The sequence below is a fragment of the Hyla sarda genome, chromosome 6 (assembly GCF_029499605.1).
Source record: "Hyla sarda isolate aHylSar1 chromosome 6, aHylSar1.hap1, whole genome shotgun sequence".
Taxonomy (NCBI): Eukaryota; Metazoa; Chordata; class Amphibia; order Anura; family Hylidae; genus Hyla; species Hyla sarda.
This window is the reverse complement of record NC_079194.1, coordinates 61,450,155-61,594,333: the sequence shown is the minus strand read 5'-3', so window position 1 is coordinate 61,594,333 and position 144,179 is coordinate 61,450,155. Positions and strand designations below refer to the sequence as shown.

General features: G+C 44.8%; 1 protein-coding gene across 1 annotated transcript; it reads right to left on the bottom strand.

The window, feature by feature from the left end:
* Positions 1 to 48,851: 48,851 nt before the first annotated feature.
* TAB1 (TGF-beta activated kinase 1 (MAP3K7) binding protein 1) lies at positions 48,852 to 124,293 on the bottom strand. Its single transcript, XM_056523900.1, has 11 exons — positions 124,139 to 124,293; positions 118,343 to 118,476; positions 112,436 to 112,589; positions 106,630 to 106,716; positions 96,690 to 96,828; positions 80,214 to 80,327; positions 67,050 to 67,161; positions 53,308 to 53,452; positions 52,961 to 53,183; positions 52,711 to 52,861; positions 48,852 to 50,038 (listed from the first exon to the last, which is right to left on the bottom strand). The coding sequence occupies exons 1-11, from the start codon at positions 124,169 to 124,171 to the stop codon at positions 49,828 to 49,830; spliced, it is 1,503 nt and encodes a 500-aa protein (XP_056379875.1). The 5' UTR covers positions 124,172 to 124,293; the 3' UTR covers positions 48,852 to 49,827.
* Between the last annotated feature and the right edge of the window lie 19,886 nt (positions 124,294 to 144,179).

Genomic DNA, 144,179 nt, shown 5'->3' with positions numbered 1-144,179 from the left:
GATTCCATTTCAAAACAGTGCACTTCTGTAAAAATAACACATTACCTTTATTTTCTAGGTACCTACTTTGTAGAGTTTTTCCTTTTATTTTACTACTTTTAAAAAATTATTACTTTTTGTATGAAAATCAGTATTTTTAAATTTGTCCTTTTTTGATCCCTATGGCCCAGATTTATCAAACTATGTGAGAGAAAAACTGAGGAGATTTTTCCACAGCAACCAATCACAGCTCAGGTTTCATTTTACCACAGCTTGTTAGCTGAGATATGATTGGTTGCTGTGGAAAAATCTCTCCACTTTTTCTCTAACACAGTTTGATAAATCTGGGCCTGTAACTTTTTATTTTTCCGTATATGGGGATGTGTGAGGGTAATTTTTTTGCGCTGTGATCTGTTGTTTTTATCGGTTCCATTTTGTTTTGATGGGAATGTTTTTTATTACTTTATTGTAATTTTTTTCTGGTATATGAAGTTACCAAAAATACACAGATCTGGACTTTGTTATTTTTTACGTTTACGGCATTGACCGTGCGGTTTAAGTAACATTATATTTTAATAGTTCGGACACTTATGCAAGCATATATCACATGTTTTTTTCTTATTTTTAACATAATTTTATTGAAAAATGGGAAATGTATACATTTATTAACTTTTTTAACCCCTGGGTCCCCCCCTGTACCTATGTTCCATGAATTGTGTTAAATGCCTATGATAATTAATGAAAAGTGTATATAGTGTTAAGTACTGTTGTCATGTGTTGTAACCAAGGAAAGTACCAGTGACCATGTGACCTATAGAGTGACCATATAAACCCTGAGTGGAGCTAGTTCATTCTCTTTGCTCTTAGTCCAAGTCTTTGCTGAGTACAGTGAGGTCAAGTCCAGAGAGAGAGAGTGTCTGGTGTCCTGAGGAGGTCTGAAGCCTACCACGCAGCCACACATCCACTACCCCACAGGTGAATGTCAAAAGCTAAGCTACATACGGGCAGAGGCCGCTCTCTAATTAGGCGATATAGGTGGCCGCCTAAGACCTCGCGCTAAAGGGGGCCTCGCGGCCGCCTAAATCGTGTAGTTAAAGCAGTGATTTTGGCGACATTTTTTATTATTTTTTTCAAATGTCCCGCCCCGGCCTGCGCGCAGGTGGGGAAGGGAAGCCTGCGTGCGCACTGCGCACACAGCGTCCTCCTGCGTCCCCTGCGTGACCCTCCCCCTTGCGCTGCAGTGAGCCGAAAATGGTGCATTTGCGCCGGAATGCCGTGGAACTGCAAGCTGCGCGGGCCAGTGTGAGGTGAGATTTCCGAAGGTACCGTACCCTTTCCACCCCCCCCCCCCCCGTCACACATGTCCACCCCCACCCCCCCGTCAGCCATGTCCGCCTTGTCTACCTTCCTGTCCATCCCTGTCATCCATGTCCTACCCCCTCGGTCACCCATGTCTACCCCCCCTGTCACCCATGTCTAGCCCCCCTCAAACCCCCGCCAGTCCAGTGTGTTTCCCAACCAGGGTGCCTCCAGCTGTTGCAAAACTACAACTCCCAGCATGTCCGGACAGCCTAAGTCTGTCCAGGCATGCTGGGAGTTGTAGTTTTTCAACAGCTGGAGGCACCCTGGTTGGGAAACACCGATCCAGTCCATACTCATCCCACACCATGGCCAGTTAGGATGTCAGGTGTGTACACTGTCTGTAATAATGTTATAAAACATGTTCACCCTCCTGTCACCCATGTCTACCCCCCTGTCACCCATGTCCACCCCCCTGTCACCCATGTCCACCCCCGTCACCCATGTCCACCCCCTGTCACCCCTGTTCACCCTCCTGTCACCCCTGTTCACCCTCCTGTCACCCCTGTTCACCCTCTGTCACCCATGTCCACCCCCCTGTCACCCATGTACACCCTCCTGTCACCCCTGTTCACCCTCCTGTCACCCCTGTTCACCCTCCTGTCACCCCTGTTCACCCTCCTGTCACCCCTGTTCACTCCCCTGTCACCCATGTCCACCCTCCTATCATCCCGTCACTCATGTCCACCCTCCTGTCATCCATGTCTGCCTTGTCCACTCCCCTGTCACCCATGTTTTACCCCCGTCTACCCCCGTAGTCTACCATGTCACCCATGTCCACCCTCCTGTTCACCCATCTGTCCCTTTGCTACCCCAGTCCACCCCTCTGTCACTCCTGTCCCTCTTTTACCCCCTTGTCACCCTTGTCCACCCCTCTGACCCCCTGTCTCCCATGTCCACCCTCCTGTCATCCATGTCCACACCCCCATCCAACCCTCTGTCACCCCTGTCCATCCCTGTCACCCATGTTCACCCTCCATTGTCCACCCCCCTGACCACATCCTTGTCACCCATGTCCACCCCCTATTCACCCCTCTGTCCCCCCTGTCCACCCCTCTGTTACCACCTTGTCACTCCTGTCCACCCCTCTGTCACCACCCATGTTCACTCTTCTACACCCATCTGTCACCCTTGTACATCTCCCTACACCCCTCTGTACACTCCTCTACACCCCTCTGTCACCCATGTACACTCCTCTACACCCCTCTCTCACCCATGTGCACTCCTCTACACCCCTCTGTCACCCATGTACACTCCTCTACACCCCTCTGTCACCCATGTACACCCCTCTACACCCATCTGTCACCCATGTACACTCCTCTACACCCCTCTGTCACCCATGTACACTCCTCTACACCCCTCTGCCACCCATGTACACTCCTCTACACCCCTCTGTCACCCATGTTCACTCTTCTACACCCCTCTACACCCATCTGTCACCCATGTACACTCCTCTACACCCCTCTGTCACCCATATACACCCCTCTACACCCATCTGTCACCCATGTACACTCCTCTACACCCCTCTGTCACCCATGTACACTCCTCTACACCCCTCTGTACACCCCTCTGTCACCCATGTACACTCTTCTACACCCATCTGTACACCCCTCTGTCACCCATGTACACTCTTCTACACCCCTCTGTACACCCCTCTGTCACCCATGTACACTCCTCTACACCCCTCTGTCACCCATATACACCCCTCTACACCCATCTGTCACCCATGTACACTCCTCTACACCCCTCTGTCACCCATGTACACTCCTCTACACCCCTCTGTACACCCCTCTGTCACCCATGTACACTCTTCTACACCCCTCTGTACACCCCTCTGTCACCCATGTACACTCTTCTACACCCCTCTGTACACCCCTCTGTTACCCATGTACACTCTTCTACACCCCTCTGTAACCCATGGAAAAAAAAAGTTTGGCGCCTAATAGGTTTGTTTTGCAGGTTTAACGGTGAAGAATTGTGTAAGGAAGAAATCGTGATGATGGCCCGGACCAAATGGAGAAGAGAAGGCAACGAAGCAAATTAAAGAAGACGTCATTGGTGAGTTGCTGTATAAAGCAGCACTTTAAACTACATACCCACTGATAAATAGATATAGTGCATTGCGGTTTTTTTTATCGCGCTTGGGGGGCCTCAGATATATTTTTGCCTAAGGCCTCAAAAAGTCTAGAGCCGCCTCTGCATACGGGGGAAGTCTGTCTAGTCCGTCCCAGTCAAGTCAGTCAAGATCAGTCTGTGTCAAGTCAGTGTGGGCCTGCATCAAATTGTCCAAGTCCACTACAAGTCCCAGCGAGCCCTGAGATCTCTGAAGTCACTGGTCACCTCCGTGGGCCTGGCTAAGCTGTTAAGTCTGTTACACTTGTCTAAATCAGTAAAGCTGCCGTTGTTCCATAACTTGGCGTCGGAGTCATTATTTGCCCCGTGCCTAGCCCAGGATCCAGCGGTATACCTTCGGGTGGTGAAGAGGTTAAACCACGCCCTTGCATCATGAACACAATGGGTTAATGCCATCTGCCCCTAGGGTAATTCCATCTGCCCTCATCACACCCTCACCACAACTTTTAGCGCTTTATGCAAAAAGTAGCCCCCCCCTGTCTGAACTGTGTTCAGTATTACAGAGTAAAATGCACGAGTGTGCAACAAAAATTGCACCAGAAAGTGTACGGGCTTTATTAGTGAAAAGTGTTTATTCCGAGGCGCTTGTGAAATAGAGGGGGAGGTGAAGAAAAGTCTGTTATCTGCCAATGTGAACTGCGTAAAGTCTGTACCTGAAAGTCTTAATCTGGTCTGGTGTTTCCCACGTGCGCGTGCAATCGTAGCTCCGCCCCCGTCAGTCCCCAGGGGTGATGCCTCTTCAATCCAGCGAGGAGGAAACAAAGAGCCGCCCTGTGTTGCACAGGGGAAGATTTTTCTGATCGGACCTAAACAGGAAGTTCCCTGGGCACAGCCATATTGTAGGTAACGGCTGCTGCGCTTGTCTCCGGCTGTCACCCACACAGCCACGCTACATCGCAGGCTCTGTAAACACCACCGATCACCAGTACAAAGTCTTTGGTGCCTGAATTTATCACTACTGTCTGCTGACCTCCAGCGGCGAGGTCATCACCTGCTCCATTAGCCAGGGTCCTGCCCCCCCTGCCTCCAGCCAGCATCAACAGTCCTGGTGTTTCTATGTCTAATGGACAGATTTATTGATGGAGCCCATTAGAAGTGGGTCAAGGCCCAATTGAGAATGTTAGCAGTCCAAAACCCCCACATGTCATTTCCTGGCTATCCAAGAGACTGAGTCTGAGACTGCGTTAGAGAAAAATTGTACTCCCCTTGCACTCGTTCAAGAGCCACTGGGGGCAGTAGCCAGGCCTATACCGTTACAGTCCTCTTTCCCCGCCCCAGTGCAACCCACTTTGCCAGTCACTGCAGCCTTAGGTCTACAGAGCGTTAGGCAGGACATTGAGCAATTGACCAGACTGCTTCATCTGACCTTGAACCACCCTTGCCTAGGAAACCTGCCCCTGCTCCCAGCAATCCCAAATACCGTAATTCTCCACACAATAGATATTGGGGGACTCAGAGACCTTTCTACACCTATTGTAACAAGCCTGTCCATTGGAAAATGCTGTCCTGGGATTTAAATGGATTCACCCTGAAGTCGAGGAAAACAGTCACCAGGTCCAAACCCCGAACGACCTAAATCAGGACTCTCACTTTATGTCGCCTCTTTCCCCTTTATAAACGTTATTGTGGAAGGTGTGCCTTTAGAGGCATTAATAGATACAGGGACAAAGTGTCTACCATATCTAAACTGGTTTTCTATCAACATTGGGATGCTAGTTTATTGTGTGTGCCTGATGATGTTAATTTCAGAGTAGTTGCAGGCTGCTCCCAGTATCCATGTCTGGGGACTGGTTGCCCATAACCAGTCCCCAGACATGAATACTGGGAGTCAACTATTCAATTGGGAGAGCATGTACTTAGCGGGCAGGGAGTGATTATAACTAATGTGACAAATAAGGGTTCTGCTGAGTTTATATTGGGGATGAACATAATGGAAAATTGTTTCACTGAGATACAAAATGCCTTGCATACCTCTCTTCCCTATATGTCCCCTTTAGACCAGCGGGCTGCGCAGCACCACTTGAAAGTTCTACAGGCAGAGCAGAAGTTTGCCAACAAGCAAGGTGAAATCTGCAGAGTACAAGTTCAAGATATCAGGTCGGTGACCTTACAAACCAACACTGAAACCATCATCTGGTGTCGTGCATGTCCCAGAGTCAAGAATGGGGACTATCAGACCCTGCTGGAACCTATGCAGTTGGAAGATCATCCTATCGCCTGAGCTGCGAGAAGTCTCGTCACTGTCACCAACGGGAGAGTCCCGGTGTGGTTAGTAAAAGTGTCTGATTCTGCTACTGTCTTACCCAAATACACTTCATTGGCTCAGTTGTACCTCCTAGAGTCGAAAGACATTGTGGTAGAACGTCTGGTGGCCGGACAGCGTGACGCTTGAGTTACCGATGTATCCAGTGCTAACCCCCCAGAGCCCTGGTGGGAACAGCTCCAGGTGGGGGGACGAAACTACCCCAAGGTACCAAGTCAATGGAGTCATCAAGGTCGCCAAAAGGTATCATGAAGCTTTCAGCAAAAACCCCACAGACTTCGGGAAGACTTCGATGATCAAGCACCGTATCCTCACAGGTGACAGCTCGCCTATCAAGGAGAGACACCATCCAGTCGCGTCAGGAATGTATCAGACTGTCAAGAAGATGCTGGCTGATATGAAAGAAGTGGACGTGATACAAGAAAGTCAGAGTCCCTGGGCGGCACCACTTGTCCTGGTCAAGAAGAAAGACGGAACCATCTGCTTCTGTGCTGTCTACAGGAAACTGAACAATGTCATGCATAAGGACGCTTATCCTTTGCCAAGAATTGAGGAGCCGCTTACTGCCCTCGGGTCTGCTGCTTACTTCTCTACCCTGGATTTGATCAGCAGGTACTGGCAAGTGCCCATAGCCATGGAAGACCGGTAGAAGACTGCTTTTGTGACACCCATGGGGTTGTTTGAGTTTAAAAGTATGCCGTTTGGGCTATGTAATGCCCCTGCTACGTCACAGCGTCTGATGGAAAGGTGCCCGGGTCATCTGAATTTCCAAAGTGTCTTATTGTATCTGGACAATGTCATCGTGTATTTCAAGTCTTACCAGGAACACCTCAGTCATCTGTCAGATGTCTTTCAAGTCTTGGTCAAGCATGGGTGGAAGATCAAACCATCAAAGTGTCACTTTGCTCAAGCCTCAAGTCCAGTACCTGGGTCACGTTGTCAGTGCAGAGGAAGTTCAGCCAAATCCTGAGAAGGTAGATGCTGTCAAGAACTGGCCTACCCCACGCATAGTAAAGGATGTCAGGAGCTTCCTGGGATTTGCTGGCTAATACTGCTGCTTCATCCCACACTTCACCCAGATTGCAGAACCCCTCAAAGCTGTCCTCCAGGGTATGGCAAAGGAGAATTACAATGGAAGACTACTTATTGATTGGGCCAAAGAGCAAGAGACAGCGTTCCAAGCTCTTAAAGGCTGCTGACAGAACCCCCCATCTTGACGTATCCAGACTACAGTCAGCCGTTCCGGCTATATACTGATGCCAATTTTGAAGGTCTGGAAGCTGTCCTGTCCCAAGTTCAGGATGGAAAAGAGAGAGTGATTGCCTACGCCAGTCGTAACCTGCGAGGAGCAGAGAAGAATGATGCCAATTACTGCTCATTCAAATTGGAAATTCTCGCCCTGGTATGGGCCATGACAGAAAAGTTCAAAGATTATTTGGCTGCCACGCCATTTACTGTCTACATGGACAATAACCCGCTGGCTTGCCTGAACACTGCCAAGTTGGGTGCCATTGAACAGCGTTGGGATTCAAGATTAACTAATTACAGCTTCACCCTCAAGTACAGAAGCGGCAAGTCAAACGTCAATGCTGATACACTGTCTCGGATGACCCCTGGAGAAGAACCCCCTTCAAAGACGTGTGGAAAGACGTGGAGATGCCCCCATTTTATCAACGGTTTGTGAACCAGAATGTTGTGACCGCCCTCATGGACGGTGAGCCAAGGTCCGAAAAGGTTAAAGAAGACCTGTACACCTGGAAGACTCTCCAAGATGAAAGTCGAATTATGGGGGATCTGTTGGACTACCTTCTGGTGAAAAAGGTACCAACCCATCTATGCCAGGCCCAGTTTGACTACAAGTTGAAGCGCCTGTGGCGACAGAGAAAGCGACTGTTTGTGCACAAAGGACTGTTGTACCAAAATTCTATGGATCTGGTTTCTGGTGATCAACTTCATCAGATTCTGGTTCCCCGAAGAGATGCGACGATGGTCCTCAACGCATATCATGACCAGTCGGGACACTTTGGAGTCCACAAGACCGAAGTCATTGTCAGGCAAAGGTTCTAATGGATTGGAATGCGGAGCGGCATTGAGAAATGGTTCTGTCTGTAACGTCATCAAATACGCAAATACGCCAGAGCACCCCTCCACTCCATCCAGAGTGACAGACCCAATAAGTTGGTTGTGCTAGACCATATGAAGTTGTCTCCTACCCAGTCTGGGTATACCTATGCTCTCACCATGGTGGATCATTACTCCAAGTGAGTTGTCGTGGTACCTGTCAAAGATCTCATAGCCAAAACAACATCCCAGATGTTCTACTCTAAATGGGTGCAAACCTTTGAATGTCCTGAGTCTTTCCTAACTGACCGTGGAACGGTCTCTGAGGCCCAACTCTTTCAAGAACTATGTCAATTCCATGACTGCAAGAAACTCCAAACCACCACCTATCACCCTGAGGGGAATGGGCTCTGTGAGCACATCAACCAAGTCTTTATCCATATGCTGCCTCTGTGTCAAGGCAAGAAGAATGGCCCAGGCTATTGCCCGACTTACTAGAGATTTACAACTATACAATACACTGCTCCACTGGGTACACCCCCTTCTATCTGGTGATGGGACGAAACGGGCAACTGCCTAAAGACCGGACGTTCGGGTTACAGGCTCCAATCAACAATTCTCCACAAGAATCCCTCGAGTGGGTCTCTGACCATCAGAGAAGAATTCAAGAGGCCAAAGAGATTGACAGTAAGAAAATGGGCGAGGCCCGACAAAGGCAACAAGATGATTACAACTGCCATGCCTCAGCCAAACCACTCCAGGTGGGCGACAAAATATGACTATGGAAGTTCTCAAGAACCCATAAATTGGATTCCATCTGGGAGACAGAACCCTACACGGTGACGGCTATACCCTATCCAGAGTCCGATGTGTATGAAGTCCAGAAACCTGGGCATGATCCACAAGTCATCCACCGAAATCGTATCAAGATCTGTCTTAAAGAATATTTACCCGTACTCCCACCGCCACCTCCTCCAGATGTCAGACCTGCGAAGGAGTATGTTTCTGGCGAAGTGATCCACCCATCCATGGATTTCCCTATGTTCTCTCAAAGTCAGCCAACATTCTTCTGTTTGCCTCCAACTCCGGGACTAATCCAATCAACGTTAGTCAATACGCTAGTCCCTGCTCTATCACCGTTGGCTCCAGCTTATACACCTGTCTCCAGAGTGCCAGCAATGGCTCCAATCTCTCCAATACAAGTGCCAGCGGTTCCGATTCCAACAACTCCTGAGCAAATTCCAGCTCCAGTATTTGCCGAAGAAGAGCCTGCTGGAGTTCCCGATGTTCCATTGGTTTCTAGCTCCCCAGAGGTGGTGTTGCGCAGATCCCAAAGGTCCACACAGGGACAGTTACCTGCAAGATATAGGTAGTAACAATGCCCTTGTACAAAAGTTATCCACTCCATAGTATACTAATGTCTAGTTAGTGTAGCATAATCACTTCTGATGTTATTTCATGTACAGTTAGTCAGTAATGTACATGGCGCTTATGTGTCTAACACAGTCAAAAATTACATGTTTAGTCAGGACTGTAGCCATAAAGTCATTATAGTCAGTCCACAATAGTCGTCAAATGTTTCATCAAATGTCTAATGTCTATTGTTTCCTGTCCATCGTGTACAGGGTGCTCTTGTGGCCAGAGAGTTCTCCTTGAGGTATAAGTAATATGTACAGTGACAGAGCTACTGTGTATATAGGTAATATTGTAATATGTTGTCAGAAAATGTGTATTTACTTGTATAATTTTATGGGGAGAAGTACTGTAGCTATAGCCGAAAGGCCCCATTAGCCCAGGCATTCGGGTAGAAAGCCTCCGGCAGCCCGATCCTAACTCATCCTTATTCTACTGCAAGCAGTTATAAGTCCAAAAAAGTTCCCATACGTTTTCCTCTTATTCTCCCAGTTCTTAATACCCTCACAAAATGGAGCATGTATGGACATTAAGCATAATGCCACATGGACTCTTCCCCAGTTTATTTGTTCACCATCCCTGTGAAGGACATTTCTGACATGCCCCAGGAACTGTTTGTTGCTATCACCAGGTCTCAGTGGCCACTTCATGTTCGTCCGCCCTCCAGGACTAGGCGCCGAGGACAGCTGTTGTTAAGAGGGGGAGTTTGTGGTGGCCCAGTACAGGAGTTGCACCCTGGTACCTTTGCTGCCCTGTGAGGCAGACTCCATTCACTGACCCCTGGGTCCCCCCTGTACCTATGTTCCGTGAATTATGTTAAATGCCTATGATAATTAATGTAAAGTGTATATAGGGTTATGTACCTTTTAAGTACTGTTGTCATGTGTTGTAACCAAGGAAGGTACCAGAGACCATGTGACCTATAGGGTGACCTATGGGACCCCTCTTGAGTCTACCCCATATAAACCCTGGGTGGAGCTAGTTCAGTCTCTTTGCTCTTAGTCCAAGTCTTTTCTGAGTACAGTGAGAGAGTGTCTGGTGTCCCAAGGAGGCCTGAAGCCTACCACGCAACCACACATCGACAAGTCCACTACCCCACAGGTGAACGTCAAAACCTGGTAAGCTACATAAGGGGTGAAGTCTGTCTAGTCAGTCTCAGTCAAGATCAGTCTGTGTGAAGTCAGCGTGGGCCTGCATCAAATTGTCCAAATCCACTACAAGTCCCAGCGAGCCCTGAGGTCTCCGAAGTCACTGGTCACTTCTTTGAGCCTGGTTAAGCTGTTAAAGGGGTACTCCGGTGGAAAACTTTTTTTTTTTTTTTTAAATCAACTGGTGCCAGAAAGTTAAACAGATTTGTAAATTACTTCTATTAAAAAATCTTAATCCTACCAGTACTTATTAGCTACTGAATACTACAGAGGAAATTCTTTTCTTTTTGGAACACAGAGCTCTCTGCTGACATCATGAGCACAATGCTCTTTGCTGACGTCCCTTTTCATTTTAAGAAGTGTCCAGAGTAGGAGAAAATCCCAATAGCAAACATATGCTGCTCTAGACAGTTCCTAAAATGGACAGAGATGTCAGCAGAGAGCACTGTGTTCCAAAAAGAAAATAATTTCTTCTGTAGTATTCAGCAGCTAATAAGTACTGGAAGGATTAAGATATTTTAATAGAAGTAATTTACAAATCTGTTTAACTTTCTGGCACCAGTTGATTTAAAAATAAAAAAAATAAAAAAAATAAAAAGTTTTCCACCAGAGTACCCCTTTAAGACTGTTACACCTGTCTAACTCAGTAAAGATGCCGTTTTTCCGTAACTTGGCGTCGGAGTCATTATTTTCCCCCGTGCCTAGCCCAGGATCCAGCGGTATACCTTCGGGTGGTGAAGAGGTTAAACCATGCCCTGGCGTCACAAACATAAGGGGTTAATGCCATCTGCCACTAGGGTAATTCCATCTGCCCTCATCATACTCTCACCACAGGAGAATATTACATGCAAAATTTAGATTGCATACACTGAACAGCACAACATTGATCAGTGTTATCAGTGCTCCATTAATGCAGGCTGCCTTGGCCTCCTGCACTGAGGATTAATTAAACAGCATGTAGTGAGGTAAGGGACTTCAACCCATCCTCTCAGCTGAATGGGATCACAACGCAAAAAATTAGCCCCCATACATCGCTGTTTACAGAACAATAAAAGTGTTATAGGGGTCAGATGAGGACTCTTTTAACCACATAAAAAAAAAACTATATAAATTGGATGTCTTTGTAATCATATGGACCTACAGAATAAAAAGAACATATAATTGTATCCGTAAAGGGCACTGTGTAAAAACAAAAAAAACAAAAGTTTGCAAAATTGCGTGTTTTTTTTTTTTTTTCAGTTTCACCCCACAAATATTAAGTTTTTTTGCTTTTGTGATAAAATGAGCGAAGTCATTACAAAGTTTATTTGGTGGAGCAAAAAACAAGTCTCATATGGGTCTGTAGGTAGAAAATTGCAAGAAACATAGAATGTGTCAGCAGATAAGAACCATTTGGCCCATCTAGTCTACCCTATCAATAGTCCCTGGCGCTATCTTATATGAAGGATAGCCTTCTACCTATCCCATGCATGCTTAACCTGTTCGGAACCATGGGTGTATGGATACGCCCTTGCGTCCTGGTACTTAAAGGGGTATTCCGGGAATTTTTTTTTATTTGACTATGCTACAGGGGCTGTAAAGTTAGTGTAGCTCATAATATAGTGTCTGTACCTGTGTGTGATGGTTTTCTCACAATTCTTCTGTGATTTTCAACTCACTACAGTGGTCCCTTAACATACGATGGTAATCCGTTCCAAATGAACCATCGTTTGTTGAAACCATCGTATGTTGAGGGATCCGTACAATGTAAAGTATAGGAAACTGTACTCACCTGTCCCTGCCGCTCCGGACCCGTCACCGCTGCCCTGGATGTCGCCGCGTCCCCGTGGTGTCCCCGATGCTCCGGACATCTCTGCTTCCCCGGGATCCTCGTACTCCGCTCTCCGTCGCCGTCATCATGTCATTACGCACGCCGCTCCTATTGGATGACGGGACGGCGTGAGCGCGACGTGATGACGACGAAGGAGAGCGCCGGCAATGGAGGGGATCGTGAAGATGATGCTCCGGAGCCCCGAGGACAGGTAGGAGACCATCACCGGGGCACCGTAAACCAGTGGCGTTGCGACCGGGGTGTGGGGGGGTGCGGCCCGCACCAGGTGACATCATCCTGATGGGGTGACATCAGGTACGCCCCCGGTCCTCTGTTGTCTCTGTACTAGCACCCCCCCGTCATCACTTGCGCTGTCTCTGTAATAGCACCCCCCCCCGTCCTCACTTGCGCTGTCTCTGTACTAGCACCCCCCCGTCCTCACTTGCGCTGTCTCTGTACTAGCACCCCCCCGTCATCACTTGCGCTGTCTCTGTAATAGAACCCCCCCCGTCCTCACTTGCGCTGTCTCCGTACTAGTAGGACCATCCCCCCCCTTCACCTGTACAGTGAACCGGCCTGCGCCCCCACGTCTTCTGTTGCGCCGGCCTGACGTGCCTCCGAAGGGCCGCGCAGGAGGACATGACGTCACTCGCAGAGCACCCGGAGAGAGAGAGCGCTGCGCTGGATGGGTGAGTGAGTGTGTGTGTGTGTCTCTGTCTGTGTGTGTGTGTGACTCTGTGTGTGTGTGTGTGACTGTGTGTGACTCTGTGTGTGTGACTCTGTGTGTGTGTGTGACTGTGTGTGTGTGACTCTTTGTGTGTGTCTCTCTGTCTGTGAGTGTGTGTCTCTCTGTGTGTGTGACTGTGTGTGACTGTCTGTGTGTGTGTCTCTCTGACTGTGTGTGTGTGTCTCTCTCTCTCTATCTATCTGTGTGTGTGTCTCTGTGTTGTGTGTGCGTGTGTGTGTTTTTTTTGTGTGGGGGAAGGGGGGGGGGTAGCTTGAACCAGCGATCTAATGCGGGGAGACTTTGACCTATTGTGGGGAACATGCAAGGGAACCTGCGGCCTAATGGGGGGAAACTACTACCAAATGTAGGGAATCTATGCTACCAAATGTGGGGAAACTGCTACCTAATGTTGGAAAACTGCTACCTAATGTGCGAAAGCTGCTACATAATGTGGGAAAACTGCTACCTAATGTGGGGAATCTGTGCTACCTAATGTGGGGAAACTGCTACCTAATGTGTGGAATCTGTGCTACCTAATGTGGGGAATCTGTGCTACCTAATGTGGGGAAATTACTACCTAATGTGGGGTAACTGGTACCAAATGTGGGGAATCTATGCTACCTAATGTGGGGAAACTGCTACCTATCTAATGTGGGGGAACTGCTACCTACCTTAAGTGGGGGAACTGCTGCCTACCTAATGCTCCCCACTGGCAGTAGCACCCTCATCATCCACCAGCAAACCCCCCCCCAGCAGCAGCACCTCCATCAGCAGATCCTGATGGTGGATGAGTGGGGTGCTCCTGCCAGGAGGATGATCCTGCCGATGGATGATGGGGGTGATACTGCCAGGGGGGATGGCCAGTAGCACCCTCATCATCCTCCAGCAACACCCCCCAGTACTAGCACCCCCATCATCCACTAGCAACACCACCAGATTTATATTCAGAGGGTACAGTATGTGGCTGTATTATATTCAGAGGGTACAGTATGCGGCAGATTTATATTCAGAGGGTACAGTATGTGTTGGTATTATATTCAGAATGTACAGTGTGTGGTAGTATTATATTCAGTGGGTACGGTGTATGGAAGGTTTATAATTCAAGAGTATAGTGTATAGTAGTATTATATTTAGAGGATACAGTGTCTGGCAGGTTTATAATAATTATTGTTTTCATATAGAGGATGAGAATGCGCTGACATAGTGAGGAGACGTCTGGGCGTCACATTCTGGGAGTCACATTCTGCAGAGAGAAGTTTTAGCTGGACCAGGTGCTATGTACCATCTGAATTAGATAAGGAAAGACTATAGAGAAGACGTCACCTGTAGTCACTGATATGATTGTGTATTCTCCTCACTATAGAGAAGACGTCACCTGTAGTCACTGATATGATTGTGTATTCTCCTCACTATAGAGAAGACGTCACCTGTAGTCACTGATATCATTATGTATTGTCCTCACTATAGAGAAGTCACCTGTAGTCACTGATATCATTGTGTATTGTCCTCACTATAGAGAAGACGTCACCTGTAGTCACTGATATCATTGTGTATTCTCCTCACTATAGAGAAGTCACCTGTAGTCACTGATATCATTGTGTATTCTCCTCACTATAGAGAAGACGTCACCTGTAGTCACTGATATCATTGTGTATTCTCCTCACTATAGAGAAGACGTCACCTGTAGTCACTGATATCATTGTACATTCTCCTCTCTATGTCCTATCAGAGCTGTAGTCACTTGTAAGTTCTACAGTTATGGTGAGTGAAACTACAACTCCCAGCATAACCTTACCACTGCATAAAGGGGTACTCTACTGGAAAACATTTTTTTTTTTTTATCAACTGGTGCTACAAAATTAAACAGATTTATAAATTACTTCTACTTAAAAATCTTAATCCTTCCAGTACTTATTAGCTGCTGTATAAGTGATTCACAGGAAGTTCTTTTCTTTTTTTTGTTTATTTTCTGTTTGACCACAGTGCTCTGTGCTGACACCTCTGTCCATGTCAAGAACTGTTCATAGTAGGAGCAAATCCCCATTGCAAACCTATCCTGCTCTGGACAGTTCCTAACATGGACAGACAGAGCAGTGGGAAGACTGGAAAGAACTACACAACTTCCTGTGGAGAATACAACAGCTTATAAGTACTGTAAGGATTAAGATTTTAAATAGAGGTAATTTAAAAATCTGTTTAACTTTCTGGCACCAGTTGATATAAAAGAAAATGTTTTCCAGTGGAGAACCCCTTTAAGTAATTCTGGGAGCTGTATATTTAAATGGTGAAAACTTCTTTAACACTTTCCCATTCTGTGGCAACTGGTATATCTGATTATTATACTGGAATTTCTCACAATGCGCTACACCAGTGGTGTCTGTCACAACAGGCTAAAAACTTACTGAGGGGGAGGGAAGATATGTGGTGACACCATTTTCTACCGCACCGGGTGACACCAACCCTAGCAACACCACTGCCGTAAACGGCTATCCGGCGGCAGCGGTTTATGCGATGGCCCCGACATACAAAAGCATCGTATGTTGATGCTGCCTTCAACATGCGATGGCCTCTGAGAGGCCATCGCATGTTGAAATTATCGTATGTTGGGGCCATCGTAGGTCGGTGGGTCACTGTATTTATTTTTACCAGCATACAAAATGACTGTTGTCTCAGATTTTTCCCAGCTTGCAATGTGGCCGAGACCTGACTCACTAGTCAGCTCATGACAGGGAGCCTGTCTGCTTCAATGGGTGGAGAGATCAATCTGCAACTAATGCAACAGCTGAGGCACCCTAATTGAAAACCACAGGTCTTTTGAATGGATGCAGCTCATTTATGTTTCAATGGGTGGGGTGGCTGATGTGTAGGAAGGAGGAAAATAGAATTGTGGGATTTGTAGTAAAAAAAAAAAGAACAGTCAAACAGGAAATACAAGTTCACGAAAAGCTAGCCACAGTGTTATGGTAATCTCAAGATTTAGCCATTTAGCCCCAAGACAAGCGCAGATCCTTCCTAAGCATATACATTACTGTCTGCTAGGTATGTACTAAAAACACCTTATGGTGGATAACCCCCTTAAGGACCAAGGGTGTACCTGTACACCCATGGGAATTTCGATCCGGAAGGGGATCAGAATGGGATGCCTGATGAAATCATTCAGCAGGCATCCCTTGCAAATGCCTGGGGGGGCAGGGTCCTGAGACCACACCCCCATGTTGGCGATTGCCGCAAATTGCTGATCAATTCAGATCAGCGATTCTGGGCTGATCGGGTCTCTGATAAACCGATAGCCCGGAAAATAGGGATGATCGGAGCTGTCAGAGACAGCCCCGATCATCCTAAAGGATAGGAGTGAGGTGGCAGGGGTGCCACCTCCTCCTATCCCCTGCGATTGGCCGATCAGTACTGATCGGCGAATCGCAGGGCAGGGGCGGGGGGTGTCAGTTGAGATCCCCCACTCTGCCCTCCCTTGGATGTCGGGGCAGAGTGGGGGAAGATGGCGGCGATGTGCGGGGAAGATGGCGGGGAACGGCGGCCTTTACCTCATTCGTGGCGCAGGGATCAGGACCGGCGTCTGACAGGAGGCGGCAGGCAAGTGCAGGCAGCGGCGTCCCAGATGCTGCAGTGAAGATTTCTGTAAAGTGATCTTCACTGCTGCTTTTACGAGGTTCAAAACTCCAACTCCAAGAATGCCCAGACAGCCTTTGGCTGTCTGGGCGAGCTGAGAGTTGTAGTTTTGCAACATCTGGAGGGCCACAGTTTGGTGCCCACTGTCCTTCCAGATGTTGCAAAACTACAACTCTCAGCATGCCCAGACTGTCCAGGCATGCTGGGAGTTGTAGTTCTGTAACATCTGGCCCTTCAGATGTTGCAGAACTACAACTCCAAGCATGCCTGGACAGTCTGGGCATGCTGGGAGTGCATCCACAGTGCATCCACAGAGCACTTAACATTGAAGTCTATGGGAAATTAATGTCTTTAATGTCATTTAAGTCTTTAATGTCATCCGTTTGCATCCGTTTTTTTCAATCCGTTTTTTTTATTTTTTTGGGTTTATTAACTGAACAATAACGGATGCAAATGGATACAAATGGATAACATCCGTTTGTATCCATTATTGTCTGTTTTTATTATTGACGGGAGAAGAACGTCTAGACTGCCGTGTGAACGCTTCCTTAGTAATATTCTGCTAATCTAGTTGACTTGGCCAGTCACACTTTATTATTTAGTGCAGACTCAATTATAGCTATAAAGTAAGATAGTGTTCTTTATGTGCGCAGGCCAAAGTCAGATAAGATCTGCCCTAAGTAAGCAATGCAAAGCCTATCAGATGACTAAACAAACAATAAAGAACCCGCATGATCATAGCATAGGTCGCCAAACTGTGGACCTCCAGAGGTTACAAAACTATATATATATGTTTAAAGGGGTACTCCGGCCAAATACATCTTAACCCCTATCCAAAGGATAGGGGATAAGATGTCTGGTCGCGGGGGACCCACCGCTGGGACCCCCGCGTTCTCTGTGCAGCAACCTCTTTGTTTCCGGGACTGGAGATGTTGACGGCACGCCATTAAGGACTCATTAGTATATTTTAGCTATTGGATTATAGTTTGTGACCCACAAATGTCTTTTTGTCTAATAAAGCTTTTCACACATGCAAAGGCCAGGAATAAGACTTATGACACTAGGATGCAATGAACTATCTTGCAAAACTTTACTTAACTCCTTTTGCAATTCCAGTAATTTACATCTACTTAAATACAACTTCAGATCATACAGCTATGGAGTCTGGAGAATACAAAATGTCGTCACTGTCCCTTTAATTAAGGCTGTTTTAGCAGCTTAGCTGAATTTCAGGAGATGTATGTACTGCATGTGAGAATGTCTACTGCAGATGTACAGTATGTGCAGGTGTTAGTTACTGTCACTCTTTTTTGCAATCCAAAAGACCAAAACCTACTAGAAAAAGATTGATTTATCGGGTTGCAAAACAGAACTCCACTTTATTAACTCTTTGGCTGCAGACTGTGACACAGCACTCAGGCGCATTCTGGGAAGTCCTCCTGACCTGGCAGACAGCACTGCCCCATCCGTAGGCCCGAAATAGATCATTGTACAATGTCTTCTCTTTAAAAAGGTGAAATTCTCCCTCTTTGGGCTGAAATGTAGTAGAACACACCCTTGCAGCGTGGACTGGAGCGCGGTTCTGAAACAACTCAATTGAAGACTAGATTGGTGACATGACAACTGTGTAACCTATGTGTAAGATATAAGGGAAAATTGTAACAGCAAGCACACCGCTATATCATTGTTGAATGAATCTGGAGTATGACCCGTAGTTACTGGAAGGACTGTATGCTGAGCCGTTCTCCCGGTGAAACGATAATCCAAACCAAAAGTGATGTCCAGCTCCCAAAATCAAGTTTTATCTATTTTCTTAAAAACATAATGAATGAAAAATACACCAATAGTAAAAGTAAAATCTAATGGGGGGAAACTACTACCAAATGTAGGGAATCTATGCTACCAAATGTGGGGAAACTGCTACCTAATGTTGGAAAACTGCTACCTAATGTGCGAAAGCTGCTACATAATGTGGGAAAACTGCTACCTAATGTGGGGAATCTGTGCTACCTAATGTGGGGAAACTGCTACCTAATGTGTGGAATCTGTGCTACCTAATGTGGGGAATCTGTGCTACCTAATGTGGGGAAATTACTACCTAATGTGGGGTAACTGGTACCAAATGTGGGGAATCTATGCTACCTAATGTGGGGAAACTGCTACCTATCTAATGTGGGGGAACTGCTACCTACCTTAAGTGGGGGAACTGCTGCCTACCTAATGCTCCCCACTGGCAGTAGCACCCTCATCATCCACCAGCAAACCCCCCCCCAGCAGCAGCACCTCCATCAGCAGATCCTGATGGTGGATGAGTGGGGTGCTCCTGCCAGGAGGATGATCCTGCCGATGGATGATGGGGGTGATACTGCCAGGGGGGATGGCCAGTAGCACCCTCATCATCCTCCAGCAACACCCCCCAGTACTAGCACCCCCATCATCCACTAGCAACACCACCAGATTTATATTCAGAGGGTACAGTATGTGGCTGTATTATATTCAGAGGGTACAGTATGCGGCAGATTTATATTCAGAGGGTACAGTATGTGTTGGTATTATATTCAGAATGTACAGTGTGTGGTAGTATTATATTCAGTGGGTACGGTGTATGGAAGGTTTATAATTCAAGAGTATAGTGTATAGTAGTATTATATTTAGAGGATACAGTGTCTGGCAGGTTTATAATAATTATTGTTTTCATATAGAGGATGAGAATGCGCTGACATAGTGAGGAGACGTCTGGGCGTCACATTCTGGGAGTCACATTCTGCAGAGAGAAGTTTTAGCTGGACCAGGTGCTATGTACCATCTGAATTAGATAAGGAAAGACTATAGAGAAGACGTCACCTGTAGTCACTGATATGATTGTGTATTCTCCTCACTATAGAGAAGACGTCACCTGTAGTCACTGATATGATTGTGTATTCTCCTCACTATAGAGAAGACGTCACCTGTAGTCACTGATATCATTATGTATTGTCCTCACTATAGAGAAGTCACCTGTAGTCACTGATATCATTGTGTATTGTCCTCACTATAGAGAAGACGTCACCTGTAGTCACTGATATCATTGTGTATTCTCCTCACTATAGAGAAGACGTCACCTGTAGTCACTGATATCATTGTGTATTCTCCTCACTATAGAGAAGACGTCACCTGTAGTCACTGATATCATTGTACATTCTCCTCTCTATGTCCTATCAGAGCTGTAGTCACTTGTAAGTTCTACAGTTATGGTGAGTGAAACTACAACTCCCAGCATAACCTTACCACTGCATAAAGGGGTACTCTACTGGAAAACATTTTTTTTTTTTTATCAACTGGTGCTACAAAATTAAACAGATTTATAAATTACTTCTACTTAAAAATCTTAATCCTTCCAGTACTTATTAGCTGCTGTATAAGTGATTCACAGGAAGTTCTTTTCTTTTTTTTGTTTATTTTCTGTTTGACCACAGTGCTCTGTGCTGACACCTCTGTCCATGTCAAGAACTGTTCATAGTAGGAGCAAATCCCCATTGCAAACCTATCCTGCTCTGGACAGTTCCTAACATGGACAGACAGAGCAGTGGGAAGACTGGAAAGAACTACACAACTTCCTGTGGAGAATACAACAGCTTATAAGTACTGTAAGGATTAAGATTTTAAATAGAGGTAATTTAAAAATCTGTTTAACTTTCTGGCACCAGTTGATATAAAAGAAAATGTTTTCCAGTGGAGAACCCCTTTAAGTAATTCTGGGAGCTGTATATTTAAATGGTGAAAACTTCTTTAACACTTTCCCATTCTGTGGCAACTGGTATATCTGATTATTATACTGGAATTTCTCACAATGCGCTACACCAGTGGTGTCTGTCACAACAGGCTAAAAACTTACTGAGGGGGAGGGAAGATATGTGGTGACACCATTTTCTACCGCACCGGGTGACACCAACCCTAGCAACACCACTGCCGTAAACGGCTATCCGGCGGCAGCGGTTTATGCGATGGCCCCGACATACAAAAGCATCGTATGTTGATGCTGCCTTCAACATGCGATGGCCTCTGAGAGGCCATCGCATGTTGAAATTATCGTATGTTGGGGCCATCGTAGGTCGGTGGGTCACTGTATTTATTTTTACCAGCATACAAAATGACTGTTGTCTCAGATTTTTCCCAGCTTGCAATGTGGCCGAGACCTGACTCACTAGTCAGCTCATGACAGGGAGCCTGTCTGCTTCAATGGGTGGAGAGATCAATCTGCAACTAATGCAACAGCTGAGGCACCCTAATTGAAAACCACAGGTCTTTTGAATGGATGCAGCTCATTTATGTTTCAATGGGTGGGGTGGCTGATGTGTAGGAAGGAGGAAAATAGAATTGTGGGATTTGTAGTAAAAAAAAAAAGAACAGTCAAACAGGAAATACAAGTTCACGAAAAGCTAGCCACAGTGTTATGGTAATCTCAAGATTTAGCCATTTAGCCCCAAGACAAGCGCAGATCCTTCCTAAGCATATACATTACTGTCTGCTAGGTATGTACTAAAAACACCTTATGGTGGATAACCCCCTTAAGGACCAAGGGTGTACCTGTACACCCATGGGAATTTCGATCCGGAAGGGGATCAGAATGGGATGCCTGATGAAATCATTCAGCAGGCATCCCTTGCAAATGCCTGGGGGGGCAGGGTCCTGAGACCACACCCCCATGTTGGCGATTGCCGCAAATTGCTGATCAATTCAGATCAGCGATTCTGGGCTGATCGGGTCTCTGATAAACCGATAGCCCGGAAAATAGGGATGATCGGAGCTGTCAGAGACAGCCCCGATCATCCTAAAGGATAGGAGTGAGGTGGCAGGGGTGCCACCTCCTCCTATCCCCTGCGATTGGCCGATCAGTACTGATCGGCGAATCGCAGGGCAGGGGCGGGGGGTGTCAGTTGAGATCCCCCACTCTGCCCTCCCTTGGATGTCGGGGCAGAGTGGGGGAAGATGGCGGCGATGTGCGGGGAAGATGGCGGGGAACGGCGGCCTTTACCTCATTCGTGGCGCAGGGATCAGGACCGGCGTCTGACAGGAGGCGGCAGGCAAGTGCAGGCAGCGGCGTCCCAGATGCTGCAGTGAAGATTTCTGTAAAGTGATCTTCACTGCTGCTTTTACGAGGTTCAAAACTCCAACTCCAAGAATGCCCAGACAGCCTTTGGCTGTCTGGGCGAGCTGAGAGTTGTAGTTTTGCAACATCTGGAGGGCCACAGTTTGGTGCCCACTGTCCTTCCAGATGTTGCAAAACTACAACTCTCAGCATGCCCAGACTGTCCAGGCATGCTGGGAGTTGTAGTTCTGTAACATCTGGCCCTTCAGATGTTGCAGAACTACAACTCCAAGCATGCCTGGACAGTCTGGGCATGCTGGGAGTGCATCCACAGTGCATCCACAGAGCACTTAACATTGAAGTCTATGGGAAATTAATGTCTTTAATGTCATTTAAGTCTTTAATGTCATCCGTTTGCATCCGTTTTTTTCAATCCGTTTTTTTTATTTTTTTGGGTTTATTAACTGAACAATAACGGATGCAAATGGATACAAATGGATAACATCCGTTTGTATCCATTATTGTCTGTTTTTATTATTGACGGGAGAAGAACGTCTAGACTGCCGTGTGAACGCTTCCTTAGTAATATTCTGCTAATCTAGTTGACTTGGCCAGTCACACTTTATTATTTAGTGCAGACTCAATTATAGCTATAAAGTAAGATAGTGTTCTTTATGTGCGCAGGCCAAAGTCAGATAAGATCTGCCCTAAGTAAGCAATGCAAAGCCTATCAGATGACTAAACAAACAATAAAGAACCCGCATGATCATAGCATAGGTCGCCAAACTGTGGACCTCCAGAGGTTACAAAACTATATATATGTTTAAAGGGGTACTCCGGCCAAATACATCTTAACCCCTATCCAAAGGATAGGGGATAAGATGTCTGGTCGCGGGGGACCCACCGCTGGGACCCCCGCGTTCTCTGTGCAGCAACCTCTTTGTTTCCGGGACTGGAGATGTTGACGGCACGCCATTAAGGACTCATTAGTATATTTTAGCTATTGGATTATAGTTTGTGACCCACAAATGTCTTTTTGTCTAATAAAGCTTTTCACACATGCAAAGGCCAGGAATAAGACTTATGACACTAGGATGCAATGAACTATCTTGCAAAACTTTACTTAACTCCTTTTGCAATTCCAGTAATTTACATCTACTTAAATACAACTTCAGATCATACAGCTATGGAGTCTGGAGAATACAAAATGTCGTCACTGTCCCTTTAATTAAGGCTGTTTTAGCAGCTTAGCTGAATTTCAGGAGATGTATGTACTGCATGTGAGAATGTCTACTGCAGATGTACAGTATGTGCAGGTGTTAGTTACTGTCACTCTTTTTTGCAATCCAAAAGACCAAAACCTACTAGAAAAAGATTGATTTATCGGGTTGCAAAACAGAACTCCACTTTATTAACTCTTTGGCTGCAGACTGTGACACAGCACTCAGGCGCATTCTGGGAAGTCCTCCTGACCTGGCAGACAGCACTGCCCCATCCGTAGGCCCGAAATAGATCATTGTACAATGTCTTCTCTTTAAAAAGGTGAAATTCTCCCTCTTTGGGCTGAAATGTAGTAGAACACACCCTTGCAGCGTGGACTGGAGCGCGGTTCTGAAACAACTCAATTGAAGACTAGATTGGTGACATGACAACTGTGTAACCTATGTGTAAGATATAAGGGAAAATTGTAACAGCAAGCACACCGCTATATCATTGTTGAATGAATCTGGAGTATGACCCGTAGTTACTGGAAGGACTGTATGCTGAGCCGTTCTCCCGGTGAAACGATAATCCAAACCAAAAGTGATGTCCAGCTCCCAAAATCAAGTTTTATCTATTTTCTTAAAAACATAATGAATGAAAAATACACCAATAGTAAAAGTAAAATCTCATAGAAACGCCTTTTGTGTGCTTTGGGGGGGCCGCACAGCCCTCCATGTGCTTTCCAGAGGTACCGAGATGAGATCCCCAGACCCCTTGTGAGACCATATACTGGTGCGGTTGGCCCTGGGTTCCTCCTAATGCAAGACAATGCTAGACCTCATGTGGCTGGAGTGTGTCAGCAGTTCCTGCAAGAGGAAGGCATTGATGCTATGGACTGGCCCGCCCGTTCCCCAGACCTGAATCCGATTGAGAATATCTGGGACATCATGTCTCGCTCCATCTACTAATGCCACGTTGTACCACAGACTGTCCAGGAGTTGGCGGATGCTTTAGTCCAGGTCTGGGAGGACATCCCTCAGGAGACGATCCACCACCTCATCAGGAGCATGCCCAGGCGTTGTAGGGAGGTCATACGGGCACGAGGAGGCCACACACACTACTGAGCCTCATTTTGACTTGTAGTGTGACCTGTACTGTGGTTTTCCACTTTGATTTTGAGTGTGACTTCATATCCAGACCTCCATGGGTTGATAAATGTGATTTCCATTGATAATTTTTGTGTGATTCAGTATTTCATATGATTAGTTCATTCATTCAGATCTAGGATGTGTTATCTTAGTGTTCCCTTTATTTTTTTTGAGCAGTGTATACAGTATACATATATATATATATATATATATATATATATACATAGGAAATGTAGGAAGGCAGCACAACCTCAATGGTGCAGGGTGGGTGCCAGTTGGTTACCCGTGGTCCAGGGTACAGTATACAGAAGATGAAATCCAACAGCACTCCAAAATGTATGGTGAAAAAATAAAGTGGTTTTTATTCACCTATATGCGACGTTTCGACTGCCACTGCAGTCTTTCTCAAGCATAATACATGTGATACATTGTGCGGTATTTATAGGACCACCCCACTGGGTGATTGGTTACATCATTAGTAAGTAAACAAACAGAAAATCAAGCTCTAAGTGAACAATCAAAGGGGCTTCATCTCCCGAAAGTGACTCTTACACAGTGCTAACACACCGAAGTGATAAATAAAGGTAATAATACTAACATGTGCATAGAATTCTATATATAAAGTTAAAAAACACTCTGGAGGAGGCGGAGTTGCATGTAGACTCACCCGCCGCCATTGGATCCCGCTCATGACAAGTCCTGACGTAGATGGATAATGAGGACGCCAGCCTAACATCCTATCGGCGCATAATGAGAGTCACTGTTCTGCGCATGACCGGAAAGACGTACTGCACTGCGGCAGCCAATCCATGTGAAAGCGTCCCCGTTGTCCTGGTAACGGGCTCGCTGTGCGCTGTCCATCTGGGAACAGCCAATAGCAAAAGAAGCGTCCCGGTCGTCATGGTGACATCCATTGCCTGACAGGTATGCTGATTGTGGCTGAGGGTCCGGTGCAGTGTTATCGCACTGCTAGAAACGAGGAATCAAAGTCCATAATATATACAGTGCTGGGAAAAAGGACATATGCAGCATATGGAAGATGGCCCTGGCTGTCCGATCGCGCTGGGCTGCGGGGCAGAAGTGCACCTCCGCCCATCTATAGCAGACGGGGGGGGGGGGGGGCACGGACAGCAACACCTGGGTGCTACATGGCTGGTGACCCCGGCTCACCCTACCGCCTTGCACGCGGACCTCCTGGGCCATTCACAGATGTGATCAAGATTAGACATCCAGCACTGTACACGTTGCAACAGATAAGATATATTTAAAAAAAAAAGGGAGATGTATGATGATGAGCGCAAGATCCAAGGCGGAATAGGGGTGTCGGTTCTCCTCCTCCCAGAGTGAATCTAAAAATACAGGAGAAAACATATTAGTATCAGGCATATCCTCATAGAATATAGGGCCCAAGTAGATATTAATTGATATCACTATGTATATGATCTTAACATAATTGACAGACCTCAACTGGGGTTAAGAACTTAATTTCAATATTCCTGGTGTAATGGTAAATTCAACATTTAATCCATTTGGACGTAAAGAGTCAACCATATGTATCCATTTAAGTTCTCTTGTTTTAAGAGACTGATACGATCTCCACCATATTTAAGGGGTGGAATATAGTCCACCAAAGTGAATTTTAGGTCTTTCTCACCGTGTCCTGCCTCGGTGAAGTGTTTGGACCCGGGGAGATCCATTTTTTTCTTTCTAATGGAATACCTATGTTGGTTGAATCTAGTTTTGAAGGGTAGAGAGGTTTCACCTACGTAAATGAGTCTGCAAGGACACTGTAAAATGTAAATTACGAAATCCGTATGACATGTAAGATAAGATGAAATCTTGTATTCATGTTTAGTTGTCGGGTGTATGAAGGAGGGACCTTTGTGCATGTATGTGCAATTAACGCAATTGCGGCAAGGAAAAGATCCTGTTGCTTGGCTTGAAAGGTATGTTTGTCTATGCCCTGTGGTGTTCGTTATTACAGCTTTGACTAGTTTGTTACGTAAGCAGGGGGGTTTTCGGTATGCCATCAGTGGTCGGTTACGGAATTCCTCTATGTCAGGGTGACTTTTTTGAATAATGGGCCAATATTTCCACACAATATTGGAAAGGCGATTGGAACTAGGGTTGAAAGTGGTAACGAAAGGGATCCTGAGTGATTTTTGTTTTTTTATGGTGGACTGTCTAGATTTGTTTTGTCGAGATTTAGAAATTTTCTTTTGCTTTCATTTATTAGAGGTGTGGGATACCCTCTCTCGAAAAAATTGTGTGCCATGTTGTCTAAAGCTAGTAGGGCTCTGTCCTCATTGTCCAATATGCGCCGTGGCTGCATCATTTGGCTAACTGGTAGAGACTTCAGCATTGGTCTCGGATGGTTGCTGTCGTAACGTAAGATGGAATTGGAGTCAGTCTGTTTAATATACAGGTCTGTAGTTAATTTATGGCCTTCAATCTGGACCAGTGTGTCCAGAAATTGGATGGCTACATCAGAAGTATTGAGGGTAAACTCAATGTTAGGGTTGATCGAGTTAAGGAACATGTGGAAGTGATGTAGCTCCTGGGTGGTCCCTATCCAAATCATGAACACATCATCTATGTATCGCCACCACTCCAGCACATGGCTGAAGTGGGGCGACACATAGATGGCAGTCTCCTCCATGTGGGCAACATAGATGTTGGCTGAAGTCGGCGCCACATTCGTCCCCATTGCAGTCCCTGACACCTGTGTGTAGTACTGTTCGTTGAAGACAGAGTAATTGTTATTTAACAGTATGTGTAGGAGATCGGTGATAAAAGTAGTCTTTTCAGCAGTGAAGTCATGTGTGATATTGGCTCTAACGGCTTCAATTCCGCCTGTATGCGGGATGGACGTATAAAGGCTTTTGACATCCAGGGTTACAAGTAAGGTGCCTTCTGGCACACTGACAGTTTCCAATTTGGTAAGAAAATCCTAAGTGTCCCGGATATAGGACCTACTCCTATATAAAACCAATGATTGGCACAGCACTCCCAGAATAAAAAAAAATTGCAAAAAACAGCAACATTTCAGCTCACAAAGAGCCTTTTTCAAGCTAGCTTGAAGGCTTTTTGTGAGCTGAAACGTTGCTGTTTTTCACAGTTTTTTTTATTCTGGGAGTGCTGTGCCAATCATTGGTTTTTATCTACATGGACCTTAATCAGGTTTTTGGGCACTGGCACCCACTGCAGTTTATTTTTGTGGCGTAGTACTGCAAAATTTTTAGTTTTCTCTCCCTCTATATTATATATATATATATATATATATATATATATATATATATATATCTAGATATATATATACACAAGAAAAAAGAAAGATAGCCGGCACAACAGCCTAATACACGGGTGCACACTGCCATGGCATCAGAGTATACAAAAAAAGAGGATTGCAGCAGCACACATTGGTCAAAAAAATTGAGGCTCTTAGCGCACTTTTTGATCAAAACGTGTCCCCCATCCACCACGGGGAGGTGGCCTCATTTAGGATGGGAACCTAGCACAAATTCTGAGCCTAACACTCAACTATCCACTCACCTCTGCTGGGCATATAGCCTCTGATTGGGTGACATGCTGGATCCATTTAAAACTCCACCTGTGAGAAAGGGGGAAGGGTGCACAGCTAAACAGTGTGCCATTACCCCCTGAATTGTATACTCTGATGCCATGGCAGTGTGCACCCGTGTATTAGGCTGTTGTGCCGGCTATCTTTCTTTTTTCTTGTGTGTACAATTCAGGGGGTAATGGCACCCTGTTTAGCTGTGCACCCCTCCCCCTTTCTCACAGGTGGAGTTTTAAATGGATCCAGCATGTCACCCAGTCAGAGGCTATATGCCCAGCAGAGGTGAGTGGATAGTTGAGTGTTAGGCTCAGAATTTGTGCTACGTTCCCATCCTAAATGAGGCCACCTCCCCGTGGTGGATGGGGGACACGTTTTGATCAAAAAGTGCGCTAAGAGCCTCAATTTTTTTGACCAATGTGTGCTGCTGCAATCCTCTTTTTTTGTATATATATATATATATATATATATATATATATATATATATATCCAGTCAAACTTTTGCGACTCAGCCAACTGACAACTCTCTAGTGGCAAGCAGCTGGAATAGCTGTGCTAGGACACCACATTCCCAGTCTGTTATTCCCGATCCTGATTTACTAAGAGTGTTGTGTAGGTTTCCACGGTATTTACTAAGGTTTCCCTACATTTTTCACTTTCGTTACACTTTGCTTTTTTTTTTTTTTTTTTACACATGCTCTGATCTATCGGGTTTTCCTCAGCTCAAATTCACCACATTTTCTGTGGAAACCTTAGTAAATATGTTGGGTTTTTGTGAAAGTCGGGAACACGCCCCTTTTCGGTGACCACGCCCCATTTTCCTGACAGCCACACCCCTTTTTCGGGTTTTCACAGTAAAATGGAGAGTAAGTTGTTTTTTTTTTTTCAATTTTGGCACAAATTCTGATGCACATTTTGTCGCAGACAGAATTTCTGGTGCACGACCCGACATAACATGTTGGGTTTACAATAGTAAATCAGGGCCACTGTGTGTATTTTTTTTATACATGGAATACGACTTTAAAATGCTGGTGTCCTTTAAAAAAAAATTGACATATTGCCCAGATATGTCAAAAGTTTAGATTGCACCCGGTCTCCCCGGCCGGCCGCCAGATCTAAACTCCTGACTCCACAGACTTATGCAGAGCAAAGGTCTGATCTGAATGACAGCCAAGGAGAGAGGCACGTGCTGCCATGCTATTCTCCCAGCTGTAACCCTTTGATCGCAGCAGGTCTTAGGAGTGAGACCTGGTGCAGTCTTAACTTTTTGTCTAGGCAACATGTTAAAATTTGTTTTAAATTACACTAACACTTTAAGGTCTCTGTATATACAACAATTTTGCAGGTTACACACCTATTGCAGACAATAAATGTGAATATTTAGCTGCAGATTTTCTGAAGCTGATTTTGCTGCCCATTGACTTCAATAGGCATCAAAATCTACTGCAAAAAAAATAAATAAACGCAGCTAAATTTTAACGTGTGAATGTACCCTTGCAGGGTAAAGGTTTTCTGCTGGCAATGAGCTGAAATCCTGGTAATCTCTTCAGTAAGAACTTGAACTTGTTCGGTTCTCGATGGCACCTGAACCGAGCAGAATACAAATGATATCTCATTATCTATTCATGTTGTATAAACTGATCCCATTACTTGAGCTTTTTAGACTTTGTGCTCCAGTGTGTCCAGGGAACCATACTTAATATGTTCAGTATGACTACAGTCCCAAAGACATGTGTCTCCTGGTGCGCCCGAGTCATGAGCCGTAGATTAGGTTCAGTTATTATGCAAGACAGTAAATATGATCAGATCACACATTAAGACATGGTACAAATATCACGACCCAGAGCAGAACAGCAAGAGGTAGGTTACTGGATTTAAAATATGCAGCAAGCAGCAGCACTCCAGTCTGTTTGGTAACTTATTTGCAAATAATGCTCTTAAAAAAATGCCATGTTGCTCTGCCTTATACAGTGGTCCCTCAACATACCATGGTAATCGGTTCTAAATGGACCATCGTTTGTTGAAACCATCGTATGTTGAGGGATCCGTGCAATGTAAAGTATAGGACAGTGGTCTACAACCTGCGGACCTCCAGATGTTGCAAAACTACAACACCCAGCTTGCCTGGACAGCCGTTGGCTGTCCGGGCATGCTGGGAGTTGTAGTTTTGCAACATCTGGAGGTCCGCAGGTTGTAGACCACTGGTATAGGAAGTTGTACTCACCTGTCCCCGCCGCTCCGGACCGTCACCGATGCCCTGGATGTTGCCTTCCATCGCTGTCGCCGCTTCCCCGGGGTGTTTCCGACGCTCTGGCAAGGCCTCTGCTTCCCCGGCATCCTCGCTCTCCGTCGCCACCGCGCACGCAGCTTCTATTGGATGACGGAACGGCGTGCGCAGCGACGTGATGACGACGATGGAGAGCGACGGCGATGCAGGGGATCCCGAAGAGGACGCGCCGGAGCCCCGAGGACAGGTGAGTGATCGTCAGCGGACCACACGGGGCACCGTAAACGGCTATCCGGTGGCAGCTGAAGCAGTCTGTGCTGCCGGATAGCCGTTTATGCGATGGTCCCGACATATAAAAGCATCGTATGTTGATGCTGCCTTCAACATGCGATGGCCTCTGAGAGGCCATCGCATGTTGAAATTATTGTATGTCGGGGCCATCATAGGTCGGGGGGGGGGGGTGTCACTGTATATTTACATTGTAGACATAAAAACAAAATAAATCCTGTATTATCAAAGGTGATATAAACCTTGGAAAATATACTAATCCATGGGACGTCTCGGTCATCAGGACATTTGTCAACTTGGCATCTAAAATTGTAATAGTGACAAGACAAATGTAAATGACACAGGTCACTATATACTGTATGAAAATACAATAGGAAAATAAATCCCCTTCAATGAGGTAAATATAATGAGCACATGGTCTGATCTCAAAACGTATATTCAGAGCATTCAATTCTTCAATGAAAATAAATCATTTTAAGTTAGTATATTCATTTATTTATATATATAAAGAAGTGAAATCTGTTGTTACATTACTGCAAGTGTCACACATATTATATAATACAGATCACACTGATGAAGCGGTAACAGGAAGGCATACGTTATGTCACCACATTAAAACATTATACGCCATGAGAAAAACTGAAAACAACAACAAACAAAAAATATAAAGTCATGTGGTATACTTACTAGTCAGATACATATGTACCGTATATTTCGCCCTATAGGATGCACCGGCATATAAAACGCACCCAATTTATAGGTGCAAAATCTTAAAGATTTTGAACCCCCCAATAGTGGTCTTCAACCTGGGGACCTCCAGATGTTGCAAAACTACAACTCCCAGCATGCCCGGACAGCCGTTGGCTATCCGGGCATGCTGGGAGTTGTAGTTTTGCAACATCTGGAGGTCCGCAGATTGAAGACCACTGCAGGAGGAGGTAATACTCACGTGTCCCCGCCGCTCCGGACCCGTCACCGCTGCCCTGGATGTCGCTCCATCGCTGTCGCTGTGTCCCTGTCGCTCCGGAACGTCTCTGCTGCCGGCCGGGTATCCTCGCTCTCCATCACCGCCATCACGTCGTTACGCACGCTGACGCACGTACGCGACGACGTGTTGATGAGGAAGGAGAGCGCCGGCCATACAGGGGATCCCTGAACGGAGAAGACACCGAGGAGGCAGGTAAGGTCCCCCCCGGTGTCCTGTAAGCACTAACCCGGCTATTCAGTCGGGCTGTTCGGGCCCGCCGCGGTGAAATCGCCGGGTTAGTGTCACTTTCCCTTCAGACGCGGCGGTCAGCTTTGATCGCTGCGTCTGAAGGGTTAATACAGGGTATCACCGCGATCGGTGATGTCCTGTATTAGCCGCGGGTCCCGGCCGTTGATGGCCGTAGGGACCGCCGCGATAGGGGTGTATTCGCTGTATAAGACGCACCGACTTTTTTCCCCCCAGTTTTGGGGAAGAAAAAGTGCGTCTTATACGGCGAAAAATACGGTAAGTACAAAAGGAACAAAATCAATGGAGTTCCAATGTCCTATGATAAAAAGCAACACATATAAGTGTAATATACAGACATGGGCAAAATGATTGGTACCTTCCGTAAAAGACAGAAAAACCCACAATGCTCCTGAAATAACATGAAACTGACAAAAGTAAGGGTATGTTCTCACTGAGTAATAATAAGTGCAGAATTCCACGTGCTGAATTGCGCGTCAGATTTCCACGGTGTGAACTCCTAACATTAGTGTGAATGGGTCTTCCAAGGACTCATTCACACTGCAGAATTTCAGCGGCTGAAATTGATCCGCCCAAAGACATGTTCATTCTTTGTACGGAAGTCCGCGAGCACTGCATAGCCGTCAAAGTATTTTGGCGGAATTCTGCAAGCGGAGATTCCGTTCACATTACTTAATGTGAATATACCCTTATAATGACAATAATGAATAAAACATTTCTGAAAATGAGCGGATGAAAATCAGACATTGCTTCTGAATTGTGGATTAAAGAATCATTTAAAGAAACTAAATTATAAAACTGTCCTGGACAAAAATAATAGTACCCTGAAAATATTCCAGTGATTTCTGTAACTCTCAATGAGACATCTGCACTTGTCTCCAGGTATCTTGGCCCACTCCTCATAAGATCTGCTCCAGCTGTCTCAGGTGTGAAGGTGTCTTCTCCAGACTGCAGGTATCTTGGCCACTCCCCATAAGATCCTGCTCCAAATGTCTCAGGTGTGAAGATGTCTTCTCCAGACTGTAGGTATCTTGGCCCACTCCTCATAAGATCCTGCTCCAGCTGTCTCAGGTGTGAAGGTGTCTTCTCCAGACTGCATGTATCTTGGCCCACTCCTCATAAGATCCTGCTCCAGATGTCTCAGGTGTGAAGGTGTCTTCTCCAGACTGCAGGTATCTTGGCCACTCCCCATAAGATCCTGCTCCAAATGTCTCAGGTGTGAAGGTGTCTTCTCCAGACTGTAGGTATCTTGGCCCACTCCTCATAAGATCTGCTCCAGCTGTCTCAGGTGTGAAGGTGTCTTCTCCAGACTGCATGTATCTTGGCCCACTCCTCATAAGATCCTGCTCCAGATGTCTCAGGTGTGAAGGTGTCTTCTCCAGACTGCAGGTATCTTGGCCACTCCCCATAAGATCCTGCTCCAAATGTCTCAGGTGTGAAGGTGTCTTCTCCAGACTGCAGGTATCTTGGCCACTCCTCATAAGATCCTGCTCCAGCTGTCTCAGGTGTGAAGGTGTCTTCTCCAGACTGCAGGTATCTTGGCCCACTCCTCATAAGATCCTGCTCCAGCTGTCTCAGGTGTGAAGGTGTCTTTTCCAGACTGCAGGTATCTTGGCCCACTCCTCATAAGATCCTGCTCCAGATGTCTCAGGTGTGGAGGTGTCTTCTCCAGACTGCAGGTATCTTGGCCACTTCTCATAAGATCCTGCTCCAGCTGTCTCAGGTGTGAAGGTGTCTTCTCCAGACTGCAGGTATCTTGGCACACGCCTCATAAGATCTGCTCCAGATGTCTCAGGTGTGGAGGTGTCTTCTCCAGACTGTAGGTATCTTGGCCCACTCCTCATAAGATCTGCTCCAGATGTCTCAGGTGTGAAGATGTCTTCTCCAGACTGCAGGTATCTTGGCCCACTCCTCATAAGATCCTGCTCCAGCTGTCTCAGGGGTGAAGGTGTCTTCTCCAGACTGCAGGTATCTTGTCCCACTCCTCATAAGATCCTGCTCCAGCTGTCTCAGGTGTGAAGGTGTCTTTTCCAGACTGCAGGTATCTTGGCCCCCTCCTCATAAGATCTGCTCCAGATGTCTCAGGTGTGAAGGTGTCTTCTCCAGACTGCAGGTATCTTGGCCCACTCCTCATAAGATCCTGCTCCAGCTGTCTCAGGTGTGAAGGTGTCTTCTCCAGACTGCAGGTATCTTGGCACACGCCTCATAAGATCCTGTTCCAGCTGTCTCAGGTGTGAAGGTGTCTTCTCCAGACTGCAGGTATCTTGGCCCACTCCTCATAAGATCCTGCTCCAGATGTCTCAGGTGTGGAGGTGTCTTCTCCAGACTGTAGGTATCTTGGCCCACTCCTCATAAGATCTGCTCCAGATGTCTCAGGTGTGAAGGTGTCTTTTCCAGACTGCAGGTATCTTGGCCCCCTCCTCATAAGATCTGCTCCAGATGTCTCAGGTGTGAAGGTGTCTTCTCCAGACTGCAGGTATCTTTGTCCACTCCTCATAAGATACTGCTCCAGCTGTCTCAGGTGTGAAGGTGTCTTCTCCAGACTGCAGGTATCTTGGCCACTTCTCATAAGATCCTGCTCCAGCTGTCTCAGGGGTGAAGGTGTCTTCTCCAGACTGCAGGTATCTTGGCCCACTCCTCATAAGATCCTGCTCCAGATGTCTCAGGTGTGAAGGTGTCTTCTCCAGACTGCAGGTATCTTTGTCCACTCCTCATAAGATCCTGCTCCAGCTGTCTCAGGTGTGAAGGTGTCTTCTCCAGACTGCAGGTATCTTGGCCACTTCTCATAAGATCCTGCTCCAGCTGTCTCAGGGGTGAAGGTGTCTTCTCCAGACTGCAGGTATCTTGGCCACTTCTCATAAGATCCTGCTCCAGCTGTCTCAGGTGTGAAGGTGTCTTCTCCAGACTGCAGGTATCTTGGCTCCACTCCTCATAAGATCCTGCTCCAGATGTCTCAGGTGTGGTGTCTTCTCCAGACTGCAGGTTTCAGCATCTTCCACCAATGTTCAATAGGATTCAGATCAGGGCTCATAGAAGCCACTTCAGAATAGTCCAATGTTCTGCTCTAAGCCATTCTTGGGTGTTTTTAGCTGTGTGTTTTGGGTCATTATCCTGTTGGAGGACTCATGACCTGTGACACTGGGCAGCACACTTAACTCCAGAATGCTTTAATAGTCTTGAGATTTCATTGTACCCTGTACAGATTAAAGACGCCCTGTGTCAGATGCAGCAAAATAGCCCCAAAACATCACTGAGCCTCCCCTGTGCTTCACAGTAGGTGTAGTGTTCTTTTATTTGTATACTTAATTTTTGCGTTTTTGAGACTGACGTGACATTTTTCCAGAAGGGTCATGAAAAGACTATGGCACTTCCTAAAAATCCGAAGGGTGTTGAAACACACTAACATCTTGGTACGATTAGCATAGAATAGTCCAATGTTTTTTTCAAAGCTTTGGATTTTTGGCATGATAGGGTGGAAGGTGAGAACACGTGGCATCTGTTTAGGTCTCAGAACTTTCTGGATAGGAGAGGTAGCGATTCTCTTCCAATTGTCTTTTATCAATGATAACAGGTATTCCCCATTTACAAACTTTCCGATATTTAGCGTGTGATACTATATGTATAACCGTCTGTGAGCAGGTGAAAGACTGTTTAGTAGGGAAAGGGTGATGACTAGAATAGAAAAGCATTTGGTCCTATCTATAGGCTTGGTATATAGATAAAACCTCAATTCTTTATAACTTGAGTATTGAGGATGCTAATGCAGTTCTGACTTTAAAGGGGTACTCCGCTGCTCAGCATTTGGAACAAACTTTTCTAAATGCTGGAGCCGGCGCAGGGAGCTCATGACATCATAGCCCCCCTCATGACATCCCGCCCCCTCAATGCAAGTCTATGGGAGGGGCATGATGGCGTGACGACATGAGGGGGTGGGGCAATGACGTCATGAGCTCCCAGCTCCAGCGTTCGGAACAGTTTGTTCCAAACGCTGAGCAGCAGAGTACCCTTTAAATGTTGTGTGAAACTTAATTTGCGGTATACGGCATTGATAATGCAATAAAGGTCTCAATTGGCCCCCCCATATGCAAAATATATTATCTATAGATCTAAGCCAAATGACAGCATGCTGGTAAAATAAAGGATGGGTGTGGATAAAACTACCGTACTCTCAAAAAGCATCATATGCGCATTTGCATATGGGAGGGGGGCACATTGGACCCCATTGAGGTCCCTCTCATTCTTCAAAATGGTAGATAATTGGTTTTAGAATACAGATTCTGTAGGTATCAGCGTATACAGTACACATTTTATTTGTAGTGAACGATTAAGCATTTGTGTCCCTCAAGTAAAGTATATACTGGTGTATAGCAGACCAACTGTAGTCACAAGGAGACAGTGCTTCATCTATTAATACCTATGGGTACACATCAGAATACCAAAGTGACAGTACTCAAGTGTATACTGGTGGTGAAGAATGGGACACTAGAACTTTACATCACACACAGTAAAAGATGGGGCCACCTGCAACTTCCCCTGACGATAACATCTGATCTGCAGTTTCCTTTTAAGAACAGTTGTTACCTCTTCATAGTGTCCGAAAAGATAAGTCAGCAGTGCTCCTTAATTCTGATGTGCAGTAGATGTAAAAGTAGATTTTTCACAGTGATTATGTGCAATTTTTTTTTAACCCTGTAATGACAATCAATTGATTTTGTTTTTTATCATCACCTTCCAGGAAAAGTCAAGTTCTGTTTTTTTCTGTGCAAGACCAAAGACAAGTGCCAGGTGCTCCAATATAGGTGCAAAAAGTATTGGGAAAAGTTAAATTTTATTTATGTCTAAGTAGACATCATGCTCATAGTACATGGATGTACCTGGAGGCAGGTGAACTGCAACACCGATCCGCAATTTTAACCTGTGTTTGGGTCTGTGTGGCCCTTTCAGCATCTCCGTATTCTCCACTAGAGACAAGCTGAGTATTGTCCATAGGCTTTCTATAGACCAGTGTTTCCCAACCAGGGTGCCTTCAGCTGCTGCAAAACTACAACTCCCAGCATGCTCGGAATACCTTTTGCTTCTTCCTGCTTGTTCTAGAATGCTCAGGTGAGAAATGCTCAGGTGAGTACTTCTTCCAGCTTGTTCTAGAAATTGGTGCTTATCACACAAACCCCGGCCAATTTTACACTAATTCTGCAGCACAAGCTAATTGAACATACAAGGCCAGATACAACTAGATTATCAATATCCTGCATATTTATTCTGTGTTTACAATACAAACAGGGACACAAGAAAAAAGGACGGGATATTATAGTATGCACATATATATATATATATATATATATATATATACAGTGGTCCCTCAAGTTACAATATTAATCGGTTCCGGGACAACCATTGTATGTTGAAACCATTGTATGTTGAGACCATAACACAATGGAAACCTGGTAATTGGTTCTGAAGCCACCAAAATATCATCCAAAAAATAGGAAAAAGTGAGAATGAAAGAAAAATAAGTAGATAACTAATATAGATAAAGCAAATCCTTACATATAATAGTAAGAAAGATCTGCTGGGAGCTGTAATCACTGTCTATGTCAGTGTTTCCCAAGCAGGGAGCCTACATCTGTTGCAAAACTACAACTCCCAGCATGCCCGGACAGCCAAAGGCTGTCCGGGCATGCTGGGAGTTGTAGTTTTGCAACAGCTGGGGGCACCCTGCTTGGGAAAACACTGGTCTATGTAGAGGACAGGAGCTTCTTCAGGGTCCTGTACAGTACACAAAGTGTCCCAAAAAGTAACGAGTCGCCCTCACCTGGTGTCCAAAGGACTAACCCTGGTACAGGTAAAGAGTACAGAACATGTAATACCTCTCTGTACTGTAGGGGGCGTTACCAGACAGGAATTCAGAGCATACACTTCATTAATACAGGTAAAGAGTAGTACAGAACATGTAATACCTCCCTGTACTGTAGGGGGCGCTACCAGACACCCAGTCAGTGCATACACTTCAGTAATACAGGTAAAGAGTAGAACAGAACATGTAATACCTCCCTGTACTGTAGGGGGCGCTACCAGACACCCAGTCAGTGCATACACTTCAGTAATACAGGTAAAGAGTAGAATAGAACATGTAATACCTCCCTGTACTGTAGGGGGCGCTACCAGACACCCAGTCAGTGCATACACTTCAGTAATACAGGTAAAGAGTAGTACAGAACATGTAATACCTCACTGTACTGTAGGGAGCGCTACCAGACACCAGTCAGTGCATGCACTTCAGTAATACAGGTAAAGAGTAGTACAGAACATGTAATACCTCCCTGTACTGTAGGGGGCGCTACCAGACACCAGTCAGTGCATACACTTCAGTAATACAGGTAAAGAGTAGTACAGAACATGTAATACCTCTCTGTACTGTAGGGGGCGCTACCAGACACCCAGTCAGTGCATACGCTTCAGTAATACAGGTGAGGAGTAGTACAGAACATGTAATACATCCCTGTACTGTAGGGGGCGCTACCAGACACCAGTCAGTGCATACACTTCAGTAATACAGGTAAAGAGTAGTACAGAACATGTAATACCTCTCTGTACTGTAGGGGGCGCTACCAGACACCCAGTCAGTGGATACACTTCAGTAATACAGGTAAAGAGTAGTACAGAACATGTAATACCTCCCTGTACTGTAGGGGTCCATACCAGACACCCAGTCAGTGCATACACTTCAGTAATACAGGTAAAGAGTAGTACAGAACATGTAATACCTCTCTGTACTGTAGGGGGCGCTACCAGACACCCAGTCAGTGGATACACTTCAGTAATACAGGTAAAGAGTAGTACAGAACATGTAATACCTCCCTGTACTGTAGGGGGCGCTACCAGACACCAGTCAGTGCATACGCTTCAGTAATACAGGGGTTTTACCAGTGAATGCCCATTCTGATTGGTCAGTTCTTCCGGCCATTGACACATTTCACAGATCTGGACTGTCCGTACATTGTATGTTGAGTCTGGTTTCAACTTACAACCGTCCAGAAAAGACCATTGTATGTTGAAACTTTTGTATGTTGAGGCCATTGTAAGTTGAGGGATCACTGTATATATACACACATATATAATTTACTATAGAAGAAAAGGATTGTCCAGCGCTGGGCTTGCGGATAAAAGCTTGTTCTTTATTGGAAAATTCACAGAAATCACTTGACAGAGGACGACGTTGTCCTCTGTGAAGTGATTTCTGTGAATTTTCCAATAAAGAACAAGCTTTTATCCGCAAGCCCAGCGCTGGACAATCCTTTTCTTCTATAGTTGCACTAAGCCGAGGGCGGGACCGGCGTGTCCGTGCGCAGGTGTAGTGGAATTGATCGGTGCAGCGGGCGACATTGGAATTTGATATATAATTTACTATATAATAAATCCATACAGATAGATTTCTGCTACTTGTGATCTGGCTTTTGCCGCTGTCTATGAGAATATATTCGAGGATTTATTGTAAACTAGGAGATGGTGGATTTAACATGTAAGCCGAGAGTTTCTCGTCTTTTCGGGTGTCCGGTTTCTAAGCAGATAGGATTACGGTGTACTTCAAGTGACAATGACAAAACTTTACTCTTAAATCCTCATGTTCAATTCTTTTGTGAAGCTTTCCCTATCCAGATCAGCTGTTTGTGCTGCAGAAGTCTCTTCCTTCCTAATTCACTAACAGGAAGTTGTTAACATTATCTGTCATATTACAGATATAGCGGAGCTGTAGGCCTGTCAACTTCACTGCTTCTACAAGCCTGCTCGATAACATTATACAAGGGACTTTCAAAAGGTTTACGCACTTTTTTTTATAAAGAACTCCAGCCAAAACTAACTTAGCCTCTATCCACAAGATAGGGGATAAGTAGCTGATCGCGGGGGGTCCGGCCACTGGGACCCACCAAGATCTCCGGAACGGGACCCCGGTTCTCAGTGTGTACTGTAGATGGCATGCAATTTATTCATTTCTATGTGAGTGCCAGAGATGCCTGAGTGCTGTACTTGGGTCTCTTCAGCACTCCCATAAAAATGAATGGAGCGCATGCCCGGGGTCCTGTTCCGGAGAACACAGGGGGTCCCAGCAGTTGGACCCCGTGCAATCAGCTACTTATTCCCTATCCTGTGGATAGAGGATAAGTTAGTTTTGGCTGGAGTTCTCCTTTAACTCAATTTTAAAATGAATTCCATCAAAAACAAACAATGTCCTCCTTACACATAGCTATCTTTCTTTGCGATGCACGTCACATGCTAAGACAAGACCAATGACTACTCTTCCAACCTTCACTGTTTCCAACATAGGTGGAAAACTTTTGGAATGTCCCTCGTACCTGCCTCTTCTCCACTCCTTTCATACACTGCAGGGATTGCTGCTTTAAAGATCGCAGAGGCTCCTGAAATCACAGGACTTTATAAACCAGCAATCTCCCTCTATAGGTACAAATGGTGTGTTATGCCACGGTCGTCTCTGTACGAGGTATAGAGCTGCACACCTCAACAGTTATGGCATAAGAAGGTGGGTACCTTTACATACTGTGGCCGTAGCCGATTTCGAATCCAGCCGAAAGGTCGGAGAGGCCAACCTAGACACAGTGGCACACCTGACGTATAGGGCTCTATACTGGTAGAGAGTCAGGGAGAGAAAGAGTGCCACTAAGACTCAGCAAGCCTCTCCGACTGGATTAGAAAATAATCCCAATATAAGTTTACAAACTGCAGCCACAGTAAGTAAAGATACCATCTTTCTCATCAACTAATGCCCTAAACTGAGGTGAGCTGTACCTTGTACAGAGGTGACAGTCACACTTTAAAGGGAATGTGTCACCTAGATTTTCTTTTCTGATTAGGAACAGACACTGAAACATGTTTCACTATCTAATCTGCTTTATTTTCTGACTGTAATTTTTCTTTAAAGGAAATCTGTCATCAGCGTCACCTCCCCTACCGTCTCTCAGAACAGACAGGTAGTGCAGGTGACACCGATGACAATGATACTTACCTGGTCCCATTCCGTGTTGTGGTTCTTCTGTAATTTCCCACCGTATCTTCTGTTTATGGGCAGACTTGGAGCATGGGCGGAGCTTAGTGACGTCAACACTGGTGTTCTCTGCTCCAAGTCGGCCCCAGAATGGAAGATACGGCAGAAGATTGAGGGAGAACCACAGCACGGAATGGGACAAGGTAAGTATAGTTGTCTTCCGTGTCACCTGCACTACCTGTCTGTACTGTGACAGGTAGTGCAGGTGACACGGAAGACAACTATACTTACCTTAGTGCAGGCGACACTGATGACAGATTTCCTTTAATTTAATTGCTTGTGCATTTTCATGGGGACTGCCATCTTGCCTGAACCGAGCAGTTAATGATATGCCTTACAGCAGAACTCATGGACATAGACAACAATGGACAAGACCTGTTCCATTCTGATGAATTGTGACCTTTTCACAGGTAGGGGGAAGCTGTTCTCTTAGCAAAAGCTATTGTGTGTATGTATCTTACTGTTGTCACCTTTAGCTGTACTCCTTGTCAGTTCTGTGAAGAAAGGCATTACTGGGAAATGATCTCTTATAGAACTCGAAGTCTCAGCTTAGTTTTAGCGCTTGTGGTCAGAATGGAAACTGCAAGATTTCAGGATTATTATAAAATATAAATATAAAAATGGAAAATTAGAAAAAATAAAATAAAATAAAAAATATTTATATATATGTTTGACATATAAACCTGATTTAAACAACAGGTCATTTTCTGATGACACATTCCCTTTAATATAGCGTACACAAGATATGTACACTGCATTACAGCAGCTGCGCTAAGCAAATAGTGTGGCACACTGGGGCCCGGAACAAACGTTCATTAGGCACAACAAATGTTCACTTAACACCTTCTACGTTTGTACACAAACTGCTTATAACTTACCGTTTAGGTAATACATTCACATTATTTTAGCCACACTCTCAGTAGGGAGTAAGTAAAGGACTTCAGTCATTCAAGTGTCCTACGCGGTCTCATTCTGACATGAAAGGGGTTGTGCAGCCTGCAAAGTGAGTAAATCCAGACAACGCTATACAAGTTTGGATTCTATGCAATGAAACCTGAATATACACAATGAGAAGCATATCTTAAGAGAAATACTGGAGGTACACAAAATAAAAATATGTACATATGTCATTGTGTATTAAAGGGTATCATCTTCATAGGAAATAATGGCACATCTGCTGGATATGTCATAAATATATGATCTGTGCAGTTGTTTCCTCGAAATGAACACATTTACAGTGCGTATTGTTGAATCTGGCTTTGTAGGTGATCTGATTCCCTGGAGAGGTTCTGATATTACACTTAGGTCTCCTAGAATGACATTTTCTAGACAAAATGCTCAAGATTCGGTGCAACTAAAGTGGCACCGCCCCAACAAAGTGTGTAGAGAATGCAGTGGCAAGGACCAGCAGCTGTCGGCCATTTGTGAGACATCCTGTAAAAATGCACATTCTCAACCCACACTCATGTGTATGGCCAGCTTTAACCAAGAGTCATTGGGTCGGCCCTTGGCTTTTTCACCACCTCACTGGACTTGACTGATAGATCTCTCCTTATACTTAAATGGGCACGGTCAGATTCAAAACCTTTTCATATGTTATACATCTTGGCAAAACTGGAAAAAACATTTTTTATGAAGTATATTAGAAATGTCATCTCCTTTTCATAGAAATCTTGGCTTATAAAACAGACCATTAAGGGTCCCCATACCATCCAGGAGATAAGCCTTTCTGGTTGCAGAATATTTGTCCCAGCTTGAGCACAGGCACGGACAAAGTCCAGGAAGTGAGGGTGAGACTAACACTTCTCTGTGCTCACTCCTGTCCTATCAGACTGCAGCATGAAAACAGAGAGGAGGGGGATACAGGGCAGCCTGCAGTAATTGGATGAAAAGACCCAGAACAGCACAGCAGACTCAAAGAGGAAGTTAATACATGGTGAGTGAGGGCTGGCTCAGTGCTTGCCTCGGACACGCCCCTTCCTGAGTAGTGGATGTCAGAATAAGTGAGCAGCAGAACAGAGGGATTTGTGAGCCAAATATAAAAGCTAGACACATAAAAATACATGTAAAGCATCTGCATGACCAAGTGAGTAACACATACGAACATAATTTTTTTCTTTGATATGACAGGCACGCTTTAAACAGGGAGCAATCTACGATTTGAGGTTCATATGGTGGAGTGAAGCCACTGGGGATCGCCTCAATGACTTGTGGTTCAGGCAGCATGAAAGTGATGGTAGGTTCTCTTTAAGCCTGGGTACTTTTAAAGAGGTTATCCAGCAATTGAAAAACAGAGTTGATTTCCTAAAAAGAAAAAACAACAAAAAAAAAACCCAAAAAAACACCACCACTATCCTCAGGCTGCATGTGGTTTTGCAGGTCAGTTCCACTGAAGTGAAAAGAGCCAAGTTGTAATACCATACATAGTCTAAAGACAGAAATGAGCTGTTTTTCTATTCTTGGATAACCCACTTAAAGATGAGTTTATATGTGTGGTTACTGGTGTGGGAGGAAGACACTAGTACTGCATCTACAAACTACAGTACAAAAAATGGTTAATCCTGTGGCATTTGCATATTCCTTCACATATAGAAACATAGAATGTGTCGGCAGATAAGAACCATTTGGCCCATCTAGTCTGCCCAATAATCTGAATCCTATCAATAGTCCCTGGTCCTATTTTATATGAAGGATAGCCTTCTACCTTTCTCTATCTTATATGAAGGATAGCCTTCTACCTATCCCTATCTTATATGAAGGATAGCCTTCTACCTATCCCATACATGCTTAAACTCCTTCACTGTATTTGCAGCTACCACTTCTGCAGGAAGGCTATTCCATGCATCCACTACTCTCTCAGTAAAGTAATACTTCCTGATATAACTGCAGAAACCTTTGCCCCTCTAATATAAAACTATGTCCTCTTGTGGTAGTTTTTCTTCTTTTAAATATGCTCTCCTCCTTTACCGTGTTGATTCCCTTTATGTATTTTAAAGTCTCTATCATATCCCCTATGTCTCTTCTTTCTTCTATACATATTAAGGTCCTTTAAAGGGATATCACGGGCAAAAACATCTTATCCCCTATCGAAAGGATAGGGGATAAGATGTCTGATCGCGGGGGGCCCGCCGCTGGGACCCCCCGCAATCTCCCTGCAGCAGCCCGCATTCTATGCGTAGCTGCGTCTGCAGTTTCGGAAACCGCCGGGCTTCCGAGATGGAGATGTGATGTCACGCCATGCCCCCTCCATTCATGTCTATGGGAGGAGGCGTTGCGGCAGGCCCCCCGCGATCAGACATCTTATCCCCTATCCTTTCAATAGGGGAGAAGATGTTTTTGCCCGGAATACCCTTTAATCTTTCCTGGTAAGTTTTACCCTGCAATCCATGTACTAGTTTAGTAGCTCATCTCTGAACTCTCTCTAGAGTATCTATATCCTTCTGGAGATACGGCCTCCAGTACTGCGCACAATACTCCAAGTGAGGCCTCGCCAGTGTTCTGTACAGCAGCATGAGCACTTCCCTCTTTCTACTGCTTATACCTCTCCCTATACATCGAAGCATTCTGCTAGCGTTTCCTGCTGCTCTATTACATTGTCTTCCTACCTTTAAGTCTTCTGAAATAATTACTCCTAAATCCCTTTCCTCAGATACTGAGGTCAGGACTTTATTCTATGTTCTGCCCGAGGGTTTTTACGCCCCAGGTGCAATATCTTGCACTTATCCACATTAAATTTCAGTTGCCAGAGTTCTGACCATTCTTCTAGTTTGCCTAAATCCTTTTCCATTTGGCGTATCCCTTCAGGAACATCAACCGTGTTACATATCTTTGTGTCATCAGCAAAAAGACCAAAACCTTACCATCAAGACCTTTTGCGATATCACTAATGAAGATATTAAACAATATTGGTCCCAGTACAGATCCCGGAGGTATCCCACTGGTAAAAAGACCTTGCTCTGAATATTCTCCATTGACTACAACCCTCTGTTGTCTGTTACTCAGCCACTGCCTAATCCACTCAACAATATTGGGGTCCAAGCTCAATGACTGCAGTTTATTGATATGTATTCTATGTGGGACAGTGTCAAAAGCCTTACTAAAATCTAGATATGCGATGTCTACTGCCCCTCCGCCATCTATTATTTTAGTATTATTATAATGTATAACATTTGTTTGACATGATCTCCCTGAAGTAAACCCATGTTGTTTTTCATCTTGCAATCCATGGGATTTAAGATGTTCCACAATCCTATCCTTTAGTAGGGTTTCCATTAATTTCTTCACTATTGATGTCAGACTTACTGGCCTATAGTTGCTTGATTCTTCCCTACTACCTTTCTTGTGAATGGGCATGACATTTGCTAATTTCCAATCTTCCGGGACGACTCCTGTTACCAAGATTGGTTAAATAAACCGGTTAACAGTTTTGCTAGTTCACCACTAAGCTCTTTTAATAATTTTGGGTGTATCCCATCAGGCCCCTGTGACTTATTTGTCTTCACTTTAGACAGCAAACGTTCAACCACTTCCTCTGTAAAGACACATGCATCAAATGATTCATTAGTCTTCCTCCCTAATTGAGGTCCTGTCCCTTTGTTTTCTTCTGTAAAAACTGAACAGAAGTATTCATTAAGGCAGTCGGCTAGCCCTTTATTCTCTTCTACATACCTTCCTTCCTTTGTTTTTAACTTAGTTATTCCTTGTTTTAATTTCCATTTTTCATTTATATATCTGAAGAATGTCTTATCCCCTTTTTTCACAGACTGTGCTAGTTTTTCTTCTGCCTGCGCTTTAGAAGTTCTTATAACTTGCTTGGCCTCTTTCTGCCAAATCTTGTAGATTTCCCTATCGTCATTGCTCGTTTTTTTTAATTTTATAATTCCTAAATGGTAGCTTTTTTTTTTTTTTATGATTTTGGCCACTTCTGCTAAGTACCACAGTGGTCTCTTCCTTTTTCTGCTTTTACTGACAAGTGTAATGCAATTTTCGGTTGTCTTCAATAATGTGTCATTTAAGTAGTCCCATTTCTCCTGAACGCCATGTAATCTGTTCCAGTCTGATAGGGACTTATTTATAACTTATCTAATTTTTGAAAAGTCTGTTTTTCTAAAATCTAAAACTTTAGTTTTTGTGTGGTGTGACTCCTTCACTGTTCTTATATTAAACCACACTGATTGGTGATCACTAGATCCCAAGCTTTTGCCTACAATAACATCATATACCAAATCCCCATTTGTGAATACCAAATCCAAAATGGCCTCCCTCCGGGTTTGCTCCTCAACCACTTGTTGTAGAGATAATCCCAGTAGGGAATTTAGAATATCTGTACTCCTAGCAGAACTAGCTATTTTAGTTTTCCAGTTTATATCCAGAAGATTGAAGTCTCCCATAATGATAACTTCTTTCATTGTCATTTTAGCTGATTCCTCAACTAGTAGATCATCTAATTCTTTAACTTGGTCAGGTGGTCTATATATCACACCTACACGAGTTACTGCATGATTACCAAACTGCAACATAACCCAAACTGACTCTGTTGGCATCACTAACTTGTATTAGGTTAGATATCTTCAGAAAAGTTTCCAAAACTGATTCTAAGGAAGCAAATTTTAATAAGGGAGAAATAAACACTACGAAAATATAAAAGGATTGGGTATGATTTGCTTTAAAAATAAACATGAAGACCCAGCAGTGTACAGTGCTTAACCTCACAGTGTGAATGGGGCCTTTTAAAAATGCAATTCTCTTGTACGGTGGGTTAAAAAAATATTTAGTCAGCCACCAATTGTGCAAGTTCTCCCACTTAAAAAGATGAGAGAGGCCTGTAATTTTCATCATAGGTATACCTCAACTATGAGAGACAGAATGAGAGAGAAAAAAAATCCATAAAATTCCATTGTCTCATTTTTAAAGAATTAATTTGCAAATTATGGTTTAAAATAAGTATTTGGTCAATAACAAAAGTTCATGTCAGTACTTTGTTATATACCCTTTGTTGGCAATGACAGAGGTCAAACGTTTTCTTTAAGTCTTCACAAGGTTTTCACACACCTCCATGCAGATCTCCTCTAGAGCAGTGATGTTTTAGTGCTGTCGCTGGGCAACACAGACTTTCATCTCCCTCCAAAGGTTTTCTATGGGGTTGAGATATGGAGACTAGCTAGGCCACTCCAGGACCTTGAAATGCTTCTTACGAATCCACTTTTTCGTTGCCCACGAGGTGTATTTGGGATTAGAGATGAGCGAACTTACAGTAAATTCGATTCGTCACAAACTTCTCGGCTCGGCAGTTGATGACTTTTCCTGCATAAATTAGTTCAGCTTTCAGGTGCTCCGGTGGGCTGGAAAAGGTGGATACAGTCCTAGGAGACTCCTAGGAGACTCTTTCCTAGGAATGTATCCACCTTTTCCAGCCCACCGGAGCACCTGTAGGCTGAACTAATTTACGCAGGATAAGTCATCAACTGCCGAGCCGAGAAGTTCGTGACGAATCGAATTTACTGTAAGTTCGCTCATCTCTATTTGGGATCATTGTCATGAAAGACCCAGCCACGTTTCATCTTCAATGCCCTTGCTGATGGAAGGAGGTTTTCACTCAAAATCTCACGATACATGGCCCCATTCATTCTTTCCTTTACATGGATCAGTCGTCCTGGTCCCTTAGCAGAAAAACAGCCCCAAAGCATGATGTTTCCACCCCCATGCTTCACAGTAGATATGGTGTTCTTTGGATGCAACTCAGCATTCTTTCTTTTACCAAAAAGTTCTACTTTGGTCTACTTCTCCCAATACTCTTCTGGATCATCCAAATGATCTCTGGCAAACTTCAGACTGGCCCGAACATGTACTGGCTTAAGCAGGGGGACATGTCTGACACTGCATGATTTGAGTCCCAGGCGGTGTAGTGTGTTACTGATGGTAGCCTTTGTTACTTTGTTCCCAGATCTCTGCAGGTCATTTGTTAGGTCCCCCAGTGTGGTTCTGGGATACCGTTCTTGTGATGATTTTGACACCACGGGGTGAGATCTTGTGTGGAGCCCCAGATCAAGGGAGATTATCAGTGGTCTTGTATGTCTTCCATTTTCTAATAATTGCTCCCACAGTTGATTTCTTCACACCAAGCTGCTTGCCTATTGCAGATTCAGTCTTCTCAGCCTGGTGCAGGTCTTCAATTTTGTTTCTGGTGTCCTTTGACAGCTCTTTGTTCTTGGCCATAGTGGAGTTTGGAGTGTGAGTGTTTGAGGTTGTGGACAGGTGTCTTTTATACTGATAACAATTCAAACAGGTGCCATTAATACAGGCAACGAGTGGAGGACAGAGGAGACTCTTAAAGAAGTTACAGGTCTGTGAGAGCCAGAAATCTTGCTTGTTTGTAGGTGACCAAATACTTATTTTCCACCATAATTAGCAAATAAATTCTTTAAAAATCAGACAATGTGATTTTATAGATTTTTTTTCTCAATATGTCTCTCATAGTTGAGATATACCTATGGTGAAAATTGCAGGCCTCTCTCCTCTTTTAATTGGAAGAACTTGAACAATTGGTGGCTGACAATACTTTTTTGCCCCACTGTACATAAATTATTATGCATGAAAACACTGCTACAGTGAGACAAAAACCTGCATATCCAATCACACCCTTAAACAGTGTGCCTCCAGCTGCTTTGCAACTGAGAAGGTCCACAGTTTGGAGACCTATGTTATAGACCAGTGTTTCCCAACCAGGGCACCCCCCATTGTTGTAAAACTACAACTCCCAGCATGCCTAATGGCACCCAGGACTCGAGGCACATGATATATGCTTCTAGCCTTTGGCTGTCCAAGCATGCGGGATGTTGTAGGTTTGCAACAGCTGGAGGCACACTGTTTGGTGGAAAAAACAACTGCCCTAAAAGCATATATCATGTGCCTTGGGTCCTGGGTGCCATTAGGCAAGCTGGGAGTTGTAGTTTTTGCAACAGCTGGAGGTCGACAGTTTGGAGACCTATGTTTAAGACCAGTGTTTCCTAACCAGGGCGCAAGCTGTTGCAAAACTACAACTCTAAGCATACCCAGGCAATACCTCTATCGTTTACTAACTTCTTTACAGATAATTGTAAACAAAATAAAAATAAAAAGATTGAACATTCTTTATGCTTTCAGAGCAGTTTTTTCCCCCAAACAGTGTGCCTCCAGCTGTTGCAAAACGACAACTCCAAGCATGCCCAATTCTGGGAGTTGAAGTTTCGCAACAGCTGGAGGAGTCCTGGTTGAAAAACACTGCTCTATAGCATAGGTGTTTGAACCAGGGACCTCCAGCTGTTGCAAAACTACAACTCTCAGCATGCCCAGGCAGCCAACGGCTGTCCGGACATGCTGGGGTTTGTAGTTTTGCAACAGCTGGAGGCATACAATTTGGGGAAAAAACTGCCCTAGCAGTATATATATATATATATATATATATATATATATATATATTATTTTTTTTTATTTCTTTTTAATACAATTAGCTGTAAAGAAGTAAGTATAACTAGGGGGCTGGCACATCATGTACCTCGGGTGCCATTAGGCATGCTGGGAGTTTTAGTTTTGCCAGGGCTGGGGGTCCAGTTTTGAGATCTATCCTATAGACCACTGTCTCCCATCCAGGGTGCCTCCAATGCCGGTCCCTGCATGCTGGAAGATGTAGTTTTGTAACAGCTGGAGGCACGCTCTTTGAAAAAAAAAAAAATGCTCTAAAAGCATAAATTTGTATTTATTTTTTTATTTTTAACAATTAGCTGTAAAGAAGTATGTAAAAGATAGGAATAAATCTAGGGGGCTGGCACATCATGTTCCTGGGGTGCTGGGTGTCATCAGGGCACATGATCAGAAAATAGGACTAGGGCAGCAGAAGCAATCCTTCCTCTGGGTAAAGTAAGGCCTAGCTGTGAGAAGCAAAATTAGACATTTTCACAGTTCCACATTTCGTACTTAGTAGTTTAGAATTCACGACGATAGAAGAAACAACATTCGCTGCGGTGTCCATTCCCTTTGCTTACATTGGCCCCGCAGCTGCCTCAATAGTCTCCCCAAAGAAAACAAGAAGCCATCTAATCTGATTTCACTGGAATGTTTCATTACTGAAAGAAAAATCTGGCTTCTTAAGTAAAAGCCCTGGATATTATAACAACAGATTTATTGCTTTCAAAATGTAAGAATAATCCACGATATGGGTGAAGATGACGGTGACCTCTTAAATGTGCATCGTCCTATGTCCCAGACCAAAGTTCAGTCATATTTAGGGAGGAGGCTCTGCTACAGTGTACCAGGAGACAGCAGAAACAAACGGAGAATTAAATATACACAAAACATCCTTGGGCACCACAACCAGTACCACAGGGACAAAAATAGCGACGTCCAATCCACATTGTGACAACCAAGACCGCTCTCTCTCCAACGCGGTGGTCTCGCCATGTTTAAGTCCGCTTTCTTGCAGTTTATAATACATAATGCAACAGTCACAGGTGACCACAAGCAACGTCCGTCTCACTGAGCGGTAGCTAAGGCTGTGGGCTCACCGTGTTCCATGTTCCAGAGTCGATAGAACTCTGTGAAATCCACATAAGGTTCTACACGGCCGTCCTCGTCGGGCTGAAGAGATGGTGACGGGCGAGTGCGGAAGAGGCCACCGTCCGAGCTGGAGCTGCTGCTCTGTGTGTGAGTGTTGGTGGACTGGAGAGTTGCGCTTGGTGACTGCCTGTATGAAAAACAGGAAAAGAAAGGAATAAAAATGAAAAGTGACTGGAGGAAGATGACATAACATAATCAGGGGTTCCAGAATGAACCATAAAGAGGCACTCCACAACTTTAACCCCTTAATGACACAGGACGTAAATGTACGTCCTGGTGAGCTGGTATTTAACGTACTAGGATGTACATTTACGTCCTTTGCATAACCGCGAGCATCGGAGCGATGCTCGCGTCATGCGCGGCAGGTCCCGGCTGCTGATAGCAGCCAAGGACCCACCCGTAATGGCGGACATTCGCGATCGCGCGGATGTCCGCCATTAACCCCTCAGATGCCGTGATTAATACAGATCACGGCATCTGCAGCATCGCGGTACTTTGAATGGATGATCGGATCGCCTGCAGGGCTGCCCTCACCAGCCTCCGCTGCCTTCCACGGGTCTTCTGCTCTGGTCTGCAATCGAGCAGACCAGAGCAGAAGATGACCGATTATACTGATCAGTGCTATGTCCTATGCATAGCACTGAACATGAATGATAGCACTGAAGCACTGATAGCACTGAACTCGAATGATTGCTATAAATAGTCCCCTATGGGACTATTAAAAGTGTAAAAATAAAAGAAAAAAAAATTTGAAAAACCCCCTCCCCCAATAAAAACGTAAATTGTCCCATTTTCCCTATTTCACCGTACGGTGAACGTGAAATGGCAAGAACGTAAAAAAAAGAAGTCCAAAATAGCTGCTTTTTTTATAACATTTTATTCCAAAATTTTTTTTATAAAAAAAGTATTAAAAGTTTTATATAAGCAAATATGGTATCAATAAAAAGTACAGATCACGGTGCAAAAAATGAGCCCTCATACCGCCGCTTATACCAAAAAATTAAAAAGTTATAGGTCTTCAAAATAGGGGGATTTTAAACGTACTAATTTGGTTAAACAGTTTGCGATTTTTTTTAAGCGCAACAGTAATAGAAAAGTACGTTATCATGGGTATCATTTTAATCGTATTGATCCAAAGAATAAAGAACACATGTCATTTTTACCGTAAATTGTACGGCGTGAAAATGAAACCTTCCAAAATTTGCAAAACTGCGGTTTTCTTTTTAATTTCCCCACACAAATAGTATTTTTTTGGTTGCGCCATACATTTTATGGTAAAGTGAGTGATGGCATTACAAAGGACAACTGGTCGCGCAAAAAACAAGCCCTCATACTAGTCTGTGGATGAAAATATAAAAGAGTTATGATTTTTTTAAGGAGAGGAGGAAAAAACGAAATGGGCTGAGTCCTTAAGGGGTTAAAACTTATCCCCTATCTGCAGGGAGAATAATTCATTCCATTCATTCCTGGCACAATTTTGTCCCCTTTCTCAGAATTGGTGGGGGCCCCAGAGGTTGGACATCCTCTGATTAACTTGTTATCCCCTATGAATAGGGGACATCATCATGTGATGGGAATGTCACGTTAAAGGGGGTTTCTAGGCCTTTAATTCTAATAGCCTATACTTAGGGTGGGTCATTAATATCAGATGGGTAAGGGTCCGGCTCCTGCCATCCCCACCTATTGCACTAGCTAGGCCTGGTGGTTGATCATATGGCCAAACCACTACTGTTAAACTATAAACAGGTTGCAGCACACGCCAGAGCCCCGCAGCCACATTAATAACTCAATGGAACGGGAGGTGGGGTGGGGAGATGTGTTTGTTGTGCTTTTAAAGTCAGACCCCACGGATATGATTGTGCTATCCTGAGAACAGACCATCAAAGTCCCTGCATGGGAGATCTCCATTTATCTATTTTAATCTTTAAGAAATTTCTTGAAAGCTTAATTTTTAATACTTAAAGGGGCACTCCACTGATAGACATCTTATCCCCTATCTTATCCCCTATAGACATGAATGGAGGCGGTGTGCCGTCACGAGGGGGCATGACGTTACGATCACGGCCTACGGCTCTGAGCGTTCTGAACAAAATGTTCAGAACGCTGGAGCACCGGAGTACCCCTTTAAATGGACAAAATATTTTCTGAGGTTAGCAACATGTTTTGTGAGACTATCATTAAAACATAACAAATAATAAACTCAAAAAATGTTGATGAATTTTGAAAAATGCTGTGAATCCCCGATGCCCAGGTCCCCCGGGTGTGTTTTGTTCACATCAGAAGTGCCATGATGTGTTATACATTCAGTCATGACCATAAAGCCAATATATACACCACACTGCAGTCAGGCTAGCTGTATAGTTACATTCATGTATATCGTGTCATTGCAAAAAGAAGTCAGTATATTATTGTTACATTTTAATAAAAGGCAGAAAACCCCTTTAGGGTACGTTCACACATACAGGATCCTGCACAGATTTGATGCGCAGGATTTGTAACTGCAGATTAGAAGCTGTGCTCAGTCATTTAGTTTACATTGAAATCTGCAGCAGAAAATCCTGTGCATCAAATCTGCGTACGTGTGAACGTACCCTTAGGGTGATTTCACATGCACAGTATCCTGCACATATTTGATGCACAGGATTGGAAGCTTCAGATTTGATGCTGTGTTCAGTCATATAGTTTACAACAAAATCCTCAGCATAAAAACTGCAGCTTCAAATCCTGCACATCAAATATGCACAGGACACTGTATGTGTGAATAAACACTTAAAAGAAAGTATTTCGAATAATACTTACATCGTTGGAGTTGTTCCATCCAGCGTTGAACTGCTATGAGTACCATTCACCATTGTTCCCTGTGATGGCATAACCAATGATAGAGTGACACTGGTTTTACTGGTGTTCTGGGCATTGGAATATGGCACAGATACCGGGTATACACGACCACCTAAAATGCAGAACAAGTGATCACATTAACTATAGAAATGGAGACTAAATTATTAATAAACAGAAGAAATTTTTTTTTTAAAGCAAAATGGTCACAAACCCTGGGTAGGGGTAAGGGTAGTCTGGTTAACCTCTTCCAAAGGGTAGCCCAGGTTGCGGACAAGAAGGGTCAAGTCCTCATGTTTGGTACAGAACTTGGCGCGCTCTCCACCGCTGACAAAAGTGCCGTGATGAATCCGCTTGACCCTTTCCACCACTGCCTGAGCGACATCATCCAGCGACACCTGCTTGGCGAACTCTGTGGCGATCATTGCTGCTATCTCCTTTAGATTGAAGTGAGAAAATAATCATAGTAGATACTATAACTACTAACCTGCATTTATTATTAGTAGTCTTTTTTTTTTAATGCAGGTAGAAATACATGTATAAAATAAAAGTACACGGCACCTGGTTTGCTTGTCCAGGTCCATGTGCGGCATCCAGAGCTTTGTAGAGCCCTTCTGACATCAGCACCAGGAAGCCAGTCACACCGTCCAGCGTCTGGCAGCCATGGATTTCTGGCTCTGCTGTGATTGGCTTAGATTTTGCTGCACTGAGAAAAAGAGCACAACAAGCAATTGAAGCAATGAAGATAATGAAATGAACACATTTAATGATAAACAGGATATACATTTATTTATGATAAACATGATATAAATATTTTTTCATTGATTAGAAAGCAATTCAACAAACATATATTCTAGTGATATTGTCACTTCTCCTTTGAATACAACTTATAATTAAAAAACCCTACCCATACCTAGTTTATTCTCTTTGTGTGTATTGGAACTAAACCAAAAAAGGTAGGGAAAAAAAGCAAATTGGACATAATGTCACACCAAACTCCAAAAATGGACTGGACAAAATTATTGGCACCCTTAACTTAATATTTGGTTGCCCACACTTTGGAAAAAAATAACTGAAATCAGTGGCTTCCTATAACCATCAATAAGCTTCTTACACCTCTCAGCCGGAATGTTGGACCACTCATCCTTTGCAAACTGCTCCAGGTCTCTCTTATTGGAAGGCGCCTTTTCCCAACAGCAATTTTAAGATCTCTCCACAGATGTTCAATGGGATTTAGATCTGGACTCATTGCTGCCACTTCAGAACTCTCCAGCACTTTGTTGCCATCCATTTCTGGGGGCTTTTTAACGTATGTTTGGGGTCATTGTCCTGCTGGAAGACCCAAGATCTCGGACGCAAACCCAGCTTTCTGACACAGGGCTGTATAGTGCGACCCAAAATTATTTGGCAATCCTCAGATTTCATGATGCCTTGCACACATTCAAGGCACCCAGTGCCAGAGGCAACAAAACAACCCCAAAACATCATTGAACCTCCACCATATTTCACTGTAGGTACTGTGTTCTTTTCTTTGTAGGCCTCATTCCGTTTTCGGTAAACAGTAGTATGATCTGCTTTACCAAAAAGCTCTATCTTGGTCTCATCTGTCCACAAGACTTTTTCCTGAAAGGATTGTGGCTTACTCAAGTTCATTTTGGCAAAATGTAGTCTTGCTTTTTATGTCTCTGTGTCAGCAGTGGGGTCCTCCTGTGTCTCCTGCCATAGCGTTTCATTTCATTTTAATGTCAACGGATAATTTGCGCTGACACTGATGCTCCCTGAGCCTGCAGGACAGCTTGAATATCTTTGGAACTTGTTTGGGGCTGCTTATCCACCATTCGGACTATCCTGCGTTGACACCTTTCATAAATTTTTCTCTTCTGTCCTCGCCCAGGGAGATTAGCTACAGTGCCATGGGTTGCAAACTTCTTGATAATGTTGCGCACTGTGGACAAAGGCAAATCTAGATCTCTAGAGATGGACTTGTAACCTTGAGATTGTTGATATTTTTCCACAATTTTGGTTCTCAAGTCCTCAGACAGTTCTCTTCTCTTTCTGTTGCCCATGCTTAGTGTGGCACACACAGACACACAATGCAAAGACTAAGTGAACTTCTCTCCTTTTTTATCTGCTTTCAGGTGTGATTTTTATATTGCCCACACCTGTTACTTGCCCCAGGTGAGTTTAAAGGAGCATCATATGCTTGAAACAATCTTATTTTTCCACAATTTTGAAAGGGTGCCAATCATTTTCTTCGGCCCATTTTAGGAATTTGGTGTGACATTATGTGCAATTTGCTTTTTCAGGGGTGCCAACATTTGCAGGCAAGACTGTACATACCTAGTCCCTATCCATAAAAACTCTATACATACCTAGTCCCTATCCATAAAACCCTATACATACCTAGTCCCCATCCATAAAACCCCTATACATACCTAGTCCCTAGCCATAAAAACCCTATACATACTTAGTCCCTACCCATAAAAACCCTATACATACCTAGTCCCTATCAATAAAAACCCTATACATACCTAGTCCCTATACATAAAACCCCTATACATACCTAGTCCCTATCCATAAAACCCCTATACATACCTAGTCCCTATCCATAAAAACCCTATACATACATAGACCCTATCCATAAAAACCCTATACATACATAGACCCTATCCATAAAAACCCTATACATACATAGACCCTATCCATAAAAACCCTATACATACCTAGTCCCTATACATAAAACCCCTATACATACCTTGTCCCTATCCATAAAAACCCTATACATACCCTAGTCCCTATACATAAAAACCCTATACATACCATGTCCCTATCCATAAAACCCCTATACATACCCTAGTCCCTATTACAGCTGGGCGGTATGACCAAATATGTTTATCACGGTATTTTTGTAACTTATGGCGGTTCCACGGTATATAACGGTATTTCTTTCACCCCCTCCCCAAATCATGTTACCCGCCAGCGCTGTTCTGCTCCCCCCCCCAATTAATTATCAGCCCAGCAGGGTACTACTCACAAATGTCACCCGCAAGCACTGTCCTCCTCCTCTTTGTTGCGGGCCACTGGCGCTGGAACTCTATACTGTACGGCAGTGGTCTCCAACCTGCGGACCTCCAGATGTTGCAAAACTACAACTCCCAGCATGCTGGGATTTGTAGTTTTGCAACAGCTGGAGGGCCGCAGGTTTGAGACCACTGCTGTACGCTGTATCCCTATGCCCGGGCTGCAAAAGATAAAAAAAATAAACTAACTTACCTACGTCGGCCTCACGCTGTTCCTTGGGACTGGAACGTCAGACACCGACCCGGCCATTGATAGGTTAAACGCACTGTCATGTAAGAAGCCGGCCAGAGCTCCTTACATGACAGTGGGCTCAGCCTATCACTGGCCGGGGCGGGACATCGCTGCGGCCGGTGATAGGCTGACGGCTGTCCGACGTTCCAGTCCCAAGGAACAGCGTGAGGCTGACGTAGGTAAGTTAAAAGGAGATTTTTGTTTACTTACCGCAAAATCTCTTTCTCGGAGGATCCATTGGGGGACACAGACCGTGGGTGTTTGCTGCTGTCTCTAGGAGGTGTGACACTATGGTAATAAAAAAAAGTCGGCTCCTCCCAGCAGGATATACCCGCCTTCAGGCCCTGATCTAATCAGTTTTAGTTCCAGAGCAATAGGAGAAGACCAACAGGTCAAAGAAAAACCCAAACTGTCCGAGAACCAGAAGAAAAAAAAAAAGACATAACTGAACACACCCTCGGACAGAGAACCAAAGGAAACTCCAAAAAGGGCGGGAGCTGTGTCCCCCAATTGATCCTCCGAGAAAGAGATTTTACGGTAAGCAAACAAAAATCTCCTTTTCTCTATCGGCTCCATTGGGGGACACAGACCGTGGGAGGTACCAAAGCCGTCCCTTGGGTGGGCAGATAAGCAGTCAGGCAGACGGCCGTTCCACTGCCGGCTGCAACACTTTACGGCCCAGACTAGCATCAGCCGATGCGAAGGTATGAACTCGGTAGAACCTCGATAAAGTGTGCAAAGACGATCAGGTAGCCGCCTTGCAAATCTGCGAGGCCGAGGTTCTATTCTGGAGAGCCCAGGATGCCCCAACAGAACGGGTAGAATGAGCCACAACCCTGAAAGGAGGAATCCTCCCCTTACAGCGATAGGCTTCCGAAATGGCGGACCGAATCCACCGAGAAATGGTGGCCTTGGAAGCAGACTGTCCCTTACGACGACCTTCCGTAAGGACAAAAAAGGAATCACACTGACGAAACGAAGAAGTGATGGAGAGATAAGACCGAACAGCCCGAACTACATCCAGCTTGTGTAGTAAGCGCTCCTTAGGATGAGAAGGAGCAGGACAAAAAGACGGGAGGACAATGTCCTCAGTGAGATGAAAGGTCGAAACCACCTTAGGCAAAAAGGAAGGATCTGGCCGGAAAACAAACTTGTCCTGGTGGATCACCAGAAACGGAGAACGGCAGGAGAGAGCTGCCAATTCAGACACCCTCCGGATGGAGGTGATAGCAACAAGAAATGCCACTTTCCAAGAAAGGAGGCGGAGAGACACCTCTCTAAGGGGCTCAAAGGGTTCACCCTGGAGGGCACTCAGAACCAGATTCAAGTCCCAAGGGGGAGAGGGTGACCGATAAGGAGGAACAGCATGTGCCACTCCTTGAAGGAAGGTCCGGACATGAGAATTAGAAGCCAGAGGCCGCTGGAAAAGAATAGCAAGGGCCGAAACCTGACCTTTAAGGGAACTGAGAGACAACCCCAGTTCCAAACCCGACTGCAAAAAGGAGAGAAGACGGGGAACCGAGAAGGTTACAGGGGATAAGTCCTGAGCTTCACACCAACGAAAATAAAACCGCCAAGTACGGTGGTAAATTCTTGCGGAAGAGGGCTTACGAGCCCTGAGCATGGTGTGAATGACTTGGGAAGAGAACCCGAGGGCCCTCAAAACCGCGGTCTCAACCGCCACGCCGTCAAACGCAGAGACTGTAATTTGGGCGTACCACGACCTTCGGGGCCAATCTGGAGCTACCAGAATGGCGGGGACGTCCTCTGTTTTGAGCTTACTCAGGACACTGGGAAGGAGCGGAAGGGGAGGGAACAGATAGGGTAGGGCAAATCCCGCCCAAGGAATCACTAGGGCATCCACGGCCAGAGCATGAGGGTCCCGGGACTTGGACACAAAAGGAAGGATCTTCCAATTGTGCCGCGGCGCAAAGAGGTCCATGTCCGGAATGCCCCAGAGGTCGCAGAGTTGCGCGACGACCTCTGGATGTAGAGACCACTCGCTGGGGTCGGGTGAGGACCGACTAAGGAAGTCCGCTTCCCAGTTGAGCACCCCCGGAATGTGAATTGCAGAAATGGCCGGAACCTTGCTTTCCGCCCAGATGAGAATCTTGGTCACCTCGGCCATGGCTGCCGAGCTGCGAGTGCCACCTTGTCGATTTATGTACGCCACGGCCGTGGCATTGTCCAACTGGACGCGGACAGGACGGGACTGAAGCCGGGACTCCCAATGAAGAAGACAAAGAAGAATCGCCCGTAATTCCATTATATTTATCGGAAGAAGGGCCTCTCGGGGAGACCAGAGTCCCTGAACCGTCCAATCCCTGAACACAGGCTGGCATCCGTTGTAACTACCTGCCAGTGAAGGGGAAGAAATGACCGCCCTTGGAGAAGAAGGGGGGAGCGGAGCCACCAGAGCAGAGACTGACGGACCCTGCGAGGGAGAACAATCTGACGATCGAGGAACAGAGGAGACCTGTCCCACCGAGAGAGAATCGCCAGTTGAAGAGGGTGGTAATGAAACTGGGAAAAGGGTACGGCCTCCATAGTTGCTACCATCCGACCCAGGACTTCCATACAAGTGCGGATGGAGACTGAGACCTGGGTCCGAAGGGAGCGGACCCCCGACAGAAGCACCAGCGTTTGTCCGGCGGGAGGCAAACTCGGGCAGAGGCCGTGTCGAAGCGAAGTCCCAAGAAGGTTAGAGACTGGTTAGGAGAGAGGACTGACTTGTCCCGGTTGACCATCCACCCGAAGCAATCCAGAGTGTGGAGAGTGACGTCCACATTCTCCAGAGTCTGGGCTCTGGTTGGAGCCTTGATGAGAAGGTCGTCCAGGTAGGGTATCACCGAGACTCCCCTCGACCGTAACAGGCCCATCACTGGCGCAAGGATCTTGGTAAAGACCCGAGGAGCCGTGGCCAGGCCAAAGGGGAGGGCTACGAATTGAAAATGCCCCTCCGGAACCGCAAAGCGGAGGTACCGATGATGGCCTGGAAATATTGGCACATGGAGGTAGGCATCCTTGATGTTCACCGAGGAAAGAAACTCCCCTTGTTCCAGGGATGCCACCACCGAAAGGAGAGATTCCATTCGGAAGTGGCGGATAAGAAGATGATTGTTGAGACGCTTGAGGTCTAGGATTGGTCGCACAGAACCGTCCTTCTTGGGAACCACAAAAAGATTGGAATAGAAACCCCGAAACAGTTCCCCTGGAGGAACGGGAACGATAACCCCCTGGAGAAGCAGAGACTGGAGAGCCTCTCGAAACTGCTTCGCCAGAGAACGAGACCGGGGGGCCCGGGATCGAAAAAAGGCGATCCCTCGGGAGGGAGGGGAATTTGATTCGGTAACCGTTGGACACCACGTCCCTGACCCAAGAATCCTGAATGTGTGAGGTCCAGATGTCTCCAAAAAGTAAGAGACGACCTCCCACCCGAGAAAAAAACGCAGGTGGGGGCTTCACTTCATGCAGAAGTGGGTTTACGGTTGCATGATTTGGGCGCAAACCGGCCGGAGCGGTTGGTTTCCGACTTCCAAGACGGGCGCGCCTGGAAAGAGGGAGCATTCTTGTCCCGCGAAGGCGCCTGCCCGGACCCTTTGCTGGAGCCAAAGGTCCGAAAGGACCTAAAGGAAGAGGACTTCCTTTGGGAAGTAGGGCGAGCCTTATTTTGAGGCAACAAGGAACTCTTACCTCCTGTCGCCTCAGACATAATCTCATCAAGGCGCTTGCCAAAAAGACGGCCACCCATTAAAGGAAGCTCAGTGAGAGACCTTTTGGAAGCGGCATCTGCATTCCAAGCTTTAGGCCACATAGAGCGGCAGAGAGCCGCTTGGTGACCCACAGCAAAGGCAGAACAACGGGCTGACTGCATGGAAGCCGCGCACAGGAAGTCCCCAGCTTTAGAGCATTTAGAGCCAGAGCAGACAGATCCTCTGGGGGGGGGATCCCGCTAAGATATCCTGATGGAGCTTTTGGCACCACTCCAACAGGGCCTTGGATGCCTATGGCGAGGCAAAGATAGGAAGTAGAGAAGAGCCAGCTGCTTCAGAGGCAAACTTCGCTAAGGATTCTACCTTCTTGTCCGTGGAATCCTTGAAGGCAGCGGCATCTGCCAGAGGCAGTGTAGTCGCCTTAGAGATCCGGGAGATTGGCAGATCCACTGAGGGAGGGGAAACCACCTTAGTGACAAGGTTCTTGTCAAATGGATAACGTTCTTGAATCGTCTTGATTCCCGGGAACCTCTTGTCTGGATGTTTCCATGCAGATTCCAGAATGGCGTCAAAGTCAGCGTGAGAGCTGAACCTTTGAGGTGTTGGCTTAGCACTATGAAAGGATACTCCTGGAGTGACATCCGAAGATCCTGGGTCCTCTAAGTGAAAGGTGTCTCTTATGGCTGCGACCAATGAGTTCACCGTTTCAACTGAATTTGAGCGGTCCTCTGAGTCAGATGCCGGCTCGGAAGCCTTGTCCGCCAGTTCACCAGGAGAATGTGAACGAGTGGAGGCAGTCCTGGAGGGGGGCGACCCTGACCGGGTACAAGGCTCTGGAGTGGCAGAGCGGCGACTCTGAGAACGTCCTCTGGAGGAGCGACGTTTGTGCCCAGATGACAGGGGGGCGGGACCCATGAGGGGAAAGCCCACGTCTATCTGAAGACTTAATGGAAGAGTGAGACGAGGCACCCCTAGTACGCTTGTGAGAGCGTGAAGTATGTGGAGACTCGGAGCGGGCCCTCTCAAAGGCCCAGTGCCGGGTAGACCCCTTCAAGGCGGACACCACTTCCCGGGAGGCCTCAGCCACCGAACGGGAGACTTGGGTCAAGTCAGCCATATACTGGGTCAGTGAAGAAACCCAGGCTGGTGGAGCGGCTGAATCCACCGGAACCGAAAGGGCATCAGGGGGAGCAGTGGAGCAGGCAGGGCAAGTGGGCTCAGTAGAGCCGGGCATCTTGGTATTACAGTGCTTAGAGACAAAATAAGTCACTGACGTTCCAGGTTTCTGTTTAGAGGGGGGGAACAGCTCTGGGTACGGACATAAAGAGAAAAGAGACAGGAACTTTCTCACCCTAGTCTGTGTCCCCTGGCAGCTGCAGTGAGGAGAACTCGGCTCCGTGCAGCTAGAGTGTAAGAAACAGGCCAGCCAATAGTAGAGAGGGGCGTGCCTGAAGCAGAGGCACTAACTAATTGGCCCCTTCTAACTGAAAATCGCGCCCACGGCGCTGATTGGAGGCTACTTCACGCCTCTGAAGAGCTCCGACAGCCCTGTGGGCGGAGCTATAGACTGACCGAGAAGAAGCTGTAATGGTGCCCGCTCCTTGTCCCGAGCGCACATGTCAGCCGCATATGCGCTCGGGGGAAAAGAGCGGGCGGCCTATACGCCGGCAGAGACTGCCGGAGAAAGTGAAAATAAGCCGGCACTCAGAGCGCTCGGCCCGTACAAGCGCCGCGGCTGTCAGTCGCATATAAGGCGCTGCGCTCATAGCCGCAAGTAACCACACACACACACACACAGTGAAGTACACAATGTAAAACATAGATTACATGCCCCTTAAGATGCAACTGCTCCCCCAGAATAAAAGTCCAGCCCCTGTATAAGCCAGCCCCATAACCTGAAAAGGTGGGCCAAAAACAGGGGGTCTCCAGAGGTTGCAAGTCCGCACCTAAGGAGAAAAGAAGAACTTACCTAATGGAGTCTTCAGTGAAGTCTTCAGTTAGCTTTTGTCACCTGCATCACGCCTGGCTGCTATGCGCGAGCGAGGCGAGCAGGGAAAATAGGGGGACCCAGACCCATGAGGTACCAACCCAGGAGCTGACCGTTGGCGAGGGGGGGGGTGAACAGCGCATATACACAATGTCTGTGCCCCCTTACTCGCAATGGGGAAACAGTGAGCCGCAGTTCCTGAGTCCCCACCTGAAAACAGGAAAGAAAACGGAATAAAAAACTAAACACGTCCCTATACTAGGAAAACAAAAAATCAGAAGACCTGGTCTGGAGAATTCCAGACCATGTCCACCTCCTTCAGACACTAAGCTTAAACTGATTAGCTCAGGGCCTGGAGGCGGGTATATCCTGCTGGGAGGAGCAGACTTTTTTTTTATTACCATAGTGTCACACCTCCTAGAGACAGCAGCATACACCCACGGTCTGTGTCCCCCAATGGAGCCGATAAAGAAAGTTTATTTTCTTTATCTTTTGCAGCCCGGGCATAGGGATACAGCGTACAGCAGTGGTCTGAAACCTGCGGCCCTCCAGCTGTTGCAAAACTACAACTCCCAGCATGCTGGGAGTTGTAGTTTTGCAACATCTGGAGGTCCGCAGGTTGGAGACCACTGGCGTACAGTATAGAGTTCCAGCGCCAGCGGTCCGCAACAAAGAGGAGGAGGGCAGTGCTTGCGGGTGACATATGTGAGTAGTACCCCGCTGGGCTGATAATTAATTGGGGGGGGGGGGGAGCAGAACAGCGCTGGCGGGTAACATGATTTGGTGGAGGGGAGCAGAACAGCGCTGGCGGGTAACATGATTTGGTTGGGGGGGGGGGGGGGGGGGAGCAGAACAGCGCTGGCAGGTCACATATGTTTAGTTCCCCGATGTGGGGACAGTGCAGCGCTGGGCTGATAATTCATTCATTCCCAAGGGGGAGGAGCCAAACCGGTATTGCGGTATGGGGAAAAATTCATGTCCTGCAGGCCAAAAATTTCGGTATTCTGTATGAACCGGTATACCGCCCAGCCCTAGTCCCTATACATTAATAACCCTATAAATACCTAGTCCCTATGCATAAAAAAATATGCATACCTATGCATAAAAAAAACCCTATACATACCAAGTCCCTATACATACCTATAGGGATCGACCGATTATCGGTTTGGCCGATATTCACGATTTTGGACGTTATCGGTATCGGCAATTACCTTGCCGATAATCCGATAATGCCCCAATCCTCGCACCCCCCACCCAGAGACCGCCACTGCCCCATTGCCTCCCCCATCCCCGGTTTTATAATTACCTGTACCCGGGGCCCGCGCTACTTCTGGCTCCTGCATTACTCAGGACGCCGCAGGAGCCAGAAGTAGCGCGGACCCCAGGAACATGTAATTATAAAACCGGGGATGAGGGAGGCAATGGGGCTGCGGCGGTGGTTGGACGCTGAAATAGCCGATAATTTATACCGCAATATCGGTATAAGTTATCGGCTATCGGCCTTAAAGTCCACAGATTATCGGTATCGGCCCTAAAAAAATCGATATCGGTCGATACCTACATACCTATACATAGAAATACCTTTACATACCTAGCTTCCGAGACGCTCGGTGCAGGACCTGCCAGCTCAGCAACTCACTGGCCACAGAGGTGTCCTGTCTCGTCCACTGATTAGCTGAGCAGGCGGCATATGAATCTATATATATATATAAAACTCAATGGGGGTCATTCATCAAGAGTGGTGTAGGTGAGCGTTTTTTTATCCCATTAATTCATGTGGAGGAAATTTTGTACCTGCACCAAATGTACTATACGGTGCAGGGCATGGGATAAATCTGGTGCTGATCACATTTCTTACTTCAGTACTCCACTTTGTATGGCGATTCCTCTGACAAAATGTGTGACTTTTTAATAATGATGTCAACAGTCAGTTTTGCAAGCCATGTCAGGGCTGGTGTTGATTTGCGCCTAACTGAGTGCAGTTAAGACAAAAGGATGCGACAAACTGAAAAGTCGCATTTCATGAATTCATTTCAACTGAAATCATGACTTGGTAAGTTCCTTTAGAAAAACCTTCTAAAGCAAAAGTCACAATGAAAAGTCTCAAAATAGCATCTGAAACAAAATGTGAGACAAATGTACACCACATAACCAGGGTAACACCAATGATGAATTCCCCCCAGTGTGTGTGTGTATATGTATGTTCCAGCATCACGTCCAAACGGCTGAAGATATTCACATGAAACTTGGCACACATGTTACTTATATGTCAGCAACAAACATAGGATGGGTAATTTAACCCTTAATCACCCCTATTTGAAAGGGTCAGGATTTTTGTTTAAAGTCCCATACAAGTCTATGGGAAATATATGTTACTGCATAACTTCCAAACAGCTGGAGATATTTCAAGAATACTTGGTCACATATTACTTATATGTCCACTTAAAATATAGGATAATTAATTTTTACCCTTAACTACGCCCATTTGTGAGGATCAGGGTTTTTGTTTACAGTCCCATGCAAATCAATGGGAAATGTATGATCCCACATTACTTCTGTATGGCTGGCGATATTTCAATAATACCTGGTACACATATTACTTATATTTCAAATAAAAAGATATGATAATCAAATTAACCCTTACCTACACCCTTATATAAAAGATGGGTTTTTGTTTCAAGTCCCATGCAAGTATATGGGACTTCCAGCACTTTACTCCACAAGCTCCGCTCTGCATCTCCTGGTGAATGTGTCAATCCGGCTTGCAAGCCACACCCCATCTCACAAAGAGAGGAGGTCTGGATAGGAGGACGGGATAGGAGGTCGATATATGAGGATGGGATATGAGGTCAGGATATTAGGTCAAGATAGGAGGGGATAGGAGGTCATGAGGATGGGATATGAGGTCGGGATAGGAGGTCGGGATAGGAGGTCAGGATATGAGGACAGGATATGAGGTTGAGATAGGAGGTCGAGATATGATGTTGAGATATGAGGACGGGATATGAGGTCGAGATATGAGGTCGAGATATGAGGACAGCATAGGAGGATGGAATAGGAGGTCGAGATATGAGGTCGAGATGAGGACGAGATATGAGGACCGTATATGAGGACCGGATAGGAGGACGGGATATGACAACAATATATGGGATATTCCCCTGTTGGAATGGAGCGGTGGTCAGACATGTGCAACAGGTCTGACGAAGATAGTCAATCGCTATAATCTGCTATCTGTTCAGGCCCATTCCGGTGAATGGAGTGTCAGTGTGCAGGCCCAACTACCTCTTCATTCAAACAGGGAACATAGAAGTCCCCTGTTCACATGGTTGAATCCCACCAGTGTGTCTCCAGCTGTTGCAAAGCTACAACTCCCAGCATACCCGGACAGCCTGTCCGGGCATGCTGGGAGTTGTAGTTTTGCAAATGTAGATTTTACTAACGAAATTCAGCAAAAAGAAAATAATGCGTGTTTCCACCCTAGGTCATCGTTTTATTGTCAGATTGTGACAAAAATACTGCTATCTGTGACATTCTTGTAGTCATTGCTTGTCACATCAATAAGGATCCTATGGCTCTATTCCTTATCCTATCCTGTTGTTGGCAGACTATCCTCCTCCTTCCTATGATATTTGATAAGAAAAATGTAAACTTCAGCTTCTGCATTAAAACTGAGCAGACTAAACAATATCGCTGAGCCAAAGGACTTACGAGGATGATTTGTGTGTTTATGGTAATAAGAATAAATAACCATAAATCTATTGCTTCCAATCAATGGGGAAAAAAAAATCACATTTCAGCTCTCTCCCCGACTCCTGCTGTCAGACAATATGACGATGACTTATCTCCCCTCAGAGCAAAAGGATCAGACAGGTTTAAATCCAACATGCCTGATCCTTCTTTCCTCTGAGGCCACTATACACATTAGATAGTCAGCTGGTCCTGCAAAAATCGGTGGTTTCAGCTGACAATATGTATAGCAAGCATAATGGCCCTAATTCAATCAGAGTGTTTTTTAAACCCGTCAAAATGGGCGTCGTTAGCTGAAAAAGGGGCGTGATCCCGACAAAAAAGCAAAAACACTCCGAGTATGACGAAACACTCACAGGAAAATGTGTGACTTTTGCTTCACCAAAACCAGACAGCTCTGATCTGTCGGGAAATTACTCAAAAACGAGTAAATCCTACCCCAGTCATGGAACAGGGTCTGTTCCATGTTGGGAGCAGTAGTACAGGGGCTGAGGGATTGATCACACCGAGTCTCACTTCTGAGACCCGATCAGAAGGTATTAAAGTGTACCTGTCGTCAACAAAAACCTTTTATATAAATGTAGATATTACAATTATATGTATATTTGTAATATACATTGGTTAAAAAATGTGTATATTTATGGGTGAAAAAGTGCTGTCCCTGCAGCTATTGCCTGTGAGGAGTCCAAATACTGGAAGTGAGGGCAGGACAAGCAGGGCTCTGTGCAGGCTTCCGGCTTGTCAATCATCCTCATGTGTGAGCCTATAGCATGTCACAGAGCCTCACTGTACAGATCCCTGCTTCTCCTCAGTGTACAGAGCACTGCTTGTCCTCACTGCACAGAGCCCTGCTTGTCCTCAGTGTACAGAGCCCTGCTTGTCCTCAGTGTACAGAGCCCTGCTTGTCCTCAGTGCACAGAGCCCCGCTTGTCCTCAGTGTACAGAGCCCCGCTTGTCCTCAGTGTACACAGCCCCGCTTTTCCTTGGTGTACAGAGCCCTGCTTGTCCTCAGTGCACAGAGCCCCGCTTGTCCTCGGTGCACAGAGCCCTGCTTGTCCTCGGTGCACAGAGCCCTGCTTGTCCTCGGTGCACAGAGCCCTGCTTGTCCTCGGTGCACAGAGCCCTGCTTGTCCTCGGTGCACAGAGCCCTGCTTGTGCACCCTCACTTCATGTATTTGGACTCCTCAGAGACACAAATATACATATTTTTTAACCAATGTTTATTACAAATATACATATAATGGTATTATCCACATTATATAAAAAGTTTTTGTTGACGACAGGTACACTTTAAATAACACTAAAATTAAGATGGTATTTTAGTCAAAAGTCAATGACTTAAATTAAAATGAAATTTGTCACCAAAATCACCACTGCACTGCTGTGCTATTTAATCCTCTCATCTGCTAGTTTAGTCTGGTGCGATTCAAAGTATTATAAATTTCCCACATTCGAGCTGATATTAATCTTACGCATATGGCTAGGTTATAGAAACATTAGTGTCCCAGGTTGATAAAATGACACTGCAGAACAGCTTTTCTCACCTCAGCAACTCCATGTCATTGTAGTTATACTTGACTTTGTAGTCCCCAATTCTGCGAGTGCTTGTCTGACCTCCAATAACGCCTGCTTGTTTTATCTTGGCCGTGTCCAATCCTGAAAAAACAAAACTTTAAATTTTCCCTGAAACAATCCATTTTTTAACATAACTATATATTGTTAGATAGTGACAGGAATGGTCGCTGAGGATGGCTCATTTTCCCCAAAATACCTGTGATATGTGGACACCAGGTGTCAGGAAATGCATATCTCATCAAGGGAAAGCTGGGTAAGACATGGGAAAATCTAGGAAAAAGTTAAATCACTGTCAAGACTTAGCTTGCTAGAAAATTTGTTAAGTCCTGCTACGGGGCTTGGGTTTTTATTAGATAAAAGGAAGGTTTGGTAGTGGGGTCTTCCATCCTCTCCCTGAGCCCCTCTAAATTTTCAGGCAGGCCATAAATCGGCACAGGTCCTGAGGCAAATTAATACTGGCCTTACAAAAGGTGTAACTAAATCTAAGAGGCTTTGAGGAACCTCTGATAAGAGTTGATAGTCCTGTGGTGGGCAGTCTTTAAAAAAGGGACATGTACCTTGTTTAAGTAATACATTTTTGGTTACCGTTTTGTTGGGTGGCTGGTTGTAAGCCACCTGTATAGAGGGAGAAGGTTTTTTGTAGCTACCACTAGACAAGCAGGATTTATTTTGTATTTTTGGTGTCTGAAGTTAAAGGGGCATTCCACTACTTAACAACTTATCCCCTAGCCACAGGATAGGGGAAAAGTGTCTGATCTTACCGCTGGGACCCCTGCGATCTCCCTTTTGGCACCCCCCATGCACGAATTTGTGTTCATCACCACACAAAATGGTGGCCGACACACCCCCTCCATTCATCTCTATGGGAGAGCTGGATATACAGCGCTTGTGTTTCTCTGGCTCTCATAGATACACAAAGGGGGCATGTCGACCACCGATTCGTGTGGTGGTCGACACAGCTCCTTGCACGGAGAAGTGGCTGCTCTGTGCATAAGGAGAGCCTTGGCACCAGCCAGGAGTTCGAGGAGGGTCTCAGCAGTCGGACCCATTGCAATCAGACACTTATCCCCTATTCTGTGGATAGGGGATAAGTTGTTAAGTAATGGAGTTCCCCTTTAAATGCTGTATTTGTTTTGTTACTGAAAACTAAAAAGGAGAATATTTGATTCAAAGTTACTTCCATGTCCCTGTCTCTGCTATTTTGCTGCTATTTGACTGCTTCTACATAGATATACATCTCAATTAAATACACTCTCTAAAGAACGGTTATGTGAAATATAGGTAAAAACAGTAGCATGAGATTTTTTTTCTTTTTTCCTACGGCAGTGACTCTGTAAGGTAGAGATCAGATCATCTGACCTAATCCTGCTCTGTATAGCTATAAACAGAATAAAGTTGTTATCGTCTGACAAATCCATTTTGCTTTATACACAAAAAAGCTGCATTTTATGAGTACATGCCATGTTGAACTTGGAAATACCCCTTTAACGGCCTATTTACCAACTCTTTCTTCTGAGAGAATGAAGCGTGGTAAAGGTTTTATGTGTTGTACGCCTGCACTTTGTTTTACAGCAATCACTAGAGCGATCACTGACAGGCATCATTGGGTAGGTTGATGGTTCTTACTCTGTATTGTTTGTTCCACTGTTTGGTCATTGTTAACATATCATAGCCCTGACCGTATGTTTATTGGCACTATGGGTCTGTAGCTAAGCAATGGCGTTTCTAAAATACACGATCTCAACAATGTTAGGAATTCACAGACTGTAAGGGTAAAGTTCACACTGCGGAAAACCTGTGCAGAGGAAACGTTGCCCAGTTTCCCATAGCAACCAATCAGATTGCTTCTTTCATTTTGCAGAGGCCTGGTTAAAAATGAAAGAAGAAATCTGACTGGTTGCCATGGGCAACTGAGCAACTTTTGCTCTGCACAGGTTTGGATAAATCTCCCCCCATGGTTTCTCTGAGGCAAATATTTCGTCTTAGCGGCCGCCAAAATCCTTCAGACGGACCTGCACTAATTTAGCAGAAAGAATGAACAAGAATTTTCTGCCAATGAAATTCCGCAGGGTGAATGGTTCAGGGGGAGGCCCATTCACACCAATGCTAGAATGGCGCAGCAGAATCCCTAAGCAGAATTCCCATAGTGTGAAGGAGGCCTAAAGGGAACAGAGTACAAGCCATCCCATGTCTATTGCTATTATAAAGGCAACTAGAATAAATCCTTGACCAATACTGCTGCTTGTGGTCCCCTACTGCACAGCCATTTATAACCACGTTTTGCTTCCTATAACTACGTATTTTCCCCAAATTAAGCATTCGCTTTTTTTTTTTGTACTGACTTTTATGCACTGTTTTAAAATGCTTAGGAATAAGATATGATGTGATTATTTACGGTACTTAAGAAAAAAAAATCTGAATATGATGAATATAGTAAATGTTCTATAAGCTGCTGATATAGAATTTCAATAATTTAAAGATGATGTCCAACGGTAGGAAACGTATCCCCTACTGATGGGACCCCGGCTCTGCTATGTTAAAGCACGTTGAGATGAATGGAGGGGGCGTGTACGGGAGATCGCGGGGGATGCCAGCGGTCGGACCACCCACGATCAGACACCTATCTGCTATCCTGCGGATAGGGGATAAGTTTCTTACCGCTGGACATCTTTTATTCAGTGTTTCCCAATCAATGTGCCTTCAGCTGTTGCCAAAACTACAACTCCCAGCATGCCCGGACAGCCAAAGGCTGTCCGGGCATGCTGGGAGTTGTAGTTTTGGCAACAGCTGGAGGCACACTGGCTGGGAAACACTGAGTCAAATCAAATATTGCAGTAATGTTTATTCACATGCTGTACACCCGATACTTAGGTAATCCAACAATACACACTGGAAAAGTGATTCAGGCTTTAACGCAATCTGCAATATTTTATTCATTCCAACTATTTCAGTGTGGGTAGGTGTTTACAGGAATCCAAGATAAACTTGAGTTGTAACACCATCTGGATCTAGTCTTGTGAAGCTCACGATATCACTAAAACAAGTACCAAAGTCGTGTACAAGAACACACACTGGAAAAAGAAGCAGAAAAACAATAGCATCCAAAATGGAGAAAATGCGATAAACTTTCCGTGGAGGGAGGCAATGAAAGTGTCCACGTTTAAAAAAGAAAAAAAAAACAATAAAAACTTATTTCACAGAGAAATGTGAAAAGTTTTGATCAGTCGGGGTCTCAGTGATGAGACCCCCACCGGTCAGGAGAACAAGTGGGGAGAATTAAGCTGTAGCTCTCTGGCATGCAGCTTCTTTGGACAGCCCCATAGAATGATATTAGAAGCTGGACGGAGATCACTGCAGGCGGGGATTCAAGCGCGCTGGCATGCACTTTTCCCTGCTCATTTTTTTTTATCAGTGGGAGTGTAAAACATAAATAAATAAATATATATATATATATATATATATATATATAAAAATATAAATCCCCAATAAAAATTCAACCCCCCCCCTAAATTAAATAATATACTAAGAAAAACCTATAAAAAAAAATATATACCTGGTATATATCTGGTATAACCAGATATTTCCACGCTCGCCCTCTTTCTTGATCAGTGGGAGTGTAAAAATTTAAATTAAGTCTATCTATCTATATATATATATATATATATATATATATATATATATATATATATATATATATATATATACATACACACACGTATACAGAATGTATAGCAGCACTACATCCAAAAGTAAATGGGTGCCAGCGGTCCGAACCCGATCACGGTCCATTTCATATAGAAAACCAGCTATGCAGCACTCCAGGAATAGTGAAAAAATCTGTGACTTTTATTCAACCCATGTTTTTTCAAGATCATATATACTCGAGTATAAGCCGAGTTTTTCAGCACGATTTTTCGTGCTGAAAATGCCCCCCTCGGCTTATACTTGAGTGAACTCTCCGCCTGTCAATCCTTTCTCAGTGGTCTTCAACCTGCGGACCTCCAGATGTTGCAAAACTACAACTCCCAGCATGCCCGGACAGCCAATGGCTGTCCGGGCATGCTGGGAGTTGTAGTTTTGAAACATCTGGAGGTCTGCAGGTTGAAGACCACTGCGGCCTTCGTCATCATCCAGACCCCCCTTTAGTTTTCTACTCACCTCCCCTCGGTGGGAAGGAAGGGTGAGCCGGACTAGTGACATTGCCTTGACGACGACGCACAGGGACGTTCATGCGCAGGGTGCTGCGTACGGACGTCTCTGTGCGTCGTCGTCAAGGCAACGTCACTAGGCCGGGGCCGGCCCGGAGCAGAGAAGAGGGACTCCCGGTAAAAATGGACAGCCCGGAACGACTAACCCTCCACACCGGACGGTCCCTGCAGCATAGATGGCCCGGACCAGCTCACCCTTCCTTCCCACCGAGGGGAGGGGAGTAGAAAACTAAAGGGGGGTCTGGATGATGACGAAGGCCGCAGTGGTCTTCAATCTGCGGACCTCCAGATGTTTCAAAACTACAACTCCCAGCATGCCCGGACAGCCGATGGCTGTCCGGGCATGCTGGGAGTTGTAGTTTTGCAACATCTGGAGGTCTGCAGGTTGAAGACCACTGATGAAGGGATTGACAGGTGGTGATGATGAAGGGGGGGGATGATGACAGGGTGATTATGACGGGGGTGTTGATGGGGGTCTGGATGATGACATGGGGGAGGGATGATGTATTATAGGGTTATAGTCGAGTCAATAACTTTTCCTGGGTTTTTGGCATGAAATAAGGGGCCTCGGATTATATTCGGGTCGGCTTATACTCGAGTATATACGGTATATTTTATACTTTTAGATGCATAAATTAATATTAACACCTTGGACAATTTGGCACTTTTTGATAAAGAAATGATGTATTGAGATTTTGTAGTTTGTAATATGCAGTGTTTTTTTTTATATTTATAGGATATTATATATTAAGTCATCACATATGAATTTGTTGTAATCACTAGGCTGGGCATAAAAAGCCCCATAATGCTTTGTATCACTCTGCTTGAGAATGATTCTATTGATGAATTGAAAGTCCTTAAATCACAGCACCAGCCAGGCCATGGATCATGAAAACTGGATTACTTTATTCTCCCCACTTTGACTACCGTATATACTTGAGTATAAACCGACCCGAATATAAGCCGAGGCCCCTAATTTTACACAAAAACCCAGGAAAAGATATTGACTCGACTATAAGCCTAGGGTGGGAAATACATCATCCCCCATGTAATCAACCCCCCTCCCCTTTCATCATCACCTGTCAATCCCTTCATCAGTGGTCTTCAACCTGTAGACCTCCAGATGTTGCAAAACTACAACTCCCAGCATGCCCGGACAGCCATTGGCTGTCCAGGCATGCTGGGAGTTGTAGTTTTGAAACCTCTGGAGGTCCGCAGGTTGAAGACCACTGTGGCCTTCGTCATCATCCCCCCTCAGTGGTCTTCAACCTGCGGACCTCGAGAGGTTTCAAAACGACAACTCCCTGAATGCCATCGGCTGTCCAGGCATGCTGGGTGTTGTAGTTTTGAAACCTCTGGAGGTCCGCAGGTTGAAGACCACTGTGGCCTTCGTCATCATCCAGACCCCCCCCTTTTTGTTTTGTACTCACCTCCCCTCGGCTGGAAGTTAGGGTGAGCTGGTCCGGGCCATCTATGCTGCAGGGACCATCCGGTGGGGAGGGTTAGTCGTTGCGGGCTGTACATTTTCACCGGGGGGGCCTTTTCTCCGTGCTTCGGCCCCGGAGTAGTGACATTGCCTTGATGACGACGCACAGGGACGCAACGTCCCTGTGCGTCGTCGTCAAGGCAATGTCACTACTCTGGGGCCGGGGCCGAAGCGCGGAGAAGAGGCCCCCCCGGTGAAAATGGACAGCCCGCAACAACTAACCCTCCCCACCGGATGGTCCCTGCAGCATAGATGGCCTGGACCAGCTCACCCTAACTTCCCGCCGAGGGGAGTACAAAACAAAAAGGGGGGGGGGGGGCTGGATGATGACGAAGGCCGCAGTGGTTGTCAACCTGCGGACCTCCAGAGGTTTCAAAACTACAACATCCAGCATGCCCGGAAAGCCGATGGCTGTCTGGACTTGCTGGGAGTTGTAGTTTTGCAACATCTGGAGGTCCGCAGCTTGAAGACCACTGATGAAGGGATTGACAGGCGGAGAGTTCAGTCGAGTATAAGCCGAGGGGGGCGTTTTCAGCACAAAAAATCTTGCTGAAAAACTCTGCTTATACTCGAGTACCGTATATACGGTACATTGATCCTGGGCTGGCTGCCTGGGTATTCACAGGCACAGAGGTCGACCCCAGTGCTATCTTACACTCCTGTCTTCTACCTGTTTGCCATTACGGGACATGCACGGAGTGAGGATTGGAACTGGAAAGATGACAACACCGACAGGAATAGAAATGTCAGGTGACAATACCCCCAACACCTTTTCCTACACTGAACAGGATGCTCATAGAATCCTAAATTCTAGGTTCCTCATTCTAGGTTTCATCTATTTTTCATCCTGTTATATGTGCACTTTTTGTATTTGTACTATGCTTGATAAAGGCTACTATTGCCGAAACGTTGCATTTGTTGTGGGGAGAATAAAGTAATCCAGTTTTCAAGATCCATGGCCTGACTGGTGCTGTGATTTCGGGACTATGACCACATTGATCCTGGGCTGGCTGCCTGGGTATTCACAGGCACAGAGGTTGACCTGTCTTCTATATATATATATATATATATATATATATATATATATATATATATACATACACACACACATAACATTATATATATTATTTATATTTTATTATTGTCCAGCGCAGTCTATCAGTATGACTAAGGCCACACACTGTGGCCGAAACGCGTCACCTGTTCATCATGTTCGCTTATTGATGGATAAAATACCCGTATTGTATCGAGACTGCTCTGGACATTTTGGTTTGTCTTTCATATTTCAAGAGACTTGGGTCCAGTCTCGTCCGAGACGCAGTAGAGGCAAGTGGGATCACATCTTTGCACAAGTGCACATCTTTTTTTATTGCTAATATATATATATATATATATATATATACACATATATATACACACATATATATATATATATATATATTGTAAGGATTCCTCTTGGGGATTAGCTCTGGGATCGTCCTGGTCACTTGCCACGGGACACGTTCCTCACAATAACACCACAGACCACAGACCACAGTTCCGCATACAAGTCTGGCTCCTCGCCAGCTTTATTTCCACAGGTTGCAGGTAAAACAAAAACACAAACAGGAACAAAATAAAGTCCTAGACCGTCTGGTCACTGACTATACATTTCAGCATGCCCTGACTACGAACTGGTGAGCTACCCTCAGCCAGTTAAACATGTGTCTCCTGCAACCTGTTACTCACAGTTCACACCACTTCTTGGACCACTTGCAGCTCCTTCTGCGTGTTACCTGAACAGGGTTCGCGTGTCTCCCCCTCTAACAGCCAGCATACTGTTTCCAAGGGAGAGACCCAAATATTCTGTTTCCTTTCCTTTTAAACACACTTCCCCTCCCTGTTACCTTATTAATCAGGCCACAGGTGGAGCATTCTGCAGAGTTAGCAAGGGAAATACACCCTTTCCTTGCCACACTGCCACAACATATATAACTATAAAAACTTTAATTAAAAGCTGGAATCATCTCGGGAGGTAAGTTGTTTCCTCGATTTATTTCGTGCTTGTGCTGTGGTTTTTGCTCTTATTTTTCTTCTCCTATTCTTTCTCTTCCCTCTCACCGCTAGGCTGTTCCTGCCTCTTGTACCTCTAGGCTTCTTTCTTCCTCCCCCCCCCCCTCTTACCTTTTTCTCCCGTTGTCCTCCTCCTCCCCCTCCCGCATCTGTTTCACCCCCATCCCTCCCTATCCCCACCTCCCTCGCCGACACCCCCCCTCGATCGGACTGCCGATCCCTGTTATTGCGTCATATTCATGTTTTTGATGTTCCGATTGTTGTTCTGTGTTTCATTTGACTCCCTCTTTATGTAATATTGCTTGTCATTTGGTTTGTGATATTGTCACTATTTTTCTATATGAAAAAATAAAAATGTTTTAATTTAAAAAAAAAAAAAAAAACTATAATAAAAAATATATCTGTATAGCCAACTGTCTAAACTATTATGTATCACATTCCTGATCTTGCGTGGTCAATGGCATAAATATAAAAGTCAAAATTGCTGTGTTTTGGTCACATCACATCCCCTAAAAACTAAATCAATCAAAAAGGCAATACTATGTAAAACTGTACCAGTTAAAACTACAGCTCCCGATGTAAAAAATAAAATTGCATCAGTCATTTAAATAAATCCTGGCTCCTACTTTTTTTTTTTTTTTTTTTTGCTGGTTCCTAGATTTAGAACAAATTTGTCAAGCCCTGCTGGTTTCTGGTATTAAAACAAAGGGGAGGAAGGTAATATAGAAAGACATAGAGGAACATGGTATAATAGTGCCCTGAAGGTTACACAGTAAAACAGCCACCTACAGATGACGAAATGCTTTTTTTTGTCCAAAATAATCCCATTTTGTGGAGGTGGAGATATACAGGAACATACACTAAAATTAAAATATTTTGCTTGGCATATTGTGTACGTTTAAAATAGCTGCGGTGAGTCTGAAAATAACGGTGAGACGCGGAGGAACACTTTGAACCTTGTCAGAATTACAATCCTCCTGCGGCCCGGGGCCAGACTGCAGCTGCCTTCTGACCACACACATTCGCCTGTGCTGCTGTAGAGAGAATCTGATCCACATCCAGGGCCTTCATATAGTTTATTCATTCCTAGTACGGAATAAGACAATTCTCTGAGCATTTAATAATTTGGCTGTGAATGGAAGGTTTGTCTAATCCATTGCCACTTACCGTATTTTTCGCCGTATAAGACGCACTTTTTCTTCCCCAAAACTGGAGGGGAAAAGTTGGTGCATCTTATACGGCAAATACACATTAAAACCCTGTCATATCACGGCGGTCCCTGCGGCCATCAACTGCCGGGACCCGCGGCTAATACAGGACATCACCGATCGCGGTGATGCCCTGTATTAACCCTTCAGACGTGGCGATCAAAGCTGACTACCGTGTCTGAAGCGAAAGTGACACTAACCCGGCTGCTCAGTCGGGCTGTTCGGGACCGCCAGGTGAAATCGCGGCGTCCCGAACAGCTTACAGGACACCGGGAGGGACCTTACCTGCCTCCTCGGTGTCAGCTCCATGCCGGGATCCCCTGCATGGCCGGCGCACTCTTTCGTCGTCATCACATCGTCGCGCACGCCGTCCCGTCATCCAATAGGAGCGGCGTGCGTAGCGATGTGATGGCGGCGGCGACGGAGAGCGAGGATACCAAGCAGCAGAGACGTTCTGGAGTGATGGGGACACCCCGGGGACACGGCGACAGCGATGGAGGGCGACATCCAGGGCAGCAGTGACGGGTCCGGAGCGGGGACACGTGAGTACTACCTCCTATACCAGTGGTCTTCAACCTGCGGATCTTCAGATGTTGCAAAACTACAACTCCCAGCATGCCCGGACAGCCAACGGCTGTCCGGGCATGCTGGGAGTTGTAGTTTTGCAACATCTGAAGGTCCGCAGGTTGAAGATCACTGTCCTATACTTTAAATTGTATTTGGTTCAGAATCTTTATTTTCTGGATTTTTATCCTTTAAAATTGGGTGCGTCTTATATGCCGGAGCGTCTTATATGACGAAAAATATGGTATTCAGATGGAAAACTAAACTGAGCCAAAATGAACAAGTTCCGAGTTTTTTTTAACTTTTTTTTTCTGAAAGAACAACTGTAGAAATCCATACAGGAAAATGATGGACTGTGAATGTAAAAATGTGCATCGCAGGTCAACTTCTGCATAGAAAATCGTCAGCCTTCCTGCCATGTGTGCATTGATCCTTACAGCTACATTGTTAGGCTTCTTTCACACTACAAAATGACTCCGTTTTAAAGATCCGCTGGAAGTTCCGTCTGAAAATCGGCTGTAAAACGGCAGTTACAAAATCCTATACGGCTGTTAGAAAATCCCATTATAGTCTATGGGATTTTTCTAATAGCCAGTTTAACTCGTTATCGCCAGTTAATAACAATGGCCGTTATTTTGCGATGGGCGATAGTAACGGGAGAATTAGTGCATGAACTATTTCTCCCGTTCATTGGCCCGTCACAAAATAACGTCCATTATCAATAACTGGCGAGAACGAGTTAAAATGCTATTAGAAAAATCCCATAGACTATAATGGGATTTTCTAACAGCCGTATAGGACAGCCGATTTTCAGAAGGAACTTCCAGCGGATCTTTAAAGGGGTTATCCAGGAAAAAACTTTTTTTATATATATCAACTGGCTCCAGAAAGTTAAACAGATTTGTAAATTACTTCTATTAAAAAAATCTTAATCCTTTCAGTACTTATGAGCATCTGAAGTTAAGGTTGTTCTTTTCTGTCTAAGTGCTCTCTGATGACACCTGTCTTGGGAACCGCCCAGTTTAGAAGCAAATCTCCATAGCAAACCTCTTCTAAACTGGGCGTTTCCCAAGACACGTGTCATCAGAGAGCACTTAGACAGAAAAGAACAACCTTAACTTCAGATGCTCATAAGTACTGAAAGGATTAAGATTTTTTTAATAGAAGTAATTTACAAATCTGTTTAACTTTCTGGAGCCAGTTGATATATATAAAAAAGTTTTTTCCTGGATAACCCCTTTAAAACTGAGAAATTTTGTAGTGTGAAAGGGGCCTTAGTAGACAAGAATGTCCGTAGAGTGTAGATAAAGCAGATAAAGCAAGAAAGAAAAAGCAGAAATACTATTTTCTAGCTGCATGTACATGAAAAAGAACACTATACAAAACTTCAAAAGGCACTGTAAGGTAACTAATGTAAAGTATCGGACCACACGACATGGTTCCAGTGATCCATGTCCTTAGTCTGCTTGTCTTAAACTGTTTCTGGGACTTTTGTGCTACATCTTTAGAAGAGACTTCCTTCTGGGATGACAGCCATACAGACCTATGTAATGCAGTGCACGTATGAGCACTGACAGGCTGACCCCTCACCCCATCAACCTTTGCAACTGTGCTGGCAGCCCTTATAAGTCTATTTCTAGAGATGAGAGAATTTACAGTAAATTCGATTCGTCACGAACTTCTCGGCTCGGCAGTTGATGACTTTTCCTGCATAAATGAGTTCAGCTTTCCGGTGCTCCCGTGGGCTGGAAAAGGTGGATACAGTCCTAGGAGACTCTTTCCTAGGAATGTATCCACCTTTTCCAGCCCACCGGAGCACCTGAAAGCTGAACTCATTTATGCAGGATAAGTCATAAACTGCCGAGCCGAGAAGTTCGCGACGAATCGAATTTACTGTAAATTCGCTCATCTCTAGAAATAGACTTAAAGGGGTACTCCGCCCCTAGACATCTTATCCCCTATCCAACGGACGGGGGATAAGATGTCTGATCACGGGGGTCCCACCATTGGGGACCCCTGCAATCTCCCTGCTGCACCCAACGTTCGTTTATAGCATCGGGTGAAGCGCCGGAGGCTCGTGACTCCATGGCCACGCCCCGCTCATATCATGGCCATGCCCCCCTCAATGCAAGTCTATGGGAGGGGGCGTGACGACCGTCACGCCCCCTCCCATAGACTTGCATTGAGGGGGCATGGCCATGACATCACGAGCCTTCACCCCGAATCGCCAGTGATATGGCACAGAGCTAAGTTCACTCCGTGCAACGGATGTCTGGGGTGCCGCAGCTGAGATCGCGGGGGTCCCTAGTGGTGGGGATCAGAAATCTTATTCATGATCCTTTGGATAGGGGATAAGATGTCTAGAGGCGGAGAGAGCCTCCTTCTTTAAGAGAACCTCTAGATATGACGATAAGCACGTGCACTCAACCCACCTCTATGGGGGAGATTTATCAAAACCTGTGCAGAGGAAAAGTTGCTGAGTTGCCCATAGCAACCAATCAGATCACTTCTTTCATTTTTGAAAAGGCCTCTGAAACATGAAAGAAGAGATCTGATTGGTTGCTATGGGCAACTCAACAACTTTTCCTCTGGGCAGGTTTTAATAAATCTCCCCCTATATGTCTAGCGGATAACGGCATTTAGACGCCATTCTTCAGTTCCTTTTTATCTATATACTTCTAATACAAATAAGTCTAGATCCGCATATGCATCAGAGGCTCAATTTGGGGCCTCCATTCCAGAATTCATTTAAATAACCTTAGTTATAATCCTGAGAAATGGCGGACACCAGATGGAAACCTGAAAGTGTCTGTTAAAGTCAATGTGGTCGATTCTACTCCATTGGTGGACATCATGTGGTGGCTCAGTTTTCCCCAATAGAGCCTCCAACTCAGATGTGGACATAGGCTCAGCTATTGAATATGTTTTATTATCAATAATTATGTCTCTTAAAGTGGTACTCCGCCGCTAGACATCTTATCCCCTATCCAAAGGATAGAGGATAAGATGTCAGATCGCCGGGGATCACTGCTGCAGCACCCCGCTATCATTACTGCGCAGAGCGAGATCGCTCTGCACGTAATGACGGGCAATACAGGGGCTGGAGCATCGTTACGTCACGGCCCGCCCCGTCAATACAAGTCTATGGGAGGGGGCGTGCCGGTCTTCACGCCCCCTGCCATAGACTTGCATTAAGGGGACGGGCCGTGATGTCATGAGGGGCGGAGCCATGACGTCACGCTGCTCCGGCCCCTGTATCGCCGGTCATTACGCACAGAGCGAACTCGCTCTGTGCAGTAATGATAGCGGGGTGCCGCAGCGGCGATCCCCGGGGGCCGTCACGCCCCCTCCCATAGACTTGCATTGAGGGGGCATGGCCATGATATGAGCGTGGCGTGGCCATGAAGTCACGAGCCTCCGGCGCTTCACCCGATGCTCTAAACGAACGTTGGGTGCAGCAGGGAGATTGCAGGGGTCCCCAGTGGTGGGACCCCCGCGATCTGACATCTTATCCCCTATCCTTTGGATAGGGGATAAGATGCCAGGGGTGGAGTACCCCTTTAACCTATTAACATAGGTATAAAACAAATCCTGTTTGCACTTTTACCCACATACCAAGCTGGGACAATCGGAATATCTCGTCTTCATTTTCAGTTGTGTGATCAGCATTAAGCTGTGTGACCTGCAGTCCATCCACAGTGGATTTACATAGGAGAGCTCTGTTGGTACCTGTAAGAGACACACATATATATTAGCTCATTCTCAACAAACTTATTTTATTTTTGAATTTTATATAAAATAAACAGGTCAGCGAAGCTTTCCACAAAACACAGAGCATATTAGACATTTAAAGGTCTGATCACAGAAGTGGATTTCCTGTGGATTTTCTGAAGAGAATCTGCAACGGATATTGCTACCATTGACTTCAATGGGTCCTTGGAATATCAATAAATCTGCCACTATCGCAGATCTTCTGTTTACCCATTAAAGTCAATGGTAGCAAAAAATGCTGCAGATTTTCTGAAGAAAATCCGCTGTGTGTATTTTAGTGGGTATGTTGCTGCGGATTTTCAGCTGCTTATTTTCTGCTGGTTAGTCAATGAAAAAATAAGCATCCAAAAATAAAAAGCAGAAAATCAGCTGCAGAAGCCCGTGTGAACAGAACCTTAGGGGAGATTTGCCAGCGAACTTGCAGCGTGTTTCCCACTGCAAATTTAAATTCAGGCGGCCACCAATGACTCCAATGGGATCTTTACAGAAGTTTTGCTGCTGAAAAATCTGCTGCGGACAGCCCGCCACATTCAAACTTGCAGCGGTAAACACGCTGCTAGTTTCCTGGCATATTTGCCAATATGAACGAAACCTTAGAGTATAAAATTACAACATCAAACAAGTACAGTGGTCCTTCAAGTTACAATATTAAATGTTTCCAGGACGACCATTGTATGTTGAGACCAAAAACTCTATGGAAACCTGATAATTGGTTCTGAAGCCTCAAAAGGTCATCCAAAAATAGGAAAAAGTGAGGATTAAATAAGTTAAGTCCTTCATATAAGGTTATAATGGCTAATGTCTCAATTTTACATCAGTTTTAAGGATTAGTTAATATCATTGTATATATTTACCACAGGAGTGAAGCCACATTGTGGTCCATAGGTGCGGGTCCTCTACTCCAATGTATGTGCACAATTGCACTTGGGGTTGAGCACCTGTTATCACCGCGAGAATACGTTTATGTAATTGATTAAAGAAGTAGATAACTAATATAGATAAAGCAAATCCTTACATGTAAAAGTAACAAAGATCTGCTGGGAGCTGTAATCACTGTCTATGTAGAGGACAGGAGCTTCATCAGGGTCCTGTACAGTACACACAGTGTTCTAAAAAAGTTAAATGGAGCCACCCTTACCAGGACACCCAGTCAGTGCATACACTTCAGTAAAACAGGTAAAGAGTAGTACAGAACATGTAATACCTCCCTGTACTGTAGGGAGCGCTACCAGACAGCCAGTCAGTGCATGAACTTCAGTAATACAGGTGAGTAGTAGTACAGAACATGTAGTACCTCCCTGTACTGTAGGGGGCGCAACCAGCCAGTCAGTGCATACACTTCAGTAATACACGTAAAGAGTAGAACAGAATATGTAATAACTCCCTGTACTGTAGGAGGGGCTACCAGACAGCCAGTCAGTGCATACACTTCAGTAATACAGGTAAAGAGTATAGAACATGTAATACCTCCCTGTACTGTAGGGGGCGCTACCAGACAGCCAGTCAGTGCATACACTTCAGTAATACAGGTAAAGAGTAGTACAGAACATCTAATACCTCCCTGTACTGTAGGAGGCACTACCAGACACCAGTCAGTGCATACACTTCAGTAATACAGGTAAAGAGTACAGAACATGTAATACCTCCCTGTACTGTAGGGGGCCCTACCAGATACCAGTCAGTGCATGGACTTCAGTAATACAGGTAAAGAGTACAGAACATCTAATACCTTCCTGTACTGTAGGGGGCGCTACCAGACACCAGTCAGTGCATACACTTCAGTAATACAGGTAAAGCGTAGTGCAGAACATGTAATACCTCCTTGTACTGTAGGGGGCGCTACCAGACAGCCAGCGAGTGCATACACTTCAGTAATACAGATGTTTTCCCAGTGAAATGTCTATTCTGATTGGTCGGTTCTTCCAGGCATTGACACATTTCACAGATCTCGACTGTCCGTAGCATTGTATGTTGGGTCTGGCTTCAAGTTACAATGGTCCAGAAACTATTGTATGTTGAAACTATTGTATGTTGAGGCCATTGTAAGTTGAGGGATCACTGTATTGCACGTCCCCTCCCATAGACTTGCAATGAGGGGGTGGGGTGTGATGTCACACGGGGGCGGAGTCGCGACATCACAATACTCCGTCCCCGTGGTCGGGAGGCATAAGACCTGGAGCCTCCAGAGATTCCTGCAGTGCTCACAGGTTGGTGCTGCATGCTAGATTGCGGGGGTCCCCAGCGGCGGGACCCCTGCGATCAGACATCTTATCCCCTATTCTTTGGATAGGGGATAAGATGTCTTAGGGCCGGAGTACCCCTTTAAAGTTGCAGATGTTATAATACTGGGCACTTTGTCATTTAGTACTAGAATCAGACTCACTATTGGACTGGTGGTCCACAGCGGTTTCTGGGGAAAAAAAAAAACACTGCAGTTTTCCTGGCAGTTTTTTCAAAAATCTTCAGCAGGAGTTTTCCCAAAAATGCTGTGCATAACAGCAGCCTTTAAAGTGGTACTCCGCTGCTCAGCATTTGGAACCAACTGTTCCAAACACTGGAGCCGGCACTGGGAGCTTGTGACATCATACCCCCGCTCACTCATGACAACACGCCCTGCCCCCTCAATGCAAATATATGGGAGGGGGCGTGACAGCTGGAGTACCCCTTTAAAGGGGTACTCCACTGGAAAACATTTTTTATTTTATTTTTGTTTTAATTCAACTGGTGCCAGAAAGTTAAACAGATTTGTAAATTACTTCTATTAAAAAAATCTTAATCCTTCCAGAACTTATCAGCTGCTGTTATGATCCACAGGAAGTTCTTTTCTTTTTGAATTTCCTTTTTCTGTCTGATCCCGGTGCTCTCTGCTGACACCTCTGTCCATTTTAGGAACTGTCCAGAGTAGGCGCAAATCCCCATAGACATCTCTCTTGCTCTTGACAGTTCCTAAAATGGACAGAGGTGTCAGAAGAGAGCACTGTGGTCAGACAGAAAGGAAATTCAAAAAGAGTAGAACTTCCTGTGGATGATAACAGCAGCTGATAAGTACTGGAAGGATTAAACATTTTTAATAGAAGTAATTTACAAATCTGTTTAACTTTCTGTCACCGGTTGATAAAAAAATAATAATAATGTTTTCCAGTGGAGTACCCCTTTAAGCTCATGGATTGGTCCAGCCCCCAGCATGAGTGAATAGAGGCCGTGTAATGGCTACATGGATGGACTTCCAGTTCGGCATGCTTATGGCTAAAAATAAAGTATCACATATTAACCCTTTAGGCCCCTACGCCAGTTTTAGCTGTACTTGACATAGGCCAACGGCAGCCAATCACTGAGCATCATTGCCGTGGTCCACAACATGGGAGTTTGTTATGTGTCGTTTTATGGGCTAAAAAAAATGCTCAACTGTGTAGATAAGTGGACAGGCTTGTAATGGCGCCCCCTGCGCCTCTGGAGTCCATTGCTGGAGAGAAGAAGATCCTTCTAGTACATTGGATCTTTTAGGCTGCCTAGAAATAATGGGGGAGATTTATCAAAACCTGTCCAGAGAAAAAGTTGCCTAGTTGCCCATAGCAACCAATCAGATCGCTTCTTTCATTTTGCAGAGGTCTTGTTAAAAATGAAAGCAGGGATTTGATTGGTTGCTATGGGCAACTCAGCAACTTTTCCTCTGGACAGGTTTTGATAAATCTCCCCCAACGTCCCTACTGGTGTACAAGGCAATGAAACTGAGTAGAGATGAGCGAACTTACAGTAAATTCGATTCGTCACGAACTTCTCGGCTCGGCAGTTGATGACTTTTCCTGCATAAATGAGTTCAGCTTTCAGGCGCTCCCGTGGGCTGGAAAAGGTGGATACAGTCCTAGGAGACTCTTTCCTAGGATTTTATCCACCTTTTCCAGCCCATGGGAGCACCTGAAAGCTGAACTCATTTATGCAGGATAAGTCATCAACTGCCGAGCCGAGAAGTTCGTGACGAATCGAATTTACTGTAAGTTCGCTCATCTCTAAAACTGAGCTACACGTGGTGTCTGTTCTGAGAAAGAGTCCAAAGGACTCTAGGGGGCGCCGTAACAAGAATATTTAAAAATAATAATAATAATTCTGATTAAAAATGTGCTATGTTTTATATCAGTGTTTTTTTTTTTAACTGTATTTAACAACTACATTTTGTATAAAGCAGTGTTGCCCGACCAGGGTGCCTCCTGTTGTTGCAAAACTACAACTCCCAGCATGCCCAGACAGCCTTCGGCTGTCTGGGCATGCTGGGAGTTGTGGTTTTGCAACAGCTGGAGGCACCCTGGTCGGGCAACACTGCTTTATACAAAATGTAGTTGTTAAATACAGTAAAAAAATTGAACGTGAATTCATAACATACTGTTTCCAATCCTATATTGTGTAAAAATAAGTGTTTGATACTGTTTTAGCGCAAAATAACAATAGTCGGCCATGCAAACAAAAAAAGGAAGAATAGAAAGGAATCTGGCAAGGAAGAAGAAGGGGTTATATGCAGCAGGTCTCGGTCTAGCAAGCACTTTTTTTTTTGTAAGTTAAAGACATCTTAAGACCGTTTTATTATTGCCTATGGCACACTATACAGAAACGAGATACTGTGGTAACACAATAACACGCAAGGAATGTCGGATATGGTGCTAAGTATTTTTTGCTTGCAATTTTATTTTTGAGCGTTCAGTGCTTTCCAACCGGGAAGCCTCCAGCTGTTGCAAAACTACAACTCCCAGCATGACCTTACAGCCTTCGGCTGACCGATCATGCTGGAAGTTGTAGTGTTGCAAAAGCTGGAGGCGAAAATTGAGCTAGTTAATCAAATACATAAAAAAAAGAAAAAAAAAAGGAGACAATGAACAAAAGGGGACGGAATTGCTGGTCAATTGGGGCCATCAGCACTTGCAGTTTATTTTCTTATATGGGAAAAAAAAAAATACACATTATTGCTAGAGACGGAATTCCCCTAACAGCAGTGGATGGTAGTTTGCAGGGAAGGAAGACACCTAGTGGCTAAGACTTGAATACAAAAAAAATAGGGTGAGGGCCCCTGAAAAATCCGGGTGTCCCGATCCTGCGTGTTTTTTTTCTGGAGGACTGGTTTAAAAGGAAGTGTCATCATCAGCATCACCTACACTAACCTATTGGTATTGGCTTGTAGTTAAGGTGATGCTGATGACAATACATACCGGGTGCACAGTGATGTCTGGGGGGGGGGGGGGGGGCTCTGTAAAGTGATTTTAAAGGGGTACTCCACTGCCCCAGCGTCCAAAACTTTTTGTTTAGAACGCTGGGTGCGGGCTACGGGGGTCGTGGCATCACGGCCACGCCCCCTAGTGACGTCATGCCATGACCCCTCAATGCAAGTCTATGGGAGGGGGCGTGGCAGTCGCCACGCCCCCTCCCATAGACTTGCATTGAGGGGTGTGGCGTGACATCACTATAGTAGCGTGTGCATGACGTCACGACCCCTGTAGCCCGCACCCAGCGTTTGGAACAAAATATCCCGGACACTGGGGCAGTGGAGTATCCCGTTAAAATCACTTTACAGAGCCCCCCCCTAACATGTTTCATCACATCTATGATGTCCTCAGAGGTTATGGGGCAATGGGTCATTGCCCCATAACCACTGAGGACGTCAAAGAGGTTTAACCCCTTTCTCTTTTGTTGCTCATCTTTTCGTTTTTCCTAATTAAAAGTTATGTTTTACTCTATTATAGTGGAGGGTAAAAAAGTAGACCGATTACTCACTGTCTCTGACAGGGTTTGTATTACTATATAATGGGTCTTATATCCACCTCTCATTTGAGTCTATTGGTTTCAGCTGCCCTGCCCCTCTCCCCTGCTGTGAAATCCCTCTCATGAGCAGTGACATCTAACTACATGTCTCGTGTGGTTGGTAATGCATGCGGAAGAGAGGGGTCTAGATGAAGAGTGGAGCTCCATTCTGCGGCAGAGGAGGATCCGCACAGGGGAGGAAGCGTTTCCTATGAAGATTCAAGCTGGATGTCACCACACAACCGGGGCTTGGAAACACCCCTGTGTACACCAAGAAATCTCATTAAAATATTAAGAAAAAGAGGAATATCAGAGGGACGGGCTTGGGTACGGTAAATACCATTGTCTTCAGCGTCACCCATACTACAAGCCTTACCTTTAGGGTGATGTGGATGAAAGACTCCCTTAGGGTAGGGTCACACGTAGTGCACCTCATTTCACACTGCGGGAAACCATACAGGGATTCTGATATGAGCAGACACACAAGGCTACCCGCTCGCCGCTCTGTGTGTACAGTAAGGTTTGGAGATGAGCCTGTGGGACACAGTCATGTCGGCATGCTGGGACTCACCCCTCAAATCTTACTGCACGTACAGGGCTGCGGAGGGGAAGCCCTGTGTGTCTACTTGTAGCAGAACCCGCAGTGTGTTTCCTGCAGCGTGAAATAAGCTGTGGATTAGCTACGTGTGACCCTACACTAAACATGTGTTTAGAGTGGATTACATAACGCCCCAATACACATTAGACATGAGTCAGCTGAACCTGCTGACTGTGGTGAGACTACCTAACCATCTATTGTGTATAACAGATAAAGATCGGGCATATTGAAACTTAAAGGGGTACTCCGCTGCTCAGCATTTGGAACAAACTGTTTCGAACGCTGGAGCATGGAGCTCGTGATGTCATAGTCCCGCCCCCCCCTCATGATGTCATAGCCCCACCCCCCTCATGAAGTCATGCCTCACCCCCTCAATGCAAGTCTATAGACTTGCCCCCTTCCATAGACTTACATTGAGGGGGCGGGGCGTGATGTCATAAGGGGGCGGGACTATGACGTCACAAGCTCCCGGCGCTGGCTCCAGCGTTCGGAACAGTTTGTTCCAAATGCTGAGCAGCAGAGTACCCCTTTAATGCCCAATCCTTCTGTTCTCAAAGAAATAAGCCCATGCCAGGGGTGTCTGGCAGTACCTTTTGCCATTCTGAACACATAAATGCTCCAACGCACCCAATGAGTGTTTGGCCGGCAGCGATCTTATATATATGGTTCTGCAATGGATTTATTGGAGCCCATGATGTAACTTCTTACCATTATAGAAGTTCTGTTATAAACCCTGCCTTCCTTTTATTCTACAATCTTAAATCGTTCACCTGAGCGCTCTTTTGTGCGTTAATGGTCGTCCCTATTGTTACAAAGCAAACATTGCAAATACGATGTGTTACGCTTCCTGAACAAACATGTAAAGCAAGAACAATACAGGACAATACCTGAACACATACAGACAAAAGTACAGTTTGTGTGCCAGACGGGGTCAGGGAGCGGCTAATATTTCAGGGACATATTTGCCTCCTTAGCGCATCCCTTTTGTGGTGGAGCTTTTCCTCCTACCTTAACCCCTGCAGTACCAAATCTATTTCGCCATTAAGGACCGCAAGAATGTTTTTGTTTTCTGTATTTTTTTTTATTCCACCATCCTGGGTTACATCTAACCTATTGATGAACCCTATTGATGGTTTTTCAGAACTTTTTGGGCCATCAATATCTACTTGATTGGGGTCGGCCCTTTGCTCTGGTATGAACTCTGCAGCCTCTTCTTACTTGGCTGGATGCCATTCACTGGGTAGTATCTGTACTGGTATCATAGCTAGTTCCATTCACCTCAATGGCCCTCATTTACTTAGAAAATCGGGTTGTAAGTCTATGTTGCTTTCTTACCCGACTGCTTTTTTCCCCTGGTATTTTTTATTATTATTACCGTATATACTCGAGTATAAGCCGACCCGAATATAAGCCGAGGCCCCTAATTTCACCCCAAAATCCCAGGAAAAGTTATTGACTCGAGTATAAGCCTAGGGTGGGAAATACATCATCCCCCCTGTCATCATCCAGACCCCCGTCATTAACACCCTCATCATCATCACCATGTCATCATCACTCTGTCATCATCCCCCCTTCATCATCACCGCCTGTCATCATCCCCCCTTCATCATCCCCTTGTCATCATCCCACACCCCCCCTTCATCATCCCCTTGTCATCATCCCACACCCCCCCTTCATCATCCCCTTGTCATCATCCCACACCCCCCCTTCATCATCCCCTTATCATCATCCCACACCCCCCCCTTCATCATCCCCTTGTCATCATCCCACCCCCCCCTTCATCATCCCCTTGTCATCATCCCACACCCCCCCCCCCTTCATCATCCCCTTGTCATCATCCTCTTGTGAACTATCCACCCTCAGTGGTCTTCAACCTGCGGACCTCCAGAGGTTTCAAAACTACAACTCCCAGCAAGCCCGGGCAGCCATCGGCTGTCCGGGCTTGCTGGGAGTTGTAGTTTTGAAACCTCTGGAGGTCCGCAGGTTGAAGACCACTGCGGCCTTCGACATCATCCAGCCCCCTCTCACCCCCTTTAGTTCTGTACAGTACTTGCCTCCGCTCGGCGCTGGTCCGGTGCTGCAGGACTGTCCGGTGAGGAGGTCGTCCGGTGGGATAGTGGTTCCGGGCTGCTATCTTCACCGGGGGCGCCTCTTCTCTGCGCTTCGGGCCCAGAATAGAGGCGTTGCCTTGACGATGACGCAGAAGGACGTTGGTAATGAACGTACCTCTGCATCTTCGTCAAGGCAACGTGACTATTCTAGGGCCGGGCCCGAAGCGCTTAGAAGAGGCCTCCCCGGTGAAGATAGCAGCCCGGAACCACTATCCCACCGGACCACCTCCTCACCGGACAGTCCTGCAGCACAGGACCAGCGCCGAGCGGAGGCAAGTACTGTACAGAACTAAAGGGGGTGAGAGGGGGCTGGATGATGTCGAAGGTCGCAGTGGTCTTCAACCTGCGGACCTCCAGAGGTTTCAAAACTACAACTCCCAGCAAGCCCGGACAGCCGATGGCTGCCCGGGCTTGCTGAGAGTTGTAGTTTTGAAACCTCTGGAGGTCCGCAGGTTGAAGACCACTGCGGGTGGAGAGTTCACTCGAGTATAAGCCGAGGGGGGTGTTTTCAGCACGAGAAATCGTGCTGAAAAACTCGGCTTATACTCGAGTATATACGGTATGTCGCATCCTGTTTGTCGCACGTGGGTTTTGTAGGTTTTGGTTTCCAACTCCTCTGAGTTGTCGGGAAAAAATCCACAACAATTCAACAAATTCGGGTTGGAAACCTTTATAAATACGTGGGAAAGCTCAGAAATGTCGGGTAACGCCCCTTTTTCGGGTTTGGGAGAATCCACATCGGGGCCGTCGGGAAAAAATGTTGCATCGTGTCGCAGACTGGCGCACGATGTCTGCGACATGTCGCAGACAAAGATGCGCCCCAAAAAAAACGACAAAACAAGTCGGGTTTAGAATAGTAAATGAGGGCCAATGTGTATAAAACTGTTTCTCCCAACCAGTGTGTGCCACCAGTTGTTGCAAAACTACAACTGCCAGCATGCCCGGACAGCCTTCGGCTGTCCGGGCATGCTGGCAGTTGTAGTTTTGCAACAACTGGTGGCACACACTGGTTGGGAAACACTGGTATATAGTATCGCCTATGCACTAGTCGTGGCTACCGTGTGGCTATCCTTTCCTTGCAGCTGGCAGCCTGCAATTATTATGAATGTCAAGCCCAGTGGCTAACTGTGGCCATTAGTGCTTTGGCACCTGGACCTGCCACTGTTTAAAGACCTCTGATGATCTCTGACCTCTCATGATCTTGTTAAATTTTATAATCCTCCCAGTTCACTGCCCCCATCATGATAAACCACCCCCTGCCTTTATTTTTATTATTTTTTAGTTTTCTACCTTGATATTGCTCTGTATTTTCTGCTCAGTCAGATTCACAGACTGGGAAGGGGGCGTTCCCCAGCAGGTGTGACATCATCTGAAGCCATACAGGGGAGAACTTCCTCCCTCACTCTGCTACACACAGCCCAGAGCAGTTCGGTGTGAGATGAACTATGATTGGCTAAGGCTGCACACCGCCCGTGCTCTGGTCAATTAGGGAGACACCTAGTGGTAGCTTTTTTAAACACAAATAAAACATAGAAAACTTCTTTTTTTTATTTTTAAAACAAAGTACATTAGAAAGATTTTTGATTTACCACTAGGAGTGCAATAGCAAAAATTAGTTTTAATGAGAGTGCCCATTTAAAGCAGCCTTTATACTGCTGTGTGTAAGATGATAAATAGTCCTCATAAACATGTTGGGATATTGGGAATAGCTAAGTGAGAGTTTACCCACACCATTTACTCCATTAAAGCGGTAATCTGGTGTAAAACATTTTTTTTTTCAAATCAACTGGTGCCAGAAAGTTATACAGATATGTAAATTACTTCTATTTAAAAATCTTAATCCTTTCAGTACTTATCGGCTGCTGTATGCTCCGGGGGAAGTTGTGTAGTTCTTTCCAGTCTGACCATAGTGCTCTCTGCTGCCACCTCTGACCATGTCAGGAACTGTCCAGAGCGAGAGAAGTTTGCTACGGGGATTTGCTCCTGCTCTGGGCAGTTCCTGACATGGACAGAGGTGTCAGCAGAGAGCACTGTGGTCAGACTGGAAAGAACTACACAACTTCCTCTGGAACATACAACCGCTGATAAGTACTGGAAGGCTAAAAAAAATTTAATAGAAGTAATTTACAATTCTGTATAATTTTCTGGCACCAGTTGATTTGAAAATATTTATTTTCCACCAGAGTTCCCCTTTATCCTAATGTGGTTGCCCTTGTCTTCTACAGACAACATATATCTGCAACCTTTCCTACACTGCAACAATTTGAAGCAGCAAAACTACACGTGTTACCATGCAATGCGGCAAAACCACAACAAATACATCCTAACACATTCACAATTACTGTCCATCTATACAGAGAAAGGAAGGGATGGCTACAGCAAAACAATAGCAATGAATCTTTTTTTTTTCAGCCCAAAAGTATAATATTTACTAGGAAGAGTCAATCTCTATAAAAATCCTAGCCGGGAAAATATGGCCTATAAGTGTACTCCAACCACAGGCCCAACAGTGTACTCCAACCACAGGCCCAACAGTGAACTCCAACCACAGGCCCAACAGTGAACTCCAACCACAGGCCCAACAGTGAACTCCAACCACAGGCCCAACAGTGAACTCCAACCACAGGCCCAACAGTGTACTCCAACCACAGGCCCAACAGTGTACTCCAACCACAGGCCCAACAGTGTACTAAAACCACAGGCCCAACAGTGTACTAAAACCACAGGCCCAACAGTGTACTAAAACCACAGGCCCAACAGTGTACTCCAACCACAGGCCCAACAGTGTACTCCAACCACAGGCCCAACAGTGTACTCCAACCACAGGCCCAACAGTGTACTCCAACCACAGGCCCAACAGTGTACTCCAACCACAGGCCCAACAGTGTACTCCAACCACAGGCCCAACAGTGAACTCCAACCACAGGCCCAACAGTGAACTCAAACCACAGGCCCAACAGTGTACTCAAACCACAGGCCCAACAGTGTACTCCAACCACAGGCCCAACAGTGAACTCCAACCACAGGCCCAACAGTGTACTCCAACCACAGGCCCAACAGTGTACTCCAACCACAGGCCCAACAGTGTACTAAAACCACAGGCCCAACAGTGTACTCCAACCACAGGCCCAACAGTGTACTCCAACCAAAGGCCCAACAGTGTACTCCAACCACAGGCCCAACAGTGTACTCCAACCACAGGCCCAACAGTGTACTCCAACCACAGGCCCAACAGTGTACTCCAACCACAGGCCCAACAGTGAACTCCAACCACAGGCCCAACAGTGTACTAAAACCACAGGCCCAACAGTGTACTCCAACCAAAGGCCCAACAGTGTACTCCAACCACAGGCCCAACAGTGTACTCCAACCACAGGCCCAACAGTGTACTCCAACCACAGGCCCAACAGTGTACTCCAACCACAGGCCCAACAGTGTACTCCAACCACAGGCCCAACAGTGTACTCCAACCACAGGGCCAACAGTGTACTCCAACCACAGGGCCAACAGTGTACTCCAACCACAGGGCCAAGAGTGTACTCCAACCACAGGGCCAACAGTGTACTCCAACCACAGGGCCAACAGTGTACTCCAACCACAGGGCCAACAGTGTACTCCAACCACAGGCCCAACAGTGTACTCCAACCACAGGCCCAACAGTGCACTCCAACCACAGGCCCAACAGTACACTCCAACCACAGGCCCAACAGTGCACTCCAACCACAGGCCCAACAGTGTACTCCAACCACAGGCCCAACAGTGTACTCCAACCACAGGCCCAACAGTGTACTCCAACCACAGGCCCAACAGTGTACTCCAACCACAGGTCCAACAGTATACTCCAACCACAGGCCCAACAGTGTACTCCAACCACAGGTGGCCCCCACAACAGTGTACTCCAACCACAGGCCTAACAGTGTACTCCAACCGCAGGTGGCCCCCACAACAGTGTACTCCAACCATAGGTGGCCCCCACAACAGTGTACTCCAACTACAGTTGCCCCCCCCCACCCCCCACAACAGTGTACTCCAACCACAGGTGCACCCCACAACAGTGTACTCCAACCACAGGTGCCCCAACAACAGTGTACTCCAACCACAGGTGCCCCCTACAACAGTGTACTCCAACCATAGGTGGCCCCCACAACAGTGTACTCCAACCACAGGTGCCCCCCACAACAGTGTATTCCAGCCACAGATGCCCCCACAACAGTGTACTCCAACCACAGGTGGCCCCCACAACAGTGTACTCCAACCACAGGCCTAACAGTGTACTCCAACCATAGGTGGCCCCCACATCAGTGTACTCCAACCACAGGCCTAACAGTGTACTCCAACCGCAGGTGGCCCCCACAACAGTGTACTCCAACCACAGGCCTAACAGTGTACTCCAACCATAGGTGGCCCCCACAACAGTGTACTCCAACTACAGTTGCCCCCCCCCCCCACAACAGTGTACTCCAACCACAGGTGGCCCCCACAACAGTGTACTCCAACCACAGGTGCCCCCCCCCCTCCACAACAGTGTACTCCAACCACAGGTGGCCCCCCCACAACAGTGTACTCCAACCACAGGTGCCCCCCCCCACAACAGTGTACTCCAACCACAGGTGGCCCCCCCACAACAGTGTACTCCAACCACAGGTGCCCCCCCCCCCCCCACAACAGTGTGCTCCAGCCACAGGTGCCCTATCACAGTAATGTACTACACTTACAAGTGCCCACTAAAAATTTGTGCTTCAGCTACGTGACCTACCACAACACTGTGCTCCAGCCACATGTGCCCGCTCTGTAGCCGTCAGCTCAAGATGCCGAATACCAGCAACACACAGGGCTTGTTCTTCTGATTTGTTCTCTGGGATGCGTCACTTTACAGTATTTTATTATAGAAGAGAACATTATAGGAGCTCAGACAATCTGTCATTGTTTCCGCCATAAATTATATAACAATTTTATTTAACTATTTCCTATAACTCTGGCTCTGGGTTATAATACAGTAATGTAATTTCCTTACAAAGTTACTAAACCTAATAATACATTCCTCTATGTACACAAAAGATACTCCATGATTTCAAGGGTGGACATAATATACAGGAGAATGAAGACAAATATTTTAAAGTTACCTTGCACATGATGTCCCCATTCAGCCATGACACCCTACACCTACAGAAAAGTGCTAAGGGATAAATGTCACATGCATCTCCATAACATTCAGACTACTGCTTCCCTCTATTGGCAATATTCAAGCCGTAACCTGAGACTGTGCTGATTCCAATAATAAGTCTACCTAGCCGCTGCCTGGCATTGTGATCTAATGTTTGTGTCCGGCTGTCCGACCATGGCAACCCATGCAATGAAGCCCCCCCAGACTCAATGTTTGCGTTGATTTCACCTCTAGAGGCAGCTACATAAAATGTATGGAAAAATTATATATATATATAAATATACACACACACACACTACTCAAAAAAATAAATAAAGGGAACACTTAAACAACACAATGTAACTCCAAGTCATTGACACTTCTGTGAAATCACACTGTCCCCTCAGGAAGAACACTGATTGACAATCAATTTCACCTACTGTTGTGCAAATGGAACAGACAGCAGGTGGAAACTATGGTAAAATTGGCAAGACACCCCCAATAAAGGAGTGGTTCTGCAGGTGGTGACCACAGACCACTTCTCAGTTCCTATGCTTCCTGGCTGATGTTTTGGTCAGTTATGAATGCTGGCGGTGCTTTCACTCTAGTAGTAGCATGAGACGGAGTCTACAACCCACACAAGTGGCTCAGGTAGTGCAGCTCATCCAGGATGGCATATCAATGCAAGCTGTGGCAAAAAGGTTTGCTGTGTCTGTCAGCGTAGTGTCCAGAGCATGGAGGCGCTACCAGGAGACAGACCATTACATCAGGAGACGTGGAGGAGGCCGTAGGAGGGCAACAACCCAGCAGCAGGACCGCTACCTCCTCCTCTGTGCAAGGAGGAGCAGGAGGAGCACTGCCAGAGCCCTGCAAAATGACTTCCAGCAGGCCACAAATGTGCATGTGTCCGCTCAAACGGTCAGAAACAGACTCCTTGAGGGTGGTATGAGGGCCCGACGTCCACAGGTGGGGGTTGTGCTTACAGCCCAACACCGTGCAGGACGTTTGGCATTTGCCAGAGAACACCAAGATTGGCAAATTCGCTACTGGCGCCCTGTGCTCTTCACAGATGAAAGCAGGTTCACACTGAGGAGGAGATGCCATGGAGAAAGTTCTGCTGCCTGCAACATCCTCCAGCATGAACGGTTTGGCGGTGGGTCAGTAATGGTGTGAGGTGACATTTCTTTGGGGGTCCGCACAGCCCTCCATGTGCTTGCCAGAGGTAGCCTGACTGCCATTAGGTACCGAGATGAGATCCTCAGACCCCTTGTGAGACCATATGCTGTTACGCTTGGCCCTGGTTTCCTCCTAATGCAAGACAATGCTAGACCTCATGTGGCTGGAGTGTGTCAGCAGTTCCTGCAAGAGGAAGGCATTGATGCTATGGACTGGCCCAGCCGTTCCCCAGACCTGAATCCGATTGAGCACATCGGGGACATTGTCTCGCTCCATCCACCAACGCCACATTGCACCACAGACTGTCCAGGAGTTTGCGGATGCTTTAGTCCAGGTCTGGGAGGACATCCCTCAGGAGACCATCCGCCCCCTCATCCAGTCTGAACACAGTGCTCTCTGCTGACACCTCTGTCACTGTCTGGACAGTTCCTGACATGGACAGAGATGTCAGCATAGACTGACTGGAAAGAACTACACAATTTCCTCTGGAGCATACAGCAGCTGATAAGTACTGTAAGGAATAAGATGTTTTAATAGAAGTAATTTACAAATCTGTATTACTTTCTGGCAACCGGTTTATTTGAAAAGATTTGTTTTCCACTGGAGTACCCCTTTACTCCGCGGACAGTAAACGCTGTCCCATTCACTACAGCACTGCTTCTCAGGCCGAATTTGACGGAAGAGCAAACATGTTCAATCTTGTGGCAGATTTCAATTCTGTTACGAAAGTTCCACTATGGTACTTCTGTAGTGTGCAATAAGCAGCAGTTCTGCACAGAAATTCCATGGTGTGAACGGGCCCTAAAAGTTCCAGTAAAACCACTTGAATTAGCAGTGTGTTGAAAAAAAAAAAAAAGGAATAATAATTCTACTGCATTACACTGCCATATGAATGTTAATGTCTATTCTTAAAACTTACCTGTCAGACCCCCCCCCCTTAAAGAAAAAAAAACTGTTATATGTTGCTCAGTACCTCATCCTGATCATGTACATCTAATTTTTATGTGTCTACGACCTATATTTCTCTCAGAATTACCTTTATTTACTTGCCATCATTGCTCAGTGTGGTTTCTGTCCATGCAGAGGCATGGGGCGTGTCCCTCTCTTCTCCTCACTGTGATGACTCCTCCCCCTCCCTCACTCTACTCTGACTCACAGAGGGTCTGAAGCAAGCACAGCAGCTCTGGCCCTGCCTGCAGCCCTGTCAATCACTTATGGTGTCCATGACATGTCCATGACCACTGGACACTGCAGGACCGACATGTGTCCCAGGAGGCCCCCTAGTGGCCCCTCTTTTGACTGGCTTTTTTCAGTATGAAATACTGCAAATTTTCTAATGAAAGCAATTGCAAAACCTGTTGTTTATGCATGCTTTACCACATATCAAATGTTATTGTATCTGACAGTGCCCATTTAATGCTTAAACAGCATGGAACAAAGTGTGCCTCTCTGTCATTTCCAATGACAACCCTTTGATAATGGAGTTTCTGCAATACATCATTACATACCAACATTGGCGACGTAAAGTTTGTTGTTCACAATTAACACCACGATCACCATTGCGCCCCCGTAAATCTCCTTTTCTAGGGTGTTGAGTCGTTCTACAATCTTTTGGTACTGGTTAGGGAGCTGCTGGAGTACCGCACCCTGCAACAAATAGAAAAGGAAAAATAAGTGGGCTACAAACAAATAAACAGCAAATATGTCCTTAAAAGACGTCATCTGTTATAGGGTGCGTTCACACTGACGAATCTCCGTCTGGCGGCCGCCGCCGAAAATACTTCGGCGCTAGGGCCGCGGGGCACTAAGCCGCCACTATTGATGGCTATGCAGTGCTCACGGAATCTGCGCAAAGAATGAACATGTTCTTTCTTTACGCGGAAGGGTTTCAGTGGCGGAATTGTCCACCGCTGAAATTCTGCAGTGTGAGCGGGTCTCGCAGATTCACACTAATGTTAAGTTCAAACCGCGGAATTCCACTGGTGGAATTCCGTGGGAATTACGCAGTGTGAACGTACCCATACAATGATTGGAAGGCCAATGATCACAAAAGCGGAGGTCCCCAAGTGAATGAAGTGCAGCGTGCATGTTGACCTCTGCCCCATTCATAGACCAGTGTTTCCCAACCAGGGTGTATCCAGCTGATCCAAAACTACAACTCACAGCAAGCTCGGACAGCCGTTGGCTGTCCGGGCATGCTGGGAGTTGTAGTTTTGCATCAGTTGGAGTTCTTGTGGGTCCCTAGTGTCTGGACCCCCACTTATGAACCAAGTATCCCCTATCCTGTGGTTAAGGGACCACTTTTAAACTTGGGATAACGCCTTACAAATATAAGGCATTTTTATGATAACGCTTCATTGCTCCCATGACAAAATCTTAACTTTGTGGTGAATATCTTGCTAGCTGGCTCTGCATTGTTATAATATTTTGCATTTCCATACTGTAGTACACCTACCTGTGGTCCCAAACTAGAATAAAATCAGCTATAGGGTATGTCCGCCCAGAAAATTTAAAGGGTACCTCTCATCAAAAAAACTTTTGATATATTATAGATTAATGTATGCAGAATAATTTTACAATTGCATGTTATTAAAAAATATGTTTCTTTCTATTTAATTTTCCACTTTGAAGAAATGACCACTAGGGGTCTCCCTACCAGTCCTGGCAGCAAGCATTTCAGACTCATGCTGGAGTCCTAAACACTACGAGCTGCCAGTCTGCTTTGTTCACAAAGGAGAACACTCAGAGCTGCCAGCCTGCTTTGTTCACAGCCTGTTTGGCTGTGAACAAAGCAGGCTGGCAGCTCTGAGTGTTTAGGACTCCAGCATGAGTCAGAAATGCTTGCTGACAGGACTGATCGGGAAAAATACAATAGAAAGAAGCATATTTTTCATTAACATGCTATTGGAAAGTTATTCAACATTCATTAATCTAAAATATATCAAAATTTTATTTGATGAGAGGTACCCTTTAACACAACAAGCTGGCGATATGGCCTGAAAATGTGCTGTCTAAACAGACTGCTATGCATTTACCAGTGGATTTCACATGAAAGAATTGACATGTCAATCAATTCTTTCTGCGGAGTCCGGTGTGAGGTGCAGAACTGCGTCCTATGTAGTTCTGCGTTCGCTCCTTCCCTCAGCTGTCCAAAGATTGCAGAAGATACAATGAGGGGAGGAGAAGGCAGAGCAGGGCAGGACACCTCTCTGGCCCTCTCTCAGCTCCCCTCCTGTCAGTGGTCATCGTGTAGTTCATGACAGGAAAGACGTAGATATGCACAGTAGTGTTCATATATACATCCTCCTGACATGAACGACTCAATGACCACTGACAGGAGGGGAGCAGTACGATGAAGCTGGTCGGAGCTGAGGCAGGTAGGGACGTAGATATGCACAGTAGTAGAAAAAGGAAAAATACGGGCAGCACTAGATAAAACAATAGTTCAGGTTGGTGCTCGCTGTGGATGGACTTGGTCCCAGGAGTCCCAGATAAAGTAAATAGCAGAAAACAGCGGCACACAGGTGGCTATGGTGAAAAAGATGTGGCTTTTATTCACCAAACATTGGCGACGTTTCGGCTCCCTCTCGCAGCCATTGTCGAGCCGGCTCGACAATGGCTGCGAGAGGGAGCCGAAACGTCGCCAATGTTTGGTGAATAAAAGCCACATCTTTTTCACCATAGCCACCTGTGTGCCGCTGTTTTCTGCTATTTACTTTATGCACAGTAGTAGATATGTATATCTATGTCCCCCCTGTCATGACTGCTGACAGGAGCGGAGCTGAGGGAGCTGTGTACGGAGCTGAGGGAGGTGCAGAGTTGCGTCCTGCCCGGCTCTGCCTTCCCCTCCACTCGCTGTATCTTTGGCAATCACCGGACAGCTGTGGGGAGGAGCGAATGTAGAACTGCATAGGACGTAGTAATGCACCTCACACCAGAAATTCTGCCACATGCATGGTGCAGCAAGATCCCATGGAAAATAATGGGACCCTTTTGCAACAGAATTTCCAAGAGGAATTATTCAGCTGGAATCCGCTTGGAAATTACGCAGTGTGAACAAGGCCATAGAAAGACCTGAGGGAGGCCTCACAAAGATTTGCAACAGGGTTGTGTTCCAGGAGGGATACACCAAGTGGAAAAGGAATGGTCAGAACTAAAATTTAATGTGGATAAGTGCAAGATAATGCACCTCAAGTGTAAAAACCCTCGGGCAGAATATAGAATATGTGATACAGTCCTGACCTCAGTATCTGAGGAAAGGTAGTTAGGAGTCATTATTACAGAAGACTTATGTTAAGGCAGACAATGTCATAGAGCAGTGGGAAATGCTAGCAGAAGGCTTGGGTGTATAGGGAGAGGTATTAGCAGTAGAGAAGGAAGTCCTCATGGGTGTATAGGGAGTAGTATTAGCAGTAGAGAGGGAAGTGTTCATGGGTGTATAGGAAGAGGTATTAGCTGTAGAGAGAGAAGTACTAAAGGGTGTATAGTCAGAGGGAAGTACTCATGGGTATAAAGGGAGAAGTATTAGCAGTAGAGAGGGAAGTGCTTATGGGTGTATAGGGAGAGGTATTAGCTGTAGAGAGGGAAGTGCTCATGGCTGTATACGGAGTAGTATTAGCAGTAGAGAGGGAAGTGTTCATGGGTGTATAGGGAAAGGTATTAGCTGTAGAGAGGGAAGTGATCATGGGTGTATAGGGAGAGGTATTAGCTGTAGAGAGAGAGATAAGTATTCATGGGTGTATAGGAAGAGGTATTAGCTTCAGTGAGGGAAGTGCTCATGGGTGTATAGGGAGAGGTATTAGCAGTAGAGAGGGAATAGTTCATGATGCTGTACAGAACACTGGTGAGACCTCACTTGGAGTATTGTGCGAAGTACTGGAGAACATACCCCCAGAAGGATATAGATATTTTGGAGAGAGTTTAGAGAAGATCTACTATACTAGTACATGGGTTGCAGGATACAACTTACCGGGAAAGGTTAAAAGGACCTTAACATGTATAGAAGAAAGAAGAGACAGAGGGGATATGATAGAGACTTTTATATAGTAAGGTAAAGAGTACCTTGGATTAAATTTTATAATCCTCCCAGGTCACTGCCCCCATCATGATAAACCACCCCCTGCCTTTATTTTTATTATTTTTTAGTTTTCTACCTTGATATTGCTCTGTATTTTCTGTTCAGTCTCAGTCAGATTCACACACTGGGAAGGGGCGTTCCCCAGCAGGCGTGACATCATCTGAAGCCATACAGGGGAGAACTTCCTCCCTCACTCTGCTACACACAGCCCAGAGCAGTTCAGTGTGTGAGATGAGCTATGATTAGCTAAGACTGCACACACACCCCTCAGCACTCCAGACGGCATTTCCTGATTTTGGACTCCTGCCAGGCAAGCAGGAGTCCAAAGTCTGTGGAAGAGATGGGGGTTGAAATGTGCTCTGGACAAGTAGGGAGACACCTAGTGGCAGCTTTTTTAAACACAAACAGAAAACTTCATTTCTTCATCTCTTTAGTGCAGTGTTTCCCAACCAGGGTGCCTCCAGGGGATGCAAAACTACAACTCCCAGCATGCCTGGACAGCCAAAGGCTGTCCAGGCATGCTGGGAGTTGTAGTTTTGCAACATCTGGAGGCACCCTGGTTGGGAAACACTGCTTTAGTGTAAGGAGATTCCTAAAGACTTCCATGAGACTAAGCAACAAAGGCAGATATACACTAGATTCAAGTTTCAGCATTATGATATATTGGATTGGTGCTTAAAGGCGTAGTCCAGTGGTGAAAAACGTATCCCCTATCTTAAGGATAGGGGATAAGTTTGAGATCGTGGAGTGTCCGACCGCTAGGGCCCCCTGCGATCTCTCTGTACGGGGGCCAGGCTCTCAGGCCAGATAGCGGGTGTCGACCTCCGCACGAAGCGGCGGCCGACACGCCCCCTCAATACATCTCTATGGCAGAGCCGGAGATTGCCGAAGGCAGCTCTTCGGCTCTGCCATAGAGTTGTATTGAGGGGGCGTGTCGGCTGCAGCTTCGTGCGGAGGTCGACACACACCCCCTTCCCGCGGGCTGCTGGGGCTCAGTACAGGAGATCGCAGGGGGCCCCAGCGGTCGGACCCCCCGCGATCTCAAACTTATCCCCTATCCTTAGGATAGGGGATAAGTTGTTCACCACTGGGTTCACCACTGGACTACTCCTTTAACCACACAGTAGGTGAAAAAATTATTGAACACGACATGAAATTTTCACCAAATGTCGGTAACAACTAGAGATGAGCGAACTTACAGTAAATTCGATTCGTCACGAACTTCTCGGCTCGGCAGTTGATGACTTATCCTGCATAAATTAGTTCAGCTTTCCGGTGCTCCGGTGGGCATGAAAAGGTGGATACAGTCCTAGGAGACTTTTTCCTAGGACTGTATCCACCTTTTCCAGCCCACCGGAGCATCGGAAAGCTGAACTAATTTATGCAGGAAAAGTCATCAACTGGCGAGCCGAGAAGTTCGAGACGAATCGAATTTACTGTAAGTTCGCTCATCTCTAGTAACAACCTAAGTAACCCATACATACAAAGAAAAAATATACAAAACAAATACGGTAAGTGCAGAAATTAAGTTGTGTGTAATTATGCAAAATGACACAGGGAAAAATTATGAACACATGAATAAAGGGAGGTGCAAAAAGGCATGGAAAGCCAAGACAACAGCTGAAATCTATCAGTAATTATAAAGCAATCCAACCCCTTGTCAGTGAAAATTACATATATCATATATTTTTATATCCTTGGATATTTTAGTGTGCTGCATGAATTTTGGTGTTCCTTTTTTCTCTTGTGTCATTATTTGTCTTCTAGCACCCTAGCAGCACCCCGCACATATATTTTGTAGCACTTTCAGGTAGAGCCCTCATATTTTCTCATTAAGTCATTGGGGAAATACACGACATACGCCCAGACACACAGACCATGATAAATTCTACACTATAAGTAGAGCTGAGCGAACTTACAGTAAATTCGATTCGTCACGAACTTCTCGACTCGGCAGTTGATGACTTATCCTGCATAAACTAGTTCAGATTTCAGGTGCTCCGGTGGGCTGGAAAAGGTGGATACAGTCCTAGGAGACTCTTTCCTAGAACTGTATCCACCTTTTCCAGCCCACCGGAGCACCTGAAGGCTGAACTAATTTATGCAGGATAAGTCATCAACCGCCGAGCCGAGAAGTTCGTGACAAATCGAATTTACTGTAAGTTCGCTCATCTCTAACTATAAGCTCAAAACTAATTGGAGGAAACCGGAGTCAATGATGGTGGCAGAACCCAAAGAAATTGACAGAATGAAATTGGATTTACATATAGGAAAGCCAAAAACCAGATAACAAAACAGAAGAAATCAAGTGGGCTAAAGAGAAGAGAAGGCTTTACACCACTTCAATGTTCTCAATGGGGGACATGTATCATTATTTGTGTATGGTAGAAGCAGTTTACCCCTTTTGCTGAATTTTAATTGATGCGCTAAATTTATCAAATCAAGCGCAATGAGTTTCATAAATTGCGGGCAAATATAGTAATCTCCTCAATCCAGTCTTTGAAAAATGACATCGATGATTTAGAGCAGTGGTCCCCAAACTGTGGCCCTCCAGATGTTGCAAAACTACAACTCCCAGCATGCCTGGACAGCCAACGGCTGTCCAGGCATGCTGGGAATTGTAGTTTTGCAACATCTGGAGGGCCACAGTTTGGGGACCACTGATTTAGAGCATCTTGCTACGTGCAGTCCAAGATGGCTTATATTTGCGTAAAAAATATGGTCATAGCGCATAAATTTGTGCCTACTAAATAGGTCACTCCAAGGTACACCGGAACCTACACATCTGGAGGAAATGCTCCACTAGAATGTACGCAAAAAAAGACGCAAAAAAACAGTTTGCGCAAAATTTTGTGCTAAAATTTAAACATAAAACAGGGGTAAAATCTTTGATACATGTCCCCCCCCCCCCCAATGTACCTGCAAATTTTGCACAATTGCATTTTTTTTTTTGCTTAATTTTTTGGGGCAATCTTCAGTAGAACATCTTTCAAAGTTGTCTACTATTTGGTGCACCGTGGAGCTGTATTTATTATTTGCAAAAATTACATTTAGAACAGTTTTTATTTTTTTTTGCGCAAACCTACACCACCGAATAGGACACGCACAAAAGTGTCAGATGCCAGAGCACAAAGTTTACACCAATCTCTGCAGCTCACTGGTTTCTATAACTGAGCAAAATTTATCATGTCCCGCGCGCCTTTTTGGTAAATTTTGAGCAACTGTACAAACAATACACCAAGCAAACAGGGGTAAAATCTAGGGATGTCCAGATACCAAACATTTGCACAAGTAGTTGTACTCGTGCTAATGTCCCCGATATCTAATCCGGACCCCCGCCGGCAGGTATCACGGAGGTGCCGAACTATGCAGCGTGCCCATAACCGGGACCTGAAACTAATTGTGATGATGTCCAGCATTAAACTTTTGGACGATCAACTCTGATCTAAAAGTCCTGAAGTTAACTGCCGGTTAGCTCAGGGATGCTGATCGGGATCACCGCGGTGTCCCGATCAGCTGTGAGGACGGCCGGAGGTCCCTTACCGTGCTCCGTGCCATCAAATCGTCGCTCCTTTACTGCAGCCATCCATGGCAGGCAGTAGTAAAGGAGCGCCGATAACACTGATCAATGCTATGCTATGGCATATCATTGATCAGTGTATGCTATCTACAGACTGCATGTAATAGTTCCCTATGGGGACTTCCCTGATAAAAGTTTGAATCACCGCCCCCCCCATCCCCCCCTTTTAAATTAAATAACTTATTTTTACAAAATATAAAAAGCCCTTCCTCTAATAAAAACAAAAAAAAAACACCCACTTTTTCCCATTTAAAAAAATTAAACCCTGTCACATGACATAGAAAAAGTATCAGTAATTGGTATCGGCAAGCACTTTAAAAAAAAAAAAGTTCTCAGTCTTAAAAAATTGGGATCCGGACATCCCTAGTAAAATATATTCTACCTTACAACAACATTGATAAATGTCCCCCATGAAATATGTAGGCTCTGCATTGGTCAAGGTGAAGATGCTGGAACTTAAAGGGGTACTCCGGTGGAAAACATTTATTTTTAAATCAACTTGTGCCAGAAAGTTAACCAGATTTGTAAATTACTTTTATTTAAAAATCTTAATCCTTCCAGTACTTATTAGCTGCTGTAACCTACACAGTGCTCTCTGCTGACACCTCTGTCCGTGTCAGGAACTGTCCAGAGCAGGAACAATTCCCCATAGCAAACCTATCCTGCTCTTGACAGATCCTGACATGGACAGAGGTGTCAGCAGAGAGCACTGTGGTCAGACAGAAAAAAAATTCAAAAAGAAAAGAACTTCCTCTGTATTATAGAGCAGCTGATAAGTACTGGAAGGATTAAGATTTTTTTTTATAGAAGTAATTTACAAATCTGTTTAACTTTCTGGCATCGGTTGATTAAAAAAAAAAAAAACAACGAATACCCCTTTAACTTACAGGTTATGACATTGTTTTATTTTACACTGTTTTATATGACATTGTTTCAAACGGCTTTACCATATATCAATAACTTGGTAACCACAATATTTGTGGTTAAAAATATGTTGCATTTGACAAAAATGGGCACTCACACTAATTGTATATGATAAGAAATGACAATAGACCAGTTTTTCCCATTCATGTTGCCTCCAGCTGTTGCAAAACAGGGGGCGCCGTAACAAAATTAGCAACATTTAGGCACAGAAGTATTAAAAAAATATAAAATAATAATAATTCAGATTTCAAACGTTGCTATCTTTTATATCAGTGTTTTCCAAAAACGTGTTCCTCCAGCTGTGGCAAAACCTCAACTCCCAGCCAAAGGCTGTCTCTGCATGCTGGGAGTTTTGCAACAGCTGGAGGCACCCTGGTCGGGCAACACTGCTTTGTATGATCTAATGGCAAAATGTAGTTGTTAAATACAGTTAAAAAATTGAACGTGAATTCATAACATAGTGTTTCCAATCCTATATTGTGTAATAGGAAGAATAGAAAGGAATCTAGCAAAGAAGAAGAAGGGGTTATATGCAGCAGGTCTCGGTCTAGCAAGCACTTTTTTTTTAGAGATTTATTTTTAAGAGTTAAAGACTTAAAGGGGTACTCCACTGGAAAATATTTTCTTTTAAATCAACCGGTGGCAGAAAGTTAAACAGATTTGCAAATTACTTCTATTAAAAAATCCCAATCCTTCCAGTACTTATCAGTCTCTGTATAATACACAGGAAGTTATTTTCTTTTTTTAAAGGGGTACTCCACTGGAAAATATTTTTTGTTAAACCAACTGGTGGCAGAAAGTTAAACAGATTTGTAAATTACTTCTATTAAAAAATCTTAATCCTTCCAGTACTTAGCAGCTGCTGTATAATACACAGGAAGTTCTTTTCTTTCTGACCACAGTGCTCTCTGCTGACACCTCTGTCCTTTTTAGGAACTGTCCAGAGCAGGTGCAAATCCCCATAGAAAACCTCTCCTGCTCTGGACAGTTCCGGGACTGTATGGACAGACATGTCAGCAGAGAGCACTGTGGTCAGACAGAAAGGAAATTCAAAAAGAAAAGAACTTTCTGTGGAGCATACAGAAGCTGATAAGTACTGGAAGGATTACGATTTTTTTAATAGAAGTAATTTACAAATCTGTTTAACTTTCTGTCACCAGTTGATTTAAAAAAAAAAATGTTTTTCCAGTGGAGTACCCCTTTAATTTATTTTCTGTCTGACCACAGTGCTCTCTGCTGACACCTCTGTCCACGTCAGGTACTGTCCAGAGCAAAAGAGGATGGCTATGGGGATTTGCTCTTGCTCTGGACAGTTCCTAACATGGACAGAGGTGTCAGCAGAGAGCACTGTGGTCAGATGGAAAGGATATTCAAAAAGAAAAGAACTTCCTGCGTATTATACAGCAGCTGATAAGTACTGGAAGGATTGGGATTTTTTAATTGAAGTAACATACAAATCTGTTTAACTTTCTGGCACCAGTTGATTTAAAAGAAAATGTTTTCCAGTGGAGTACCCCTTGAAGACAGTTTTATTACTGCCTATGGCACACTATACAGAAACAAGCTACCATGGGAAAACAAGGAATGTCGGATATGGTGCTAAGTTTTTTTGCTTGCAATTTTATTTTGCTTTTGAGCGTTCAGTGTTTCCCAACCAGGGTGCCTCCAGCTGTTGCAAAACTACAACTCCCAGCATGCCCGGACAGCCTTCGGCTGTCCGGGCATGCTGGGAGTTGTAGTTTTGCAACAGCTGGAGGCACCCTGGTTGGGAAACACTGCATTAGGCAGACAGAATTAGGTTAATGTGACCCTTAGGTGTAAGCAACCTACATAATTCAGCAGTGTGGTTGTCCAGAATAAGACTTACCTCCGGCAGCTGAGACAAGAGGCTTGTTTTTTCTGCTAAAGAATCATCTATAGACTCCAGGAAACTTCTTTCGACCACATCAAATGCCTAAGTGAAAAACAATTCAGGAAGACGAAATGTAAGATGTATATAGCATCTGATTGCCCATCTCTTGAGAACGTCACGCTGTATATGAGCTTCACCTGTGAAAGTCACGTACAGTATCCTGCGCATATTTGATGCGTTGGATTTGAAGCTGCAGATTTCAAGGTAAACTAAATGACTGAACGCAGCTTTAAATCCTGCACAACAAATATGCACAGGATACTGTATGTGTGAATACATCCTAAAATTGGATTTTACACCATTTTTTTACTACATTTTACAATATCTGGGTGTAGGAAGAGACCTGTCGAGCTGCCCAAGGCAGGGGAAAGTCAGCGGGGAGCCATTCTTGTTAACCACCAGTGACCCAAACCATATTGTGCCTCCAGCTTTTGCTGAATCCACCCTCCCTGGCATTCTGCCACTCCGAACAGCCACACTGGGGGCCTGCAGGTCGCCGAGGGCACTCAGAGCCGCCACAATGTCTGATTACATTGCGCATGCACATGGCAAGTCATCGTGGCAACACCGCAATGTTGGTGACTCGAAGGCCCCCAGTGTGGCTGCTCGGAGCGGCAGAATGACAAGAAGGGTGGATTCGGCAACAGCTGGAGGTACAATATGGGTCGGATCCGTAGCATAAAATATGCGGTGGATCCGGTACGTGTGACCCTACCCTTACTATTCTCTGCGTTCCAAGTTTGTGTCTTGGGCTAGGTTTTCTCTGAAACGCTGCAAGTGCAACCAGCAACACAGCTGGTTGTAAGGGTACGTTCACATTACGGAATCCCCGCGGAATTACACGAGCGGAATTCCGCGGTGTGAACTTAACATTAATGTGAATGGATCTTCCACAAGACCCGTTCACACTGCAGAATTTCAGCGGCTGACAATTCCACCGCTGAAATTGTTCTGTCAATGGTGACGGCTCAGTGTCCCGCGGCCCCAGCGCCGAAGTATTTTCGGCGGCGGCCACCAGACAGAATCTCCGCTCATTGGATTCAGTGGGCGGAGATTTCGCAGTGTGAACGCAACCTAAAATGGTTTGGGGAGCATAATTATCTTGTCTTGTTCCCTATCTGGTTTGGGGAAACTGCCCACTTGGCATCAGAGATCATTTCATATTCAATCGTGTAACCCCCGTAAAGGTCGCAACCATGGTATATAGGAGGCTGTCTGAAAGTAAGGGCCCGTGCACACTACAGAATTTCCACCCGGAGAAACTGCGGGCAAAGATTCCAATACAGCAGCTTCTCACTGTCTTCAATGGAATTCTGCTGCACTGCTGAATATTTCCGTTGGGGAAATTCTAATTCTGGACTCTGCTGAAGGAACGAACATGGTAATTATTTTGGTGGAATACCGCGCTGAACCGCATTGCTGTCAATAAAGACAAAACCCAGCGATCATAGCGGTGGATTATTACAGTGGCGCTGCCCAGAATTTCTCCAGGCAGAGATTCACTAGTGCACATGGGCCCTGGGTTCTGATGCAGCGAACTCCCTAGGGTACAAATTCTAAATACAGTTCTAAAAACTGGGACATGTCCCTTACCAAGCCATAGAAAAGTTATAAGTTCAAATTACAAGTCCAAAAAAAAAATGTAAATACGTACCAAACCCTAACTCATAAGAAATATATACACACACACAGGACAATTATGAAAATAATTATAGGGGGAGGATCACACAAACAATAAGAGGAAGGCAGGAAAATGGCAAGACAAGATAGTACTGCAAAAAGAAAAAAAAAAATTTATATCAATATCTATAAATGAGCAACAAATTAAAGTTATATCCAAACAAGTTAATGGTGTAAGTATCAAAATATACATATTCTGTAAAACTAAAGTGAAAGGTTCAAATAAATAGGTAGCTTTTACAGTAAGCAAAAAATGAATGAATGAATAAATAAAACACCTAATTCATTAAAACAATATCACTCTTCCACCACTAGATGTCACTGTCCACCATGGTAGAAAAAAAATCTATAAACGAAAACCTGATATTCAATCCCCAAAAGAATAAAAGGAGGTAAGAAGAGATTACAAGTGCTAAACTATGAAATCAGTATACCACCATAAGCCCCTCCACCTCACCCAAAAATGCATTTTGTTGCAATGCATCCACATACCACATTATTTCCAATACAATATCATCATATATTGGTACAATATGCACCTTAGTTACATATGATTACATTATGCAGTTTTTGACGAATACCGTATATACTCGAGTATAAGCCGACCCGAATATAAGCCGAGGCCCCTAATTTCACCCCAGAAACCCAGGAAAAGTTATTGACTCAACCATAAGCCTAGGGTGGGAAATACATCATCCCCCCCTTCATCATTCCCCCTTCATCATCCCCTCTTCATCATTACCCTGTCATCATCCCCCCCTTCATCATCCCCCCTTCATCATTACCCTGTCATCATCCCCCCTTCATCATTACCCTGTCATCATCCCCCCCTTCATCATCACCGCCTGTCATCATAACCGCCTGTCATCATCACCGCCTGTCATCATCCCCCCCTTCATCATCACCGCCTGTCATCATCCCCCTGTCATCATCCCACACCCCCTCTTCATCATCACCGCCTGTCATCATCCCCCCCTTCATCATCACCGCCTGTCATCATCCCCCTGTCATCATCCCCCTGTCATCATCCCACACCCCCTCTTCATCATCACCGCCTGTCATCATCCCCCCCTTCATCATCACCGCCTGTCATCATCACCGCCTGTCATCATCCCCCTGTCATCATCCCACACCCCCTCTTCATCATCACCATCTGTCACCATCCCACACCCCCCCCCCCTTCATTTCATCATCACCACCTGTCAATGTCTGAACAGTGGTCTTCAACCTGCGGACCTCCAGATGTTTCAAAACTACAACTCCCAGCATGCCCGGACAGCCATCGGCTGTCCGGGCATGCTGGGAGTTGTAGTTTTGAAACATCTGGTGGTCTGCAGGTTGAAGACCACTGAGGGCGGAGAGTTCACTCGAGTATAAGCCTAGGGGGGTGTTTTCAGCACGAAAAATTGAGCTGAAAAACTCGGATTATACTCGAGTATATACGGTATATTGTTTTTCTTTTTGTTGTGGTTTTTGCATACATTCTTTGCTTTTTAATTTTCCACTTATCGTATTTGCTCGATTATACGATACTGTAAGTCTCCCTCCATAACTATGTACTTTTTTGAAAGAAGAAAACAAAAGGTCTGAATGTAAGACTACTTTATGTCCATTCCCCTCATACATGTCCATAATACAATCATGTCCCTTTATTCCGTGAGCTTCTCTTCTGCGGACTCTTCCCTTCCATGCGGCTCCTGGTGGTATATATTGATTTCATAGTTTTGCACTTTATATCTTTTTTCTTTCTCCCTTTTCATTTTTGGGGATGGAATATTAGGTTTTCAAGCAAAGAGATTTTCTACCATGGTGGACAGTGACATCTAGTGGTGCAAGAGTGGTATTGTTTTGATGAATTGGGTAATATATTTATTCAATAATTTTAGTTTACTGTATTATCTATATTTACTAGCACCCTGCACTTTAGATTTACAGAAGATATATTTTTTATACTTACATCATGAATTCATAGATACTGTTATTTAATTTTGGAAGTACCGTATATACTCGAGTATAAGCAGAGTTTTTTGTGCTGAAAACGGCCCCTTCGGCTTATACTCGAGTGAACTCTCAATCCCTCCTCAAACTCCTGTCAATCCCTTCTCAGTGGTCTTCAACCTGCAGACCTCCAGATGTTGCAAAACTACAACTCCCAGCATGCCCGGACAGCCATCGGCAACTAGTGACGTTGTCTTGACGTCGACGCACAGGGACCTTGCGCATGAACGTCCCTGCGCGTCGTCGTCAAGGCAACGTCACTAGTCCAGGGCCGGGCCCGGAGAAAAGGCCCATGAAAATGAACATCCCGGAACGACTAACCCTCGCCACCGGACGGTCCCTGCAGTATAGATGGCCCGGACCAGCTCACCCTTCCTTCCCACCGAGGGGAGAGGAGTTGAAAACTAAAGGGGGGTCTGGATGATGACGAAGGCCGCAGTGGTCTTCAATCTGCGGACCTCCAGAGGTTTCAAAACTACAACTCCCAGCATGCCCGGACAGCCATTGGCTGAAGGGATTGACAGGCAGGGATGATGAAGGGGGGGGGGGTGCAATGACGGGGTCTGGATGATGACATGGGGGGGATGATGCATTTCCCACCCTAGGCTTATAGTCGAGTCAATAACTTTTCCTGGGTTTTTGGGGTGAAATTAGGGGCCTCGGCTTATATTCGGAACGGCTTATACTTGAGTATATACGGTACCATCTTGTCTTGCCATTTACCTGCTGTCGTCTTATCTCTCCTCCTCCCATCATTGTTTTAAATTGTCTTTATGTGTGTCTATAAGTTTCTTATAAGGGTTGGGTAAGTATTTAATTTCTTTTGGATCATCAAATGAATAAAATAAAATATTAGCTCAGTTCAGTCTTTATTTCTCTACTGCAATAAATTTGGGTTGCTTTTGGTTTTATAGGATAGTGACTGCCATGACAGATCTACAATTAGCATAACTCTGGACAGAAAGCAACACTGAGATATAATAGCACAACAATAATAATATCCAATTCAAATAATCTTTATTGCACAAAGTTCTTAAACACACACAATATACACAAAAACCCAGAGGGTTGTTTAAAAACAATTCAAATTGGCTCATAAGAGTCCAAGGACAACTCAGGAGAGAGGACATGAACCCCAGAGATAGACACCCGCCCTTAGAAGATGAGTATATGTAAATCTATCCAGCCGATATACAGACCAAACAGAGAAATACATGTAGACAAGCAGCTGTGAGTAGGCAATAGTACACTAATGGGGTTAGTAACCAGTGCAAATAGGAACACAATAACTGCACATATCCCCAAATAAGAATAGTCATGTATAAAAATATATATATATTGGATATGGGCAGAGAAATTGCAGTCCCCCATATATATATATATATATATATATATATATATATATATATATATATGGTGCAGTGTCTGAAAAATAGTTACTCAATCCACATGGTTCTGGCAGATACTAAACCCTGCGAGAGGCAACCGTCCCAGACTGGAGGAGTACAATTGTTGTAAAGTTAAAGGGGTACTCCGGTGGCAAACTGTTTTTTTATTTTTTTTTTTAAATCAACTGGTGCCAAAAAGTTACACAGATTTGAAAATCACTTCTATTAAAAAAATCTTAATCCTTCCAGTACTTATTAGCTGCTGAATACTACAGAGGAATTTCTTTTCTTTTTGGAACACAGAGCTGTCTGCTGACATCATGACCACAGTGCTCTCTGCTGACACCTCTGTACATTTTAAGAACTGTCCAGAGTAGGAGAAAATCCCCATAGCAAACATATGCTGCTCTGGACAGACCTTAAAATGGACAGAGATGTCAGCAGAGAGCACTGTGCTCGTGATTCAGCAGAGAGCTCTGTGTTTTAAAAAGAATTTCCTCTGTAGTATTCAGCAGCTAATAAGTCCTGGAAGGATTAAGATTTTTTTTAATAGAAGTAATTTACAAATCTGTTCAACTTTCTGGCACCAATTGATTTAAAAAAAAAATTAATGTTTTCCACTGGAGTACCCCTTTAACTAGAACATCTATGGTTATACCCAGCTACAGCCAAAAGCCTCTGTGACTGTCACTAACCTGCAGCAGCACTCTCTGGACCTCTTCATCCGTGACATCTGAATGGACCTGCCCCAAAAGGAGCTCGGCCGCCAACCTCTGGCCCACGAAGTTTGTGGCTTTGGTGCCATCGTATCCATTGAACACACCGTAAAGATAAATATTATTCTCTCCTCTGTAAAATGTAACAGCAAATGATTAGAAGATGTTGGAGCATTAATGTGAAGTGAAGGAGAAATTTATACATCAACAAATGGGGCGACATCACTGGAACCTGCATGAATGGCTACTCAAATCGTATAGGGTATGGTCGCAGACGGATGTACGCAACATCCCGGACAAAGGTTGGACAATGTGACATTATCCTGGTCCCTGCATAACTGTCGCCCTTGCCCATTTTTGGTCTGTATTAGAGATGAGTGAACTTACAGTAAATTCGATTCGTCACGAACTTCTCGGCTCGGCAGTTGATGTCTTATCCTGCATAAATTAGTTCAGCTTTCAGGTGCTCCGGTGGGCTGGAAAAGGTGGATACATTCCTAGGAAAGAGTCTCCTAGGACTGTATCCACCTTTTACAGCCCACGGGAACATCTGAAAGCTGAACTAATTTATGCAGGATAAGTAATCGACTGCCGAGCCGAGAAGTTCGTGACGAATCGAATTTACTGTAAATTCGCTCATCTCTAGTCTGTATTGTCCTCATTTGCTATAGGAATATTGGGGGAGATTATTCAAAACCTGTCCAGAGGAAAAGTTGGCCAGTTGCCCATAGCAACCAATCAGATCACTTCTTTCATTTTTATCAAGGCTTCTGCAAAAAGGAGAAGCGATCTGATTGGTTGCTATGGGCAACTCAGCAACTTTTCCTCCGGACAGGTTTTGATAAATCTCCCCCTATATGTTTACACTTGGCACTGGGTATGTACATGGCACTTTACTAGGTCTGTTGTTGCTTTATGCACTTTATTACTGAATGCTAATGTCACACTTTGCAGTTGCTTACTGTGCTGCCATGTACCTATCCCGGTGTTTCCCAACCAGTGTGCCTCCAGCTGTTGCGAAACTACAACTCCCAGCATGCCCGGACAGCCGAAGGCTGTCCGGGCATGCTTGGAGTTGTAGTTTTGCAACAGCTGGAGGCACACTGGTTGGGAAACACTGACCTATCTTATGTATTTAGACAGCTATTGTTTTGAACATTCGTCTGCGACCATACCCTATACGATTTGACTAGCAGTTCATGCAGGTTCTGGTGATGTCGCCTCATTTTTTTTAATGTATAAATTCCTCCTTTTTTAATATTGTCGCAATTTTACACTTACAATTTTTTTTAAAGATTAACATTTTATGTATGTATGCCTTTAGCGAAGCGGCTCCCTCTCTCTTTTGGATATTTATGCTACACATGAAGTTCCCCATATACTTGCCATCTTATCTGCAGTGGGCTACTATATCTGCACGTTAGAGCTATGTGCATGCATATATATATATATATATATATATATATATATATATATATATATTTTTTTTTTTTTTGAGATAGTGTGGGAAGGAAAGGGTGTATTTCCCTAGCTAACCCTGGAGAAACCTCCACCTGTGCCCTAATTAATGAGGTAGCAGAAAGGGGAAGTGTGTTTAAAAGTCAGACAGATTAGTTGGGGCTCTCCCTAGAAGACAGCAAGGTGGCTGTGGTGGGAGGCAGGGGTCCCGGTGAGGAACACACAGCCCGAGCTGTGAGTGGCCCCAACAGTGAAGTGTGGACGAGACACACAGCAAGAGGTAGCAAACGCTGTGTGTGAACAGTGAGTAGAAGGTTGCAGGAGGCATAAGTTTAACTGGCTGGGAAAAGCCCACCAGTGGATAGTCAGGGCATGCTGGATTGTTTAGTTAATGACTGTACGGACTAGGATTTTGTTTTGTTCCTGTGTTATGTTTTTATTTTATCCTGAAACCTGTCTAATAAAGCTGGCGAGGGGCCAGACTTGCATAAAGAACTGTTGTTTGCCGGTTTATTGAAGTGGAAACGTGGCCTGTGGCGGTGTCAAGGACGATCCGAGAGCTATCCCCAGGGAGAAATCCTTATAATATATATATATATATATATATATATATATATATATATAATTGCAGAGTTAAAGGATCCAGGTGGGTGCTCAGTCCTGCGTCAGACTTGACCACGTCCCAATGATTAGAATTCTCCAAAATGACAAGACGGCACTCCAGCGATCCAATACAAAAAGTGAATTTATTCACCCAAGTGTGAACTGCGACGTTTCAACCTGCTCAATGAGGTCTTTTTCAAGAATTTTTTTTCTCTTTTTTCCCATTTTTTTTTCTCTGCTTTGTTGTTTCCTATAGGTAATCTAAATAGAGAGCAACTACACTCATCTAAACTGTGAGCGCTACCCGCAGAAATACACACACTTACACTCCTTGGTATGTTTTCAGTGAGGTTATTAAAGGGGTACTCCGGTGGAAAACATTTTTTTTTTTTTTTTATCAACTGGTGCCAGAAAGTTAAACAGATTTGTAAATTACTTCCAGTACTTTTTAGCAGCTGTATGCTACAGAGGAATTTCTTTTTTGTCTTGTCCACAGTGCTCTCTGCTGATACCTGATGCCTGTATCAGGAATTTTCCAGAGCAGGAGAAAATCCCCATAGCAAACCTATGCTGCTATGGACAATTCCTGACACGGGCATCAGGTGTCATCAGAGTGCACTTAGACAGAAAAGAACAACTCAACTTCAGCAGCTCATAAGTACTGAAAGGATGAAGATCTTTTTAATAGAAGTAATTTACAAATCTGTTTAACTTTCTGGAGCCAGTTGATATATAAAAAAAGTTTTTTCCTGGATAACCCCTTTAAGTTATTAAAATAATTCTAGTGGCTGATGTTTTTCACAAACTTCAAAATTCTACCAATGCTAGGAGGAGCGACTGACTGACAAACGGACTGTCCTCAGGGGCTAATCAGAAGAACCTCTATTCACAGGCTTCATTTGTGGTCCCCTTTTGGGTTTTTTCATACCTGTCGGAAAAATGTTTTCAAATCAACTGGTGCCAGAAAGTTAAAGAAATGTATAAATGATTTCTATTTAAAAATCTTAATCCTTCCAGTACTTATCAGCTGCTGTATGCTACAGAGGAAGTTGTCTAGTTCTTTCCAGCCTGACCACAGTGCTCTCTGCTGACACCTCTGTCCATTTTAGGAACTGTCCAGAGCAGGAGAGGTTTGCTATGGGGATTTGCTCCTACTCTGGACAGTTCCTGACATGGACAGAGGTGTCAGCAGACAGCACTGTGGTCAGACAGAAAATAACTACACAACTTTACAGCAGCTAATAAGTACTGGAAGGATTAAGATTTTTTAATAGAAGTAATTTACAAATTTGTATAACTTTTTGGCACCATTTGATATAAAAAAAATTAAAAAAAACATTTCCATTGGAGTACCCCTTTAACCCCTACAGGACCCATGACGTACATGTACGTCTGGAGCCCGCTCCCGTTCTACAACGCGGGGCCACGGCCGGGACCCGTGGCTAATAGCGTGCGGCACTGATCGCAGTGCCGTGTGCTATTAACCCTTTAGATGCGGCGTTCAAAGTTGAACGCCGCATCTAAAATGAAAGTAAATCGTTGCCGGTTAGCTCAGGGAGCTGTTCGGGATTGCCGCGGCAAAATCGCGGCATCCTGAACAGCTGAGACACAGCAGGAGGATCCCTATCGGCCTCCTGGTGTCCGATCGCCGAATGACTGCTCAGTGCCTGAGATTCAGGCATGAGCAGTTGCAGAATCATCGATCACTGGTTTCCTATGAGAAACCATTGAACAATGTAAAAGATCAGTGTGTGCAGTGTTATAGGTCCCTATGGGAGCTATAACACTGCAAATAAGTGAAAAAAAGTGAAAAAAAAAAGTGAATAAAGATCATTTAACATCTTCCCTAATAAAAGATTGAATCACCCCCCTTTTCCCCTTTAAAAAAAAACTGTGTGAATAAAAATAAATATGTTGTATCGCCGTGTGCGGAAATGTCCGAAATGCACGGTCAATGACGAACGCGCAAAAAAATTCCAAAGTCCAAAATAGTGCATTTTTGGTCACTTTTTATATCATGAAAAAATGAATAAAAAGATTAATAAGTCCTATCAAAATAGCAAAAAATAAGCCCTCATACCGCCCCATACACGGAAAAATAAAAAAGTTATAGGGGTCAGAAGATGACAATTTTAAGTGTATAAATGTTCCTGCATGTAGTTATGATTTTTTCCAGAAGTCCGACAAAATCAAACCTATATAAGTAGGGGATCATTTTAACCGTATGGACCTACAGAATAAAGATAAGTTGTCATTTTTACCCAAAAAATGTACTGCGTAGAAATGGAAGCCCCCAAAATTACAAAGTGGCTTTTTTTTTTCAATTTTGTCTCACAATGATTTTTTTTTCCGTTTCACCGTAGATTTTTGGGTAAAATGACTGATGTCATTAACCCCTTAAGGACTCAGGGTTTTTCCGTTTTTGCACTTTCGTTTTTTTCCTCCTTACCTTTTAAAAATCATAACCCTTTCAATTTTCCAGATAAAAATCCATATTATGGCTTATTTTTTGCGTCGCCAATTCTACTTTGCAGTGACAGTCATTTTACCCAAAAATGCACGGCGAAACGGAAAAAAAAATCATTGTGCGACAAAATCGAAAAAAAAAAACCCATTTTGTAAATTTTGGGGGCTTCCGTTTCTACGCAGTGCATATTTCGGTGAAAATGACACCTTATCATTATTCTGTAGGTCCATACGGTTAAAATGATTCCCTACTTATATAGGTTTGATTTTGTCGCACTTCTGGAAAAAATCATAACTACATGCAGGAAAATTTATACGTTTAAAAATGTCATCTTCTGACCCCTATAACTTTTTTATTTTTCCACGTACAGAGCGGTATGAGGACTCATTTTTTGCGCCGTGATCTGAAGTTTTTATTGGTATGATTTTTGTTTTGATCTGACTTTTTGATCACTTTTTATTCATTTTTTAATGTTATAAAAAGTTACCAAAATACGCTTTTTTGGACTATGGAATTTTTTTGCGCGTACGCCATTGACCGTACGGCTTAATTAATGATATATTTTTATAGTTCGGACATTTACGCACGCGGCGATACCACATATGTTTATTTTTTTTTACACTGTTTTATTTTTCTTATGGGAAAAGGGGGGTGATTCAAACTTTTATTAGGGAAGGGGTTAAATGACCTTTATTAACACTTTTTTTTAACTTTTTTTTTGCAGTGTTATAGGTCCCATAGGGACCTATAACACTGCACACACTGATCTCTCATCCTGATCACAGGCGTGTATTAACACGCCTGTGATCAGTGTTATGGGCGCTTGACTGCTCCTGCCTGGATCTCAGGCACGGAGCAGTCATTCGTCGATCGGACACCGAGGAGGCAGGTAAGAGCCCTCCCGGTGTCCGATCAGCTGTTCGGGACGCCGCGATTTCACCGCGGCGGTCCCGAACAGCCCGACTGAGCAGCCGGGATACTTTCAGTTTCACTTTAGAAGCGGCGGTCAGCTTTGACCGCCGCTTCTAAAGGGTTAATACCGCACATCGCCGCGATCGGCGATGTGTTGTATTAGCCGCGGGTCCCGGCCGTTGATTAGCGCCGGGACCCACGCGATATGATGCGGGATCGCTGTGCGCTATCCCGCTTCATATCGCGGGAGCCGGCGCAGGACGTAAATATACGTCCTGCGTTGTTAAGGGGTTAAAAAGCAGAATTGGTGGCGCAAAAAATAAGCCATAATATTGATTTTTAGGTGCAAAATTGAAAGAGTTATGATTTTTTAAAGGAGGTAAAAACGAAAATGCAAAAACGGAAAAACCCCGGGTCCTTAAGGGGTTAATGCCCACAGAACCAACCTGAACTTGAGCCAGTTGTCTTCACAGGGGTGTTCTTCCTTCGGGACCCCTTCTGGGTTATAGGTTCTGTTTGTAGCTGATCCTACGCCGGATAAATGGCAGAGGGGGAGGTCATCTGTCCAACTCAACTGCTCCTAAAAAACAAGACGACAATTCCCCATCAAAAACAACCAAAAAAGGATGAAACTCCGCCCGGTGCCCAAACAATGGAAGCTAGCAGGTGAACCGTATCGCGGCTCGGAGACAGGTATGTAGGGCTAAAACAACGAATCGATTAATCAACAAAGAGTCGATAAAAATAATCGCCAGTTGCAGCCCTAAAATCAATGGTATCACAATCCGCAGTGAATTCATTACATGTGAACGTAATTTATTAAAGGGGTACTCCACTGGAAAACATTTCTTTTTAAATCAACTGGTGGCAGAAAGTTATACAGATTTGTCAATTACTTCTATTAAAAAAAATCATAATCCTTCCAGTACTTATCAGCTGCTAAATGCTCCTTAGGAAGTTCTTTTCTTTTTGAATTTCCATTCTGTCTGACCACAGTGCTCTCTGCTGACACCTCTGTCCATTTTAGGAACTGTCCAGAGCAGGAGAGGTTTTCTTTGGGGATTTTCTCCTACTCTCGACAGTTTCTAAAATGGACAAAGGTGTCGGCAGAGAGCACTGTGGTCAGACAGAAAGTAAGTTCAAAAAGAAAATAACTTCCTGTGGAGCATATAGCAGCTGATAAGTACTGGAAGGATTAAGATTTTTTTTATAGAAGTAATTTACAAATCTGTTTATCTTTCTGTCACCAGTTGATTTAAAAAAATCAATAAAATGTTTTCCAGTGGAGTACCCCTTTAATTTATTTTCTGTCTGACCACAGTGCTCTCTGCTGACACCTCTGTCCACGTCAGGTACTGTCCAGAGCAGGAGAGGTTTTCTTTGGGGATTTTCTCCTTCTCTCGACAGTTTCTAAAATGGACAAAGGTGTCGGCAGAGAGCACTGTGGTCAGACAGAAAGTAAGTTCAAAAAGAAAATAACTTCCTGTGGAGCATATAGCAGCTGATAAGTACTGGAAGGATTAAGATTTTTTTTATAGAAGTAATTTACAAATCTGTTTAACTTTCTGCCACCAGTTGATTTAAAAAGAAATGTTTTCTAGTGGAGTACCCCTTTAAGGACTCATTCACACAAAGAATTTCTGTCCAGAAATATTCCGGGCTAAGATTCTGTCTGGAGCGGGTGACGGCAAAATGCATTTCCGAGCGAGACAGAATCTTTCAGTGGAGTATGGAATTTCCGGAGCGGAACGTCCACCGTGGAAAGTCCGAAGTGCGAGTTCTGCTCAGAAAATACATAGTATGAATAAGCCGTAAGACAATTGCAGATCTGCATTGTAGAACAGAGTATTCCAACCAGGGTGCCTCTAGCTGTTGCAAAACTACAACTCCCAGCATGCCCGGACAGCCTTCGGCTGTCCGGGCATGCTGGGAGTTGTAGTTTTGCAACAGCTGGAGGCACCCTGGTTGGGAAACACTGATTTAGAGACATATGAAAAGTTTTCAGGGTCCCCTAGCGAAGAGGAGAATGAACAAGGAGAAGTGCTTCACTCCCCTATCTCTGCCCAGCTTCTTTTTAGGCGACGTTCACACTCCGGAATTTCCGATAAAAGAAATTTTACAGAAATTCTGCCGTGGCGTAAAATTTCACCGCGGAAATTAAATTTGCGGACTCTGCCGAGAGAATGAAGATGTTCATTCTTTCGGAAGAATCTGCTCGGATATGAGGGTGGGGTACGGCAGAGTGTTCCTAGCAAAGAGAATCTCTGCCCAAAATATCTCCGGGTGGACACTCTGTAATATTAATGAATCCTAAGTTTACGGGGCCATCCAGAGAAGGTGGAAGGAGATTGCTGTGAGCCGGGAGTGAAGCCCGCTACTGTGCGCTTCACTATGCTTGTTCTCCTGATCAGTGCGTGTGTGTGGGTCTCAGCACTGAGAGAGCCTGACCGAGCTGTCTCTGTGACATATGAAAAAAAAAATGTATTTTTATTTTTTATGACAAGTTCACTTTGAGGGTGTATTCACACTGTGCATATCTGAAGCTGCAGATTTCAATGTAAATCTGCAGCTTCAAATCCTGCACATCAAATATGCCCAGGACACTGTACGTGTGAATACACCTTTAGGGTACGTTCAGACTAGCGCATATTTTGCTGCGGATCTGCAGCTGAAGGACCTCTATATGCTGCCTTTATATGTGCCTGTTCGGAGCGGCAATACGCCGCTCGTGATGTGTGCGAGTACACCGTGCATACTTCAGTGTGTCTGCTCGTAGCAGGCTTATGTAAAGGCAGCATACAGAGGTCCTTCAGCGGTGGATCTGCAGTGTAAAATATGCTGTAAATCCACTCGTCTGAACGTACCCTTAGGGTGCGTTCACACGCTCTTTGTTTTTGCGGGTTTTCGGCAGCGTATTTGAAAGGGGGCGGGCTCTTCTTGGCTGTCCATAGCAGATTGTCCGCGGCGGAATTTACGCTGCGGAAAATCCGCCGAAAGCCCCATTGAAGTCAGTAGGGACTACGGCGGATTTTCCGCAGCGTAAATTCCGCCGCGGACAATCTGCTATGGACAGCCGAGAAGAGCCTGCCCCTTTCAAATACGCTGCGGAAAACCCGCAAAAACAAAGAGCGTGTGAACGCACCCTTAGGGTGCATTCACACGAGCGTATTAGTTGTCAAACTAGCAGCGTGTTTCCTGCTGCAAGTTTAAAAAGGGGTGAGCGCTTATCTGTATATTTTCTGCAGCGGAGTCTCTGCTGCAGAAAATTATCTGCACACCCCATTCAAGTAAACAGGGTCTGCGGCGGATTTTCAACAGCGGAGATTCCTCTGCCAGAAATCTGCTACAGACATCCCGCACCTTTCAAACCTCGCAGCGGGAAACACGCTGGCAGTCTGACAAATAATATGCCCGTGTGAACGCACCCTAAAGGTGTATTCACACGTACAGTATCCTGGGCATTTTTCATGCACAGGATTTTAAGCTGCAGTTCAATGTAAGCTAAATGACTAAACACAGCATCAAATCTGCAGCTTCAAATCCTGAGCAGGATACTGTACGTGTGAATACACCTTTAGGGTACGTTCAGACGAGCGCATATTTTGCTGCAGATCTGCCGCTGAAGGACCTCTGTATGCTGCCTTTACATGTGCCTGTTCGGAGCGGCAATACGCCGCTACGAGCAGACACACTGCGATGTGCGAGTCGCCGAGCCCATGCGCAGTATACTCTCACATTGCGGCAGCTCTCGGTCTAGTTCATAGAGCAGGGGGAGCGGCCGTGATGTGTGCGAGTACACCGTGCATGCGTGGCGACTCGCACATCGCTTCAGTGTGTCTGCACGTAGCTGCGTATTGCCGATCCGAGCAGGCACATGTAAAGGCACCATACAGAGGTCCTTCAGCGGTGGATCCGCAGTGTAAAATCCGCTGTAAATCCACTCGTCTGAACTTACCCTTAGGTGCATTCACACGAGCTTATTAGTTGTCAAACTAGCAGCGTGTTTCCTGCTGCAAGTTTGAAAAGGGGTGAGCGCTCATCTGTATATTTTCTGCAGCGGAGTCTCTGCTGCAGAAAATTCTCCGCACACCCCATTCAAGTAAACAGGTTCTGCGGCGGATTTTCAATAGCGGAGATTCCTCTGCCAGAAATCTGCTGCAGACATCCCGCACCTTTCAAACCTCGCAGCGGGAAACACGCTGGCAGTTTGACAAATAATATGCCCGTGTGAACGCACCCTAAAGGTGTATTCACACGTACAGTATCCTGGGCATTTTTGATGGACAGGATTTGAAGCTGCAGTTCAATGTAAGCTAAATGACGAAACACAGCATCAAATCTGCAACTTCAAATCCTGAGCAGGATACTGTACGTGTGAATACACCCTAAGGCTAGGGTCAAACGTAGGGAAGGGTCCACAGTGTATTTTGCGCTCCGGATTCACCAACGGCAGTCACAAGTGCGAGCTCCCTGATAGGTCCAAGTAGCTGTGTGTGTGTCTGCTCGTAGCGGTGGATTTCCGGCTTTAGACACAGTGCCTGCTCGTAGCGGATGCGCAAAGGGAAATCTGCAGCTACTACGGCTGCAGGAGGGAGCTCACTCTTGTGACTACCATTGGCGCATGTGCTGCGGAGGCCGTGACCCTTATAGTAGGAACACATGTTGCAGATTTTCTGCAGCTGAAAATGTGCCAAGGACAGAAGTGAATCCAGCTGGAAGAGGGAAGTATATGTTCCTTTATAACTCCCCTTTCAGTTGGATTCATTCCTGCCATTGGCTGTCTGGGCGTTCTAGTTTGGCAACAGCTGGAGGCACACTGTTGGAAAACACTGCATTAAAAGGGGTACTCCAGTTGAATTTTTTTCTTTTTCAATCAACTGGTGCCAGAAAGTTATACATATTTGTAAATTACTTCTATTTAAAATCTTAATCCTTCCAGTACTTACCAGCCACTCTATACTACAGAGCGAGTTGTTCTTTCCAGTCTGACCACAGTGCTCTCTGTTGACACCTCTGTCCAAGTCAGGAACTGTCCAGAGCAGGAGAGGTTTGCTATGGGGATTTGCTCCTACTCTGGACAGTTCCTAAAATGGACAGAGGTGTCAGCAGAGAGCACTGTTGTCAGACAGAAAATAACAACACAACTTCCTGTGGAGCATACAGCAGCTGATAAGTACTGGAAGGATTAAGATTTTTAAATAGAAGTAATTTACAAATCTGTTTAACTTTCTGGCACCAGTTGATTTAAAAATAAACAACAACATTGCTTTCCACTGGAGTACCCCTTTAAGCAATCCGCTGAACAATCTGAGTCAAGGTGGCTAGCAGAGATGAGCGAACTTACAGTAAATTCGATTCGTCACGAACTTCTCGGCTCGGCAGTTGATGACTTTTCCTGCATAAATTAGTTCAGCTTTCCAGTGCTCTGGTGGGCTGGAAAAGGTGGATACAGTCCTAGGAGACTCTTTCCTAGGACTGTATCCACCTTTTCCAGCCCACCGGAGCACCTGAAGGCTGAACTAATTTACCCAGGAAAAGTCATCAACTGCCGAGCCGAGAAGTTCGTGACGAATCGAATTTACTCTAAGTTCGCTCATCTCTAGTGGCTAGTGTTTCCCAACCAAGGTGTCTTCTGCTGCTGCAAAACTACAACTCCCAGCATGTCCGGACAGCCAACGGCTGTCCGAACATGCTGGGAGTTGTAGTTTTGCAACACCTGGAGGTGAACAGTTTGGATCCCTCTGCTATAAGTCGATACTTACTTCCCATTGAATTCTTTGCCGTTCCCGCTGTTTTGCGTGTGACATGTGATAGCGACATCACCTAATCATCTCTGCAGTGATTGGCGGACCTGATCACATGACATCTCCACGCGACACAACAGGTGACCCATATGGCAGCAGTATGGGAACGGTGAAGAATTGCCAAGTTTATGAAAAAGTTTATTATTTTAACATTTTGGTCAGTTGTTTTTTTTAACCTGTATAAATATACATTATATATATATATATATATACTTTATATTATTTTCCTTACACGTCACAAAACAAGTGACCAAGCTACAGACCTGTACAGATATATGACCCATAGACTAATATATGAGTTATACACGTGACCTGACGCGTTATTGTGTGTGCACAGGCTCATAGGAGCAAAACGCTGCAGCCCCCACTTGGCACTGTTCACACCTGCAGAGCGCCCCCCTCAGCCTTCCTCTACCGCCCCCCATAGACCCCTCTTACATTCTGCATCAGGTTCCTTCTCAGCGCGGCCATCTTGGACCAGAAGTGACGAGCCAGCTGACAGCGATCACGTGACCGCCAGGGATCCGCGCGTGGTGCTAGGGTGACATCTAGAGGACGAAAAGAAGAATGACGCGTGGAGAGATCTAATTGTTCAGCGCAATGGAGAGCCCCGGAATATGTATAGTAATAATAATAATGAATATGATCTCCCCGCGTGATGTGTACGAGACAAAGAGGCTGTGGTGAACGGGAAAAACCCAGGAACAGCAGTTTATAGACGATTTGGGTTCATACTCTCAAAAATGGCTGAGATAATGACTGCATAAGATGTTATATAACCCACAGGAAATTAAAATACCAAACAATAAATATTAACAAACCATAGCACCCACGTACTACAAGCAAAAGCCCCTACATACTAGAAACCAAAGAAATTACATGCTACAAGTCATAGCACCCACATACTATTACCAGTATAGCACCCACATACTACCACCAGTATATCACCCACATACTACCACCAGTATATCACCCACATACTACCACCAGTATATCACCCACATACTACCACCAGTATATCACCCACATACTACCACCAGTATAGCACCCACATACTACCACCAGTATAGCACCCACATACTACCACCAGTATAGCACCCACATACTACCACCAGTATATCACCCACATACTACCACCAGTATAGCACCCACATACTACCACCAGTATAGCACCCACATACTACCACCAGTATATCACCCACATACTACCACCAGTATATCACCCACATACTACCACCAGTATAGCACCCACATACTACCACCAGTATATCACCCACATACTACCACCAGTATATCACCCACATACTACCACCAGTATATCACCCACATACTACCACCAGTATAGCACCCACATACTACCACCAGTATATCACCCACATACTACCACCAGTATAGCACCCACATACTACCACCAGTATAGCACTCACATACTACCACCAGTATAGCACCCACATACTACCACCAGTATAGCACCCACATACTACCACCAGTATAGTACCCACATACTACCACCAGTATAGCACCCACATACTACCACCAGTATAGCACCCACATACTACCACCAGTATAGCACCCACATACTACCACCAGTATAGCACCCACATACTACCACCAGTATATCACCCACATACTACCACCAGTATATCACCCACATACTACCACCAGTATAGCACTCACATACTACCACCAGTATAGCACCCACATACTACCACCAGTATATCACCCACATACTACCACCAGTATAGCACCCACATACTACCACCAGTATAGCACCCACATACTACCACCAGTATAGCACCCACATATTACCACCAGTATAGCACCCACATACTACCACCAGTATATCACCCACATACTACCACCAGTATAGCACCCACATACTACCACCAGTATAGCACCCACATACTACCACCAGTATAGCACCCACATACTACCACCAGTATAGCACCCACATACTACCACCAGTATATCACCCACATACTACCACCAGTATATCACCCACATACTACCACCAGTATATCACCCACATACTACCACCAGTATAGCACCCACATACTACCACCAGTATATCACCCACATACTACCACCAGTATAGCACCCACATACTACCACCAGTATATCACCCACATACTACCACCAGTATATCACCCACATACTACCACCAGTATAGCACCCACATACTACACTGTGTTTTTTTTTTATGGGAAAAGGGGGGTGATTCAAACTTTTAATAGGGGAGGAGTTAAATGATCTTTATTCACTTTTTTTTCACTTTTTTTTGCAGTGTTATAGCTCCCATAGGGACCTATAACACTGCACACACTGATCTTTATCATTGATCACTGGTTTCTCATAGGAAACCAGTGATCGACGATTCTGCCGCATGACTGCTCATGCCTGGATCTCAGGCACTGAGCAGTCATTCGGCGATCGGACAGCGAGGAGGCAGGTAGGGGCCCTCCCGCTGTCCTGTCAGCTGTTCGGGATGCCGCGATTTCGCCGCGGCTATCCCGAACAGCCCACTGAGTTAACCGGCAGCTTTCACTTTCGGCTTTAGCCGCGCGGCTCAGCTCTGAGCGCGTGGCTAAAGGGTTAATAGCGCGCCGCGCAGCGATTGGCGCTGCGCGCTATTAGCGGCGGGTCCCGGCTTCACTATGACGCCGGGCCCGCCGTGATATGATGCGGGGTTACCGTGTAACCCCGCGTTATATCAGGAGAGCAGGACCAAGGACGTACCGGTACGTCCTTGGTCCTTAAGGGGTTAAGGACATTACATAAAGTTGGATCCGCCTGTAGTGTGGTTTTCCACTTTGATTTTGAGTGTGACTCCATATCCAGACCTCCATGGGTTGATAAATTTGATTTCCATTGATAATTTTTGTGTGATTTTGTTGTCAGCACATTCAACTATGAAAAGACAAAAGTATTTCATACGACTAGTTCACTCATTCATATCTAGGATGTGTTATCTTAGTGTTCCCTTTATTTTTTTGAGCAGTGTACAATAGTTTCATCATACGATGGTCTTTTCTGGACCATTATAACTTGAAACCAGACTCAACATACAATACTACAGACAGTCCTGATCTCCGAAAGGTGTCAATAACCGGAAGATCTGACCAATCAGAATGGACATTTCACTGGTAAAACCCCTGTATTACTGAAGTGTATGCACTGACTGGTGTCTGGTAGTGCCTCCTACAGTATGGGGAGGTATTACATGTTCTGTACTCTTTACCTGTACTGGGGTTAGCTGCTCCTTTGGACACCAGGTGGGGGCGGCTCCATGTTACTTTTTTAGGACACTGTGTACTGTACACGAACCTGAAGAAGCTCCTGTCCTCTACAGACAGTGATTTACAGCTCCCAGCAGATCTTTATTACTTTTATATGTAAGGATTTGCTTTATCTGTATTAGTTATCTACTTATTTTTCTTTAATCCTCACTTTTTCCTATTTTTGGATGACATTTTGGTGGATTCAGAACCAATTACCAGGTTTCCATAGAGTTATGGTCCCAACATACAATGGTCCTCCTGGAACCTATTCATATTGTAAATTGATGGATCACTGTACTCATATTCCTCTGGTAAAATGAAAGCTGAGCTGTAATTGGTTGTTATGGACAAAAAACGCAATCTTAGCATAGGCCGACTTGATAAACGTTTTTCTCATCAAATTTATTGTAGTGTAAACCTACAGTCTATTGCATCAATTCATTGCTCTCCCTTACTGTATACGATGTCAACGGATATGACAGAAGCTCTTATTGCAGTGTAAACCTATCCTTAGTTGGTGTTTTCTTTGCATTGTCCCGACTTTCTATTTGACCATTAACCTGTCCTCTGCCTGCCCTGTCCTGTGACCTGACTCTGAGTGAACTCTGCCTGCCCTGTCCTGACTCTAAGTGAACTCTGCCTGCCCTGTCCTGACTCTGAGTGAACTCTGCCTGCCCTGTCCTGACTCTAAGTGAACTCTGCCTGCCCTAACTCTGAGTGAACTCTGCCTTCCCTGATCAGTTGCCTGTCTCCCATATCTAGATGAACTCCTTCATAATTATAATTATTTTCTTATGATAGCACCAACATAGTTTGCAGTACTATACAAAGCTTGTCCCCATTGGTACTCACAATCTACATTCCAAATTAAACCTATTAGTATGTATGGGAGGAAACACCTGGAAACCGGGACAACATACAAACTCCTTGGTGGGATTTGATCCCAGGACTCCAGCGCTGCAAGGAAACAGTGCTAACCACTACGCCTCTGCCTCATCCTCCGGTACCATATTCATGTTCGCAGCTCCCTACAGTGACTACGCTGAGGATTGTAGAATCCGATAATTAACCATGCACTGTATTTATTAATAGGTACTTGTTGTGGAATGGTGAAATCCAATATTCACAATCTGAAAAATTCTGATATGTTTAGACAGTCAGTTCTTTCATTGAAGCAAAATGATATATTCATGCGGTTCGGTTTCCTTTTATTAAATCATAATAGATTACATAGGGATTCAATGTATCCTGATCGATCTTAAATCCAAATGAGATACCATATCAAGGACGTTTCAGTCCTGGGACCTTTATCAACCAGTATGGATCATGTATGTAACAAGAAAGAAGAGAATCAAACGCTCAGCTACTGAAAACATCAGTCTCATAAGAGAGTCCAGACGCTTATCCCACCCTGAGAATTTTGACCTGAGAGTTCCCTGCTGCGAAAATGTTGCTCCTTGGCGTGGGTCCACACTAACACCATAGCAGCAGCACATTCAGGAGGGTGCTGAGCCGAATGACATATTAGGGTGAGAGCTGGAAGCCATCAATTATGGAAGGCAGGTAGTGGAGGCAGGTATCCTGCAGATGAGCACCGCCTCCTTGACACTTGAGCTCTGAGCATGATAGATGACAGGTTTCCTTCAATGGTAGTGATAGAGTAGACCGCTTCTACTCATACAATGGCCCTGATTTACTAAGAGAGAAGTGTAGTTTTCTTTGTGGGTTTTAATTCCCTACAATTTTTTCCACGGTATTTACTAAGGTTTCCCTACATTTTGCACTTTTCCCTACTTTTAGTTTTTTTTTACACATTCTCTGATCTGTAGGGGTTTTCCTCAGTTTTCAAATTCACTACATTTTCTGTGGAAACCTTAGTAAATATGTAGTTTTTTTGTGAAAATGCCAGGGACACGCCCCTTTTCGATGGCCACGCCCACTTCCCCCAGCATCCACGCCCCTTTTGCGGGTTTTCTCAGTAAAATGGAGAATTAGTCGGGCTCTTTTCGATTCTGGCGCCAACAGAATTTCTGGCGCAATGTCCTGGAATCTGGCGCACAACCCGACAAAGCATGTTGGGTTTACAATAGTAAATCAGGGCCAATGTGTCTCTTTCTTATGATATGAGGAATATGATGAGAGTGAGGAGAGTGAATTCAGCTGAATGACAGAAGAGAATCAACCACGTGACACTTAGTTAAAGCTTTTTGATGCTCTCTTTTCCCGGTGCATGCCGAACAGGCTTGTTTTATTACGTGCTTACATCATACATACAAGGTATAATATACGGGAAATATGATTCATCTTATACAAGTGAAAGGGTAATACATAAAGAGAAACTTAAAGGGGTTCTCCGGTGCTTACACATCTTATCCCCTATCCAAAGGATAGGGGATAAGATGCCTGATCGCGGGACCCCCGGGATCTTGCACGCGGCACCCCGTTTGTAATCAGTCACCGGAGCGTGTTGTAATCAGTCCCCGGAGCGATTCCTGTTAGCGGACCCCGTCATGCAACGGTCTCCGCTGAGTGATGAGTGCACGTACTTGTTACTAATTTACAAGTCTGTTTAACTTTCTGGCACCAGTTGATTAAATAAAAAATAAAAAAAAAGGTTTTCCACTGAAGCACCCCTTAAATGTAGGTGCGTCTGCTGGAGCTGTGTGGGAACAAAGTCTGCGTGATACCGGTAATCTGTTGTGGGTTAGCAGCGGAGGACAACAAAACAGGGAAGACTATAGTGAGGTCTGTTTTTGGTGATGAAATAGAATTATTAGTGCTTGTGGGTTTATAGCTAGTAACTGGTTGTCCTGCAGGCTTGAGGTTTGGCTTAGATAGTGGGCATTGGGTTGTGGGCCCAAGTTAGGACAGTGCAGGAAGCAGTGGCCTGGGCCCAATAGACCGTGAAGGGGGTGGTAAAGTTAAGTCCCCTAGAGTGGGGTTTATATAAGCAAGACTATTCCCTAGCTGAGAATTGTGGTGGCCTACTGGGCAGCGGGGCTGCGTCTGGGTTGGAGGCCTTGACAAACAGGTCAGAATAAAGAAAGTAGTTGCCAGACAGACAGTAAGAACAGAGAAATGTGTGATCCTGTGTGATGTAACAAAGACCAGGGAGGGGCCCGTAAAGGTCTATTCACACTGCACAATTTCCACTTGCAGAATTACCCCTCACATTAAAAAGCCCATAGACTTCTATGGGATTCCGCACTCCCATTCGCACTGCAGAAATTGTGCGGAATCCCATAGAAGTCTATGGGCTTTAATTTGAGGCAAAATTCTAAAAGTGGAAATTCTGCCATGTGAATAGACCCTTAGTCTAATCTGAATTGATGAATACAGTGATCCCTCAACATACGATGGTAATCCGTTCCAAATGAACCATCGTTTGTTGAAACCATCGTATGTTGAGGGATCCGTGCAATGTAAGGTATAGGACGTAATACTCACCTGTCCCCGCTGCTCCGGACCCGTCACCGTTGCCCTGGATGTCGCCCTCCATCGCGGTCGCCGCGTCCCCATGGTGTCCACGATGCCCCGGACGTCTCTGCTTCCCTGGGATCCTCGCTCTGTCGCCGCCATCACATCACTACGCACGCCGCTCCTATTGGATGACGGGACAGCGTGCGCGCGACGTGATGACGACGAAGGAGAGCGCCGGCGATGGAGGGGATCGTGAAGAGGACGCTCCGGAGCCCCGAGGACAGGTAGGACACCATCACCGGAGCACACGGGGCACCGTAAACGGCTATCCGGTGGCAGCTGAAGCAGTCAGCGCTGCCGGATAGCCGTTTATGCGATGGCCCCGACATACAAAAGCATCGTATGTTGATGCTGCCTTCAACATGGCCTCTGAGAGACCATCGTATGTTGAAATGATCGTATGTTGGGGCCATCGTAGGTCGGGGGTGTTGAATTAACTGAAGTATAAAATGCCACCTACTGTAAATGTAACCATTACGTTTTTGTGCCTCAATTGACATTTGCAACCACCAAGATTGCAGTGAAACAGTTCAGTAAACTTATTTAAAGACAAGGTAGGTTCTCCAGGTAAAATGTTTGAATAAAAAAGGACAAAAACTGGATTTATCATAATAATGAATGAATAAATCACAACGGTAGATCATTATGTTTATTGGGGTTACACATTGTCAGAGAAACCAATCTCACAGGGTACATGTAAGTAAAGGCAGAATATAGTCCTATATACATCTCTTCTTATGGGTACATAAATAATATCAGACATTGTAGGTGTTTATACCTACAGAGGGGGGAAACCATCTACAGGGGACTGCTACCTACGGGGGGGGACGTACGATCCTGCCACCTACAGAGCGGCTGCTACCTAAATGGGGGGTGGGGGGGTCAACTATTACAGTTTGGGGCACTATAGGTCTTGGAAAAGGGGTGCAGAGCCTGAAATGTTCTGCAGAAATGAGCGGTCGCTGTGAGAAATGATCATGACGACCTCAGCTGGATGGAGCAGAAAAAAAGAAAGTCAACGAATCCGATTAACAAAGATGTCACCTGTGTCACAAGATGTAAGCATGTAAATCACTTATATGGTCTGTAGTGTAATGATGGGGGTTGTTGTCAGTCACCTGATATAACTGTATGTAATCACTTATATGGTCTGTAGTGTAATGATGGGGGTTGTTGTCAGTCACCTGATATAACTGTATGTAATCTCTTATATGGTCTGTAGTGTAATGATGGGGGTTGTTGTCACCTGATATAACTGTATGTAATCACTTATATGGTCTGTAGTGTAATGATGGGGGTTGTTGTCAGTCACCTGATATAACTGTATGTAATCACTTATATGGTCTGTAGTGGTAATGATGGGGGTTGTTGTCAGTCACCTGATATAACTGTATGTAATCTCTTATATGGTCTGTAGTGTAATGATGGGGGTTGTTGTCACCTGATATAACTGTATGTAATCACTTATATGGTCTGTAGTGGTAATGATGGGGGTTGTTGTCAGTCACCTGATATAACTGTATGTAATCACTTATATGGTCTGTAGTGTAATGATGGGGGTTGTTGTCAGTCACCTGATATAACTGTATGTAATCACTTATATGGTATGAAGTGTAATGATGGTGGTTGTTGTCAGTCACCTGATATAACTGTATGTAATCACTTATATGGTCTGTAGTGTAATGATGGGGGTTGTTGTCAGTCACCTCATATAACTGTATGTAATCACTTATATGGTCTGTAGTGTAATGATGGGGGTTGTTGTCAGTCACCTGATATAACTGTATGTAATCACTTATATGGTCTGTAGTTGTAATGATGGGGGTTGTTGTCAGTCACCTGATATAAGTGTATGTAATCACTTATATGGTCTGTAGTGGTAATGATGGGGGTTGTTGTCAGTCATTTGATATAACTGTATGTAATCTCTTATATGGTCTGTAGTGTAATGATGGGGGTTGTTGTCAGTCACCTGATATAACTGTATGTAATCACTTATATGGTCTGTAGTGTAATGATGGGGGTTGTTGTCAGTCACCTGATATAACTGTATGTAATCACTTATATGGTCTGTAGTGGTAATGATGGGGGTTGTTGTCCCTCACCTGATATAACTGTATGTAATCACTTATATGGTCTGTAGTTGTAATGATGGGGGTTGTTGTCAGTCACCTGATATAACTGTATGTAATCACTTATATGGTCTGTAGTTGTAATGATGGGGGTTGTTGTCAGTCACCTGATATAACTGTATGTAATCACTTATATGGTCTGTAGTGGTAATGATGGGGGTTGTTGTCCCTCACCTGATATAACTGTATGTAATCACTTATATGGTCTGTAGTGGTAATGATGGGGGTTGTTGTCAGTCACCTGATATAACTGTATGTAATCACTTATATGGTCTGTAGTGGTAATGATGGGGGTTGTTGTCAGTCACCTAATATAACTGTATGTAATCACTTATATGGTCTGTAGTGGTAATGATGGGGGTTGTTGTCAGTCACCTGATATAACTGTATGTAATCACTTATATGGTCTGTAGTGTAATGATGGGGGTTGTTGTCCCTCACCTGATATAACTGTATGTAATCACTTATATGGTCTGTAGTGGTAATGATGGGGATTGTTGTCAGTCACCTGATATAACTGTATGTAATCACTTATATGGTATGAAGTGTAATGATGGGGGTTGTTGTCAGTCACCTGATATAACTGTATGTAATCACTTATATGGTCTGTAGTGTAATGATGGGGGTTGTTGTTAGTCACCTGATATAACTGTATGTAATCACTTATATGGTCTGTAGTGGTAATGATGGGGGTTGTTGTTAGTCACCTGATATAACTGTATGTAATCACTTATATGGTCTGTAGTGGTAATGATGGGGGTTGTTGTCAGTCACCTGATATAACTGTATGTAATCTCTTATATGGTCTGTAGTGTAATGATGGGGGTTGTTGTCAGTCACCTGATATAACTGTATGTAATCACTTATATGGTCTGTAGTGGTAATGATGGGGGTTGTTGTCAGTCACCTGATATAACTGTATGTAATCACTTATATGGTATGAAGTGTAATGATGGGGGTTGTTGTCAGTCACCTGATATAACTGTATGTAATCTCTTATATGGTCTGTAGTTGTAATGATGGGGGTTGTTGTCCCTCACCTGATATAATTGTATGTAATCTCTTATAGGGTCTGTAGTGGTAATAATGGGGGTTGTTGTCAGTCACCTGATATAACTGTATGTAATCACTTATATGGTCTGTAGTGGTAATGATGGGGGTTGTTGTCAGTCACCTGATATAATTGTATGTAATCTCTTATATGGTCTGTAGTGTAATGATGGGGGTTGTTGTCAGTCACCTGATATAACTGTATGTAATCACTTATATGGTCTGTAGTGTAATGATGGGGGTTGTTGTCCCTCACCTGATATAACTGTATGTAATCACTTATATGGTCTGTAGTGTAATGATGGGGGTTGTTGTCAGTCACCTGATATAATTGTATGTAATCACTTATATGGTCTGTAGCGGTAATGATGGGGGTTGTTGTCAGTCACCTGATATAACTGTATGTAATCACTTATATGGTCTGTAGTGGTAATGATGGGGGTTGTTGTCAGTCACCTGATATAACTGTATGTAATCTCTTATATGGTCTGTAGTGTAATGATGGGGGTTGTTGTCAGTCACCTGATATAACTGTATGTAATCACTTATATGGTCTGTAGTGGTAATGATGGGGGTTGTTGTCAGTCACCTGATATAACTGTATGTAATCACTTATATGGTATGAAGTGTAATGATGGGGGTTGTTGTCAGTCACCTGATATAACTGTATGTAATCTCTTATATGGTCTGTAGTTGTAATGATGGGGGTTGTTGTCAGTCACCTGATATAATTGTATGTAATCTCTTATAGGGTCTGTAGTGGTAATAATGGGGGTTGTTGTCAGTCACCTGATATAACTGTATGTAATCACTTATATGGTCTGTAGTGTAATGATGGGGGTTGTTGTCAGTCACCTGATATAACTGTATGTAATCACTTATATGGTCTGTAGTGTAATGATGGGGGTTGTTGTCAGTCACCTGATATAACTGTATGTAATCTCTTATATGGTCTGTAGTGTAATGATGGGGGTTGTTGTCAGTCACCTGATATAACTGTATGTAACCACTTATATGGCCTGTAGTTGTAATGATGGGGGTTGTTGTCAGTCACCTGATATAACTGTATGTAATCACTTATATGGTCTGTAGTGGTAATGATGGGGGTTGTTGTCCCTCACCTGATATAATTGTATGTAATCTCTTATAGGGTCTGTAGTGGTAATAATGGGGGTTGTTGTCAGTCACCTGATATAACTGTATGTAATCTCTTATATGGTCTGTAGTGTAATGATGGGGGTTGTTGTCAGTCACCTGATATAACTGTATGTAACCACTTATATGGCCTGTAGTTGTAATGATGGGGGTTGTTGTCAGTCACCTGATATAACTGTATGTAATCACTTATATGGTCTGTAGTGGTAATGATGGGGGTTGTTGTCCCTCACCTGATATAATTGTATGTAATCTCTTATAGGGTCTGTAGTGGTAATAATGGGGGTTGTTGTCAGTCACCTGATATAACTGTATGTAATCTCTTATATGGTCTTTAGTGTAATGATGGGGGTTGTTGTCAGTCACCTGATATAATTGTATGTAATCACTTATATGGTCTGTAGCGGTAATGATGGGGGTTGTTGTCAGTCACCTGATATAACTGTATGTAATCACTTATATGGTCTGTTGTGTAATGATGGGGGTTGTTGTCAGTCACCTGATATAACTGTATGTAATCACTTATATGGTCTGTAGTGTAATGATGGGGGTTGTTGTCCCTCACCTGATATGACTGTATGTAATCTCTTATATGGTCTGTAGTGTAATGATGGGGGTTGTTGTCAGTCACCTGATATAACTGTATGTAATCACTTATATGGTCTGTTGTGTAATGATGGGGGTTGTTGTCAGTCACCTGACATTATTTCTGATTAATTAATAGGTATTTCTATTCTGCATGGCTAAGGGTGTGGTTAGGGGCGTGGCTTGTCCTTCTTTCCTCTCAGCAAAAGTTGGGAGTTATGCACACACCTAGTGGGTGCGCCTAATTTAACGTATAGTTACCCTTTTCTTAACAAATATAGTGCTATTTTGTATCACTTAGACCCCCACCTCCCCTTATTATTTACCTACCCACTACCCTGAGGATTCTGCCTATTCAATTGAAACATGTTGGGATGTACAGGGTGGGCCATTTATATGGATACACCTTAATAAAATGGAAATGGTTGGTGACATTTACTTCATGTTTGTGGCACATTAGTATATGTGAGGGGGGAAACTTTTCAAGATGGGTGGTGACCATGGTGGCCATTTTGAATCCAACTTTTGTTTTTTCAATAGGAAGAGGGTCATGTGACACATCAAACTTATTGGGAATTTCACAATAAAAACACTGGTGTGCTTGGTTTTAATGTAACTTTATTCTTTCATGAGTTATTTACAAGTTTCTCTTTGTTTACAGACATTGGCATGTCGTCGAGGTTAACACGTGAGGAGCGGATAGAAATTGTGTTGATGTCTGGTGAACGCAGTAACCGGGTCATTGCAGCAGATTTCAATGCAAGACACCCTACGAGACCACCCATCTCCCATGATACAGTTAGCAAACTGCTTGCTAAGTTTCGTGAAACTGGTTCAGTATTGGATTTGCCAAAATGTGGACGCATGAAATCTGTCACTAATGAAGAAGCATCAGTGGCTGTCCTAGCTTCATTCAGCAAGAGCCCACAGCGTAGCACTCGCCGCATGTCACTGGAGAGTTAGGCTTGGTTCAGACTACGGAATTTCCGCCTGCAATTTCTCTTTGAAATTGCAGGCTGAAATTCCGCTTGCTAAAATGTACTGTAAGTGTTTCCGTTCACAAATTCACACTTCGGAATTTGTGAAGCAGTATTTGTGAACGGAAAATCCGCTGCGGAACACATTTCAGTCTATTGGAGACTGCAGTGTCCGCGCGGTCCTAGCGCCGACTGGTTCAGTCAGCGCTGGTCGCACTCGGAATCTCCGGGCGGAAATTTTCTGCCCGGAGATTCCGTACTCTGAACCTCGCCTTAGTCAAACATCCCCTCGGCGGATATTATCTACTCACAAATGGCCCCCTTACAAACTGCAGCATCTCAACAAGGATGACCCAGATCGGCGCACTGAATTTTGCAGAATGGGCAAAACAAAAATTGGAACAGGACCCTCAGTTTATGCAGAAGATTTTGTTCAGTGATGAGGAAACTTTTATGTGAATGGTGAAGTTAACAAACAAAACCACCGCTATTGGTCTGACACTAACCCACATTGGATAGATCCCTCCAAGACTGTTGGAACACAATTATTGATGGTATGGTGTGGTATATGGGGTACAAAGATAGTGGGGCCATTCTTCATCAATGGAAACCTCAAGGCCACTGGATATGTGAAATTGCTACATGATGATGTGTTTCCCTCTTTATGCACTGAAGCTGCACATTCCCTGAGTTTTTCCAGCAAGATGGTGACCACCACATTATGGGTGTCAGGTCCGAGCATTCCTAGATGAACAGTTTCCTGGAAAGTGGATTGGTGGTCGTGGGCCAGTTGAATGGCCCCCAAGGTCTCCCGATCTGACCCCCTTAGACTTTTATCTTTGGGGTCATCTGAAGGCAATTGTCTATGCTGTGAAGATACGAGATGTGCAGCACCTGAACCTAGGGATACTGGAAGCCTGTGCTAGCATTTCTCCTGCGGTGTATATAGTAGTATATAGCAGTGTATACAGATACTGGAAGCCTGTGCTATCATTTCTCCTGCGGTGTATATAGTAGTATATAGCAGTGTATACGGATACTGGAAGCCTGTGCTAGCATTTCTCCTGCGGTGTATATAGTAGTATATAGCAGTGTATACAGATACTGGAGGCCTGTGGCAGCATTTCTCCTGCGGTGTATATAGTAGTATATAGCAGTGTATACGGATACTGGAAGCCTGTGCTAGCATTTCTCCTGTGGTGTATATAGTAGTATATAGCAGTGTATACGGATACTGGAAGCCTGTGCTAGCATTTCTCCTGCAGTGTATATAGTAGTATATAGCAGTGTATACGGATACTGGAAGCCTGTGTTAGCATTTCTCCTGCGGTGTATATAGTAGTATATAGCAGTGTATACGGATACTGGAAGCCTGTGCTAGCATTTCTCCTGCGGTGTATATAGTAGTATATAGCAATGTATACGGATACTGGAAGCCTGTGCTAGCATTTCTCCTGCGGTGTATATAGTAGTATATAGCAGTGTATACGGATACTGGAAGCCTGTGCTAGCATTTCTCCTGCGGTGTATATAGTAGTATATAGCAGTGTATACAGATACTGGAAGCCTGTGCTAGCATTTCTCCTGCGGTGTATATAGTAGTATATAGCAGTGTATACGGATACTGGAAGCCTGTGCTAGCATTTCTCCTGCGGTGTATATAGTAGTATATAGCAGTGTATACAGATACTGGAAGCCTGTGCTAGCATTTCTCCTGCGGTGTATATAGTAGTATATAGCAGTGTATACGGATACTGGAAGCCTGTGCTAGCATTTCTCCTGCGGTGTATATAGTAGTATATAGCAGTGTATACAGATACTGGAAGCCTGTGCTAGCATTTCTCCTGCGGTGTATATAGTAGTATATAGCAATGTATACGGATACTGGAAGCCTGTGCTAGCATTTCTCCTGCGGTGTATATAGTAGTATATAGCAGTGTATACGGATACTGGAAGCCTGTGCTAGCATTTCTCCTGCGGTGTATATAGTAGTATATAGCAGTGTATACGGATACTGGAAGCCTGTGCTAGCATTTCTCCTGCGGTGTATATAGTAGTATATAGCAGTGTATACGGATACTGGAAGCCTGTGCTAGCATTTCTCCTGCGGTGTATATAGTAGTATATAGCAGTGTATACAGATACTGGAAGCCTGTGCTAGCATTTCTCCTGCGGTGTATATAGTAGTATATAGCAGTGTATACGGATACTGGAAGCCTGTGCTAGCATTTCTCCTGCGGTGTATATAGTAGTATATAGCAGTATATAGAGAAGAGGGTTGCATGGACAATCCAACACAATGGGCAGCACATTGAACACATTTTATAAGTGGTCAGAAACTTGTAAATAACTTGAAATAATAAAGTTACGTTAAAACCAAGAACATCATTGTTCTACTTGTGAACTTCCCAATAAGTTTGATGTGTCACAGTTGGATTCAAAATGTCTGACTTCAAAATGGCAGCCATGGTCACCACCCATCTTGAAAAGTTTCCCCCCTCACATATACTAATGTGCCACAAACAGGAAGTTACTATCACCAACCATTCCCATTTTATTAAGGTGTATCCATATAAATGACCCACCCTGTACACAGAAGTGCATTGTAGGGTGATTTCCAAGAGAAACCCCTGCCCCACTGGTTCCCTGTGCGAGTAAGTCTAGCCCACACCACCCACGTACAGGGATTACCAGGGGTTTGTTATTCCCCTTTCCACTTTGTCTTCAACTCGTTCCATTCTGTAGGATCTAACTGGACTTTTGGACCAACCCGATATCAGGACCATTGCTTCCCAACCAGGGCGCCTCCAGCTGTTGCAAAACTACAACTCCCAGGATGCCCAGACAGCCAACAGCTGTCCGTGTATGCTGGGAGTTGTAGTTTTGCTACAGCTGGAGGCACTCTGGTTGGGAAACACCCATGTGATGTATAAGATTGTTCATGGGGCTAAAATATCTAATGTACAGTATATCAGTGTTTTTTTTACTTGTTGCAAAATGGTTGTTTTTATTTTTTTGTTTCCCTTGGGCTTTCTTGGTCTCATACTGAAAATCGCACATTTGTGCTAAGAGAAAGCTTCTAATTAACCGCCGCATTTAGAACACAAGCAACATAATGTACGTACCGTAGCTTTAAATATTTATATGTAAAAAGGTCCTATTAGTCGAAGTTCTACTTTTAATAAATAAGTCACAACCTCCAAATAATCCATATACACATATTTGCTGGCTACTGCTGTACCGGGGACCTTGTAGCACAATACACATCTTTATATTAGGATTTAATAGACCTATTTTAAAGGGACAATGCCATTATAGAGACAACTGTAGTGATCATATTATGGCCTTTAGAGCTGCTTTTATACTGCATTAAAGGGGTACTCCGCAGAAAATGATTTTGTTTTTAACTCAACTGGTGTCAGAAAGTTACACAGATTTGTAAATTACTTCTATTTAATGATCTTAAAGGGGTATTCCAGGAAAAAAAACTTTTTTTAATATATATCAACTGGCTCCAGAAAGTCAAACAGATTTGTAAATGACTTCTATTAAAAAATCTTAATCCTTCCATTAATTATCAGCTACTGAAGTCGAGTTGTTGTTTTCTGTCTGGCAACAGTGCTCTCTGCTGACATCTCTGCTTGTCTCGGGAACTGCACAGAGTAGAAGAGGTTTGCTATGGGGATTTTCTTCTAAACTGGGCGTTTCCCGAGACACGTGTCATCAGAGAGCATTTAGACAGAAAAGAACAACTCATCTTCAGAAGCTCATAAGTACTGAAGGGATTACGATTTTTTAATAGAAGTAATTTACAAATCTGTTTAACTTTCTGGAGCCAGTTGATATATAAAACAAAGTATTTTCCTGGATAACCCCTTTAATTCTTCCAGTACTTATCAGCTGCTGTATGCTCCAGAAGAAGTTATTTTCTTTTTGAATTTATTTTCTGTCTGACCACAGTGCTCTCTGCTGACACCTCTGTCCATGTCAGGAACTGTGCAGAGTAGGAGCAAATCCCCATAGAAAACCTCTCCTGCTCTGGACAATTCCCCTTTAAGTGGCTTTGGTTAGATACAATATAGTGCCCCCTACACAAAAACCATATGGCTTTATTCACACTGCGTATTTTTTCCCAAGTGGACCACACCTTTGGACCGAAATTTATTGGGACTAATCTGAATCCTGCCTCTGCAAATGCTCAGTCCCGAGCAATACTGTGAGAATGAGTGAAATGTCTCCTATTTTGATATATATAAAATACGCATATGAATCGTAATTCAGTGAGACGGCAGCAAGTATTCTTATTAAAACAATAGATGTGATTCGTCATCTAATTCACCAATTCTTCACTTTTTTTTTTATTTTTTGGTCGCAACACCATCACTTTTGAATGTATTTCTGACTAAATAGGGTTGGGGAGCAGTAGTGCCCAAGAAGCAATGCTAGAAGAGAATACATCTATATTAGGACTCTGTCCAGAGCAGGATATGTTTGCTATGGGAATTTGTTCCTGCTCTGGACAGTTCCTGAAATGGACAGAGGTGTCAGCAGAGAGCACTGTGGTCAAACAGAAAGGAAATTCAAATAAAAAGAACTTCCTGTGGAGCATACAGCAGCTGATAAGTACTGGAAGGATTAAGATTTTTTTAATAGAAGTAATGTACATATCATTTAACTTTCTAGCACCAGTTTATTTGAAAAAAAAAAAAGTTTTCCACCAGAGTTCCCCTTTAAGACGTGCAGCAAAACAACATTCATTCTTGTTCATTGGCTGACCGCAATACCTATAAGGCTAAGTTTCCCTATAAGGGTATGTTCACACTGCGGATTATGAACAGATTCTCTGCTCACAGAATTCAGCGAGTGGAGATTCCATCTGGCGGACAACGCCAAAATACTTCAGTGGTAGGACCGCGATGCCCTGTGCCGTCACCACTGACAGCAATGCAGGGCTCGCGGACTTCCGCGCAAAGAATGGACATGTTCTTTCTTTGCGCGGATCAATTTCAGCAGCGGAATTGTGGGCCACTGAAATTTATCAGCGTAAACGGGTCTCGCAGAAGTCTCATTCACACTGATGTTAATGTTCACTGCATGTAATTCCGCTCGTGAAATGCCACGGGAATTACGCAGTGTGAACATACCCTTAGGCTAGGTTCCTACTACGGAATCTCCGGGCAGAAAATTTCCGCCCGGAGATTCAGAGTGCGGCCAGTGCCAACTGAATCAGTCGGCTCTAGGACCGCGCGGACACTGTAGTCTCCTATAGACTGCAATGTGTTCCGCAAGTATTTCCACCTGAAGAAAGAGCAACCCCTTTCTTCAGACGGAAATTTCCAAGCGGATTTTCCGTTCACAAATTCCGAAGTGTGAATTTGTGAACAGAAGCCCATTCCCTACCCTATACATTTTAGCAAGCGGAATTTCTGCCGGAAATTTCAAAGCTGAATTGTTTTGCAAAAACACCCAAAAGCGCAACTAACAGTGTGTTAGCTGAAAGTCAGTAGGGATTTATGAAACGCCAAACTTTGGCGTTTTTTGCATTCATCTTTGGGATTTTCAAAATTCTCAGCATGTTGAGACTATGGCTTTTTTTTCTTTTTTTGGACAAAGTCATGGTATTTCTCTCCCATATTAGTCTACAGGAGGAAAAAAACTGCCATAAAAACGCCATGTGGGTTTAGCATTGGAGTTTTTCCCACCATTTCTTCTAAAGAAAAATGTAGAGTATTTAGGAGAAGCTGTATTAGTCCAGTGATGCAAAATGCACAATCATCTGTAGTTGCAGCTGCAACTACAGATGATTGTGCAAAGAAAAATGTGAATCACATAATAAAAGAATCACATGACTTCTGAGAGAGGTACGCGTCGCTATCCACCTTCTTGCCTGCTAGAGATGAGCGAACTTACAGTAAATTCGATTCGTCACGAACTTCTCGGCTCGGCAGTTGATGGCTTTTCCTGCATAAATTAGTTCAGCTTTCCGGTGCTCCAGTGGGCTGGAAAAGGTGGATACAGTCCTAGGAGACTCTTTCCTAGGAATGTATCCACCTTTTCCAGCCCACCGGAGCACCGGAAAGCTGAACTAATTTATGTAGGAAAAGTCATCAACTGCCGAGCGGAGAAGTTCGTGACGAATCGAATTTACTGTAAGCTCGCTCATCTCTATTGCCTACTCTTCTTTTCTTTCTTCCCTACTATTCTTACTCTTTTCCCAACTCTTTCTCACCCCCCCCCCCCCCTCATCCCCGACCTGGTCTTCCATTCCTCCCCAACTACCCTAAGATGGTTAAATGTACTCCTAAATGTGGAATATCCTATTTGACCTCCTGGTCGAGTTAGTCACGCTGTATAATGAACACTATACATGCCTATGCCATTACGACCGACATTGCTTGTTCCTATTTCTTTCTCCACATTGTTATATTTGAATTCATGATAATGACATTTGACTGTTATTCTGTACAAAAATAAAAACTTCTATTCTGGGGGAAAAAAAAAAAAAAAAGAATCACATGACTTGTCATGATAAAAACGCAAAAAACTAAAACCCACTATTTTTTCTTTTTTGAATAAAGCCACAAAAAGTACATCTTGGAAGTACAAAATGACAGAACAAGTTAAAAAAAGCCAGATAAAAAAAATAAAAAAACAACCATGTGGAAAGTTACCCTTACGCTCGGAGTCATCAGCCTGTGTGGATGATAGTCAGTGTCATAGGTCTCTAACATCTCACACTTTATTGTAGGAACGCTTCAATTCTATGGGTCCATTCACATTATTCCAACATACTCTCAGCGGGCCTATCAACTTTATTGGCCAAATGTAGTCAACTAGTGAGTGTTCGGCCCATATCCCAAACATATACAGTGTCTGTTCGGTATTCAAAAGTGTGGTCTGCTGTGCTGGGACATGGACCAAACACAATCACTAGTCATCTAAGGTTGGTTCACATCACGTTTTCTCCCATACGGGAGCGCATACGGCAGGGGAGAGCTAAAACCTCGCAACCGGACCTAAAACCATGGTTGACCACAGTTTTAGGTCCGGGGGAAAAGCGCATATGGGGCAAAAATGGGCCGACCGAATGTTTCACTCCGGCCGGCTCATTGAAATGAATTACATACGCGAGCGCATAGAAAGGCATACAGGAGCGCGAGGTTTTAGCTCCCCCCTGCCGTATGCGCTCCCGTATGGGAGAAAACGTGATGTGAACCCAGCCCTAAGTGAGATCTAGGACTAAGGTCGTTCAGACCGAAACGCATCAGATCCTTTGCGTTCTGTACCTGCAGGTTGGTGGATTATTTATTTTAATATTATCTAATAAATATGAAGTTTTATCATAGACCTTTTTCCTGGTTTTGTTACTAGTCATTAGAGATGAGCAAACTTACAGTAAATTCGATTCGTCACAAACTTCTCGGCTCGGCAGTTGATTATTTTTCCTGCATAAATTAGTTCAGCTTTCCGGTGGGCTGGAAAAGGTGGATACAGTCCTAGGAGACTCTTTCCTAGGACTGTATCCACCTTTTCCAGCCCACCGGAGCACCTGAAGGCTGAACCAATTTACGCAGGAAAAGTCATCAACTGCCGAGCCGAGAAGTTCGTAACGAATCGAATTTACTCTAAGTTCGCTCATCTCTACTTGGTACATAAAACCTATTACAGCTGGGCCCTAATAGATACCTCACAGATGTGTAATGTGGTTGTACAAATGGGGCTTTAGATTCAGATAGGTCACTGATCCAAAATGAAGAATATAGGAGGATATTCTTTAATTTTTACTGGAGCGCAGTAGTCACCAGTTCACATTACTAAAACA

What these genes read in the sequence shown, in the direction of transcription:
- TAB1 (XM_056523900.1), bottom strand. Translation starts at nt 124,171, where the DNA reads ATGGCCGCGCTGAGAAGGAACCTGATGCAGAAT. An exon ending in GACCTGGACAAGCAAACCAG is followed by an intron (nt 53,184 to 53,307) that starts GTGCCGTGTACT and finishes TTCAATCTAAAG; the next exon opens with GAGATAGCAGCAATGATCGC. An exon ending in TACCCTTACCCCTACCCAGG is followed by an intron (nt 52,862 to 52,960) that starts GTTTGTGACCAT and finishes TCTGCATTTTAG; the next exon opens with GTGGTCGTGTATACCCGGTA.